At 37.8% G+C, this 142,182-nt stretch overlaps 9 protein-coding genes, 1 long non-coding RNA gene and 1 pseudogene across 21 annotated transcripts in view; 5 read left to right on the top strand and 6 right to left on the bottom strand.

Moving 5' to 3' along the window:
• Positions 1-6,233: 6,233 nt before the first annotated feature.
• On the bottom strand, positions 6,234-19,319 carry LOC149047532 (uncharacterized). Its single transcript, XM_089202441.1, has 19 exons — positions 19,304-19,319; positions 18,891-19,056; positions 18,079-18,150; positions 17,705-17,779; positions 17,319-17,390; positions 16,653-16,718; positions 15,748-15,819; positions 14,645-14,716; positions 13,948-14,019; positions 13,501-13,572; positions 13,254-13,322; positions 12,930-12,943; positions 12,744-12,798; positions 12,037-12,108; positions 11,401-11,457; positions 11,007-11,203; positions 10,293-10,412; positions 8,458-9,972; positions 6,234-7,622 (listed from the first exon to the last, which is right to left on the bottom strand). The coding sequence occupies exons 1-19, from the start codon at positions 19,317-19,319 to the stop codon at positions 7,468-7,470; spliced, it is 3,009 nt and encodes a 1,002-aa protein (XP_089058567.1). The 3' UTR covers positions 6,234-7,467.
• Positions 19,320-22,674: 3,355 nt separating this feature from the next.
• LOC149047533 (uncharacterized) lies at positions 22,675-28,878 on the top strand. 2 transcript variants are annotated; one of them, XM_089202667.1, is made up of 6 exons: positions 22,675-22,869; positions 24,780-24,932; positions 25,679-25,771; positions 26,948-27,079; positions 28,157-28,212; positions 28,470-28,878. In XM_089202667.1, exons 2-6 carry the CDS (start codon positions 24,812-24,814, stop codon positions 28,554-28,556), a joined length of 489 nt encoding a protein of 162 aa, XP_089058793.1. In that variant the 5' UTR covers positions 22,675-22,869; positions 24,780-24,811; the 3' UTR covers positions 28,557-28,878. The 2 variants fall into 2 exon arrangements, with proteins under 2 accessions (XP_089058793.1, XP_089058792.1); XM_089202666.1 differs by lacking the exon at positions 22,675-22,869 and adding an exon at positions 23,678-23,740.
• Positions 28,879-31,994: 3,116 nt separating this feature from the next.
• On the bottom strand, positions 31,995-48,030 carry LOC149047534 (uncharacterized; annotated as a pseudogene). The gene is made up of 23 exons (XR_016185452.1): positions 47,847-48,030; positions 46,838-47,037; positions 46,496-46,567; positions 45,692-45,763; positions 45,373-45,432; positions 44,878-44,952; positions 44,141-44,215; positions 43,322-43,393; positions 42,990-43,064; positions 42,646-42,717; positions 41,963-42,028; positions 40,968-41,039; positions 39,025-39,096; positions 38,158-38,229; positions 37,730-37,801; positions 37,484-37,552; positions 37,062-37,130; positions 36,536-36,607; positions 35,907-35,963; positions 35,504-35,700; positions 34,793-34,912; positions 32,957-34,471; positions 31,995-32,137 (listed from the first exon to the last, which is right to left on the bottom strand). The product of XR_016185452.1 is annotated as an uncharacterized LOC149047534 (transcript).
• Positions 48,031-48,885: 855 nt separating this feature from the next.
• On the top strand, positions 48,886-67,133 carry LOC149047535 (uncharacterized). Of its 4 annotated transcripts, none has more exons than XM_089204616.1 (8): positions 48,886-49,015; positions 49,694-49,846; positions 51,568-51,699; positions 55,482-55,634; positions 64,209-64,301; positions 65,154-65,285; positions 66,383-66,438; positions 66,726-67,133. In XM_089204616.1, the coding sequence occupies exons 2-8, from the start codon at positions 49,708-49,710 to the stop codon at positions 66,810-66,812; spliced, it is 792 nt and encodes a 263-aa protein (XP_089060742.1). In that variant the 5' UTR covers positions 48,886-49,015; positions 49,694-49,707; the 3' UTR covers positions 66,813-67,133. The 4 variants fall into 4 exon arrangements, with proteins under 4 accessions (XP_089060742.1, XP_089060743.1, XP_089060745.1 ...); XM_089204617.1 differs by having other exon boundaries at positions 48,948-49,091; XM_089204619.1 differs by lacking the exon at positions 49,694-49,846 and having other exon boundaries at positions 48,982-49,091.
• LOC149047536 (uncharacterized) lies at positions 56,297-61,463 on the bottom strand. Of its 4 annotated transcripts, XM_089202377.1 has the most exons (9): positions 59,898-61,463; positions 59,670-59,800; positions 59,310-59,538; positions 59,038-59,223; positions 58,773-58,891; positions 58,347-58,455; positions 58,039-58,148; positions 57,822-57,922; positions 56,298-56,435 (listed from the first exon to the last, which is right to left on the bottom strand). In XM_089202377.1, exons 1-9 carry the CDS (start codon positions 61,461-61,463, stop codon positions 56,425-56,427), a joined length of 2,562 nt encoding a protein of 853 aa, XP_089058503.1. In that variant the 3' UTR covers positions 56,298-56,424. The 4 variants fall into 4 exon arrangements, 3 of the variants coding, with proteins under 3 accessions (XP_089058503.1, XP_089058502.1, XP_089058504.1); XR_016185441.1 differs by lacking the exon at positions 58,039-58,148 and having other exon boundaries at positions 56,297-56,435; XM_089202376.1 differs by lacking the exon at positions 56,298-56,435 and having other exon boundaries at positions 57,400-57,922.
• Positions 67,134-68,263: 1,130 nt separating the features above from the next.
• LOC149047537 (uncharacterized) lies at positions 68,264-75,512 on the bottom strand. Its single transcript, XM_089204621.1, has 6 exons — positions 75,339-75,512; positions 73,441-73,588; positions 72,747-72,839; positions 69,274-69,402; positions 69,119-69,174; positions 68,264-68,745 (listed from the first exon to the last, which is right to left on the bottom strand). Exons 2-6 carry the CDS (start codon positions 73,553-73,555, stop codon positions 68,659-68,661), a joined length of 480 nt encoding a protein of 159 aa, XP_089060747.1. The 5' UTR covers positions 73,556-73,588; positions 75,339-75,512; the 3' UTR covers positions 68,264-68,658.
• Positions 75,513-77,320: 1,808 nt separating this feature from the next.
• On the top strand, positions 77,321-79,387 carry LOC149047538 (uncharacterized). The gene is made up of 4 exons (XR_016185453.1): positions 77,321-77,342; positions 78,277-78,346; positions 78,680-78,751; positions 79,010-79,387. It is a non-coding gene; the product is annotated as an uncharacterized LOC149047538 (long non-coding RNA).
• Positions 79,388-80,385: 998 nt separating this feature from the next.
• On the top strand, positions 80,386-99,423 carry LOC149047539 (uncharacterized). Its single transcript, XM_089204626.1, has 15 exons — positions 80,386-80,571; positions 81,316-81,390; positions 83,363-83,434; positions 85,463-85,528; positions 86,293-86,364; positions 86,577-86,648; positions 87,091-87,162; positions 87,917-87,988; positions 89,872-89,940; positions 92,426-92,497; positions 92,952-93,008; positions 93,519-93,730; positions 95,101-95,220; positions 96,387-97,901; positions 98,754-99,423. Exons 1-15 carry the CDS (start codon positions 80,504-80,506, stop codon positions 98,915-98,917), a joined length of 2,778 nt encoding a protein of 925 aa, XP_089060752.1. The 5' UTR covers positions 80,386-80,503; the 3' UTR covers positions 98,918-99,423.
• An 8,996-nt stretch (positions 99,424-108,419) lies between these two features.
• On the bottom strand, positions 108,420-130,301 carry LOC149047540 (uncharacterized). 2 transcript variants are annotated; one of them, XR_016186064.1, is made up of 22 exons: positions 130,073-130,301; positions 129,729-129,800; positions 125,714-125,785; positions 125,406-125,465; positions 124,955-125,029; positions 124,421-124,495; positions 123,587-123,658; positions 123,256-123,330; positions 122,893-122,964; positions 118,644-118,709; positions 117,734-117,805; positions 115,737-115,808; positions 114,862-114,933; positions 114,469-114,540; positions 114,221-114,289; positions 113,801-113,869; positions 113,276-113,347; positions 112,626-112,682; positions 112,223-112,419; positions 111,528-111,670; positions 109,691-111,205; positions 108,420-108,648 (listed from the first exon to the last, which is right to left on the bottom strand). XR_016186064.1 is itself a non-coding variant. In XM_089204627.1 (22 exons), exons 1-22 carry the CDS (start codon positions 130,249-130,251, stop codon positions 108,494-108,496), a joined length of 3,360 nt encoding a protein of 1,119 aa, XP_089060753.1. In that variant the 5' UTR covers positions 130,252-130,301; the 3' UTR covers positions 108,420-108,493. The 2 variants fall into 2 exon arrangements, 1 of the variants encoding a protein (XP_089060753.1); XM_089204627.1 differs by having other exon boundaries at positions 111,528-111,647.
• Positions 130,302-130,999: 698 nt separating this feature from the next.
• LOC149047541 (uncharacterized) lies at positions 131,000-138,007 on the top strand. 2 transcript variants are annotated; one of them, XM_089204628.1, is made up of 6 exons: positions 131,000-131,141; positions 133,814-133,966; positions 134,710-134,802; positions 135,984-136,115; positions 137,277-137,332; positions 137,599-138,007. In XM_089204628.1, the coding sequence occupies exons 1-6, from the start codon at positions 131,129-131,131 to the stop codon at positions 137,683-137,685; spliced, it is 534 nt and encodes a 177-aa protein (XP_089060754.1). In that variant the 5' UTR covers positions 131,000-131,128; the 3' UTR covers positions 137,686-138,007. The 2 variants fall into 2 exon arrangements, with proteins under 2 accessions (XP_089060754.1, XP_089060755.1); XM_089204629.1 differs by lacking the exon at positions 131,000-131,141 and adding an exon at positions 132,752-132,883.
• Positions 138,008-140,017: 2,010 nt separating this feature from the next.
• The window catches only part of LOC149047542 (uncharacterized), a 4,405-nt gene continuing 2,240 nt past the window's right edge, over positions 140,018-142,182 (bottom strand). The window contains exons 3-6 of one of the 2 annotated variants that reach the window (XM_089202403.1): positions 140,996-141,124; positions 140,841-140,896; positions 140,630-140,691; positions 140,018-140,497 (exon numbers count right to left, since the gene is read on the bottom strand). In XM_089202403.1, the coding sequence (XP_089058529.1) occupies positions 140,632-140,691; positions 140,841-140,896; positions 140,996-141,124 (245 nt within the window). In that variant the 3' untranslated portion in view covers positions 140,018-140,497; positions 140,630-140,631. The remainder of the gene's footprint in view (positions 140,498-140,629; positions 140,692-140,840; positions 140,897-140,995; positions 141,125-142,182) is intronic. The other variant, XM_089202401.1, reaches the window with a different exon arrangement.

Here is a 142,182-nt window from a genome sequence, read left to right on the forward strand (position 1 = left end):
TGGCAAGGCGGGATTTGGCGGCAATCAGACCCTGCGTCACGCCTGACGCCTGTGTAACCACAGCATAAACAGCAGCACACACACCGTGAATACTTGCATCACCAAATGCATGAAGTTTGATATTGTCGATCGGTTCCTGGTACTGAACAAGACTGCGAGGAAAGTACACATCGTCCGGTGCATTCTTCTCCCATTTTAGCCACCGTTTCGTAATCCCCTCGGGAAGTGGGATGTCCCAGCTCAACTTCATCTCACTGGCTTCTCGATAGATTTGTTTCCCTTCTAACATTACAGGCGACACGAGTCCTAACGGGTCATAAATCTTCGCTAAGTTGGCGAGGATGCCCCGCTTGGTCAATGTAGCAGGCTGAGATGGGAGTGAAACATGTAAAGTGTCATCCCCTTTGTCCCATTTGAGTCCCAGTAGTTTGCACTCTCCACGAGCTGATGATGCACCAAGCTGTTGTTTAGCAAACGAAGGCTCGTCATCGGTACAGTCGCTTTCTAGTTCTGACACGTTTGAGTGCCATTTATGCAAGGTGAACCTTGCACGATTAAAGATCTCTACTGCATAATGTTTGAGCTGTTGCGCACCTTCCCTAGTAGTATCTCCGGCAATCAAATCATCTACATACAGACTGTTCTTAATTTCTTGTACAGTCCCTGGGTACTCGGACTGCACACTTTCCAGGTGTTGTTGTATCACGGCATTGAGTAGGAAAGGAGAAGGAGCAAGACCAAACACCACTCTCGTAAACCTCAGCACTTCTAGTTCTCCGGTCGATTTGTCTTTAATCCAGTGGAACCTCAATGCGTCACGTTCAGCTTCCTTAACACGTATCTGCAGGAAGGCCTTGCGCACATCTCCGGCAACTGCAATGGGATGGAATCTGTTGCGGACAATAACATTCCACAGCTCATTCTGTAGTGGGGGGCCAGTGTGTAAACACTCATTCAAAGAAGGCGCACCGTCATACGCACGGGCCGAGGCGTCATATACCACTCGTAGCTTGGTTGATTCGGCATTCTCACGTATTACTGCTCGGTGGGGCATGTAGAATTCTTTGCCTGTTACCTTCGCTGGTGCTTTCTCAACCACACCTTCTTCTAACTGTTCCCGAATAATGTCGTCGTACTGGTCTAGCATATCAGTTCTCTTTAATTTCCGTAGAAGAGAGTTCACTCTGCGCACACTGCCCGCACAATTATTGGGCAACTCAGGACAGTTCCCTTTCCAGGGTAGTCCAGTTTCGTATCGGCCGTCTGGACTCCTAGCCAGTTGCTCCTTAAATTCTTCGTGGACGTCGCTCTGGAGAGTAGATAGTTTGTCCTCTAGTCCTAGGACATCTAGGGCGCAGAGTCGGTTGTGATCCACCGTAGAATTCACGGCAAGATACGCGTTGCCTAGATCTGTTCCGGGGGACATTATAGTCCACCCGAAACGTGTACGCTCTGCTACTGGATCTCCTTTACGTCCGACCCGTAAACGATCACTCGTCCGTATCTTGGCAAAGTCATTAGCGCCGATAATCACGTGCACAGGTAAGCGAGCCTTGGTATCACTATCGTCCATCTTAACACCTCTCAGGTGAGGGTGATTTTTTACGAGGTCGGAATACTTTGGGTTGTCTAAGGTCAACAGTTCCCTTTTTTCGATTTTCGTGACATTCACGTTTAGTGAGAAATCTCCAGTTACGGAATGCATGACAACTTCGTATACTTGCATAGTTCTGGTTTCAACGCCTGTAAGCATGGCGATTTGACGCAAACTCGTACTCTTCACTTTAGCTTTAAGTAACTCAATCGCAGTTGACGAAACATACGAATGGCTAGCGCCACTGTCCAAAAGAGCTCTGAATTTATATCCACCCATGTTTATGACTACTACGGGATGAATAACACTGGAATCGTCAATCAAATTTGCAGTCATACCTGGTTCTCGTCTCTCCTTCCTGTCACATATCGAAGTGTGGTGTTTTCCATCGCAAATTTTACAAGTATTTCTGCTCTTACAATCGTTGGCCCGGTGTTTGGCTCCGGTGCAATTGAAGCACAAGCGCTTATCGGCAAGTATTTTCTTCCTTTCTTCAATGCTTTGGACATTTTCACAGTTAATTGCTTTATGTTGTTCGCTACAACAATAAAGACACGCCCCTGGGCTCGCCCTCGACTGGTTTCCGGTTTCTTGTTGTTTGGCAAGAAAAGCTCTGGATTGATCTCGACGGAAATTTGAACTCTTTGATTTCGGTTCGTCTGAAATGGGATTATTAGTCGTCCACTTCTCCAACGCCTCTAAGAATGCTACAAAAGTCCATTCACACCATTTTTCATCTATTATAGCAAGTTCGTTCTTTATTACCTCAAGTTTGTCGAATGTAAATCGAACCGCGGCGTCCAATTTGGATAAGCTCTTCAATGTTCGCAATGACTCTACATTGAACAGTAGTACTTCGTAAAATTCATGTATCTTCTTTACGTTTCTCTCGCGCATGGTGGGTAGTTCCAAAATATTCCTAACGTAGGTTCCCACGACTTCACTCGCTTTCCCATATCTTCTTGTGAGTAAATCTTTAGCTTTTTGGTAACCTTCAGGCGTAAACGGAAGACCGTCGATGAGATTTCGCACCTTCATATTCACTAATTCTTTCAAGTAAGAGAACTTTGTGACTTCAGGGGCACTGGAATCATCAATTTGACTTTGGAACTGTCCCCAAAAACGCAGCCAATCTTGCGGCGTCCCGTCAAATTTTGTGATCACGAGCTTGGGCATTCTCACCACGTTGCTAGCCATTTGGCCGTGCATATTTTCCGGTGGTTCCGCTTGAGCTTGTTTGAGCTCCAACTTCTTCTTCTCAAATTCCAATTCCTCTGCATGTGCTCGATTAATAGCTTCTTGTTGTTGCATCATTTTCTCTTTCTCTAGTTCGACTTCTCTCTTGTGCTCATAGAGCACGGTTGCGTGTTTCAGATTGCGATCGATTTGCTCAATTCGTTCTTCCAGTTCGCGTATACAGGCGTCTCCTTCGTTAATGACTAGCTCGATTTCGTCGGCCCATTCTTGTACCGCTTCGTCGTCTTCGCCGTTCGTAAACTTTTGTTCCTCAATGGAATCCTTTAACTTCACTACCGTAGTCACTAGGGCTTCAACCGAAACTTTGTGTCTCTCAAAGGCTGTTCGGTCGTCTTTCTTTAAGACATCTCCTGTCTTCTTCAAGCGAAAATTCAACGTCTTCAATTTGCCCTCAAGTTCGGCAATCTGTGTCTCCATGATTTCCAACGCTGTCCTGGCAGGGTCGCCACTGTGTCGAAAACGTGCAAAAGCTAGCGTACTCACGATTTATTTCTTGGTTCGATTTTGCTATTACACTCCAATTAACTCTCTCTCACAACTCTCACAAAAAAAACACATCACGTCTCCTTGTAAGCACGTGGAACAGCACCATATATGGGGCGATAAGACACGTGCTGCATACATGCGGTTTGGTTATGTAATAGATAAACGAAATCACTTATGTTTAAGATTAATAAATGTAACGTACAGTTTCCAACACAGGATCCTCATAGATAAGTTGGTGCCAATAAGCTCACACTACGTGGGAACTACTATAGCTCCTCCGATCCCAAATATGCTCCATGGCCCATGTTTTATATCAACGTTCATATAAAACTCAATTTTTTGAAGCAGCCTTTTGCCATTTGCCTTTTAAACTGCACTGTAAGAGCAGCATCTAACAAGGTCTTCGAGCGGAGCGATGTAAGATGTCTTTTCCTCTGATCAACCCCAGGTGGTAACGCAAGATTGAAACTCTCGCAAAGGAATTTTAAGATTGCAAGTTTGAGAGTTTTGAGTGTGTTATTCTCGACCATGGAACAGATGTTGTACTGTTGGTAATGAATAGGATGAATTACATTTAACTGCTAAAAAATAGACTCCTTAGTACTTGACAAATTAAATTATTCCTCCATCGCAACCAGATCTTGCCCAGTTACAGCTTGAGCGCAGGGGGCTGTCTGCTATTTCACTTTTGCTGTCATTCTGGAAAAAAATGAAGCTACTCGTTGAGTTGTCAAAAACTCAGAGACACTGAACAAGTGTTCCCCGTTCAATCCCTTTCCTCTTCTCATTTCTGTTGCAACAATTTCCGCGTCGACCTTCTTGCCGCTTTCTTGTCCGATGGTAAATCTAGCGGTCAGGTACTCTCGTTACTTTTCGTTAAACCGGTAAACTTTCTATACTTGTTTTAAAGCGAAGCATTCAGGCGGTATTAGATACCAGTGCCACGAAGACAAGTTTCAGGAGGTAGAGGAGTAGTTGGCACGGAACTTGAACCTTCCTCGAGCCTTGCAGCATATTTAACCTTCGCTTTATCAAGAAGTGTCTCCCTTTCAACCGTCTTTGTGCATGTTCCTAACGCGAGATGCTTTTCTGGAGAAGAGTGCCGTTGGAACTGAAACTATGCGTGCAGCCCTCTTTTGGACATGGAAACACTTGATCCCTTGTACAGTCTTTCAATTCGACAAGACAGAAATGTGGCCATTTTTACGAAAAAGATAAGAGTAAATAGCATGAAAATAGTTGGGCTGTTATCTTGAGGTGAAAAGTTACACAGCAGAAGCTTGCGGTGTTGCGTGACTTTGCTTACTCACATAACTTTTTCCAAGATATCCAAGATATTTCAAAAGAAATATCATCGCAGTTGCAGAAAACGTAGCTATTCAACTTAGAATGATGTCGATAATAAACAGCTAGTCAACAAAAATGGTAAACGATAAGGTGGCTCTTATCTATATTTAGGTGTCAGTAGTGCTGTTGAAATAGCGTGTCAACAATAACAGAGTCTTCTGCAATTCAAATTAACAGAAAATTTCGTATCTACACATCAATTTACAGCCCTCTTCAGCAACGTCTACGAATTTTTTATTCTATAATCTTATATCATTTCCATATCAAAGAGTTTTTTAACCATCTTTAACTATCTTGTTTACTTCGTAGCTCTCAAGTACGATTTCTACAACTGATTTGCATCATGCAAATTCCTGACCTTAGCCACAGTGCGTCACAAACTCTTTTATTTTGCCGGCACTTTTCTGATTTACCCAAATTTTTTATTTCAAATTATTTTTTATAAGGACCAAACTTTGTGCCAGCATGCAGTTTGACATGATTTCTCACATACCAAGACGCGTTTTGAAAGCTTGAAATTGCTCGATTTTTTGCTTTTTAAAACAAGTGTTTGAGAGTACTTTGTTAAAAAATCATTTAAATTTTAAAATTAAACTTAAGCCCCTAAAAAAAACACAAATAAAGATCAAATGAATTATATTTTGCAGTAAAAACACCCCCGATCCCTTACGAAACATCCTTCCACTGTATTAGCACACTAAAGTTGGTCAATTTAACTGAATTTTTTGCATAATTAATTAGGTAAAAACCCGAATTTTCGTTTTCCCCATTTCCTCAGACACATTTGACTTTTCAAACTTTGAAATAATTTTTTTGAATATATCTCCCTTAAAGGGTTTTCCAGGCAAATTATCAGAATATTTCGATTTTTTTTAGCCTGGCTAGCGATTCTCGATATTTACAATCATGGCTTTTAAGGAGTTTAACAGCGGTGGTGAAAAATTGCCAAAAAAAACGTTAGTATTTTATCGTCCTTTAAGATTTTCGCCATTATTTCGCCATGCGTTTACCGTTTCTGACGGTACAATGTCTTCACTTCGGTGTTATATGTGAATGTAGTGTTGAGTTCAAAGTAAAAACGTAATTAGATCGTTGTCGAGGTTTCATTGCTAACAGGACGTAAAAAATAGTGTTTTAACGTTTTAGCTCTGCGTGGGACGGCTCCGAAATGTAAAAAGTTTTAAAACACCCGTGTTTCTACGGTGGCTCATAGAGGACAAGCGGGTTGCCTCACCTTGAGACTTTTACAATGCAAATTGTCACCCCGGATGACAGGATTACCCTTACCAACAGACCGGGCAACCTGCCTAGGCGGGTCACCCTATCTATCATGTCAACATGATCAAGATAAATTAAGAGATTATAGGGACAGCCCGGTTTTGACCCGGTTTCCCCCCCCCCCCCTTCCCCTTCCCCCTTCCCCCCAATACGCAGGTAACCTCACCTACCTGGGGTCTCCCACGTACATGTAAATGTAAATGAGCCATTAATTTTGTGATAGTTGAGACCATTGCGTGATGCCAATTTCACAATAAACCCTACGCAAGACGAGAGGATAATCGATATATTTTATTAGATGTTTCATGATTAATCACACAAAGCGTACGCTTCCCTTGCATCAACATTACATAAATCCATTTGTGATAAAATGGCAGCGAAAAAGCGATGCATTCTCATCAAATCGTGTATTATTACGTCAAAACAAGGTTACGCTAACAAGAGGATCTGATTACTGGCAACTCGTTCCTTGCTAACAGATACGGAAAATGTCAAACATTCCAGACGTTTCAAAAATTTGTCGATTTACGTCAACGATGGAAAAGAAGGGCTTCAAAAAGCCGATAGATACTTTCGATTTTTGTTCCAGAGTTTTGCAGCTTTCCGAACTGCTTAGATGCAGGGAAGGGCTGCGAGGTAAACCGATAGCCGTACAAAGGCCAAAATCAGCCAGGCATTATGCCAAAGTACTGACAAATTTTAACCGTTAGCCTTAAAAAAAGAAAATCGTGAAAAAAAAAATTCTGGTGATTGCAATGGAGAGATATTAACCGTTAGTAGTACATTGACCAAAATTTTTGGCTGTTAGCCGTCAAAGCCATCACCCCATTGGAACCCTCCATCGAGTGGCCTCCTTGCTCGAACACAAGTGTTTCCTTTTTAAAACCCAACTCAGTAATTACGAAGGCTAACCAATTGGCAGTTCAGTCTATGTAATGAAGCTTCAACATCCCCCCTACCCGGGGAAAACTTCGGCCATTTGAACTTTTAAAGACTGATTTGTTCAAATTCCCGTATGTGGGGTCAGTCTGAATTGTGTTCAAATGCCCTAACCAAGTACCGGATTTGATGGTCAATTTTTTCTGGTAAGAGGCAAGATCGGCGACTGTGACTTTCTGCACATTGACTAAGCTTTAATACCACACCTTTTCTTCTTATTCAGTTTCGCTCACGAAAGTTAATTCTTTAGATTTAAGCACCTCGATATTTCAAGATATAACGCTTGTATTTCGATGCAAAACACTTCCGTCCCAAATTCCCAACCCAGTCAGGCAAGGTTCAAATTCCACATCCCTAGGGCACGGAGGACAGTCAAAAGCCGTTCAGTTGCCGAGGCTAGGGGGGTGTTAAAGCTTAATCATGAGCGTTAACGTGAAAGAAGTTATCAAGCCGTCCAAGGTAAACCCCCTCAACTATGTTTCTGTTATTGGAGTTGTTCTTGTTGTTATCATTGTTTTTTTCGAGATATGTTACAACAGTATAGATAAAATGTATCGGCGAGGCTCTTAGGTGCCATCCTCGATCAAGCATGATTCTTCAGGTGTTGTGGTGACCGCTTTATTCTTAAGAAGCGCCAGTCCTTGGCGAAGGAAATTGAAACGTCTCATCGGGCAGACGGTAAAGTACTTGCGAAATAACTTCACATGTGATATTCCCTTTCCTGACGCAGTTAAAGATAAGAACAGAATAGCATAATTATCAATTTTTTAATAACATTTGTATTTTTATATAAAGTGTTAACGAGGAACCTCTTAGGGTTAGGGTTAACCAAAATTTCCCAATAACTCGCACTGTGACTCTTTTTAAGAACAATTCTTCTTGACTTGTCTAAGGCTACGGGAGGGAGTGCATTCTCATCATTTTTTCTTAATGACCGATCCATTTCAAAGATGGGAAGCGAACGATTGTTAAAATACATCTTTCGTCCAATCAGAGACACGAACAATAGTACTTCACAGTATTAATCTAAATATGTATAAAATAGAAGCTTGTTATATTTACTGAGGCGTTTTCTTGGTATTTGATAAGGCATGACTCTTAAGCAAGATATATATGGACAGTTTTCGTTCCAGCTGCTTGAATAACTGAGGACAACTAAGTGATCTGAGCAACCAGTAATATTCACTAATCCAATCAGGTTGTATGATAAACGATAACTACAAAGCTTTCTACCGAAGAGTACCAGCTATGTTGCATAATTGCTTTTAAACAATGATATGCAAGATTTCTCCGAAGTAATTGGTCTAAGAATACAAAAACACTTAATTCTGAGTCATAACATAACTAAAACGGGAAAGACAAAATGTGAAGCAATATGAAAAAGCAAAGTGGAAATTCCTAAATATGCACAACGTATGATGCTAAATTCCACAGATGCGACATTTAGATATCCCACTTCCTTAAAACTTCCCGGTAATTGCTATTTGCACTTTTAATATTTGTGAATGTAAAGTTAAATTAATCGATAAAACGTAAAGAGCAGCACTATGACTTACCAATGGCAAATAACAATACAGAGGCGTTAAGGACCACGAACAGGACATTTACAAAGATGGAGTCGTTCTTGTCCTCTCCTTGACTCTCATCCCAGTTTGTGTAAACTGCACCAAGACAAACGTCAAAGAAAATTATCCAAAGAACAAATGTTTGTAAGCGGTCTTCAAACTTGTCCTTGATTGCTCGGAATAAGGTGTAGAGCACTCCAAAGACGCTGACTGTCAGAACTGTGAGACCTATTTGAGGAAGGCTTTTAGATCCAAATAGGAAAATCAATGAGATCAATATCAGTTTGCGGTACATCTCTATGACCTCCCAAAACCAAAATTTCTTCTTGTAGTTTTCAAAGAACACTCTGAGCCCGAAAGAGACTGCTTCGTTTTCGTGGGACTCACGATATTTGTAAGTGAGAAACAGTGCCAAAAGTGGAAATCCTACGGGATATAATGCCAGAATAGAGGCCATGAGCCAATACAAGCTGTGGTGAGGAGTGAAACACTGGATGGAGTAGTCAGCTCTCAGCAGGAAGATACAGTCGATCTTTTCTTTAGAGAAACACGTTTCTACACACGCACCAGGAAGAGGCAGAATCTGAATAATCGATTTGCTCGTCGTGGGGTAGGTCGTCAACAACAATAGGAAAATGTTCCGATAGCAAGATTTCTTCAAACTCTTAATTTCCCTTATTTTTTGGCTTTCGGCTCGGTCAGTTGTGTTTATAATGTAGCGTCTTTTAACGAAAAGATAAAGGAAAATCAAGCCGACAAGTAGGACATTCAAAGCAACGATCACTGTGAACTTTCCGAGCTCATCGAGACGCAGGGAAGAATGAATGCAGCTTAGTGGCGCAAACTGCAAGATGTTCCCTTCAAACACTTTTAGAACCTTCTCCGTTGAGATCAAAATGACTGGCCACTGGACTTTCGCTAATGCCGAGAAAATTCCAGCAATGACTTGGTAAAAACCAATCACAATCTTAAAGCACGACATGACGACATCTGCAACTGTCCGGTTATTCTCTGCACGTTTGGAGTCACCCCAAAGAACCATTAGAAACACAGCAACAAAAAGAGAAATTACCAAGATGGAAGAAGTAACTGTTACAGTTAACCGAGGACATTTCAAGCAAGTGTGAAATCGGAAGTAAAAGCCGTTAGAGCAGGTTGCACACAAAACTCCTTTATACCCATAGTGGCATTCAGAGTCGATTCCACCCTCGCAAGACTTGGCATAAGGACATTTCAGTGGCTTTGGAAGTAAAGTATTAAACGTAGAATATGACGTGTCGTAATCTGGTTTAGAAGAGTGGATGTTGTTAACAAAACCTTTGAAGAGTTCTTTTTCAGACTGATTTGACCATTTCCAGAAGAAGTTAGGAGCAAGTATCGCTGTATCCTTCTCACAAACAAAACCGTGTAGTGGACATGCTGAGCACGGGCCAAAACGATCCAGCCGATAAAAGTTTTGAAGGCATCTGCATGCTCGATATTCCGCAGTCTCGTTGGAGAGAGTACCTGCAATTTAGATAAATAGTTTATTAACATTATTTTTTACAAAGGCGCAAAACCAACCTTAAAAATAAATTCAACCCATCAAATTGCTTACAGTTAGTTAGGAATTAGCTCCAAGGATAAGTTCTACTTGCGGACACAAAATGAAGTTCAGCGGTACTCAAACTGGCGAGAAATTAATTTGCCAGCCGTTCTCGTTTTGGATTGAGAAGAGACATTTTCTTTTCCCTGCAACGCTATAAAATACACATGGAATGTCCTGAAGAGAGAGGTTTTGATGGTGAAAAATTTTAAGAGTATCTCAAAGACAAAACATCAGTTACCATATGGACATGCCACACAGTCCGTAGAAGTTGTCCCAGGACGTCGCGTTTCAGACACAAATGTACCAATACTGCATCTTTTGCAATTAAGTTGTCCCATTTCATCCTGATAAAAACCACCTGTGAAGATATGTCGCTTTCCCCTTTAATCCGTGTGTAGCGTTACAAGATAACGTACAAGAAAAAAAAAGGGAAATCGCAATAACGCAATCACGATCACAATCGCAACCACGTTAAAGAACTATTTTGCGAACTAAAACAGCAACACGAAGGTAAAACTCTCTCCAAAATGTCAAAGAACGTGAAATTGTCACGTGACACGGAACGTAACGTAAAACCGGAAAAGAAACTAAAACGGAAATGAAACGGTAGCCACCAGGTATTATGAAAGAAGGATGCAACGACATAAAACTGATTATGAGTGAAAACTGGCCTTATTGGCAGTGGCCCTACAAGCATCAGCTCACTTAATACGAAAAACCAACCAATGAAAAAAAGAAAGCGAGAATGAAAACTTTATAACGATAGCAAAAGAAACGACAATGGGATAAAGGAAAATTTCAGTTAGGATACTAGCACTCGGATTGACCAAGCTTGAGACCTCTTCTATTACAAGAACGTAACTAACAAAGCCTCGAATTTTCTCTAGTAATGTTGTTGTTGCTCCAAAATTATTTAACTATGACATGAAGCATTTTAAATCTCTTTTATCACCTGCAGGACACTTGACACACATCTCTTTGAGGTACATGAAATAACCAACTTGACAAAGAGAGCAGTTACGACATCCGGAGCCTCTGGGACGAGGCTTACAGGGATGGCACTCAAAGCCTGAACTTTTCAGGCCACCAATGTAGACAAATTCTTTTCCGGTTAAAAGTATATGGAATGTGGTAGAGGGGGCACAGTCACTTAAGTTTAAGAAAATAGCAAAATATTAAAAGCACTTGAAATTCTAACAATAACAAATATTCAATTCAGTAGACTTTAGCAGGAGCCATTAGGGGCTCCTGACTTAGGTGCATCGTCTGGAAACAATGAATCTAATAGTACAGACGCCAAGACATAATATATGCAATAAGTCATCTTGAAACGTTAACATACTCACATTACTGATTGATACTGTCCTTTGGGAAGCTGAAGAAGGTTTTTACATGTCAACGATCTGTAGATTATTTTGATGATAATTTTATTGCAGGAGCGATACTCTCAAGATCTGTGGTCCCCACCAACGGTGGTCGTTTATCGAGGTTTTTGTACTATAAAGGGACGAGTATTCGATCTGCCGATGGGCCAACGCTCTCAAGGTCAGCTTACTGTAGTCAGGTTATCTTGTAAGACCCCTTCCCCCCGCCTCCCTCCTGCCTCCCCCCACCCACACAGCACCATGGTTTCTCCAGGACTTTAGTCCCATTTGTCTAATTTTCACGTGTGAATTTATTCTTATAGGTGTAAATAGGCTTATGGAGTAGAATCTCCCCCTCGAGAACACCATTTAATAAATTTGCTTAGCTTGTCTCGTACCCAGTCTGTTCAATTTGAGTCCACTGCGTTACCCAATACGAAACCGCATATCCTTATACGAAAATCAACAGATGGAAAAACAACAGTGAGATCAGCTTAGATTTAAAAGCTTATTAATTTCTCCTTCAGCATTGACGATCTGCATTAAATCAAGATGTGGCCTTTTGAAAAGCGATAGTCATCTATAAAATATTCAAATGAGTGCTTTGGATTCACTTACACTTTGGTTTCGGCGTCCATTTTGTCGAACATTCCATCTGGTAATGAATGTAGGGGATTATCAAAGATAGTACTGAAAAATATGTGAATAATGAAGTTAATGATTACCCAAGCCTACACATAATTATAGAGACATGGTGTTTTTTGTCTTTTTTTTTTACCATATGGTTGATGCAACTACCGTTTTTACTGCACCGGTATCGCAAAGGTCATGGGTTCAAATCCCGCACGGGCCTGAAATTTTTCCAGGTCCTATTTTCAACTACTCGTTTCAGTAGTATTCTTAGCTGCTAGGATCTCTTTAATTCGTTTCTTGACCACAGTGCAAATATATGAATTTCATATATCTAAAATCACCTCTTACATTGGTCAAAATTTACCCTTTGAACCCTTAGAGTGACCAGTATCCAATTTCTCCTAACAATATCATCCACGAAATAAACATTTAGGTCGGGAGAAGAATAGAGGTGATCGCCAACCGAAGAAGCTCTTAATTGTTAAACAATTCTCCTTACCAGCACCTTACAAAACGTATATAAATCAGTATGGAGAATATTCACTCTCAGGGTGTAAAGGATTAAGAAAGTCTCAAATGGCAACATCTCCGTAAAAGCAGATCAATGATCCTCTTGAAGCCAAAGTGGTAAGCTAGATTAATATATTTCATTGCAGCGTTTAAAACTTCACTTTATTTTTCAATTTACTCACAGTTGTTTCAGGTTAAATCTGCTAAAGGATTCACTTCCAATCGTTTTGATGGCATCATGACAGGACGGAAAATGCGTGCACTGTAAGTACCTCCCGTTGTCCCATACAAAGCCTTAGAAAACTTTTCTAAGGGTTTGTATGGGACAACAGGAGGTACTTACAGTGCACGCATTTTCCGTCCTGTCATGCTGTGAAGAAAACTATATAAAGGAAGAAATGATAACAAAAACTAAACAAAAAAAAAGCAAACCAAAGCAAGTCAAATTTCTCATATTGTTAACACCAACAGGACTCATCGCTTGCAATCTATGTTACGCATTGAAACATTCATGTTTATGGGACGTCTATATATCAACCATGTTGATATATAGACGTTGTCATCCATGTCATGCCCTGCGTGTATTACAATGCACCTCTGTTTTACTTTACTGGTTTCCTTGAATATTATATTCTTTTTCCTAATTATATTCCAGGATATACGTTAACTTTATTAAACGTACATGTACTTACACTGATTGTAAAGCAGTTTCATCAAAAGCACCGTTGGAAATAAATGTCAGTTTGTTTTTTATCAGCATGCTGTAAATTGAAAAAGAGTATTAAACACAAAATCTATTTAAGAAAGGATTGTAGACGTAATATGATTGAATAACGTAATAAATAGATAAATAAAAACCAAGAGGCAATTTACTGATTAGTGAGTGAGTTAATCGGTCAAGAGGGATTACCGACATGAAAAACCAAAAAAGGAGCTTACAGTGTCTTCAAGCTTGAAAGTCCCTCAAAAGTGCGATTGTTGATGTTGGAGATGTTGTTGAAGTTAATCATCCTTGATTTAGAAAAAAGAGCATTGTGAACAATTGTACCGTTTGAATAACTATAATAATGGTTATTATGATAACTGTAATGATATTAATAACATTATCACTTTTTGTGAAGCAGGGAAAGTCACAATTAGGTTTGCGACATCGGATCGAAGTATTTTTATGATATAACCTCCCAGAAAGCAAATAACATTTGTGTAAAAAGTAGAATCAGTTAGCTTTAATTTTCACAGCGTTTTTGTGTGGCTGGTTTTAAGGGAGGAGGGCATATAAACAAGAAATTATCGAAAACAATGTTCATTTTCCAACAGGATATTGCTGCTAACAACAAAATACAATTTAGCATTAACTTGGGAAAAGTGTTCTGAATGTTTACTCACAAAGTTTGTAATTTTCCAAGCTTATTGAATAGGCCATCTGGTATGGACCGCAATTTGTTGAATGACAAGTCACTATGAGGAAGATGACATGAATAAGATTAGGGATAAGAAACAGACGCATCTACTGCGTTTACTTATATAACTATTGGAACCATGCTATTAAAAATACAACCAACCAGAATAAAAGAAATCAGTTGTATATTCGAAAGTATTGCAGCCGCCCTTTCCGATCTTATTCTGCCGAAATTATACGAGCGGTGGTGGCGTTTCCAGTTTATTTTAGGTGTTCTTTGAGTCGTTTCTGAGCCAAATTTTCCTAGGACGTTTTTAAAGGAAAGAGGTCTGACAGAAATTCCCCCAGCCTAATTGGATGACTACTATGCCATTATCACTTTATTTTCGGGAGATTCGAAAGGTCGACGGAGATCAGAGGGGTATGCATATACCGAGAAAATACAAAACCTCGTGGGATATTCTACGGTATACCACTCAAGGGGGTTACATAACTAGTATAAAAATCCATGAACAGTTGAACCTGTTCAAAGTAAAGACAAACTCAGGAAAGTCTATCATACATGGTTAAACATCATTCAGAGGGTACACCACGACAAAAACTATAGGAGCTTCATGGATTTATTCCTTGTAACGATATCTCGATTTGACTTTCCTTGTCTGTTATTAATAAAATCTTACTTACATGAAGTCCATAATGAAAATGTTTTGAAATATGTTTGGTGGAAGATAATCGATTTCATTGCTAGACAGCAACCTACAAGATAAAAGTGTTATTTTTTTTAAACTTAAAATTTTATCCGATAAGCTTAACATCGAGGAATGTTAAGGCTTACACAATATTTAAATAAGAAAAAAATACCTCAAACTGATTGAATTGCGAAATGTATTTTTTTGACCAAACAATGCACGAGAAAAGCAATTTGTAATTCGAAAAGAGGCAACGGAATGTGTATCGGGGCTTTTGATATAAAAATTAATGACTATAATGAAACATAATAGAATATCGTTTCTTTGACTGAACGCGGCTCTTTTGACTGAAAACATAAGAGCATTTGCAAATTTTGAATGAATCAGTTTGCACGTGATATGCTCTCTGCTTTTGCATGATTATTTTGTTAAAGGTAATAAAGAATCATTCACGCGCAATTTGGAATGAAAAAGGCACTCTTAATTTTTTCAAAGCCTGAAAACTGTCGACTCGTTTACTCTAATTGCACTCTTGATCTTTTGAAAACCTGCATTTTGCATCTTTTACTTTTTTTAATAAATTGCTTTCGACCAAACACCGCTAACTTTATCTTCGAAAACTACTCGATGTCAAAAGTCCAAAATGATTTTCTAAAGCGTAAGAAAGAATATGATTATTGCACCCAAATTTGAGGAAAGACAAACTTTATTGCTATAGAGAAAATTATGTCGCTTTCTCTAATATTTTACTATTGTTTCTTGTACCAGCGTGCATTCATAATGATATGGAGCACGCAGGAAATATTGTATACACGAAAAAAGCTCGGTGTCAATAGTTGGTTCTTGTTTGCTGACATATCTTTGCGCGTGCTTCGTGTCGTAGCTGACGTTTGAACTAATTGTTTAAGATATTCAGCGCACTAGTTTGAAGTTTCTGTAAGGGGAAATTTGATCTACTACGCTGTACTGCAAACAGACATGGCATCTGCACGGACTGGAAATATGGATTACGCTCGCACCAATGAATCTGATCACAAGAATTTACTGCAGGAAACAAACTGGAGACGTCTACTCACAGAAAGTAATTTGTATACTTACAGCTCAAAGAGGTGTTTAATTCCAGATGTTGCAATTCTTGATATATCTTTGATCCGATTACTATTTAATTTTCTGCCAAAAAAAAATACAATACTAAAAAATTGTGAAAACTGATTTGAGTTTTTTTCTTTGTATTACCTTTGATACTTCAGCGAAGTCTTTCAATTAGAATTATTTGAACGCGTCCTATTTGTTTACTGTTGAAGATCTTCCGAATCGACGCTCACCTTGAACTGAACCTAGTCTCAATTTGTGGCAACCTGCAGTAAGCTTTTGAGAAGACTTACTTTCTCCAAATAACTGGAATTTGATTATGCAAGGGTGATTAAAGTCACGAAAATGTGGAAACTAAAAACACGGAGTGGTTCTTTCTAACAATAGAAGGAAATAATACAATAACCATCTTTACCAGTTGTCATTAAAGGGCGTTCGGAGATGATAAACCAGTTTGTAATCTCTAGAGGCCGTGCAATTGAAGTTTTAACATTCTCCCCAGGCACCCCCGGGCTTTTGAACTTATGAAGATTGGTTTCTTCAAATTCCCGCCCCCGGAGCAAAAGTTATGTTCAAACGCCCCTACCATTTTTTATTTTTTTCTTACGCAGCGACCAAGACTCTCAACATATTGACGAAGCTTTAAAGCCTACACTTCGTAGACCTTTTCTTCTGAGCATTTCCTTCTCAAAAAGGAACTATTTTCCTTAAACGTTCACCTCCGTACTTAAAGATTGACACTTGTATTCCACTGGAAAGACTTAACACTTCTGGTTCAATTTGCCCACCCCAGCAAAGCAAGGTTCCAAATCCCACCGGACCCTGGCAACGGTCAAATGACCGTGGGTTGCCTGGAGAGAAGGGGGGTTGGGTAGTTTGAAGTTTAGAAGTTTAGGACGCACCATACTTACAGGTTTACAAAAACCTTAGGACCTGTCAAATCTGGTACAGATGTTAGATTGTTCCATCGAAGAGTGCTGTAGAAATCGTACAAACAGCAATAGAAAAAAAGCAAATGAACAAAATGCTACCGTGTTTCTCTTAGCAATTAGCAATGTCCTTCTCAGGGCCTCGATCATATATGGTCAACAAGCAAGGAGCTACAGGATATAGTATATAAAACATGGCAAAACGTTTTCAGTGCAAATTAAAAGAATTCCGGCCGGTTTTTAATTCATGACATCTTTACCAGAATAGGTTTAAACTTTATCCACTTCAAGCGGTCATGTCGAATTAGAATAATGTTTCATTTCTTCGGTTTTTTTTTTCCTTCCTCTTTTTCCTGTCATACATTATTTAATCTTCTGCGTTTGATTGGGAACTTACGTCTATTTAGTGCTACTCCCGATCAAGCGTTGAACAAAGCAGGATATGTCATTTCGATGTTTTTACTTGTGACTAAAAAAAAAAAAAAAAAACTGGGCGAAATGACTCCGGATTTAGGGCAACATGACTTCGGGCAAGATGTCTTTAGGGCGACATGGCCGTAAAAAAAAACTGGTCATATGCTCTTGGTATAGATATAAGCATTTCAGGTTTACAATAGCTGTTAATCTTGCACTTGGTGTCTCACTTACCATCTTTGGAGAATTTTAAACTGTTTAAACGTTCCATCACTTATGGTCTCTAATTCGTTTCCGTCAAGGTACCTATCAATTGTTAGAAGAGTCAAAACAGTTCTTTTTTTTTCTCTTTTTTTGTCGTTTTTTTTTTTTTTTTTTTTGTCTGTGGAGGCGAGGGGGGAGGAGGGAAGAAGGGTCGTATTGCTTCTGCTTTGCATAGATGCATATGAAAGTTAATCAGCCTATCTATTCAAATGTGAAATAAACAAGGCGGTACCAAAGGTACTATCCGTGGTTTAAACCACTGTCCATAGGAACGATCGCGGTCTCCTGAAAATTTCTTTTTAGTAAGTTCTTATTATTCTGTAAATAACGGTGTTCCTTAACGACGATTTACTTACAGATTTGTCAGCTGATCCGTAAGTCCTTCCACCGTACCCTTGTGTATATGAGTCAGCTTATTGGAGGACAGATCACTAAAAACGGACAAATGTATAATGACTTGTGGATGGTCGGGCTTAGAAAAGTTTCGGCAAAATAAACCTGCTAAGATTGCCTAAGTCAAACGTCACGAGAAGTGTTTGCACAACAGAACATAAAACACAACTTCTTGATCTAGTCAACATTAACTTTATATAACTTTATATATATATAAAGTTATATGTTCCATGTATAACATATAACTTTCGGACCGCTCTTCTCATGACGCATACCGCGTACAATCGCTCGGACATCTGAAAAATCAATAAAAATATCTAAGAAAAAATTCACTCACAGGTCTGTAAGATTTTTCATGGCTCTAAATGTTCCATTTTCGATATCTTCCAGGTGGCAGCCTCTCATGGAGCTATGAAAAAGGTCGCGAAATAGTTTGAAGTGAAGGAAAGAGTAGAAACTGCCAAACAATGTAACTATGGAAAGTTCTAACAAAGGATTTATGAGACAAGTCTATCACTAATGAATTCTCTGTCACTTCCAAAGCTTTTCTGTTTTTGTTTTTGTTTTCTTTTCAGCCAAAGTACAAACACCATTCCTAAGTCATATTTTAATAGTCAAGAATTTTATTGAAAGAGCTGGATCGCGAGGGGGGATTATTGAACCAGTAGTTTAAAACAATTTTGTTACAGAACGGCAGCCAACCTCTAAAGAGGTGAAAAACATGTATTTCATTTAAAATTTGTTGTTTTCACTCTCTGTAAAATTGAACCCGCAAGAAAATAACGCAACTTTCTACGTTGATCCAGCTTTATCAAATTGATTGTAACTCGTGCGAAACATGATCTGGTGATAGCAGACACTTTAAAACGACTAATCATTTAACTTGAGGCGTAGTTATCGTTATGGCCACTCAGTCGAAAGAGAAAAAGCCGAATCGACCCAAAGGAGCACAAATCAGTTGGCTAAATAAACAACATTCGGAAGCAAAACGCTGGGCAAAAACGTTTAAACTTTTTAAAACAAGGGACGTTATCTAAAAGGAACAGTGAGAGAGTAGTCAAGCATGCACGTGACTGATCACGTTCGCACTCGGCGTTTTTGTAACAAGTTTCGAAATCATTCGAGAATTTTCTAGAGCTGCTAACTTACAGAATATCCATCTTACTAAAGCCAGCGAACATGTCGGATGGCAAAGTAGGTCTGAGTGGATTTGAAGCAATATCCCTGTAAAAGTGCCCAGTGAGCAGGATATCCTTGTTAGTTAAAGTTTGACCGTTTGGTGTATAGACAAGACATAGGTATTCAAGATGAGTAACTGCGATAGATTATATATATAATAAAAAAAATATCATTAATTAAAAAATTGCGACACTTCTGAAAGAAACATGGTAAGTTTTGAGCTTGAACTTAGAACAGAGAAAGCAGTTATTATTTTCATCACGAGCGTGTAACTATAGGGAAAAAATCAATTTTTCATTAAATATTTAAACCAATACTTCCGGATACCCCCTCCGGTTCGCTGGCAATGAGTTAACGAGAACTGGGTCGTGGACTAGGCTTACGGGTCCATACTTCCATACGTTCTTTATTTCTTTCATATTTGTCTTTTTTTTTTTTCCATTTTACTTGTACGACATATATTATTGATTCTCTAAGCATGTGGAACAGGATAAAAGGTCGTACTTACAGTTTTCGAAGCCGTTTTAATCCTTTGAGAATGACTTTTGCGTCAGTACTTGATAGAAAGTTGTGTTTGATAACGCTATGCAAGTAAAATATTTAACATTGACTTTTAATGAATTTACTAAGTTTGAAAACATTTTGAAAAACGTCCATTAGGTAAGAGACATAAGCCAACAAACACCGTAAATGTTCTCCCGATATACTGGGTAAATACTTTGCAAAGGACACAATGACAAGTTCACTTTTATTTTGATTGCTTCACATTAACTAACAGCTTAAGGTGCAGACCTGACGGTCTTTTTTTTTAGAGAGAAAGAGGAAATTCATATTTGCTTGCATCACATTTATCGAAGGTCATCTGTGTTTGCTTGCGATGTAAAGAAAAAAAGGAGGATCTGAAAAAAAAGCTACAATTTAATGTAAGGATAAAAATTAGTTGCGAATTTTAATATGTTTCTTCTATCTTTTCAAAAATATATCGTTAACAAAACTCACAGCTGAGATACACTTTCCGGAAGGTAGAAACTCCCTGAAATTAGGTTGTCGGCAAGATTTCTAGGGAAACAATTGTAAGTTCCAAAAATATGAAGGTCAGAAATTGCACATCACATCGTTAATCTAAAATTTATATATTTAGTTACTTTTAGCGTAAGATTTTGAAGCAGTAAAAAGATTCACAGTGATAAATTAAAGGGATTGGGATTAGAGAAAACACAGACGCTGACAAGATTTTATGAAAATTTGTGGACAGGAGATGCTTTTAAACGGACAAACATATCAACCTACTCATTCGTTATAAATAAACGCATTCTTACATTATTTCCAGCTTATCCATATTCCTGAAAGTGTTGTAGGGAATGCGTCGTAATAAGTTATTCGACAAGTCACTAGAATGAAAAAGTTTATTACAATTATTGATCAAAGCTTGCCGAATTAAAATACATGCAAAATTTGCTTCCATTTACTGCACTCCATTTAAACATTTGTACATGAAAGTAAATGAAAAAAATACTTCATTCAGATTGACTAACATAGCTTTGGTTCTCTTTTTTTTTTTCTTTCTTTTTTTTTTTTCAAGAAGCTTACAGATAATCAGTAAAATCTCACAGTGCTAAAACTCCGAAATTCTCTCCATAAAAAAACTCTATTTTTTTGTTCTGTGGTAGGTATCTGAATGCTTAATGTCTGGTCAACTTCTCAACTCTGCTTTTAGAATTCTCAAGTCTACCTTCAGACTCAGTGTTTTGACAAATTTTGATTGTTTTTGAAATTCCAAGCAGCGCCCCAGTAGTCAAATGACTGTTTGTTTCCGCTAGAAGATTTATCCGGGTTTTAAATTATGGCAACCTTGTCATCCAATTTCGATAACAGGTAAGCATGCATAATGTAAACGTTACTGCAAATATATCATCGCGCAAAATGTCTATTGTTCTCGAGAAATTCATGGGCTGTAGCGGATAATTATAGATCTCTAATACTTACGGCGAAGCTTAGACTATTTGGTCTTTCCCTTCAATACATGTCTAACGGTTATTAAATTTCATAAAAAGCTTAAAATAATAATAGCAACGATAATAGTGATGATTATGATAACAATAACAATAACAATAACAATAATTATGCAAGCCTATTGATTTAACCTGAATCTATCCCATACTTTAAAATTATTTACTTACAGTAATTTTAAAACAGTTAGTTCCTGAAGGAGTCTTCTGAAATTGACTTTAAGGAACAACTCGAAAGGTTTCTAATGCAGAAATCGACAAGAAAATTAGTTGCAGCACTTTATCATTTTAAAAGCATGAAGCTACGCTAGAAAGTTAAGAAAAACATACTTTAGAAAACTAAACAAAGGTTACAGATGGGTGTTACTGATTGGTAAATTTGTAAATGTGTTTTTTTTTTATATGTATTTATTTTTTTAATTCAACAGATAAACCAAACACTGCTTTCAAATGGCAAACATAGCTTAAACCATAACTCAGTTCCCTTTGTGAAGAAAGGTTTAGTTTTTCTAATCACTTACAGTTCAATTGTATTGCTTGGGATTCCATTAGGAATGTATCCATGAACTTGGCATTTAACTACTACACGGGTCCTACCGAAATTGGTACATTGACAAAATTTTTGGCTGCAAACATCACTCTCGCAAGGTGTTACAATCCACAAGACCAAGATAACTTGTATCAGGCTAATAAACATCATTACTGAGTCCACAGTAATCTGCTTGGATCAAAATTAACTTGATTAATGATTCAAACACCGTTGCGGATTTAAAGAAAGTAACCAAGCCTACGAGAAAGATCACATAGAGTGTTTACCAGTCAGTATAGTTTTAGTTTTGATGATCCTCAATGCTTCTAGAAAGAAACCTGTGCTTTTCGATACAGCTTTCTTTTTCGAAAGTGTGCTCTGTAGGTCACTTTCAAGACACATTGAACTTTACAGCTAGATTGCGCACAATGACAGCGATAATTTCAGTTGAAGAAAAAGTATATCGTAAAACGCGTGCTACAACTCGAGTCCTTGTATCTCAGACACCCTTTGAGCCGTATTATTCGCTGAGTTTCCAAACCCAAATGTGGGAAAGGAAGTAAGCGCTTACTTTGCACTCTTTTCTTTTTTTTCATAAAATAAGCATAGGCTGAAATTAACATATATACAACATATAAGAACATGCCTAGCCTGAAAGTCAGCTAAGAACGTCTTTATTTTTCTTCTTTTTTTTTAATCTTTTTTTTTTGAACTGTGGTTTAACAAGGCAATCGAGTTAAATTTTTTTAGGGATTTTGTTTTCAAACTAACATTGCGGTATTCTTATCGCACGATACGCTGAAGAGCAACTCATTTTGTAGGATTCCTAGTCACGTCGAGACTGAGTTATTGATATTCTGTACCACGCACCGTTCAGGCTCAAGTCACAAAATAAAAAAGAACATTCAGCCTCAGCCAAAAGTTAATTGTTCTTATAATAAAAAAGGGTGTTGATAAATTAACATGTTATGCATCAAAAGACTCACCTGAACGTTCCTCACGGGTAAATGAGTCAACAACTGACTTCTTTGAATAGTAAAACGTTGTTATCAACTCGATGTCTCACGCTGAATTGAATGAAGTCGGCTGAGTTTATTGAGCTTCATCAAGTTCATGGGAAGTTTTACATTCAGAACCGCCCTGTAGTTCAAAATTGTGACGCGTTTTCCTTTAGAGAAAGGATCGAAAGTAAAGATTAGCATACTTTTTTCGCACTAATGCACCATAAAGATATTGAATATTGAAGGAGAGTCTAATGAATTTGTGACTTGCCTGCGAGGGAGTATTTCTAATTGATATAAAATCAGACCTGAACAAAACATGGATATGTGAAGACGACACATTTATATCAGATATATTCAAATCTGATTAAACGCCATCGCTGTTTCAAGTATCACCCCGAAGTGTCGACGTAAGTGTCTTAAATTTTCGTAAATTAAGGAAACCGCAATGATTTTAAGTACGCTTTATCATGTTCCGTGACACAATGACAAATGTTGACATAGACGCACGCAAAGCGTTGTTGTTTCGACACTCATGTTGATATCTTGCACGCGTTCTTCTAGTTTGAGAGACAAAGAAATTCAAGTTGTCAAGCGAGAATGAATAAATAAGTGACAACGAACGCAGTTAAGTTAATTAACTGTTTCGTGTTCGACCCGAATCTCATTTGCATGTATATCGTTTACAAAGCGGAAAATTACATCAAGTGTGGTTGTACTGCTTTGGATCAAGATGATTTTCAAGTATGATTTCAAACACTTTTTGCATTAAGGAAGAGCGTCTTTTTCTTTTAACGCCCAATTAGCATTGTTCCCAATAAAGTGCTGAACGAACAGTTATTTGAAGAGGTTGTTTCCTGTTTGGTTCATGAGCTAAGCTTTCTTACTTTCGTTTGTTCTGCTTTGCATCAAGATGATTTTTAAGCATGATTTCAAACACTTTTTGTATTAAATTTTCTATGCACCGCTTATATATTCCATAATAAAACATCCCGTTCTTACCCTTGGCTGTATGAAATAAACAAATCGAAAAAAACTTTTTTACAAACATTTTTACGAATAAGGAGGAGCGTAAGAAGAACTACTGAACGAACAGTTATTTGAAGAGGTTGCTTCCTGTTTGGTTCATGAGCTAATCTTTCTTACTTTCGCTTCCGGTTAGATTTTTTGCACAATGATTGAAAAATAATGATAGGTTTAGAACTATTGTTAAATTGTAGTTAATGTCACAAATCTTGAAGAGATCGATAAAGGCTCGTTGAAGAACGCCTGAATAAAAAGGTAAGTGATCTTTCAATTCAACTGAATTTCAACTGAGGAAAGCGTCGATGCACGAGGAATTTAAGAGTTCTTCATAGTACGTAGAGGCGGGCGCGGGAAATAAACATTTAAGGCCCGTGTCTGAATAGTCAAAGTAATTAAAAGTCCATAAACCTGTATGAGTTCGTCATGTTTTTATTTAAGGTCGAGATATGAATGATTCAGGTAAAAGTCAAAATTGAAAATATCAGGAAAGAAAACGGAATAGACTAGATTTTGAGCTAAGTCTAACATAGAGTACCACGACTTTCGACTCACAATACATTTCTTTCTTATGTTCCTTCCTGAAAAGAAATATGATTCGTCATTTTATAGACAAAAAGATAAATATATCTCGCACAAACGCTGCTAGATATGCAAAGGCAATTTTCAGTTGATTTTGCTAATTCCATCGGTTATGACTTGAACATATTTTGTCAATAGTTTTACCAAAGTGGGGTTTCAATTTTCGTTTATTTCGCTCTGACGAAGGGCTAACGAAGGGCTAACGCTAGAAACGTCTCCTTTTTCACACTTTACGGTGGCTAAATTACGTTTTCAACTCAGTTGTTAACACTAAATTACTTGCTATACTCTCCCACCGACGCAGCACCACAGTTTCTTTAGAAACTTACCCCTTTATTTAAGACACGGTTCACTGCAAAGACAGAGCACAATTTCTGAATTTATAGATAAACCTACTTGATGAAGAGAGTTGTAGATATTTATATCAAGAGGATGTTTGTTTTTATCGCATTACAATTTTCTGTAGGTCCCTTTTGGACAACTTTCGATCCATAGATTTTATCTCAGTAGTATCGAAGCATTAACTTTAATAAAAATTAACTTGTCTTCCTACAAATACGCATAACACTCAGAAAAGTTACTCAGTTTTTACTAACGTACTTGTTTTACATGCTTCCTTTAATTTACCAGGTTGCTAGGAATAATAGGTGAAGGTTTGTTAATTTCATCAGAAAGATTTGTTGCGTCGTACATCAAAATTAACTCTTTTCCACAGATATTGCTATCCACTTCTCGGATACGAAGAAAATGATGATTTCAGCCAATCAGCTGTGGCGAACTATCTCCTTGAACTTGTTCCTTTTCGTTATCGGTGGAGGAGCAGGATATCCCTCGGGAATAGAATTTAAAAATGCGTCGATCTGTGATGGTTAGTTGTTTCATTTCATTTTTATTGAATTTGTTTCAGTGAACTCTGAACATTTTCCTGTTATTAAAACAGGATAGGAAAGGGTAGTCGGCGGTACGCATTCGGAGTCGACTAAGTGCAATAAGGCATCAAAGTCTGGAGTGGCTTCAAAAAGTCTTACGGCGACATACGCATGAAAACGATAGCAAATACAGACCGAAGTCCTAGCTTGCAGCAGGGGCGACCAGTTGTTATTTAACACCTAGTGTGGGGGGGATCAGTCGTCGCTGAAAGGGAATAAATGGGGGGGGGGGTAAAGATTATTGACGGCCAATGAGAGAGGATCATTACAACACTTCAGAGCTTTACAGGGAGATAAGGTAGATCTCATTGTGACGCAATAAATAAATCTCTCCACCCCGATGCAGTCCATTAGAAAACTTCAACAATCAGACGAGCAAAACCGTTACAAAAAGGGGAAGAGGAGATTTAGCTTGTCTCTTTTTTCCTGAGTTTTTGTTGTGCTGCATCATTTTCCGTCAGTCATCTAAGATGTTAAAGATAGAGTCAAATGCATGCGTTTATTAAAAGCTTCAATGTGGGAAAATCATTTTTGGTTCTTCAGCAAAGACAGTCGCCTGGTCATTATATCTTAATGAGTTAAAAAGTTTTTATGATTATGATTTTCTGACGAGTTTACCAGCCTTTTTAAGATGGTATGGAACACAATAATGACACTTTCAGTGAAAGTTTCGATTTGTCGACAGGCTTTCATGACCATACAGCAAAAATCAAAATATCTCCATGGCCTTTTATAGCGACTGGAACTCTCGCCACTGTAAGTGCAACACTAACCCCCGGTAAGTTGATTACAGAACTAAAGAGAATTATAACATGATTTAGACATAACGCGTGCTCTGATTGGTCAGAAATCTATTGTACATTTACCTGTAATCCCATAGAAAATGAAACATCTTTCCTCCTTATCAAATGGCGCCACACAAGGCGAATTCTTAGAATTTAATTTTTTAAAGACCTTTGGTAGGGAGAAAACCAAGAAGACACTTGAACGTCAAAAACAACGGCAAATGTTTCATTATTTTAGCATGATCAAATCTTTCATTTAAAACTCAGTTTAGGTAACTGGTTGCTCCGTACGTCTTACGCCTTTATTTTTCGCTGCGCGGTTGAAATAAAAGAGCTTCAGTAATTCTCGACTAGAATTCCCTAAAGTACTCGCTGAGAATCAAAAGTTGGCATGTTTTTGCTTCAAGAAAATTGTAGCGACAAACTAAGTGGATTTTCTTTGAGGTGTTTAATGAGAATCATATTTATATAAAAAAAAAGATATTTGCAAAGTGAATGTGCTTTCAAGATTTATGGCAATGTCGTTTACTGTCCGCGATTTCAGCTGCAAAGCTTTAAAAGAGTTTCAAAAGTCGTGTTTTTCCATTAATTACGAGTGTCTTGTTCTGATTCAAAAGAATAAAGGAAATTTTTTCATTGTAGAATTTATTTGTGGTTGTCCCGCGCGCTCGTCTATCGCGTCCTATTTTGGTTGAAAAGAAATTTTCGAACTTTTCGATCCTCAGCGGTCAGTCCGTAAGTCGACCTCGAAACGAACATTTTCCCGTCCGACCCTCGCTCTCAGTTAAATATTACATTGTATTTAAAATTCTATTTTTCAATGAGGCTCTAAGGGTTTCTCTAGAGTGCAAATGAAAAAAAAAAACATTGGCATAATGCTGCGTAAAAAAGGGAGAAAAAAAAGAAAGAAAGCTGAGCTAAAGGAAAGGGAATTCATATACATAACGACGAGAAAAAGTGTCGATACACCGTTAAAACTGGAACTTAACGGTAGAAAGTTTAAAGAAGAATTTGCCATTCACATTCAAATTTATTTCAGACTTGTTTCAGAAAATAGGGCGCAATAATCGCAATGGTACAATTTTAGCATAAAAACTGCTTCCCTTTCAACTCCCGGTTACGCGAGCTTCGACTGTACCTTATCAATGACTAATCCTTTTCTTCTTCAGCGGTTGATGTCCTAGACGCGGACTCGAATTACATAATAAAGTCAGAATCAGACGGAAAAGTCATCCTCAAGGGGAGGGAAAATGTTTGCAATAAAGCAGATTTCCAAGAATTATGCAGCTTACCTGCAGACGGTAAGTAGGGTATATAATGATCAGAATGAAAATGTAATGCTCGGTTTAAAATTGATAAAGTTGTTAATGCAGTGGCAGATCAAGTAAGTTTGAATAATCTGTCTATGCGTCGACCTTCTGTTCTATTCGAGTCTAGAATCTTCTTATGCAGGAACAGAATACTGAGACCTCAACAGTTTATGCTCTGATCGTTTAATTTACCAAATCTGATCTCCCATCCCTTCGTTTTCTTTTGAAAACGCTTACTCTTGGAAACGTTTTGACAAATCATGCAAACTAAAAACGCCCAATTGCAAGAACGCCGATGACAGTAGAAGCTCTTGGACACAGTCAGTTCAAACGCGCCAGTCGTTTTAGAGTAGACATGCGTAATGGCTTCCTGCGGTCGATATGCAGCTCTGCACTCAATCTCTTGCCTTGCCAAAAGAACGGAGATGTGTAAAAACAGAGGATCTCAATTGGAGGGAGGGATATTATAACTATTAGCGGTGAAAGGTTGATTTCAGGCCCTTTTAAGATTGATGGATGATTTTCAAGTGAGATTTTTTTCATCAAACACTCCCTTTTTTGCAAATACTCGAATACACAAGGTTTTTCTTTTCCTCCATTCAAATGAGGACTCTAGCACTAAAATAAAGGCTTTCCCTTTAGATCTATCCACACCTTGAAAATATTTAGGCCATCGCTGTTTCCTGATGGTGGCATGCTGCTGTGACAGGCACGGCTTCTCACGAATCGTTAAATTTGAAAATTTAGATATATATACAAGCCACATCGTTATGTTGTATCATAAAACCCCAGGATGAATTTCGTGTCAGTCAAACCACTTACTGTTTATCTCCAAAAGAACGTCTGAAAAAAATTCAAAGTATTCTTGTTTGTATCGAAAATTGATTTTTTGAGATCTTTTCTGTAAATAAACATTCTCTGAGAAAAGTCACATCTTAAAATGTCAGTTGTACTAGAAGAAAAAAGCATTAATTTTGAGCTGATGATTTATTTCGACCCCATGTTGCTATTGTTGTTGATGCTGCTTTTCTGTACCCTTTCCTGATCTACTTTTTTGCTTTCTTCTAGAAACTCACGTGTTCACTTACTCAGATAAATTGACAGCAATTCCATCATTTTTCAAGGTAATCGATTTAGTGACATGAGCGAGTTTCAAGCCTCCTTGAATTCCTCGCTTTTTGCCCTAATTGTCATCCTTAGCTTCTATTCCCATCAAAATTTTTCTGTTTTTCTCACAGTAATTGTTTTCTGGCCATTCAGTTCTTATTACCTTTTTCTTGGCACTAATGAGCATTAGTTGTTAAGAAACGAGAAATATGTTAAATAGATATATGCGCCCGATTGAAAGGCACACTCCTTTCTTTTTTCCTTGAATTACCAGATGCTGACCGTTAATGGAAGATGGCAACTTTTTAACCAGGATGGTATTATGCTTTTTTGTCTTGATGTCGTGGCTAAGGGACACTAGACTGAGTCAAACAAGGAATAACGACCAAGTGAAAGATGAGGAGAAACACGAGCGCAAAGTGGAGGCGAAAAAGTATTTTCTTGCAGAAGCTATCCTTACATCTCTCATAAAAAAAAATAATTTTTATCATCAATATGATGACGAAATTAGTTAATCATTTAGCTGCTTAATCGCTCGAGGAGGACGGCAAGGACATATTTAAGTAGAACATAGGATAACAAGTGTAAGTCTGGTATATGATATACGATAGGCCGTTGATTGAAGTTGTATAGATACTTAATTTAAACTGCCACAATGAAAATAAATTCACCCTTTACTCTTACGGCATCTGTCTTCTCCTACATTTCCATAAGCAACCCCCCACCCCTCCCCCCTCCCTCCTTCCCCTATTTGATCTTGTGTACGCACAAGATAAGTATAAGCGATTAGAGGCACAGCCGTCTTTTGGGGAAAGGAGGTGAAATGCAATAAGTGAGGAATACAGTTTGTTAAAGTTTAAAAAAGGTGGCAGCTCGTGGTTGTAACCTTTTTCTCCCTTATTGTGGTCTTATTTCATCATTGAGCATTATATTGCCAAGTGATCGCCAGTTAAGGAGTTACGCTGAGAACGTCTTAAGTCCAACCATATACCCTTCCTTGATCTCTCGGACTTTGGAGGAAGCACCGTGTGTAATATGCTTTTTAAGAGTCCAAAAGCTTAAGCCCGCTTGTTTCGCACTCTTGGAAAAATCTTTCTAATTCAAATGTATGCAACTTTGCTATTTTTTTCTTTCATTCGCGCGAACTGTTCCTCTCTCCTGATTGCAACCCATTTTTGGTTCTTGTTTTAGATTCAAGGCTGGTTCATTTTAATAACGCGTTTTCGTAGTCGCAGCGGACTTAAACCAACTTTGTCCCCAGTATCCATTTTCTTGCCAACCCCTAGGAATACAAATCTCTACCAGCCTACTGTCAACCGTTTGTGAAAATATTTGTGCCAGCCATGACCAAGAGTTTATAATCTCTTGCCTCACATGACATAAAATATTTTTTCCAAATTTCTACAGGGTCCACCGGAGACTTAGTAGAGAAGTAAGAGATCCTCTTAGACCATGTTGACCTTTTTTGTAGTTCGTCGTTGCCATGGATGTCATGTTTTTCAGTTCACGTGGTCAACGAAAAATAAAACGAGTGAAAATTGCTCAGGTTACTTTCAAATAACTAATTCTTAGGGGAGTTTCAAACATAATCAGGGAAAAGTGGGTTTGCAACTATTGCGTGGAAGTAGTTTGAAAATGTTTTTTTCTCCTGGTCATCAATGACTTTAGAGATGGAACAATTATTTAACTCGCCGACACCACCCCACTCCTCCCTGCGTCGGCTACTGAGCGGTTCATTGGAAAGAATAGTGCAGTTAAAATAAAATACCAAGATTAGTCACTTAAATTAGCCAAAGACATCACTGTAAAAAAGTTTAGAGTTGAATAAACTGTGACAGTGTTTGTGGTTAAAAATAGCGAGGAGTGGCAGCTAAAAAACCTTTGGATCTTTCCGAAACAAACTGGACCTCAACCTATTGATCTCCTCGTGTTTCTCCTCGCTTGTTTCATTCCTAAAGAGAAGCAGCTCGGTAAAAAAAACTTCCATTTCCGCTCACAACGACCTCTCTCCTTTGAGAGAACCTAAAAACAAATACGACACAAGCTACACACACATAAATACAACTAATAAGGTTTTATTGAGGTATTTCTTAGAGATTTTATAGTTAGGGCCTGTTTACGTGGATGTGGGGGATCCCGGTAGGTGAGGTTACCCGCCTGGCCGAGGTCGATAAAAAGCCCGCGTTTACATACAATCTTACAACCCTTGGATGTTGGAGTGAAGTTTCTCGAGGTTGTTATTGCATTTGTAATTAAGGAGTTTAACGGCGACGTGTGGTGAAACGTTGCCGAAAAACGTGAGTATTTTCTCGTCCTTTAAGATTTTCGCCATTAGCTCGATGCGTTAACTGTTTCTGACGGTGCAATGTCTTCACTTTGGCATAATAAGTCAATGTAGTGTTAAGTTCAAAGTGAAAACGTGATTAAATCGCTGTCGAGGTTTCATTGCTAAGAGGACGTAAAAAAATAGTGTTTTAACATTTTAGCTCTGCGTGGGACGGCAAGGAAATGTAAAACGTTTTAACACACCCGTGTTTCTACGGTGGCTCATAGAGGACAAGCCCTCTCGTCCATTGAAACAACGTGCCTGACAGCGGATCACGTGCGACTTAACAATTGTCCCATTTCTCGCGAGATAATTTCCATTTATCGCGCCGTATTTTGATTTTATCGCTCGATATAAAAATGAAAAAAAGATTATAGTGTGATTATGTGTGTGAGTGTGTTTGTGGCATTTCCTCTGTGGTCCACCGTTTATTTCGCTATTGTTTCGCTCATTTAATTTTTTTGTCACATAAACGCGATCTCGGTTGGGCGGGTTTCCTCACCTTGAGACTTTTACATTGCAAATTGTCACCCCGGATGACAGCTTTACCCTAACTAGCAAACCTAGCAACCCGCCCGGGGGAGTCACCCCATCTATCATGTAAACGTGATATAGATAAAATAAGAGATTATAGGTAATGTACATGTAAACAGGCCATTAATTTTGTGATATTCGAGACCATTGCGCGATGTCAATTTCAAAAAAAAAACCCTATGCAAGATGAAGGGATTATCGGTATATTTTATTAGATGTTTCACGGTTAATCACACAATGCGTATGCTTCCCTTTCATCAACATTATAACAATCCATTTGTGATAATCTCATCAAATCGTGTATTATTACGTCGAAACAAGGTTACGCTAAAAAAAGGATCCAATTACTAGCAACTCGTTCATTGCTAATTAAACTTTTAATGACTGATTTGCTCAAATTCCCGTATGCCGGGTCAGGCTAAATTGTGTTCAAATGCCCTAACCAAGTGCCGGATTTAATGATCAATTTTTTTTTTGGTAAAAGGCAAGATCGGCGACTGTGACTATCTGCACATTGACTGGGCTTTAATACCTTAAGATCGCACACCTTTTCTTCTCATCCAGTTTCGCTCGCGAAAGTTAATTCGCAAGATTTAAGCACCTCGATATTTAAAGAAATACAAAATTGTATTTCGATGGAAATACTAAACACTTCCTTTTCAAATTCCCACCCAGCCAGGCAAGGTTCAAACTCCAAACCCCTAGGGCACGGACGACAGTCAAAAGCCGTTGAGTTGCCGAAGGGAGGGGAGGTGTTAAGGCTTGATCATGAGAGCTAACATGAACGAAGTAATCAAGCCGTCTAAGGTAAACCCCCTCAACTATGTTTCTGTTGTTGGTGTTGTTCTTGTTCTTGTTGTTCTTGTTGTTGTTTTTTTTTTTCGAGATATGTTATAACGGTATAGATAGAATATATCGGCGAGGCTCTTGGGTGCCATCCTAGATCAAGAATGATTCTTCAGGTGTTGTGGTGACCGCCTTATTCTTAAGAGGCGCCAGTCCTTGGCCAAGGAAATTGAAACATCTCATCGGGCAGAAGGAAAAGTACTTGCGAAATAACTTCACATGTGATATTCCCTTTCCTGACGCAGTTAAAGATAAGAACAGAATAGCATAATTATCAATTATTCAATAACATTTGTATTTTTGTAAAACGTGTTAACGAGGAACCTCTTAGGGTTAGGGTTAACCAAAATTTCCCAATAACTCGCACTCTGACTGTTTTTAAGAACAATTCTTCTTGACTTGTCTAAGGCTACGGGAAGGAGTGCATTCTCATCATTTTTTCTTAATGACCGACCCATTTCAAAGAAGGGAAGTGAACGATTGTGAAAATACATCTTTCGTCCAATCAGAGACACGAACAATAGTACTTCACAGTATTAATCTCGGTATGTATAAAATAGAAACTTATTATATTCACTGAGGCCTTTTCTTGGTATTTGATAAGGCATGACTCTCAAGCAAGATATATATGGACAGTTTTCGTGCTGGCTGCTTGAATAACTGAGGACAACTTAGTGATCTGAGTAACTAATATTATTCACTAATCCAATTAGGTTGTATGACAAACGATAACTACAAAGCTTTCTACTGAAGAGTGCCAGCTATGTTGCATTAATTGCTTTTATACGATGAAATGCAAGATTTTCTCCAAAGTACTTGCTCTAAGAATACAAAGCACTTAGTTTTCGGTGATAACATAACTAAGAACGGAATGACAAAATGTGAAGCAATATGAAAAAGCAAAGTGGAAATGCCTAAATATACACAACATATGATGCTCAATTGCACAGACGCGACATTTAGACATCCCACTCCCTTAAAACTTCCCGGTAATTGCTATTTGCACTTTTAATATACGTGAATGTAAAGTCAAATTGATCGATAAAACGACTTACCAATGGCAAATAACAAAACAGAGGCGTTAAGGACCACGAACAGGACATTTACAAAGATGGAGTCGTTCTTGTCCTCTCCTTGACTCTCATCCCAGTTTGTGTAAACTGCACCAAGACAAACGTCAAAGAAAATTATCCAAAGAACAAATGTTTGTAGGCGGTCTTCAAACTTGTCCTTGATTGGTCGGAATGCGGTGTAGAGCACTCCAAAGACGCTGACTGTCAGAACTGTGAGACCGATTTGAGGAAGGCTTTTAGATCCAAATAGGAAGATCAATGAGATCAATATCAGTTTGCGGTACATCTCTATGACCTCCCAAAACCAAAATTTCTTCTTGTAGTTTTCAAAGAACACTCTGAGCCCGAAAGAAACTGTTTCGTTTTCATGGGACTCCCGATATTTGTAAGTGAGAAACAAAGCCAAAAGTGGAAATCCTACGGGATATAATGCCAGTATAGAGGCCATGAGCCAATACAAGCTGTGGCGAGGAGTGAAACACTTGATTGAGTAGTCAGCTCTCAGCAGGAAGATACAGTCGAGCTTTTCGTTTGAGAAACACGTTTCTACACACGCACCGGGAAGAGGTAGAATTTGAATAATCGACTTGCTCGTCGTGGGGTAGGTCGTTAACAACAATAGGAAAATGTTCCGATAGCAAGATTTCTTCAAACTCCTAATTTCCCTCATTTTTTGGCTTTCAGCACGGTCGGTTTTGTTTATAATGTAGCGTCTTTTAACGAAAAGATAAAGGAAAATCAAGCCGACAAGTAGGACATTTAAAGCAACGATCACTGTGAACTTTCCGAGCTCATCGAGACGCAGGGAAGAATGAATGCAGCTTAGTGGCGCAAACTGCAAGATATTCCCTTCAAACACTTTTAGAACTTTCTCCGTTGAGATCAAAATGACTGGCCACTGGACTTTCGCTAATGCCGAGAAAATTCCAGCAATGACTTGGTAAAAACCAAGCACAATCTTAAAGCACGACATGACGACATCTGCAACTGTCCGGTTATTCTCTGCACGTTTGGAGTCACCCCAAAGAACTATTAGAAACACAGCAACAAAAAGAGAAATTACCAAGATGGAAGAAGTAACTGTTACAGTTAACCGAGGACATTTCAAGCAAGTGTGAAATCGGAAGTAAAAGCCTTTAGAGCAGGTTGCACACAAAACTCCTTTATATCCATGGTGGCATTCAGAGTCGATTCCACCCTCGCAAGACTTGGCATAAGGACATTTGAGTGGCTTTGGAAGTAAAGTATTAAACGTAGAATATGAGGTGTCGTAATTTGGTTTAGAAGAGTGGATGTTATTAACAAAACATTTAAAGAATTCCTTTTCAGACTGATTTGACCATTTCCAGAAGAAGTTAGGAGCAAGTATTGCTGTATCGTTCCCACAAACAAAACCGTGTGGTGGACATGCTGAGCACGGACCAAAACGATCCAACCGATAAAAGTTTTGAAGACATCTGCATGCTCGATATTCCGTAGTCTCATTGGAGAGAGTACCTGCAATTTAGATAAATAGTGTATTCACATTATTTGGTACAAAGGCGCAAAACCAACCTTTAAAATAAATTCAACTCATCAAACCGCTTACAGTTAGTTAGGAATTAGCTCCAAGGATAGGTTCTACTTTCGGACGCAAAATGGCGTCCAGCGGTACTCAAACTAGCGAGAAATTAATTTGGCAGCCGTTTCCATTTTGGATTGAGAAGAAAAGTTTTTCTTTTCTCTGCAACGCTATGAACCACACATGGAATGTCGTGCAGGGAGAAGTTTTCATGGTGAAAAATTTTAAGAGTGTCTCAGAGACAAAACATCAGTTACCGTATGGACATGCCACACAGTCTGTAGGACTTGTCCCAGGATGTCGCGTTTCAGAAACAAATGTACCAATGCTGCATCTTTTGCAATCAACTTGTCCCATTTCATCCTGATAAAAACCACCTGTAAAGATATGTAGCTTTCGCCTTTAATGTGTTTGTAGCGTTACAAGATAACGTACAAGAAAAAGGGTAATCGCAATAACGCAATCACGATCACAATCACAATCACGTTAAAAAACTGTTTTGCGAACTAAAACATTTACACGAAGGTAAAACTCTCTCCAAAATTTCAAAGAACGTGAAATTGTCACGTGACACGCAACGTGAGTAAAACAGGAAATGAAACCACAACGGAAATGAAACGGTAGCCACCAGATATTATGTAAGAAGGATGCAACGACATAAAACTGATTATGAGTGAAAACTGGTCTTATTGGCGGTGGCCCTACAGGCACCAGCTCACTTTACACGCAGAACCAACTAATGAAAAAAAGAAGGCAGGGATGAAAACTTTAAAAACGAGAGCAAAGGAAACGACAGTGGGATAGAGGGAAAATTTAAGTTAGGATACTAGCACTCGGAGTGACCAAGCTTGAGACCTCTTCTATTAAAAGAACGTAACTAACAACGGCTCGAATTTTCTCTAGTAATGTTATTGTTGTTCCAAAATTAATTAACTATGACATGAAGCATTTTAAATGTCTTTTGTCACCTGCAGGACACTTGATACACATCTGTTTGGCGTGCATGAAATAACCAACTTGACAAAGAGAGCAGTTACGACATCTGGAGCCACTGGGATGAGGCCCACAGGAATGGCACTCAAAGCCTGAACTTTCCAGGGCACCACTGTAGCTAGATTGTTCTCCAGTCAAAAGTATATTGAATGTAGTGGAGGGGGCACAGTCACTTAAGTTTAAGAAAATAGCAAAATATTGAAAGCAATTGAAATTTTAATTATAACAAATACTCAATTCAGTAGACTTTCGCAGGAGCCATTATGGGCTCCTGACTTAAGCACCTATCGTCTGGAAACAATGAATCTAATAGTACAGATGCCAAGATATGATATATGAAATAAGTCATCTTAAAACGTCAACGTTAGGTTTACTCACGTTACAGACTAATACTGTCCTTTCGGCAGCTGAAGAGGGTTTTTACATGTCAACGATCTGTAGATTATTTTGATGATAATTTTAATTGCAGGAGCGATACTCTTTAGATCTGTGGTCCCCACCAACGGCGGTCGTTTATCGCGGTTTTTGTACTGTAAAGGGACGAGCACTCCATCTGCCGATGGGCCAACGCTCTCAACGTCAGCTTACCCCTTCTCCCCCCAACTCCCCCCCCCGCCTTCCCCCCGCCTCCCCTCACCCACGCAGCACCATAGTTTCTCCAGGACCTTAACCCCATTTGCCCAATTTTCAAATGCAAATTTATTCTTATAGGTGTAACGAGACTTATGGAGTAGAATCTCCCGCTCGAGAGCACCATATAATGAACTCGCTTAGCTTGTTTCGAACCCAGTCTATTCAATTTTGAGTCCGGTGCGTTAACCAATAAGCAATCGCATATCCTTATGCGAAAATTAACAGATGGAGAAACAACATTGAGGTCAGCTTAGATTTAAAAGCTTATTAATCTCTCTTACAGCCTTGACGATCTTCGTTAAATCAAGATGTGGCCTTTCGAAAAGCGATAGTCACCTTTAAAATATTCAAATGAGTGCTTTGGATTCACTTACACTTTGGTTTCGGTGTCCATTTTGTCGAACATTCCATCTGGTAACGAGTGTAGAGCATTATCAAAGATAGTACTGAAAAAAATGTCAATAATAAGGTTAATGATTAATTCAAGCCTACACATAATTATAGAGACATGGTTTTTTTTTTTTCTTATCATATGGTTGATGTGGTTACCGTTTTTTGTGCAAAATTTACCCTTTGACCCCTTAGAGTGACTGGCATCCAATTTCTCCTGACAATATCATCCCTGAATTAAACACTTAGGTCGGGAGAAGAATGGAGGTGATCGCCAACTGAAAAAAGCTCTTAATTGTTACACAGATTCTCCTTACCAGCACCTTACAAAACGTATAGAAAACAGTTTGGAGAATATTCACTCTAAGGGTGTAAAGGATTAAGAAAGTCTCACAAGGCAACAATTCCGTAAAAACAGATCAATGATCCTCTTGAAGCCAAAGTGGTAAGCTTGATTAATACATTTCACTGTAGCGTTTCAAACTTCACTTTATTTTTCAATTTACTCACAGTTGTTTCAGGTTAAGTCTGCTAAAGGATTCACTTCCAATCGTTTTGATGGCATTACTGTGAAGAAATCTATATAAAGGAAGAAATGATAACAAAAAACTAAACAAAACAAAACAAACCCAAACAAGTCAAATTTCTCATATTGTTAACACAACAGGACTCAGCGCTTGCAATCTATGTTACGCATTGAAACATTCATGTTTATTGGATGGTTGAATTTTTCTCAGTTTCTACTAATTCAACCCAGAGACTACGTGGTTCAAACCATGTTGACATATAGCCGTCGTCATCCATATATCATGCCCCGTGTGTATCACAATGAAGCCTCTATTTTACTTCACTGGTTTCCTTGAATATTATATTCTGTTAGCTTATTATATTCTAGGATATACGTTAACATTATAAAACATACATGTACTTACACTGATTTCAAAGCAGTTTCATCAAAAACACCGTTAGAGATAAATGTCAGTTTGTTTTTTATCAGCATGCTGTAAATTAAAAAAGAGTATTAAACACAAAAGCTATTTAAGAAAGGATTGTAGACGTAATATGATTTAATAACGAAATAAATACATAAATAAAAACCAAGATGCGATTTATTGATTAATGAGTGTGTTTTTTAGTCAGGTGGGATTACAGACATGAAAAACCAAAAGGGAGCTTACAGCGTCTTCAAGCTTGAAAGTCCTTCAAAGGTGCGATTGTTGATGTTGGAGATGTTGTTGAAGTTAATCATCCTTGATTTAGAAAAAAAGAGCATTGTGAACAATTGTACCGTTTGAACAACAATAATAATGGTTATGATGATAATAGTAGCAATATCAATAAGAATATCACTTTTTGATAAGTCACAATTTGGCTTGCGGCATCGGATCGAAGTTTTATATTAAACAACCTCCCAGAAAGCAAATGACAGTTATGTAAAAAGTAGAATCAGTCAGCGTTAATTTAAAAAGACTTGCAGCGTTTTTCTGTGGCTGGTTTTAAGGGAGGAGGGCAAATAGCAATGTTTCTTTTCCAATAGGATATTGCTGCTAACAACATGATTCAATTTATCATAAATTTGGGAAAAGTGCGCTGAATATTTACTCACAGAATTTGTAATGTTCCAAGCTTATTGAATAGGCCATCTGGTATGGACCGCAATTTGTTGAATGACAAGTCACTATAAGGAAGATAACATGAATAAGATTAGGGATAAGAAACAGACGCATCTACAACATTTACTTCTATAGCTATTGGTACCATGCTATTAAAAATACAACCAACCAGAATAAAAGAAATCAGTTGTATATTCGACAGTATTACAGCCGCCCTTTCCGATCTTATTCTGCCGAAATTCAGCGAGCGGTGGCGGCGTTTCCAGTTTATTTTAGGTGTTGTTTGAGCCGTGTCAGAGCTAAATATTCCCAGGACGTTAATTCATGAGGTCGAAAACTCAGTAAAAATAAATATTTAACCAAAAAGATATAGTTGACTGATCAAGAAGTTGATGTTTTCGTTGAAAGGCGAAGAAACTTAAGAGCAGTGAAGACAACGAGTTCGGATGGAAGCAAGTTTGTCGACTTAAATCAAGAACTACCTCATTTTTAAAGGAAAGAGGTCTGGCGGAAATTCCCCCAGCCTAATTGGATGACCACTATGCCATTATCACTTAATTATCGAGAGATTCGAAAGGTCGACGGAGATCAGAGGGGTATGCATATACCGAGAAAATACAAAAACTCGTGGGATATTCTATGGTATACCACTCAAAAGCGTTACATGACCAGTATAAAAATCCATGAACAGATGAACCCGTTCAAAGTAAAGAAAAACCCAGGAAAGTCTATCGTAACTGGTTAAACATCATTCAGAGGGTAAACCCCGACAAAAACTATAGGAGCTTCATGGATTTATTTGTGGTAAAGATGTCTCGATTTGACTTTCCTTGCCTGCTATTACATTAAATCTTACTTACATTGATCCCACTATGGTAATATTTTGAAATATGTTTGGTGGAAGATAATCGATTTCATTGCTAGACAACAACCTACAAGATAAAAGTGTTATTTGTTTTTAAACTTAAAAGTTTATTCGATAGGCATAATATTGAGGGACGTTAAGTTTTACGCAATAGGAATAAGAAAAAAATACCTCAAACTGATTGACTTGTGAAATGCTTTTGTTTTGATAAAAGAATGCATAAGACAAGAAATACAGAGTATGAAATTGATACTTCGAAAAGAGCCAAGAGAATGTTTATCTGGGCTTCTGATATCAAAATTATTGACCATAAAGAAGCATAATAGAATATCGTTTTTTTTTTTACCGAACATAGCTCTTTTGACTGAAACACAAGAGCATTTGCAAATTATGAGTGAATCAGTTTTGCACGTGATAAGCTGTTTGCTTTTGCGTAATTATTATGTTATAGGTAATAAAGAATCATTCACGTGCAATTCGTATAGATAATCACATGATTTCGAGTGCAATTTGAAATAAATAAGTACCTGTAAAATTTTTTCAAAGACTAACAAAATTGCATGAGCCCGTAGGGCGAATGCAATTTGTGGTCTTTGAAAAAATTAACAGGTACTTATATATTCAACATTGCACAGGAAAAATCATTTGATTACGTATTAATAATTTACATGAAAAAATACAAGATAGCTTATCATAATCATGCAGAAGCAAAGTGCACACTTCAAGTGCAAAAATAATTTACTCAAACCATGCAAGTGACTTTGTGCGTTCGGTCATAACAACCGCGTACAATAGAAAGAATAATACACCATGATGTTTTCACATCTTTAAGGTGCAAAAAAGTTCAATGTCCGGCTAAATAGTTCAAGGAATTGTTGAGTATGTCCGAATCACTTTCGATGAAATGTCGTTTGCGAGGTTTAACCATGTTTGTGTTTAGTTTTGGCGTAGAATTGCTCGAGTTTAGTGTTAAAGCTGGGTCGGCTCGTAACTTTCGATTTCCTTCTCCGAACACCACTTTTTCCAAACCTACAACCAAAGAGCCTTGCTTTTTACAATGTTTTCGTTGTTAGAGCTGTTTCTCAGCTACTGTATTGTTGTTGCGGTGGCGAAAGAAAACCTGCCGACCATTGTTTTGCTCGCAAATTTTCAGCGTATCCAAATGTTGCGAAATCCAAGGCTCGCACTTGATTGGCCTTTCTATGAGTTTCTTTGTTTACTGACCAATCAGAATGTCTGGTTTGTTATACTTCTCTGCACTGAATTAACCCTCTTCTGCACTGAAATACCTGAAAACTGCATTTATCTCAACCAATCAGAACTAAGTAATTTCTTCATGTATATTATTAGGAATAAAGCCTGAAAACTGCCCACTCATCTACTCCAAATTGCGCTCTTGATCTTTTGAAAACCTGAATTTCGCATCTTTTACTTTTTATTAACGTAATTGCTTTCGACGAATCATCGCTAACTTTATCTCCGAAAACTACTCGATGTCAAAAGTCCAAAATGATGTTCTAAAACGTAAGAAAGAATATAATTATTGCACCTAAATTTGAGGAAAGATAAACCTTATTGCTATAGATATTGCTCCTTGTACCAGCGTGCATTCATAATGATATGAAGCACGCAGGGAATATTGAATGCACGAAAAAAAGGTCGGTGTCAACTGTAGGTTCTTGGTTGCTGACAAATCTTTGCGCGTGCTTTATGTCGTAGCTGACGTTTGAACCAATTTGTTTTCTAAGATATTCATGGCGCTCGTTTGAATTTTCTGTAAGGGGAAATTCGATCTACCACGCTGTAATGCAAACAGGCATGGCATCGGCACGGACTGGGAATATGGATCACGCTCGCACCAATGAATCGGATCACAAGAATTTACTGCATGAAACAAATTGGAAACGTCTACTCACAGAAAGTCACTTGTATACTTACAGCTCAAAGAGGTGTTTAATTCCAGATGTTGCAATTATTGATATATCTTTGATCCGATTCTTATTTAATTGCCTGCAAAAAGCACAACAAAAACTTTAAAAAATTGTGAAAACTTATTTGAATTTTCTTCCTTGTACTACCTTTGATACTTGAGCGAAGTCTTTCAATTAGAATCATTTGAACACGTCATATCTGTGTACTGTTGAAGATCTTCTGAATCGACGCTCACCTTGAACTGAACCTAGTCTCAATTTGTGGCACCCTGTGATAAGCTTTTGAGAAGACGTGCTGTCTCCAAATAAATGGAATTTGATCATGCAAGGATGATTAAAGTCACGAAAATGTACAAACTAAAAACGCGGAGTAGTTTTTTGTTTGCAATAGAAGGAAATGTTACAATAACCATCTTTACCAGTTGTCGTTAAAGGGTGTTCAGAGATTATAAACCAGTTTGTAATCTCTGGAGGCTGTGTAATCATTTGTTATCTTATCAAATCCTAACAGTTATTGCAATTTAAGAATAGTACGTATTAAAAGGTTATGCGTCAATAAATCGAAGCTTCAACATCCTCCCCAGGCACCCCCGGGTTTTGAACTTTTGAAGATTAGTTCGTTCAAATTCCCGCTCCCGGAGCAAAAGTTATGTTCAAATGCCCACTTATTTTTTTTTTATTTTTTTTGCACAGCAACCAAGACTTTCTACATATTGACCAATCTTTAAAGCCTACACTTCGTACATCTTTTCTTCTAAGCAATTCGCTCGCAAAAGTGAACTATTTGCCCGAAACGTGCACCTCCATATTTTAAAGATTGAACACTTGTATTCCACACGAAAGACTCAACACTTCCAGTTCAAATTGCCCACCCCAGCAAGGCAAGGTTTCCCAACCCCATTGGGCACTGGCAACGGTCAAATGACCGTGGATGGCCAGGAGGGAAGGAAGGGGGGGGGGGGGGGATTTCAAGCTAAGAATTGATCGGCGCACCATACTTACAGAAGTACAATAACCTTAGGACCTTTCAAATCTGGTACAGATGTTAGTTTGTTCTCTCGAAGAATGCTGTAGAAGTCGTACAAACAACAACAGAAAAAAAAAAGCAAATGAACAGTACGCTATCGTGTTTCTCTTAGCAATAAGCAATGTCCTTCTCAGGGCCTCGATCATATATGGTCAAAAACCAAGGAGCTACAGGATATAGTATCTAAAACATGGCATAACGTTTTCAGTGCAAACTCAAAGATAACTTTTAAAATAGCAGAATTCCGGATGTTTTCAATTCATGACATCTTTACCGCAATACGTTGAAACTTAATCCACTTCAAGCTGTCATGCCGAATCAGAAAAATGTGTCATTTCTTCAGTATCTTTTTTTTCTTCCTCTTTTTCCTGTCATACATTATTTAATCTTCTGCGTTTGATTATGAATTTACGACTATTTAGCGCTACTCCTGATCAAGCGTCGAACAAAGCAATATATGTCATGTTGATGTTTTTACTTGTGATTGAAAAAAAAACTGGGTGACATGACTCAAGATTTAGGGCAACATGACTTCGGGCGAGATGCCTTTAGGGCCACATGGCCGTAAAAAAAAATTGTTATTATCCTATTGATATTAATATACTAAGTATTTCAGGTTTAAAGTATCTGCTTATCTTGCACTTGGAGTCTCACTTACCATCTATTGAGAACTTTAAACTGTTTAAACGTTCCATCACCTATGGTCTCTAATTCGTTTCCGTGAAGGAACCTATCAGTTATTAGAAGAGTCAAAATCATTCTTTTCCTCCTTTTTTTGTGTGGAGGCGAGGGGGAAGGGGGGAAGAAGGGTCGTATTGCCTCTGCTATGAAAGTCAATCAGCCTATCTATTCAAATGTGAAATAAATAAGGCGAGTACCATAAGTGCTATCCATGGTTTAGACCACTGTCCATAGAAACGATCGAGGTCTCTTGAAAAGTTCTTTTTAGTAACTTATCATTATTATGTAAAGAACGGTGTTCCTTAACGACGATTTACTTACAGATTTGTCAACTGATCCGTAAGTCCTTCTACTGTACCCTTGTGTATATGATTCAGCTTATTGAAGGACAGATCACTAAAAACGGACAAATGTATAATGACTTGTGGCTGGTCGGGATTAGAAAAGTTTCGGTAAAATAAACCTGCTAAGACTGCCTAAGTCAAACGTCAAGAGAAGTGTTTGCATAACAGAACATAACACACAATTTCTTGATCTAGTTAATTATGTACATATAACTTTAAGACCGCTTTTCTCACGATACATATCGCGCATAATCGATCGCTCGGACATCTGAAAAATCAATAATAATATCTAAGAAAAAATTTACTCACAGTTCTGTAAGATTTTGCATGGCTTTAAATGTTCCATTTTCGATATCTTCAAGGTGGCACCCACTCATGGAACTGTGGGAAAAAAAGGCGAGAAATAGTTTGAAGTGAAGGAAAGAGTAGGGGAAACTGCCAAACAATGTAAGTATGGAAAGTTTTGACAGCGGATTTATGAGACAAGTCAATCACTAAATTCTCTGTCACTTTCAATGCCGTTTTGTTTTTTTGTTCTTTTGTTTTTTTGTTTTTTCAGCCAAAGTACCAACAACATTCCTAAGTCATATCTCAGGAGTCAAGATTTTTATTGAAAGAGCTGGATCGCGAGGGGGAACTACGAGTTTTTAGAATTTATTGAAGGGGTAGTTTAAAACAATTTTGTGTACAGGATGGCAGCCAACCTCTAAAGAGGTGAAAAGCATGTATTTCATCTAAAGTTTGTTGTTTTCATTCTTTGTAAAATTGAACCCGCGAGAAAATAACGCAACTTTCTATGTTGATCCAGCTTTATTAAATTGACTGTAACTCGTGCGGAACATGTTCCGGTGAAAAGTTAAGTTTCAGGCGCAGTTATCGGTATGGCCACTTTGTCGAAAAAGAAAAAGCCGAATCGACCTAAAGGAGCAAAAATCAGTTGGCTAAATAAACAACATTCGGAAGCTAAGAGTTTAGCAAAAACGTTTAAACTATGTAAAACAAGGGACGTTATCTAAAAGGAATAGTGAGAGAGTAGTCAAGCATGCACTTGACTGATCACGTTCGCACACGGCGTTTTTGTTACAAGTTTCGAAATCATTCGAGAATTTTCCAGAGCTACTAACTTACAGAAGCTCCATCTTATTAAAGCCAGCGAAGAAGTTGGATGGCAAAGTAGGTCCAAGTGGATTTGAATCAATATTCCTGTAAAAGTGCACAATGAGCAGGATATCCTTGTTAGATAACGTTTGACCGTTTGGTGTATAGACAGGAACTAAGTTTATAAAATAATTCAAATAGTACGCGCACTCTGATTGGCCATAAAACCATTTTACATGAGCGTATGTAAACACGGTTTTCGTTCATCTTTCATTAGTTATTCGCGTCGTGGTTTCCTACGCTTATCTCTTGTTCTCCCAACCTCCCGCGTGTTTACATCAGGCTGTGTAAACATGGAAACCATTTTACATTTCTTCAATTCAAGATGAGTAACTGCGATCGATGATATATATAATTAAAAAAAGGATATTGATAGTTAAGAAATTGCGATAGTTATGGAAGAAACCTGGTAAGTTTTGAGCTTGAACTTAGAAACAGAGAAAGCAGTTATTATTTTCATCACAAGCATGGAACTATAGGGAAAAAATGAATTTTTCATTAAATATTTAAACCAATACTTTCGGATACCCCGCTCTGATTCGCTGGCTATGAGTTCACGAGAACTGGATCTTGGACTAGGCTTATAGGTCCATATTTCCATAACTTCCCTATATCTTTCATAGTTGTCTTTTTTTTTTTCTTTTACTTGCACGACATATATTATTGATTCTCTAAGCATGTGGAACAGGATAAAAGGTTGTACTTACAATTTTCGAAGCCGTTTTAATCCTTCGAGAATGACTTTTGCGTCAGTACTTGACAGAAAGTTGTGTGTGATAACGCTATGCAAGTAAAATATTTAACATTGACTTTTAATGAATTTACTAAGTTTTAAAACATTTTGAAAAACGTCCGTTAGGTAAGAGACATGAGCCAGCAAACACCATAAACTTTCTCTCCATATACTGGGTAAATACTTTGCAAAGGACAAAAAGATGACGAGTTCACTTTTATTTTGATTGCTTCACATCAACTAACAGCTTAAAGTGTAGACCTGACGGTATTTTTTTTTAGAGAGAAAGAGGAAATTCATATTTGTTTGCATTACATTTATCGAAGGTCTTCTGTGTTTGCTTGCGATGTAAAGAAAAAAAGTGGCGATCTGACGAAAAAGGTACAATTTAATGTAAGGATAAAAATCAGTTGCGAGTTTTAATACGTTTTTTCTATCTTTTCAAAAATATATCGTTAACAAAACTCACAGTTGAGATACACTTTCCGGAAGGAAGAAACTCCCTGAAATTAGGTTGTCGGCAAGATTTCTAGGGAAACAATTGTAAGTTCCAAAAATATGAAGCTCAGAAATTGCATATCACATCGTCAATCTAAAATTTATATATTTAGTTACTTTAAGCTTAAGATTTTGAAGCAGTAAATAGATTCGCAATTATAAATTAAAGGGATTGGGATTAGTGAAAACACAGGAGCTGACAAGATTTTATGAAAATTTGCGGACAAAAATGCTTTTAACCGGACAAACATATGAACCTACTCATTCATTATAAATAAACGCATTCTTACACTATTTCCAGCTTATCCATATTCCTGAAAGTGTTGTGGGGAATGCGTCGAAATAAGTTATTCGACAAGTCACTAGAATGAAAAAGTTTATCACAATTAATAATCAAAGCTTGCCGAATTAAAATACATGCAAAATTTGCTTCCTTTTACTGCACTCCATTTGCACATTTGTACACGAAAGTAAATAATAAAAAATTCTTCATTGAGATTGGTTAATATAGTTTTGTTTTGTTTTGTTTTGGTTTTTTTTTTCAAGAAGCTTACAGATAATCAGTAAAATCTCCTAGTGCTAAAACTCTGAAAGTCTCTCCATAAAAAAAATTACTATTTTCTTTTGTTTTGTGGTAGGTATCTGAATGCTTAATGTCTGGTCAACTTCGCAACTCTGCTTTTAGATTTCTCATGTGTGACTTCAGACTAAGTGTTGTGACAAATTTTCATTGTTTTTGAAATTCCAAGCAGCGCCCCAGTAGTCAAATGACTGTTTGTTTGCGCTAGAAGATTTATTCGGGTTTTAAGATCTTTTAAGGCAAGCTTGTCATCAAATTTCTATTACAGGTAGGCATACATATTGTAAACGTTATTGCAAATATATCATCGCGCAAGGATCTGTAATACTAACAGCGAAGCTTACACTATTTGGTTAATCCCTTTAATACATGTCTAATGGTTATTAAATTTCACAAAAGCTTAAAATAATAATAGCAACGATGATAGTGATAATTATGATAACAATAACAGTAAATATACCAGCCTATTAATTTTAAGCTGAATCTATCCCATATTTTAAAATTATTTACTTACAGTATTTTTAAAACAGTCAGGTTCCTGAAGGAGTCCTCTGAAATCGACTTTAAGGAACAACTCGAAAGTTTCCTAATGAAGAAATTGACAATAAAATTAGTTGCAACACTTGTATCATTTTAAAAGCATGAAGCTACGCTAAAAAGGTAAGAAAAACATATTTCAGAAAACTAAACAAAGGTTACAGATGGGTGTTATTGCCTGGTAAATTTTTAAATGTGTTTTTTTTTTTTTTTTTTAATTCAACAGATAAACCAAACATTGCTTTCAAATAGCAAACCTAGCTCAAACCATGACTCGGTTCCTTTTCTGAAGAAAGGTTTAGTTTTTTTAATCACTTACAGTTCAATTGTATTGCTTGGGATTCCTGTCGGAATGTATCCATGAACTTGGCATTTAACTACCATGCGGGTCCTACCGAAATTGGTACATTGACAGATTTTTTGGCTGCAAACATCACTCTCGCAATGTGTTACAATCCACAACACCAATATAACTTGTATCAGGCCAATAAACATCATTACTGAGTCCATAGTAATCTGCTGGGATCAAACACAATTTGATTTTTAAATAACTACACTAATGATTCAAACACCTTCGCGGATTTAAAGAAAGTAACAAAGCTTACTAGAAAGGTCACAAATAGTGTTTACCGGTCAGTATGTTTTACATTTTGATGATCTTCAATGCTTCTAGAAAGAAACCTGTGCTTTTCGATACAGCTTTCTGTAATAATCTATTTTGAAATTTGGGTCACTGTAAAAAGAGTTGTCGTGAACAGATCGCTCTGCCAATTCATAACCATGCTTCTCCATCCGCATGAGAAAAAGAGCCTCTCTACTTATTTAAAAGTCCATTGAACCAGCCTCAAGTTCAGATGTATCCACACATTCTTAGGTTGCCTATGTCTTGTAGGTAACAGAATCAACTAAAGATAAGTAAATTAAATCATTACAGTTCGAAAGTGTGCTCTGTAGGTCACTTTCAAAAATCTTAGGCTGATATTAACATATATTCAACATGTAAGAACATGCCTAGCCTGAAAGTCAGCTAAGAACATCTTTATTTTTCTTCCTTTTTTTTCCTTTGTTTGAACTTTGGTCTAACAATTTTTAGAGATTTTGTTTTCAAACTAATATTGCGGTTTTGTTATCGCATGATACACTGAAGAGCAATTCATTATGTAGGTTTCCTAGTCACGTCGAAATTGAGTTAATGACATTCTGTACCACGTACCGTTCAGGCTCGAGTCACAAAAAATAAAGAACATTCAGCCTCAGCCAAAAGTTAATATTTCTTATAATAAAAAAGAGTGTGCATAAATAAACATGTTATGCATCAAGAGACTCACCTGAATGTTCTTCACGGGTAAATGAGTCAACAACGGACTTCTTTGAATAGCGAAACGTTGTTATCAACTCGATGTCTAACGCTGAATTGAATCAAGTCGGCTGAGTTTATTGAGCTTCATCAAGTTAATGGGAAGTTTTAAATTTAGAACCGCCTTGCAGTTCAAAATTGTGACGTATTTTCCTCTAAAGAAAGGATCGAAAGTAAAGATTAGCATACTTTTTTCGCACTAATGCACCATAAAGATATTGAATATTGAAGGAGGGTCTAATGAATTTGTGACTTACCTGCGAGGGAGTATTTCTAACTGATATAAAATAAGACCTGAACAAAACATAGCTATGTGAAGACAATACATTCATATCAGATACATTCATTTCTGTTTAAACACCATCGCTAGTTCAAGTATCGTCCCGAAGTGTCGACGTCAGTGTTTTGAATTTTCGTAAATTAAAGAAGCCACAATGATTTTAAGTACCCTTTGTCATGTTCTGTGACACAATGACAAATGTTGACATAGACGCACGCAGAACGAAACAGAAAGGTTGTTTCGACACTCAGGATTGTTCATGTTGATATCTTGCACGCGATCTTCAAGTTCGAGAGCAAACCCTGTTTGAAACATCCAGAGAAATTAAAGTTGTCAAGCGAGAAAGAACAAACAGATGGCAATAAACGCAGTTAAGTGACACTGTCTCATGTTCGACCCCAATCGAATTAAATCATTTCCTTGCATGTAAATCGTTTACAAAGCGGAAAATTACATCAAGTGTGGTTGTACTGCTTTGGAACAGGATGGTTTTCAAGCATGATTTCAAACACTTTTTGCGTTGAATTTTCTATGCGCCGCTTATATATTTCGTGATAATACGTCCCGTGCGTATCCTTGGCCGTATGAAATAAACAAAACGAAAAAAAATAGCGTCTTTTTCCTTTAACACCCAATTAGCATTGTTCCCAATAAAGTGCTGAACGAACAGTTATTTGAAGAGGTTGCTTCCTGTTTGGTTCATGAGCTAATCTTTCTTACTTTCGCTTCCGGTTATATTTTTTACGTGATGATTAAAAAATAATGGTAGGTTGGAACTATTGTTAAATCGTATTTAATGTCACAAGTCTTGATTAACTAGAGATCGATAAAGGCTCGTTGAACAACAACTGAATAGCAAGGTAAGTGATCTGTCAATTCAACTGAGTTTCAACTGAAGAAGGCGTCGATGCACGAGGAATCTGAGAGTTCTTCATAGTAAGCAGAGGTTGGCGCAGTAGATAAACATTCAAGGCTAGATATGCATAGTCAATTTCAGGTGATTTAATCAATTCCATCGGTTATGACTTTAACATATTTTGTCAATATTTTTACCAAAGTGATGATTCATTTCCCTCCACGAGGATTGATAACTTTCGTCTCCATTTCTTTGAGAGAAATTAGTATACTTCAATTTTCATTTATTCAGGAAACGGTTCATTGCAAAGATAGAGCACAGTTTCTAATTGATGATTTTTTGTCTTCAGTAGATAACCTTCTTGATGAAGGGGATTGTAGATATTTATATCAAGAGGATGTTTTTTTTTTTTTTTATCACATTACAACACATTTAATGTCCCCTATGGAATACTGTTGATCCATCCATTTTATCTCAGTAGTATCGAAGCAACAACTTTAATCAAAATTTACTTGTCTTACAAAAAATACGCATAACGCGTGGAAAATTTACTCAGCTTTGACCAACGTACTTGTTTTACATGCTTCTCGATTTACATGACTGCTAGGAATAATGTGTAAGTTTTTCATTTTCGTCAGAAAGATCTGTTGCGTCGTACATTAAAATTAACTGTTCTCTACAGATATTGCTATCCACATGTTGGATACGAAGAAAATGATGATTTCAGCCAATCAGCAGTGGCGAACTATCTCCTTTAACTTGTTCCTTTTCGTTATCGCTGAAGGAGCAGGATATCCCTCGGGAATAGAATTTAAAAATGCATCGATTTGTGATGGTTAGTTGTTTCATTTCATTTTTATTAAAACCGTTTCAGTGAACTCTGAACATTTTTCTGTTATTAAAACAGTATAGGAAAGAGCGGTCGACGGCATGCATTAGTAGTCAATGAAGTGCAATAAGGCATCAAAGTCTGGAGTGGCTTCAAAAAGTGTTACGGTGACATGCGCATGAAAACGATGAATAGATAAACCAGATATATGACAAATACAGACCGAAGTCCAAGCTTGCACATCCTCACTGAAAGGGAATTAAGGGAGGGGGGGGGGGGAGGGGTTAGAGATTATTGACGGCCAGTGATAGAGGATCATTACAACACTACAGAGCTTTAAAGGGAGATTAGGCAGATTTTCACTGTGACGCAATAAATAAATCTTTCCACCCCGCAGCAGTCCATTGGTAAACTTCAACAATCAAACGAGCAATACCGCTGCAAACAGGGGAAGGGGAGCTATTGCTCGTCTGTCCTTTCCTACGTTTTTGTTGTGTTGCATCATTTATCCGTCAGTCATCTAAGATATTAAAGATAGAGTCAAATGCATGCTTTATTCAAACATTCAGTGTGGGAAAATCGTTTTTGGTTCTTCAGCAAAGACAATCGCTTAGTCATTAAGTTGTCATCCTCTCATTATATTTTGATGAGTCTAGAAACTGTTTAAAATCAGGATTTTTGACAAGTTTACTAGCTATTTTAAGATGGTGTGGAACACAGTGATGAAACTTTCACTGAAATTTTCGATTTTTCGACAGGCTTTCATGACCATACAGCAAAAATCAAAATATCTCCATGGCCTTTTATATATGTTAAATTTAATTTTTGAGGGCCTTTAGTTTGGAGGAAGCCAAGAATACGATTTGAACGTCAAAAACAACGACAAATATTTCATTTTTCAAGCATGATAAAAACCTTTCATTTAAAACGCAGAACTTCAATAATTCTTGACTAGAATTCCCTAAACTGCCCGCCGAGAATGAAAAGTTAGCATGTTACTTCAAGGAAATTGTAGCGACAAACTAACTGGAGTTTTATTTAGGTATTAAATGAAAATAAGATATTTAAATAAAAAAATAAAAAAAAGACACTTGCAAAGTGAATGGTCTCTCAAGTACTCTGTCGTTTGCTGTCCGCGATTTCAGCTGCAAAAGTTTCAAAAAGGGTTTCAAAAATCGCGTTTTCCGATTAATTGAGAGTGTCTTATTCTGATTCGAAAGAATAAAGAATAATTTTTTTAATGTAAATCTTTTTGTGGCTGTCCCGCGCGCGCTCGTCTATCGCGTCCTATTTTAGTTGAAAAGAAATTCTCGAAATTTTCGATCCTCAGCTAAATAATTAGTACATAGCCTGAGTATTTTAAATTGTATTATTCATTGGGGCTCTAAGGGTTTCTCAGGAGTGCGAATAGAAAAAAAAAATGGCTCAATGCTACGTAAAAAAGAAAGGGTTTACGTTAGAAAGAAAGGGATAAGCTAAAGGAATGGGAGTTTATATACATAGTGACGGGAAAAAGTGTCGATGCACCTGTAAAACTGGGACCTAACGGTAAAAAGTCTAAAGAAGAATTTGCCATTCGAATTCAGATTTACTCAGACTTGCTTCAGAAAAAAGGCATAATGATCTCCATGGTGCAGTTTTAGCATAAAAGCTGCTTCCCCTTCAACTCCTCGCCACGTAAGCATCGACAATACCTTATCAATGGCTAATGATTTTGTTTCCTTCAGCGGTTGATGTCCTCGATGCGAACTCGAAATACATACTAAAGTCAGAATCAGACAGCAAAGTTATCGATGAAGGGAGGGATGATCTTTGTAAAAATGAAGATTTTCAAGAATTATGCCGCTTACCCGCAGACAGTAAGTAGGGTATATGAATGATCAGAATGAAAAAGTAATCCCAGCTTCAAAATTGATAAAACTGTCAATGCAATGGCTATCAAGCAAGGCCCCATTTAAATGATCTCGGGTATCCGAGAAAACCCTCCCCTCCGAGTTAACCTGGGCAAGCTAACTTTTCACTTATTTCTTTAAAACATTCAGCCGACCGTTTACATGAAGTTATGAACTCGTCTCGGGCAGGCGAGACAACTTAGAGGGGGGGGGGGGGGGGTGAATTATCTCACCTCGGCAGGGAGGGTAACCCTGGCAGGCGAGACAATTTTTCCTCATGTAAATACATTATCTCGCCGATACGAGACGAGCAACTTGAACAGAAAATGCGAGCACACGCCATGACCAGGATGTTTACAGCCATTTTTCTCCTGTCATGCGGCATTTTGTCAAATATGTAACCTGGCCGAACGAGGGTCAGCAGATGTTAAATTTTATATAGACGCTCCGTAAAGTTGTCTCGGGGGGAGGGTCATCTCGGGTACCCGAAACCATATAAATGGGCCTAAGTTTGACTGATCTGTCTATGCGTTGACCTTCTGTTCTATTCGAGTCTAGAATCTCTAATACAAGAACAGAATACTAAAACTTCAACAGTTTATGCTCTGATCTTTGAATTTGCCAAATCTGACCTCCCATCCACTCGTTTGTATTTGAAAACGCATACTATTTGAAACCTTTTTGACAAATCATGCCAACCAAAACGCCCAATTACAAGAACGCCGATGACAGTAGAAGCTGTTGGACACGGTCAATTCAAAATCGCCAGTCGTTTCAGCGTGGATATGCATAATGGCTTCCTGTGGTCGATATGCAGCTGTTCACTCAATCTCTTGTCTGGGCAAAAGAACGGAGATGTGTGCAAACAGAGGACATAAACATAAACATCATTACTGAGTCCATAGTAATCTGCTGGGATCAAAAATAACTTGATTTTTAAATAGCTACTTTAATGATTCAAACACCGTTTCGGATTTAAAAAAAGTAACAAAGCTTACGAGAAAGATCACATAGAGTGTTTACCGGTCAGTATGTTTTCAATTTGGATGATCTTCAATGCTTCGAGAAAGAAACCTGTGCTTTTCGATACAGCTTTCTTTTTCGAAAGTGTGCTCTGTGGGTCACTTTCAAGAAAGACACATTGAACTTCAGTCGTCGAGACTGAATTATTGATTTTCTGTACCACGCACCGTTCAGGCTCAAGTCACAAAAGAAAAAAGAACATTCAGCCTCAGCTAAAAGTTAATTGTTCTTATAATATAAAAGGGTGTACATAAATAAACATGTTATGCATCAAAAGACTCACCTAAACGTTCTTCACGGGTAAATAAGTCAACAACTAACTTCTTTGAATAGCGCCGCGTTGTTATCAACTCGATTTCTAACTCTGGATTGAATCAGGTCGGCTTAGTTTATTGAGCTTCATCAAGTTTATGGGAAGGTTTAAATTTAGAACCGCCCTGCAGTTCAAAATTGTTACGTATTTTCCTTTAGAGAAAGGACCGAAAGTAAAGATAAGCATACTTTTTTCGCACTAATGCACCATAAAGATATTGAATATTAAAGAATAGTCTGATGAATTTGTGACTTGCCTGCGAGGGAGTATTTCTAATTGATATAAAATCAGACCTGAACAAAACATAGATATGTGAAGACGATACATTTATATCAGATATATTCAAATCTGATGAAACACCATTGCTAGTTCATATATCGCCCCGAAGTGTCGACGTCAGTGTCTTGAATTTTCGTAAATTAAAGAAATCGCAATGATTTTAAGTACGCTTTCTCATGTTCCCTGACACAATGACAAATGTTGACATAGAAGCACGCAAAGCAGAACAGAAAGGTTGTTTCGACACTCAGGATTCTTGATCTTGCACGCGATCTTCTAGTTTGCGAGACAAAGAAACTCAAGTGGTCAAGCGAGAATGAATAAATAGGTGACAATGAACGCAGTTAAATTATGTAACTCTGTTTCGTGTTCGACCCGAATCTCATTTGCATGTAAATCATTTACCAAGCGGTAAATTACATCGAGTGTGGTTGTACTGCTTTGGATCAAGATGATTTGCAAACATGATTTCAAACACTTTTTGCATTAGGGAAGAGCGTCGTTTTCTTTTAACGCCCAATTAGCATTGTTCCCAATAAAGTGCTGAACGAACAGTTATTTGAAGAGGTTGCGTCCTGTTTGGTTCATGAGCTAAGCTTTCTTACTTTCGTTTGTACTACCTTGGATCAAGATGATTTTCAAGCATGATTTCAAACACTTTTTGCATTAAATTTTCTATGCACCGCTTATATATTCCATAATAACACATCCCGTACGTACCCTTGGCCGTATGAAATAAACAAAACTAAAGAAAAACTTTTTCACAAACATTTTTACGAATAAGGAAGAGCGCCTTTTTCTTTTAAAGCCCAATTAGCATTGTTCCCTATAAACTGCTGAGCGAACAGTTATTTGAAGAGGTCGCTTCCTGTTTGGTTCATGAGCTAATCTTTCTTACTTTCGCTTCCGGTTAGATTTTTTACATAATGATTGAAAAATAATGGTAGGTTTGGAACTATTGTTAAATTGTAGTTTAATGCCACAAATCTTGATTACGACAAGAGAACGATAAAGGCTCGTTGAACAACACCTGAATAACAAGGTAAGTGACCTTTCAATTCAACTGAATTTCAACTGAGGAAAGCGTCGATGCACGAGGAATTTGAGAGTTCTTCATAGTACGTAGAGGCGGGCGCGGGAAATAAACTTAAAGGAGGCCCGTGTCTAGAGAGTCAAAGTAATTAAAAGTCCGTAAACCTGTATGAGTTCGTCATGTTTTTATTTAAGGTCGAGATATGAATGATTCAGGGAAAAATTAAAATTGAAAATATCACAAAAGAAAACGGAATAGACTGAATTTTGAGCCTTTAAGTCTAATATAGAGTATCACGACTTGCGACTCACAATACATTAATACATTTCTTTCTTATGTTCCTTCTCGAAAAGAAATATGATTCGTCATTTTATAAACAAAAAGATAAATGTATCTCGCACAATCGCTGCTAGATATGCATAGGCAATTTTCTGGTGATTTTATTAATTCCATCGGTTGACTTGGACATATTTCGTCAAAAGTTTTACCAAAGTGATCATTCATTTCCTGCATCGAGGATTGATGACTTTCGTCTCCATTTCTATGAAAGGAGTTTCAATTTTCGTTTATTTCGCTCTGACGAAGGGCTAACACTCGAAACGTCACCTTTTTCGCCCTTAACGGTGGCTAATTTACGTTTTCAACTCAGTTGTTAACATTAAATTACCTGCTATACTCTTCCACCAACGCAGCACCACAGTTTCTTTAGAAACTTACCCCTTTATTTAAGAAACGGTTCACTGCAAAGATAGAGCACAATTTCTGAATTCATAGATAAACCAACTTGATGAAGAGGGTTGTAGACATTTATATCAAGAGGATGTTTGTTTTTATCACATTACAATTTTCTGTAAGTCCCTTATGGACAACTTTCGATCCATCGATTTTATCTCAATAGTATCGAAGCATTAACTTTAATAAAAATTAACTTGTCTTTCTACAAATACGCAAAACACTCCGAAAAGTTACTCAGCTTTTACTAACGTACATGTTTTACATGCTTCTTAATTTACAAGATTGCTAGGAATAATAGGTGTAGGTTTTTTATTTTCATCAGAAAGATTTGTTGCGTTGTACATTAAAATTAACTGTTCTCTACAGATATTGCTATCCACTTGTTGGATACGAAGAAAATGATGATTTCAGCCAATCAGCTGTGGCGAACTATCTCCTTAAACTTGTTCCTTTTCGTTACAAGTGGAGGAGCAGGATATCCCTCGGGAATAGAATTTAAAAATGCGTCGATCTGTGATGGTTAGTTGTTTCATTTCGTTTTTATTGAAACTGTTTCAGTGAACTCTGAACATTTTCCTGTTATTAAAACAGGATAGGAAAGGGTAGTCGGCGGTACGCATTCGGAGTCGACTAAGTGCAATAAAGCATCAAAGTATGGAGTGGCTTCAAAAAGTCTTACGGCGACATGCGCTTGAAAACGATAAATAGATAATCCAAATATATAGCAAATACAGACCGAAGTCCTAGTCACCTAGTGTGGGGGGGAATCAGTCGTCGCTGAAAGGGAATAAATGGGGGGGGGGGGGGGGGGGGCTAGAGATTATTGACGGCCAATGTGAGAGGATCATTACAAAACTACAGAGCTTTAGAGGGAGATAAGGTAGATCTCATTGTGACACAATAAATAAATCTCTCCACCCCGAAGCAGTCCATTAGTAAACTTCAACAACAACTGTAACAACTGTTACAAAATGGGGAAGGGGAAGGGGTCACAGAGTCTACGTGACGGAAAAATGATTAAGCACAACAAAAACTCAGGAAAAAAGAGACAAGCAAAAGCTCCCCTTCCCCATGTGACCCCCTTCTGCAGTATGATTTTATCGTGTCAGCGGTCGTCTCACTTTAGTAATAATAAACAAGGATCTGCCTGCAGTCAACCAGCGGTATCACAATTGATTACTCTACTCTGATCAGTTGGGTTCCGGAGTTGAAACCTTGCAGGATTTTGTTAGAATTTACGTTAAGAAAAGGCGAATTGAATGGCAGATTCAAAGAGGAGGTAAGTACATGGGTAAAAAGGAATGCTTTATTAGAAAACTGCAGAACTTTTCCTTGTATAATTTTTAATACAGTAAAAAAGCTGAGCTTCCAAGGTGGCCATATATACTTTGCCGTTAAGATCAGGAATAGGTTCGTCTGTTTGATAGTCTACTGGCCCATTGAAAACTTAGTAGTTGACATCAGTTAAAATTAAGAACAAGTAAGCATTATTATCGTAAGGTATTCTTGGCTTATTGCAGAAGGAAATGTAATGGTTTCATATTAATAATTAGTCATGGTGAAGAGCAGGTCCTTCACAATAACAGTTTGAGTTAGTGAAGGGGGGACTCAAGTGTGTTCGCATGAGCTGGGAAAACTTGGATTTCAAATTACTGCAGGGAGGGGGGAGTTGGACAGAGGGGTCTGAACATCCTGATTCCCATAACCTTATTAAATGGCTCTTGCCTCTGTTTTATTTTCATTGCAAAAGTTTATGCAATTTTGCTAAAAATTTTACCCAGTTCCTGCCCCTCTTGCCTCCAGTACACCTCCATTCCCTATTCTCATGGGTTCCCTTCCCCCTGTCCCCCACCAAATAACTCTTAGATACTGGGAATTGCTTTTGGAATTAGGAAAGAAAGTGTTTATACACAAACCAGTGACAAACGTGTTGTACCCGAAATGCAGTGGTTTTTTTGTTGCTTTTGTTGTTAACAGTACAAGGATACGAATTATTTAGAACCGGACCTTCTTAATTTTATCATCAACTCCAATTTGATAATATTTTTCACAGGTTAATGCTTCAGCCATTAGTCTTGTAAATGGTTGGTAAATGGTTTATCAATCAGATTGGAACATACAGGGTAAAAAAGGGCATTTTATCACCTGCTTCTGGAAGTGTGTCTTCAATTTTCTCTTCAGTAAGTTCTTTTTTAGTATTTTATCTTTTGCTTGTTTGTGTGCCTTTTGGTTCTTTCTTGTTTTCTTTACAATTACAGTTTCTAAAAATATTGGTTCCATGGTTCTTGTCCAAAAAGATGTTTAATGAACATAACATATCTATTTCATCAGTTTCTCAGCAAATGAGTGCCTAAATCAAGGAACATTTGCTGTGACTGTAACAAAGAAGTATTACTGATCACATTCAGTCGGTCAAATTTTAACTGACTTAAATGATTGGTCTCTTAACAGTACACATCTTGGGCCCTTTTACTGCATATTCTTTGGAAAAAAATGATTTAAATTATATAGCTTGCTTTAGAAAATACACTTTCTCACAATTTTTTTCCCTTGAATGTAAATTTCAACAAGCTGAGCCACAAATCCATCACATACTTTAAAAATGAAAAGAAGACTCCCAGATAGGTTGTTATTTGTGTGTATTTTAAGTGTATGATCATGGACAATAAAAGAAAGGATTTTGCAATGCTGTGGCAAAGTTCACTCCTAAACAACTAGCATGGAAGAACTGTCCACATCTATCGCAGCCAAGCCAGTCTTCATTGTCATCCATTTGACACACCTTGCAAACAAGAACATCCCTTCCTCTGCCAAAAAGTGAAGTAAAAGTTCAAAATGATTACTTAATTCTCAATTTGTTTTTTGGGATTAAACACAATACACAGTGGTGATTGTAATGATAAGAAAGGCATAATTATTGTACCTCAAAATGTCATCGTAACAGCTGCCAAACAGGTTGGATAGAAGCTTCATCCTCTCGATAGAAACATTGACCTTTGTGATCGGTCTGTTATCACACAAGTTCCTGGCAAACTAACAATAGATCTTGCAGTTATATTATATATGATGTAAGATTGGTTGATGTAAAAATGTAAATATTCTGATAATGTTTCTTTAAAAACTGCTATGGAATGACATCATAATGTTTTGACTGTTTAATGTCAAAGATATTGATGGAATTGGTACCTGTGAGCTCACTTATCTAATGCTTTATACTACTCTAAAGATTACCTTACAAATAAGTACTCCACAGTTGAATCCATCAGTTTGCTGAAAATGGGGTGGCTCGAGGCATGCCCACTCTTTACTTTTCCAGCCTGTTTTGATGTCAGCAGCCTCACTACAGAAAGATTGCAACCATTTTCATAAATGCTACTGTATATAGCTACAAAAATGAGTTATGAACATTGTCTCAATATTAATTCCTGGCGATTGATGGAATCAATTAAGTTAGGTTTAGTTAAGTTTATTTTACATGAAGTCACTTAATTACTCATATATATATATATATATATATATATATATATATATATATATATATATATATATATATAGATATAGCTGAAAAATCATAAAAACAATGTGGCCAGTACAATGGCCATTCATAACTCTCACAACAATGAAACACAGGGTCTTGCTGGGAATACAGAAACTCACCTTATGTTATTTATAAGTCTGTACAGGCTGGGATTGGAAGCTGCTGTTATTTCATTTGGATGTTTGTTTCCATGAATAGGATCAATGTAGACACGGATAGATTCCTTGTTATCTAAAATCTTTGAACACATTTATTTTATGTCGTCAAAACGAAGTCCTGAGTCATGTGCACAATGTTCAATTTATCTAAAGAATATAATGCAAATTTTAGAGATGACTATTTTATAAAAAAAAATGTACAGTATGAATAGCATCCTCGACTTACCAGTAATGTCCAGTGATGTCCAGTGATATTCATTGGAATAACAATTTTTTCAATTCCATGGAACCTCTCGCCCATCCACAATCTACGGGTACTTGCCCCATGTTTCACCAACTGACAAAGGGTACTGTCAGCAGCAAAGATTTTTTGGTTGAGTTTTGTTAGTTTCCACAGTGTAGCATCAACGATCTAAAAAGAGAAGCACAACGACTTTAACAACTGAAGATATACAAAATTAATCTTTCAAATAGTTACTGGAAAACAGTACTGCTCACCGTATCAGTTAACCATCCATCTACAAAACTAGGGATTTCCTCTTTAATTTTCTGTGTTTCTTTTGCAGATAAAGTGCCAGGAGGAAGAGTGGCTAGCAAGTCAGAAACGGTTACTTTGAATGGCCCTACTTCCAGTACGTAATCGCGTATACCAGTGTTGACTTGCAAGGTCTTAACTCTCGTCTCTGCGTCACACAACTGTACTTCTGACTCTCCTAGCTGAGAAGGCCTGTATATACACCACAACAGTAGATCAAAAGAATAGTCTAAAAGGTTTATAAATCGTTCCCTACTTAACTGATAGAATATTCGAAGAGTTATGATCACTGTTCTGTATTACTACATTCGATAGAATTATACCTTAATGAGATACGAGCAGAACTCTCGTGAATTGTGCCAGTTAGCTCATCATTATCCATGTCGTTATCCGCATCATTACACAGTTCAAGTTCATTATCGTCATCAAGAGACACATCACATATCGAGTCAACCTGCAAATAAAACATTGGCACATACAAGATAAACATTTTACACGTTGACATAAACAGTTCTTTCAATCGTTGTGAGAAAACAACGAATTATACCAACCTCTTCTAATTCCACAGCACTGTCTTTGGAATTGCCCTCATCCCTTGTCAAGTCTACAACCACGCCCCTGTCCTTCCTTCTCTTGCTGTGTCGTCTGCGTTTGGGAAGTGTCTTATGTTTAACCTTGTGGTAGTCTACCTCTGTAACTTTGAGCTTCTTTTTTGAAGGACTCTGTCGAAGAGGAAGGCCATTTTCAAGAGAGGAACTTTGACGGAGATCCTTTAGCAGAGATTCCACAGCCGTGATAGTATTCTCAAGGATACCTGAATCATCGACCACGAATGTTGCTGATCTTAATTCATCGACTCTTTCCTGAAGGCGCTTTCTGAGCTTTTCAGTTATTAAAGGTTGCTCGTTGTCGTTGATTTTTTGCCGGGAAGAAGTGCCACTGGATTGAGCAGGTGCATCATATTCATCGGAAGATGAGGTGGGGACTGTTGTTTCTGCACCGCATACTTGACTGTAAAAGTCATTTCCCTCGTCCGTTGAACTCGGTTCCGAGGTTGGTTGTTCGTCAGGATCGGCTTGATCAAAATGCACGGTGTCCAGAGTTATGAAGACGCTATTTTTGTAAGAATGCGGTAAGCTGTTAAAGCTCCACTCGTCAAAGAAGTTGAAAACAGCAAAAAGGTGTTTACAAGGGAAATGCGTTTTACGCCAGCTTTCACATTTGCAGCTTGGCTCCAACAGCTTGACAGCAAACAGCTTCGTACTGTTCGAACTGCTTTTGACGAGAAATTCACCCTTTTCTAAATTGACACATTTCACGTCATCTTCGGCAAACTCAGCAGCCCCAAAGTTACTCCTGAGGCAGTATTTGACGAAATGAGGAGGACGGTTGTTAAGATGGTCAGGTATATCGCGCTTGAATTCACGATAAGAACCACTCAGCTGAAGGTTGGTGTCCAGGTAGTGTTGGTAGGAATCAGGGATAAACGACTCCACGATCATCACCACTATTCCAAAAACTGATTTGTCGAGTGATCCAGGCAAATACCTGTATTTGAACAACTTATTCTGCGCTTCAATTCCATTGTTGGTATTTACGATGTTAACGGCCTGTTGAACACGAAATGCATGAGCCCAACGATCGGAACAGTCCAACCACACCTTCCCGCAGTATTCTTGTACTTTGGGATTTCCTAAGTACAACGTCGACTTTCTCAGGCTTTCCACGGCCTTCTTGTAGGACGTCTCCGAACGAGCACGAGCAATTGCTTGCATCAGTTCTAGAAACATCTTTTGTTCCCCTACGGTCAGTCCATTTTTGCCGGCTTTGACCCATCTCTGCCACGCCTGCTCGCGGTGAAAATCGCATATGTATACCGCAACATCTGGGAATTCGCTTTCGATAGCATTTATTTCCGCCATCGAATAATCTACCATAAAATACTTTGGTTTCCACGTAGGATTCCAGCTTTTGATGATATGAAGGGCTTCCGCGATGCATTCATTGTCCTCGTTCTGGCAGAGAAATTCGGCTACAACCTTATAACCCACATTGGTGTGGACACACACGAAAAACAAAGGGATCGCATACTTAGTCGTTTTGTAGGTGGCATCCATAAGTACAAGGTCACTGCCATACCTGAGGAGAAGCCTCCGCTGCCATTCTTCTTGGTGTACGAACAAAAACTTTGTCTCGTCGCCATCCTTGACCTCGTCCCTTGTCCTTAAGTAGAACTTGGATGATGGGGAGTCACGCCTCCATTGCTCCATTTTGCTCTTTAGTGACTCTTGATCATCACCGCAGTATTTGCTGGCGCTGATTGCTCGAGCGATATGACTTCGCAAATCCTGGCGACTGGGGTAATATCGTCGGTTCGACTTTCGGGGTTTCTGATGACCTTCATGACTTCCAAACATTTCTTTGTCGACGTACTGCTCCAAGCATTTCCGTACCACATCTGGACTAGTTATATTTTCACTAACCAGCTCGCGGATCTTGCTTGCGATTTTCGGATGGATGGAGTGACCTATTGTGGCGGCCTCACCGACAGGATGTACCTTGTCTGCTGTACTAAGGGGAAGCCTGAAATAGAATCTTGTCGTCGTTCTTAGGCGCTTTCCCGTCTGCTTGTCATCCTTTAATCGCTTGAGAATCCCGGCTTTTGCCTTCCGTAGACCTTTCTTTGACGAGCACTCTTCAGGTTCTAAAGTATAATCAGTGTACAGCCGTATAGCTCGCACTTGCAGACTTGCTTGGCAGTCGAGTTTTCTTTATCCTTGAACTTTAATGTAACCTCCGGAGCTGGCTAAGTAATCGTGTCCGGAGGTATTTTGAGGTTTCTGTTTCTTTCCACCTCGAGAATCCTATATTTTCATAGAGAAACAGAAAGTAATGATAAGGTTCTAAGCACTCTATGCCACGTTTTTGAAAATGTCGTAGCAAACCGTGTCAATAGTATCCTTACCGCCTTTGGTCCATGCAGGCAATGTCTTTTTTCCACGGTTATCACTGAGAATGGGTGGGCCAGACAGGCAATAGGAAGGTTGCCAGACTTTTGCTCAAACATGGGTTGTACTAAAAAAAGACGAAACTACCGACATCATAAAGAGAGATTTTACAAAGCTGTTACATAGCGCGATTATTGAAATATTGAAAAACTTTCCGCAAAGCAAAAAAGATGATTTTTTTTCCAAATGAGATTTCCGGCACTTGCGACTGGAGTATTTTATAAAGAGGTTGTCAAAACGACATTTATTAAGTTTTCTTTTTATGTTAACCACAGACCCCAGAGCCCGGTGTTTTCCAAGTATGTTCGGAAATTCTCCCTTGTGTTTTATTTTATGTGTAATGAATCCTGAAAACTCGATATCTTTTTCACTATTTCAAATGTATTTTTTACACTATAGATCTTTATTTACCTTCGTATAATAATTTACTCCCCAGACATCAACTGTTTTATGTTTCTACCCTCGTGTCATTCTTGGAACTTGATTTTGGTAAATTAAAGATTTCTGGAGACTCAAGCTTTCATAATTTTGGGCTGCTTTCTTTGTTTTTCAAAAAAAAAGGAAAAAGAGTGCAAACGAAACAGATCCGGTCCACACGCGCATGTTTTTCACAGCGCCTTGTCTTTTCTTCCAAACCCATGTAAACTTTTAAAAACCTTTCGGGCCGAGGTTAAAGAAAAATGTTATCATTTTTAGACTAAGAAAAACGCTTTATTAAATAGTCGCTAAATCTTGACAACCGTGAATGATTGTTGACTTTTATGACGATGATTTAGCATTTCTTCGTACTCATTTTCTCACCGGTGGAAGTTGTGCAATAGTCTGTCAACGCACGTGTGGAACGGATACTGTAGATGCCTTCGGATAATTACCGAAATTAAAATCCTGGCCACTTGATGGCTAAATTTTATTGAACTGTTGCGACAATATTTCGCTTTCATTTCTTCATTAAAATATGGACGTCGCATCTGGGCTCCATAAATGACTAGAATATTTCCGCCTTAAACAAACAAAAGGCAGCGAAAGGTCAAGTTGTTTTGTAATATAAACATGAAAACCCTGGCATGGCCTGCCTTGACTGTATTCGTCCTCTGTTTTGCGCAATCGTTTTCCTTTTCCCGAAAATTGAAAAAAACCTAAAATGCTCAAAAGAAAAAGTAAAGAAGATTGAAAATACCATTTTCGGATGATCTCCGCGACCTTTCCTTGACCTCTGTTGTGGAGCGCACAAAACATGTGTAATTCAATGTGGTGAATTGCTCGATCAGATCTTCCTTCCGTTCCTCTGTCCCATCTAAAAACCCGTAACCGTAGTCACTATCAACGCGTACCTCGCAGAGGTTTGCATAAAGAAACTCGATTTCCTTTTTAACTAGCGTAGATTGTTTGCCAGAACTATTTGGATTACAGCTAAGGCCAGTAGCCCGCGTTGCAAAAAATTCGGATGACATCTCGTTAGCAAGGCAAGGTCAATGAGCCCTGATAGGGACGTGACTTTAAGTAATAGCGCGGGATTCTTGCCGCTGGTTATAATTAACAGCTGATTCAACCCTAGTCCCCAAGTTGAGCTCCCCTTAGTTAGTTATTACTAAAGTGGGACGACCGCTGACACAATAAAATCATACTGCGGAAGGGGGTCACAGATAGATAGAGTCAAATGCATGCGTTTATTCAAAGCTTTAATGAGGGAAAATCATTTTTGGTTCTTCAGCAAAGACAGTCGCCTGGTCATTATATTTAAATGAGTCTAGAAAGTTTTTATGATCATGATTTTCTGACGAGTTTACCAGCCTTTCTAAGATGGTGTGAAACACAATAATGACACTTTCGGTGAAAGTTTCCATTTTTCGACAGGCTTTCATGACCATACAGCAAAAATCAAAATATCTCCATGGCCTTTTATAGCGACTGGAACTCTCGCCACTATAAGTGTAACAGTAACCCCCGGTAAGTTGATTACAGAACTAAAGAGAATTATAACATGATTTCGACATAACGCGTGCTCTGATTGGTGAGAAATCTATTGTATATTTACCTGTAAACCCATAGAAAATGAAACATCTTTCCTCCTTATCAAATGGCGCCACACAGGGCGAATTCCTAGAATTAAAATTTTTAAAGTAGTGAATGTACTCTCAAGATTTATGGCAATGTCGTTTACTGTTCGCGAATTCAGCTGCAAAGCTTTAAAAGAGTTTCAAAAGTCGCGTTTTTGCATGAATTACGAGTGTCTTGTTCTAATTCAAAAGAATAAAGGAAATTTTTTTCTGGTAGAATTTTTTTGTGGTTGTCCCGCGCGCGCTCGTCTATCACGTCCTATTTTGGTTGAAAATAAATTTTTGAATTTTCGATCCTCAGCGGTCAGTCCGTAAGTCATGACCTCGAACCGAATATTTCCCGTCCGACACTCGCTCTCAGTTAAATATTACATAGTATTTCAAATTGTATTTTTTAGTGAGGCTCTAAGGGTTTCTTTAGAGTGCAAATGAAAAAAATTAATTGGCACAATGCTGCGTAAGAAAGGGGGGAAAAAAGAAAGAAAGCTGAGCTAAAGGAAAGGGAATTCATATACATAACGACGGGAAAAAGTGTCGATACACCGTTAAAACTGGGACCTAACGGTAGAAAGTCTAAATAAGAATTTTCCATTCAAATTCAAATTATTCCAGACTTTTTTCAGAAAATGGGGCACAATAATCGCAATGGTACAATTTTAGCATAAAAGTTGCTCCCCTTTCAACTCCTGGTTACGCAAGCTTCGACTATACCTTATCAATGGCTAATCCTTTTCTTCTTCAGCGGTTGATGTCCTTGACGCGTACTCGAAATACATACTAAAGTCAGAATTGGACGGAAAGGTTATCCTCAAGGGGAGGGAAAATTTTTGCAAAAACGCAGATTTTCAAGAATTATGCAGCTTACCTGCAGACGGTAAGTAGGGTATATGAATGATTAGAATGAAAATGTAATGCTCGGTTCAGAATTGATAAAGCTCTTAATGCAGTGGCAGATCAAGTAAGTTTGACTGATCTGTCTATGCGTCGACCTTCTGTTCTATACGAGTCTAGAATCTTCTTATACAGGAACAGAATACTGAAACTTCAACAGTTTATGCTCTGATCTTTTAATTTGCCAAATCTGATATCCCATCCCTTCGTTTTCTTTTAAAAACGCATACTCTTTGAAACGTTTTGACAAATCAGGCAAACTAAAAACGCCCAATTACAAGAACGCTGATGACAGTAGAAGCTCTTGGACACAGTCAGTTCAAACGCGCCAGTCGTTTTAGCGTGGACATGCGTAATGGCTTCCTGTAGTCGATATGCAGCTCTGCACTCAATCTCTTGTCCTGCCAAAAGAACGGAGAGGATCTCAATTGGAGGGGGATATTTTAACTATCAACGGTGAAAGGTTGATTTCAGGCCATTTGAAGATTGATGGATGATTTTCGAAGTTAGATTTTTTTCATAAACACTCCCTTTTTGGGAAATACTTGAATACACAAGGTTTTTCCTTTCCTCCATTCAAATTAGGACTCTAGCACTAAAATAAAGGCTTTCCCTTTAGATCTACCAACACCTTGAAGAATTTTAGGCCATCGCTGTTTCCTGATGGTGGCTTGCTGCTGTGACAGGCACTGTTCCTCACGAATCGTGAAATTTGAACATTTAGATATATATCCAAGCCAAATCGTTATATTGTATCTTAAAACGCCAGGATTTTTTTCTTATCAGTCAAACCACTTACAGTTTATCTCCAAAGGAACATCTGAAAAAAATTCAAAGTATTCTTGTTTGCATCAAAAATTGTTTTTTGAGATCTTCTGTGTAAATAAACGTTCTCTGAGAAAAGTCACGACTTAAAATGTCAGTTGTACTAGAAGAAAAAAGCATTAATTTTGAGCTGATGATTTATTTCGACGCTTTGTTGCTATTGTTGTTGATGCTACTTTATTGCTGATGCTAATAACTATTATTTCCTCCTGTTTTTCTGTACACTTTCCTGATCTTCTTGTTTCTTTCTTCTAGAAACTCACGTGTTCACTTACTCAGATAAATTGGGAGCAATTCCATCATTTTTCAAGGTGATCGATTTAGTCACATGAGCGAGTTTCAAGCCTCCTTGAATTCCTCGCTCTTTGCCCTAATTATAATCCTTAGCGTCTATTCACATTTATTTTTTCTGTTTTTATCACAGTACTTGTTTTCTGGCCATTCAATTATTATTAACTTTTTCTTTGTACTAACGAGCATAAGATTAAGTTCTGGTTGATTTGCGAAGTCGTAGTGTTAAGAAACGAGAAACAGGTTAAATAAATATATGCGCCCGATTGAAAGGCAAACTCCTTTCTTTTTTCTCTTGAATTACCAGATGCTGACCGTTCAAGGAAGACTGCAACTTTTTAACCAGGATGATTTTATGTTTCTTTGTCTTGATGCCGTGGCTAAGGGACACTAGACTGAGTCGAACAAGGGACAACGACCAAGTGAAAGATGAGGAGAAACGCGAGAGCAAAGTGGAGGCGAAAAAGTATTTTCTTGCAGAAGCTATCCTTACATCTCTCATAAAAATAATTTCATCATAAATATGATAAAAAACGAAATTAGTTAATCATTTAGCTTCTCAATCGCTCGAGGAGAACGGCAGGGACATATTTAAGTAGAACATAGGATAACAAGTGTAAGTCTGGTATATGATATACGATAGGCCGCTCATTGAAGTTGTATAGATACTTAATTTAAACTACCACAATGAAAATAAATCCACCTTTTACTCTTACGGCATCTGTCTTCTCATACATTTCTATAAGCAGCCCCCACCCCCTCCCCCCTCTCCCTTTCCCCCTTTTCCCCCTTTCCCTATCTGATCTTGTGTACGCACAAGATAAGTATAAGCGATTAGAGGCACAGCCCTCTTTTGGTGGAAGGAGGTGAAATGCAATAAGTGAGGAATGCAGTTTGTTAAAGTTGAAAAAAGGTGGCAGCTCATGGTTGTAACCTTTTTGTCCCTTACTGTGGTCTTATTTCATCATAGAGCATTATATTGCCCAGTGATCGCCAATCAAGGAGTTATGCTGAGAACGTCTCAAGTCTAACCATATGCGCTTGCTTGATCTCTCGGACTTTGAAGGAAGCACCGAGTGTAATGTGCCTATTAAGAGTCCAAAAGCTTAATCCGCTTCTTTTGCACCCTTGGAATATCTCTCTAATTCAAATGGTAGACGACTTTGCTTTTTTTTTCCTTTCATTCGTGCGAACTGTTCCTCTCTCCTGATTGCAGCCCGTTTTTGATTCTTGTTTTAGATTCAAGGCTGGTTCATTTCGTGGTCACAGCGGACTCAAACCAACTTTGTCCCCAGTATCCCTTTTCTTAACCAACCCCTAGGAATCTCTCACAGCCTACTTTCAGCCGTTTGTGAAAAATACTGATTTGTGTTAGCCTTGGCTGAAAGTTTATAATCTCTTACCTCGCACGACTTAAAAGATTTTTCCCAATTTTCTACAAGGTCCACTGAAGCCTTAATGGGAAAGTGAGAGATCTTCTTTGACCATGTCGACCTTTATTGTCGTTCGTCGTTGCCATGGATGTCATGTTTTTCAGTTCACGTGGTCAACGAAAAATAAAACCAGTGAACATTGCTCAGGTTACTTTCAAATGATTAATTCTTTGGGGCGTTTCAACCTAATCAGGGATAACTGGGTTTGCAACTGTTGCGTGAAAGTAGTTTGAACATTTACTTTCTCTTGGTCATCAATGACTTTGGACATTGAACAGTTATTAATAAACTAATCCACCCACCCACCCACCCCCTCTCTTTTCTTTCCTATGAGCTGTATATCTCCCTTTTGCACTAACTTGGAGGTTTACACAAGCTGACGTAGTAGATGTAAAACATCGATCACTAATTTACCTGATAAGTATTCAATTTATTAGTATTGTTTATTAGGTTTTGACTCTGAGACCTTGTCTTACAGTATCGTTTGTTTCAAGATGACTCTTTTTGATTACTAAATATCTAAGTGACTCACTTTTTAAACAGGTCGTCAGTTCGATTCTATTCTGAAGTCATATATTACCCCGTCTTATCTACTCGCACTTGTTGTTTAAGGGTGGGATATAGCTGATTACCAGTTTACACTCCCCTAGGTAGGTTTATCGATGACAATTCTTTTACTAAATGTTATAAGGTCGTTGGTGTCAGAGACATTTCGCAGTTTTAACACCAAAACGTTTCCATCCTACAGTCTAATCTATTTCTTTAATTTGTCCTCTTCCTCGAGAGTCAGCTACTCATTCTTGCCTTTTAGTACACTTTGAATACCGCATCAACACAGAGAAACATGATATACTCTTCATTGAAAAGTTGATTTCTTGCTTTAACGGTCAGCATCTAATGGTTTTTTAGGAATGAAAACAAAAGAAGAATTTCTTTAACGTAAACGCATAGATTGCTCTGTCTTGCTTCTCTGTAGAAGCAACGACCACTATGACACGAGCATTGATGAAAATCATCATCATTATCACTATCATTTGCAGAAAATCACTGTAAATATGGATACGGGACCAATGGTTGTTGGGTATCAAAGCTCACCTATTTGGTGAAATAGTAAACTGAATAGAGATAAGGATAGAAAAAAATTTCAAACAAAGAGACAAACAAACAAACAAACAAAAAATAGGAACAGCGCAGCAGAGCCACCTCATAACAATCTCAAGCGCTGTAAACACATGGCTGGTTGAACACCTATTTATTAATTGATTACCTTCAAATATGGTGGAAGTTCTGTTAATTTCTTAGAAATAGTCTTCACTTGAGTTTCTGGGAAAAAATAGACATGCTGGTAAATAAATAACAGCCGATGGTCTATCCGCATAAAGTTTCATCTTGTATTATTTTTTTCGCTTCAAAACACCTTACCACCGGCGGGAAAGTTGCAGAAGTCTGGATTGCTTTCGCATACATGGTCATTCCTGCCTCTAATAACCGCCTTGCTTTCCGATTCTAACCCATACTCGTATTCAATAGTGACATCAAGGACATCTACAGCTGTCGGAAACAAACACCAGTAAGAAACATGGCGCAGTATGCCCTCAAATGGGGAGAGTTTGTAAAGCTGATGATTCGAGCGTTAGCCCCTCGTAATAGTAAATAAATGGAGGAATTGTTGGTTGTGTGTTTTATTTACAGAACAAGACACATGAAGGCTATTCCGTGGAATGCGTCGGCTACTGAGCGGTTCATTGGAAGGAATAATGCAGTTAAAATAAAATACGAAGATTGTCACTTAAATTAGCCAAAGACATCAATGAAGAAAATTTTAGTGTTGAATAAACCGCGACGGTGTTTGCAGTTAAAAATAGCGAGGAGCGGTATCTCAAAATCCTTTGGATCTTTCCGAAACGAACTGGACCTCAACCTTTTGATTTCCTCGTGTTTCTTATCGCTTGTTTCATTCCTAAAGAGAAGCAGCTCGGTAAAAATAATTTCCATTTCCGCTGACAACGACCTCTCTTCTTTGAGGAAGTATATTTCAGCCGCCGTAATTTACTCATCAAAAACCTACAACTATTAAGATTGTACTGAGGTATTTCTTAGAGATTTAAAGTTAGGGCCTGTTTACACGGATGTGGGGGACCCCAGCTGGGTGAGGATATCCGCCTAGCCGAGGTCGATAAAAAGCCCGCGTTTACATACAATCTTACAACCCCGGGATTCCGGGGTGAAGTTTCTCGAGGTTGTTATCGTATTTGTAATTAAGAAGTTTAACGGCGACGTGTGGTGAAACGTTGCCGAAAAACGTCAGTATTTTACCGTCCTTTAAGATTTTCGCCAATAGCTCGATGCGTTAACCGTTTCTGACGCTACAATGTCTGCGCTTTGGCGTAATATGTGAATGTAGTGTTGAGTTCAGGGTAAAAACGTGATTAAATCGCTGTGAGGTTTCATTGCTAAGAGGGCGTAAAAAACAGTGTTTTAACGTTTTAGCTCTGCATGGGACGGCTAAGAAATGTGAAAATTTTGAACATACCCGTATTTTTGGTCCGCGTGTCATTCGTCCATTCAATTTTCGTTTAAAATTGATGTCAAATTTTGATTTTCATTATTTTTTATCATAGAAACATACAAAAATGCCAAATCAAAAATTTTTGACTTTTTTTTTCCGTTTGATAGAATACTGAGACATAACTTTTATTTCTATTTTAATCCTGTCAACAATAAAGAGAAAAATGAAACTGAGCCGCAATTTTGCTTTTCTGACAATGCTGCAGTCTGTAGCATGGCTTAGTTTTTCTGTTTTCTTTTCTTTCTAAAAATTTTAAATTTAAAATTAAATTAAATTGGTATCAGAAACTTACCCCCTCCCTCTCCCTCACCTTCATTCCAACTATGTTTTATAGTATGGCGCCTGAAAAGTCGATATGGCTACATCACCCGCTCCAGTATGCTCCAATACGAAGTCAAAGATATTTTTAAGTTCTTAGCTAACGTCCAAAGTCTGGCTGCTCGCTGTAATGGATAGAACTGAGGAAAACGCTCCAAAACGTCGTGAAAGACTGCAGAGACAGATAAACTCTCACTTCCTTTCCAAACTCCTTAAGCAAGGAAGCGGACCTGGCCGTGGGGAGGGCGCTGGGGGCAAAAATTACCGTGCGCATGGACCCCTCCCCTCCCTCTTGGGCAGTTCTGTCAACGATTTTGAATGTTTTGGCCGAAAAACAAAAATTTTAAATTGATTGCAATTTTCAATTTTTAGACTTCCGAAAACAAAAAGACTAAGCCATGCCACAGACTGCAACATTGTCGGAAAAGCAAAATTGCCGCTCAGTTTCATTTTTCTCTTTATTGTTGACAAGATTAAAGTAAAAATATAAGTTATGTTTCAATATTTTATTAAAAGGGAAAAAAGTCAAAAATTTTCAATTTGGCACTATTGTATTTTTATGATAAAAAATAACAAAAATCAAAAATTGACATCAATTTTCAATTTTTTATTTTAAACGAAAATTGAATGAACGAATGACACACGGACCATTTCTACAGTGGTCCATAGATGACCTGCCGTCTTGTCCCCTGAAACATCAAGAAACAACGTGCGTGACAGCAGATCACGTGCGACCTAACAATTTTCCCATTTCTCGCGCGATAATTTATCATTTCTCGTGGGATAATTTCCATTTATTGCACGATAATTTCCCATTTATCGCGCGATATTTTGATTTTATCGTGCGATGCATGATATTTATCGCCCGATTACAAAAAAAAGAAAGAAAAATTGCATGTCCTCTGTGAGCCACCGTCTGTTTCGGTATTGTTTTGCTCATTTTTGTAACATGAACGCGATCCCGGCCAGGCGGGTTACCTCACCATGACATATTTACATTGCAAACTGTCACCCCGGCCGACAGGGTTAGCCTACCCAGTACCAGTAGACCGGGCAACCCGCCTAGGCGGGTCATCCTATCTACCATATAAACGTGATCAGGACTAGATAATAGATAAGAGATTATAGGCACAGGCCGGTTTCCAACTCCCCCCCCCCCCCCCGAATACGCGGGTAACCTCACCTTACCTAGGGTACCCCACCTCCATGTAAACAGGCCACTAATTTGTGATATTCGAGATGTCGATTTCGCAAGATAAGCGGATAATCGGTAGATTTTATTAGATGTTTCATGGTTAATCACACAAAAACGTACACTTCCCTTGCATCAACATTACATAAATCCATTTGTAATAAAATGGCGGCGAAAAAGCGATGTACTCTCATCAAATCGTGTATTATTACGTCGAAACAACGTTGCGCTAACACAAGGAACCGATTACTGGTAACTCGTTCATTGCTGAGAGATACGGAAAATGTCAAACATTCCAAGCATTTCAAGAATTTGTCGATTTACGTCAGCGATGAAAAAGAAAGGCCGGGTAACCGCATAGGCATCCCACGGAAAAATTTAGCAACGCAAGGAAGTATAAACTCAGCAGTTTATTATCTCTTTAAAAATGTTGAATGCAAAGCGTTGATACCGAGGAGGCTAAAAGTGCCAATAGATACATTCGATAATTTTTTTTTGCAATGTTTTGCAACTTTCCGAATTGCTTAGATGCAGGGAGGGGCTGCAGACTGCGCGACATATCATGCTGCTTAGAGTGATTTGTAATCCGTCCTTTGCATTCCTTCTTGCGTCACGTTCTCGGAACGGGTCGCCTAGTCCTCTTCCAATCCTGTTTCGCAGATGCAGAGTTGTTTTTGTGATATAAGGGAATATCTAGGATTAGTATTTACTGAATAAACGGATAACGTTGAACCGTGTGGCATGTTTGAAATACAACAACAGCACGAACGAAATTATTCGATACAACATATTCATATTCCACTGACATCAACTTACCGGGTGTGAATATTACTGTTAAATTAACGATAGCTCCAGTAGGGATGAAAGGCCATGGAGAAATTTTGATCTTCGCTGTCTTATCGTAGTTGCCTGTAAAAAATACAAGAAGTAAACTGGTTTGAACGTAATTGATTGTGTTATTTTCTGTTTAAATCTTTATTTGGCAATAAATTCAGAAACAGTAGTCAAAGGATATGGAGGAATCAGTCGAATAACTTCAAAGAATAAAAATCCAAAGGGGAGGGCGCAAACGGGGCAGTAGGACCCATGCGAGGCGCCCACCCAAGGGAAATAGGGTTTAAAAAATATCTGACCTGATTTGATTGTCTGTGAAGTTAGTCCACAACTTCATTTGCTCATGTTGATTTATTAAAACCAACATGATAAAATTTGTGATTATTTATAACATTTTTGAGAAATTGGGAGACTGATTTGTGTTTTAATATGTCAGCTTCGTTTAACTCTTTTAAGCTATTGTTCAAGTCTTCATCTGAGTCGAACCCCGTCAATAAATAATGACTTCCGCTAAGAGTATCGAAACGTTAATCGCTACTTGCGACAACAATCCCAGACTAAGGACTTCTCTCACAAGGTATATCGAACTGCACAATCAAAAAAGACAAGCATTAAACCTACTACGGTTTTTAACGTTTGAAGATGTATATTTGTCACAAGCCAAAGAGAAACTCACCACAGAAAGTCACATTTATGAATTCTAACCCCGAGGGATATGCCACAGTCTTAGTGAAGACGAAAAGCAACAGATTCAAGGCGATGATTCGCAGTTGATTGGTTGAACACTTCATTGTCTTCTAAAGTGACAGCAGGGCAGCAAAATACTGAAAAGGAATTTATTGATGTCGATCACATTTTCGTAGTGATGTTACTACAAGCGAGAAAGGGGAATGGGAAAGAGGAATGGGAAAATGAAATGGGAAATTGAAAAAATATTAATTTTTTTTTAATTTTTCTGTTTCAGATTTGCTGTTTATAACTGAGGAACGAAAGGACTGCAGGGAACGAAATGAACTGATAGCAAGGAAAGAAATGAGCTTCGAGGAACAGATAATACCCAAGAACAATTATATGAGTATCTTCGTGCAAAACAGAGGCTATTGTGTTTCTTATCCTTAAAATATTTTGCGAAACACGTGAAAAAATATTTACGAACAGCTTAATGTTCTAAGCGTGGAATGTCTTCTCTCGAGTGTTCTCTGGTATGACTTTATGAATAAAAATATTTCCCTTCTTCCGTAACAACCATAGAACTCTCTCTCATCTTAAATTGAGATTTAAACGAAGACTTATCATAGTGGATGTAAGGTTTGAAAATCGGGTGGTATCACGTGGGTGATATCCTCAGATATACCCCAGTTTTAAGAGGGAAAATATTTGTTAACGTGATGTGTTTAGACCAGTCACGAGCGAGTAAAAATATTCTATGGATCATAATCGACGATATACGTTAAGTAGAATTCCCCAATTTCAAGCTCTACATTTATGACGATAAGTCTTCGTTCAGTATAATTGATTGAAGGTGAGAGAGCGTTCTGTGGTTGTTAAGAAAGAGGGGACATGCTTGTTTGTTCATAAAATTGAACCAGCACTGAAAAGTTAAAAACCCACGCAGTGAATGGTTAGCTGTACCGATAAACATTTTTTTCAACTAATTTGCAAAAAACATTTGAAGGATGATAAACGAAATAGCCTCCGTTTGGCCCGGAAATATGCCCGTTCTTTGCTCTTTGAGGACGGGATTAGCTGCGGCTAACCTTTAGAAGTTCAGGAAACTCGCCACCGGTATTCATGCAAATTACCATTTGAAACCTGATAAATTCATTATTATCTGCTTGGCGCTTCTTATGGTCTGTTTTCGTATCAATTGTCCTCAATTTCCCATGGCGAAACTGTTCTCGTTAACATATTCCGTAAGCTAGCAGTAGACGTCTGTTTTCTTCGCATATTCGAACACACTTAAGTTTCCAGAAGGTTCTAGGAAAAGACTGAGCTTCACTATGGACTTGAAAGAGGAAAATTCAATCATTTATACCGGTAGGCCAACAGTTCTTTGCCGAAGACGTTGAAGACGGAAAGGAATCGGATACAACTGTAGCATCTGATGAACACACTTAATAACGACCCTTCAAAAGCATAGAAGGCCGACACCGCAAAATTATCGCAAAGAAGTAAAATACTCACAGCAGAAGACTCAAGTCTACTTAACAGCTAGTGTGAAAGCTGAGGCAAATTCTACTGTAGGAACAACGACAGCGTGCAATTGTTTAAGTTTGAGGATGCCCTTTTTTAGGTCAGCAATTGAAGGATGCTTATTCAGGCATTGTAATACGTTTTTTGCGTGACTCAACATTTTGTTAGGTTTAATTTCAACGGAAGTTTCGAGAAGGATTTGGAACCCTTTTTAAATTTAAACATTTCCAACTTTTTCCCATTGCTAATGTTGGAACACGAAATCTCCATGCTTGAACTGGATACTTAGCAACACTAAGATAAGAACGAGGATTGTCACCAAAATTTTATGAACATGAATAGTACTCCAATGTCTTACTGCACCAGTAAGAGATTACTTACCAGGAGAGATTAACCTTCGATGCTGTGTGCAATCTCCTCTAGATGTTTTACCTACGCTTGAGAATTTCAATTTTTTTGCCGAAGAGATCGCTTCCGTTTTTTTGCTTGGCTTCAAGATTCGAACCATGAATCAAGATGTGTTTCCTCAATTATCATTTGAAAACGGCTCGAAACCAAAAGGTATCATTGCGAAGAAAACAAAACCGGATGGTAAAGCAAAGACTACTGGCTTTGGCATGAACAGGAAGTTAACGTCAACAAATCAGTTTTGTAAACATGAAAATCCTAGTCGTCTCTAATATGTATGAATCACTTTCTCTCTGGGTTTATTATACTTCAACCAATATAGGGCCGAAAATTCACCGTGAACCGTCCATAATACATCAGCCAATAATATCTCTAAAATCAATCAGATATTTCTTATCAAAAACAAACAGGAATGGTTCGAAACTATGCTATATATAAATAATTTATTCAAAAACGCACGGACATTGCCCTTGAATCTGCTTTCGACCTTTTAAACGGAAGATGGTTTATTTAAAACGCAAGCTAGTTTTACAACTTCCCATTTCTTATAAAGTTGCAATTAAAGATATTTAGCGGCCTGATTGTGGGTATTTCAATGCGTTTTACAAAGAACCTTAAACTCTCATATGAGGTAAGTTACTGGCCGTCTCATGACTGTTGGAAAGACACAGGTAACATTCACTATAGAGAGCCTTTACAATAGCGTATCTGTCTCTTTATTGTCCATCTAATGAGGAACCTAATTTAGCAATTTTTATGACCGTTCATCTTACTGAAAGAGAAACATCAGTGGACTGCTACCCTTTTATTTCCCAACTTGAAGCATTGAAAAATGTCAGTAATGCGCACGAATGTCGATAAACTTTCGCGAGAGATCTGCCTGGTAGACAAAGCTCTGCTGCTTTAAAAGGATAATTAACGGAAATGAATTTGCTTTTAGTTCTTAATCTAGAAATGAAGATGTTGTAACTTTTGTTCCCAGAAACCTAGTTTGGACTCTGTAATGATGTTTATTGGCCTGATACAAGTCATCTTGGTCTTTTGGTTTGTAACGCCATGTGAGAGTGACATTTGCAGCCTGACTGAAATCTGTAAATGCCCTAAATTTGGTAGGACCCACGCCCTGGTGAGAGTAAAATGTCATTTTCATGGACCCATTCCGGCCAAAATCCCAAACAATACATTGACACTGTAAGTGATGTAAAAACGTTAATCGTCCTTGTTCTTTCTAGACGTGTCATCGTCTCTTTTGGTATGTTACCTATCACACACACACACACACACACACACACACACACACACACACACACACACACACACACACACACACACACACAAAAAACGCATACACAAATTTATCATAGGAAAAACCACACTGATCACAATATATAACCAGTCGTCTCGATTCACACGAAAGCACATTTCATTTTATAATAAAGTTCGGATATAACGCGCACTGTCATTGGCTGAAAGAGCGTGCTCTATGAGAGTATAGAGCATAGAGCTGAGCTAAAGCTGTCACGCCATCTGCCAAATTGTACTATGTTCGACCTTTTCCGGGACTTCTTTTTAGCTTTTTTCCGATAGTGGAAAGTGAAATTTCGGAACAAGCGAGCCGGCGAGTAGCAGCAGAAGAACCAAACAAATGTTTGTAAACATACCAGGCACCGTGATTTACTTTATTAAAACGTAAGCAGATACGAAAATCCTCAAAGGAAAAACAAAATAAACATTCCGAGTTTTAAAGATTTTCACGCTCAGTTAGATCGCAAGCTTACGTACGGTAATAAAAATCAAACACAGCTAACACTCGTATAGTATATAAAGTTCAGTTTTCAAAACAAAATAGAGCAAAACAGAAATGATGAAAAATATAACCAATCTGGCATAACTGTTAAAATTCACGGTGTCTGAGCGAATATGATTATGCTGAAGTCTATCGCGGCTCAATCATCATGGCAATCTCCGGTCATCAAGGTAAAGCAAGCCTCAAAAAACTACGTCGGCCGCACATCGAGTGAAAAAATAAGAGCTTGGTCTGATATTCTTTCCGATGCATTAAGTGGAAAGTCACATCAGTCACTGCAGCCGAGTTTTGCGGCGCTGTCATCCCGAGCAATCTTCATGTTCCGGTGAATTCGTCTGTCGTTCATTCAAAAACGCTCGCCTTGAACAGTTTGTTTTCTACCTTGTCATGTGAAAAACCTCGCGTGTTTTTATGAGCCATAATTCAGCTGAATTTCACTGCAAATTTCACTTCAAGGTTCTGTATAAAAGTGTTAAATTCGACCTCTACACTTCTTTCGTGCTCTAGCCGCTTCCTGCGTGCTTTATAACAGAACAGAGCACAGTCAAGGCTTCTCTATTTGTTAATTAGTATTCGCCACGTTAATACAATCGCACCCCCAGCTTCGATTAAGAAATTTGCGTCAATTGAACTTGTGAATTTTTGTTAGCTTTCATGAATTTTCTCTCTATGTACTTAACAGCTCGTTAATTCAATTTCACCCCAATTCTTGATAACCTATAACGATAATTTTTTTTTGTACGAACCCACTTTTTTATAAGGCACATTTCTCTTTCACAAAATTACACATCTCACTCATCTCTCGTTTGGGGGAAATTACACCACCATAGTTTGGATACGAACTCTTACACTTAGAGTTAAGACATTCACGATCCTGTTTCCTCTACAAATTCTCTTTCTTTGCGTAAATTGCATGCTATTGCCTCCTTTTGAACTTTTACACATTCCTGAGATCTTTTGCGTTATTTTTTCTTATGTGGCATTGATTCAAGACCTCTCAATAACACTCCCCTCATAAGGTAACATATATCTTTTACGTCGACTCTGCAAATTGCATTTTAATCATTTTCATTTTTTTAACCATTTTAAATTTGTTCCTTAGAGATCTTTCAAGTTGTTCCCTGAACACAATTTCAGAAGACACTTTTAGGGACTTGACTGTTTTGAAGGAATTGTAAGTAGTAATTGAGATAAAACTGTCAAGTATCAAGGAAAATAGGTAGGATTGTTGAAACAGTTATTAGAAAAGGAACCTTCCCAGGTGACAAAATATTTCCCGAGTCAACTGTAAACGCAAAAAAGACCATTGGTTAGCAACTCAATAATTTTAACTGATAGATGCCTACAACTTTAGCGAATCAGAATGAGGGATTTGCACTTGGAAAATGTTCTTCTCCAAACGGTTTTTAAATTAAGAAAAGCGCAGTAAATTAGCGGGGAACATTTGGCTTACTTAAACTTTTGCACCTGATCATGACTAGCTTTTTTGTGTGCTCTTTTTTCTTAGAGCCTTGCCAAATAACTCATTGCGGCACATTCCACGAAACACTTTCAAGAATATGAAGAAGCTGGATATTATGTAAGGGAATTTCTAATTGTGATAAGAATACATGAAAGTCATATATTTGTACTGCGGTCAGGCCTGAATTTTTTTCAGGCCTTATTTCTCAACTGCTTAAGTTGAGTATATACTGCGATGATCTTCATTTGCTTAAAAGGAATTTCTAATTGTTGCAATTTCAACAGTAAATTTGCATCGTATAGTCGAAAAAAATTTATTGAGGTAATTAATTACCTAGTCTTCATTTCCTAACATTCGCTCTCATTTTCTTTCCAGAAATCTGGAAATGAATTCAATTTCAGGGAATTTTTACCTTCCTCCAAGCCTTTCTATACTGTGAGTAATTAAAGTAGATGAAAGTTCATCGTAGAGTTCAGATTTACCTATGCATGCCATCTTAAAAAAGTCATACTATGTTTTATTTTGTCTTGTTTATTTTGATGTTTCTCGTTAGCTCATTCTCATTAAAAAAAAGGGATGTTATTTGTTCATGGATGAGACACAGTGACGCAAATGGAATGAGGCTGCGTGAGTCATCATAACGCCGTTAAATTCATCAAAAAGCTAATTAATTTTAAGTATTTTATTTGCCTAGTAAACTCGAAAACAACCTAATAACAATTGCGGATGTAAGGGTCATTCTCAAAGGACTAACACGGCTTCGGAAACTGTAAGTGTAATTTTTCATCCGGAAAAAAGCTTTAAAAAAATGTAAGTAAGATATAGTTATCCTAGAAATAATGTCATAACAAGAGAGAATAAACCTTATCCTCGATCTCTTGCGTTATCATTATTCTGCCAATTATTGCTTTTGTATCTTGTTATATCACTCGTCACATTTTATTAAGCACGAATATTTGCCATCTGTTTTTATGTCATGTCGACCTACCTGAATGTAGAAGAGAGTTTTTACTGATTGCAAACGGTTCACTTTACAGATACCTTAATTCAAATCCACTTGGACCATCTCTGCCAGCAGATATCTTTGCCGTTTTTAACGATATGAAATATCTGTAAGTTAAGTAGTTCAACATACAAATCACCACCATAGAACAAAGTTTTAATGTTTGTCTCATGATATAGTTATTCCCGAAGTTGATTGCAACACTTGGACTGCGAGCAAGCGAGCGAGCGAGCTCTGGTTGCTTTTCTCTGTAGCAGAGCAGAGGTTTACATCATCAACAACCAATGAGCACTCAAAGTGAAAACTCAAATTCGGGAAACGCGGGAAAACGCGGGCGACCAAGTCACGATAGGTTTTCGTTTGCATCTGATAGGTTACAAGGATGGTGCGAGCTATGTAGATCAGTCAAAGACTGACTTTGCAAAACCAAAACAAAATTTTGGATTCAATTTTAACACTCAATTGAAAATTGCTCTATGCATGGAACTGCAAATTATTGGTCATGACCATCGCTGAGTTGACTTGCTTGAAGGTTTCGTCAAAAGATAGAGTTAGATGAATGCCTTTTTCAGTAGAAGCGCGTTTTGAAATAGAAGATAATTCCTCTCCACTTGGCTAATGAAAGATATTCTTTCATATCTTTTCACAGAAAATTTCTAACAGTGTCCTTAATTAAGACACCTACATTTCAAAAACAGACATTCATTGACAAATTAAAAAAAAATTCTCCCGAAGGCAGTTTCTTAAATCAGGAAACTTTCGATAACGTGATCTCAGTCTTGCTCAATTTTTTCTACAGCACCAACCTGCTTTGTGTTGATTTTTTTTATTTTTTATTTTTTTTAATAACTTTTGTATGTAGTTCCATGGAAAATTGCGACTTGGAGAATATACAAAATGGAACTTTTCGGTCGATGCAACAATTACAAGACCTGTAAGTAGTATTTGACGGTGTGTTTTCATATTCCAAAAAGGTAAACAAATTTTCTTCAAATATGCTACAAGAGCTAATGTGGGCGCCACCATTTCCAAGACAATTATTGAACCTGTCCACGCACGCAAAACTACATATGGCGCGGTTTACAAACAGCTACTGCGTTGTATTTCCTCTGGGTCAAGTATTCTCACTGATCGTCAAGCGTCAAGTTTATGGGGGGAGGGAGGCTAGGAAGGGGGAGGAGTGGGCAAGGTAAGATTCAAGTGGCGGAGTTCACTTTCGAATTGACAAGTACACTTTTAATTGCGAAGATAATAAATTTACTTCATTAAAAATGTAGACACACCTTAAACTAGTTAAAATTACTGGTACTGAGTTCTAAATCGGGCACACATCATTTATCACATCCTTGACAAGTGGCAATCAAGTTTACCGCAGAAAACCAACAGCGCGCAATTTTACGTTGCTAATATCTTGTTTAAAGGGACTATGTAAGTTTCTAAAGAAACTGTGGTGCTGCTTCGGTGGGAGAGTATAACAGGGTAATCTGGTACTACTTCGCTGACGAAGGGCTAACGCTCGAAACGTTAGTTTTTAAATCCTTAACTATGGCCAATTTACGTTATCAACTTAGTTGATAGTACTAAATTACCCTGTAATACTTTGTTCAGTTTATTATGCGACATGACATCGATGACACGACAATGACAATGATATCATGATTAACTTTTCGGTTTTCAGTACACTGTCTCATAATAAGCTGACACATATAGACAAGGGTACATTGGAAGGACTTACGGATAACCTCGCTAATTTGTAAGTATGGTAACTATAGACAATCAGTCTTTGAAAAAAATGTGAAATTATGGAAATCATATCAAACTCACTATTAACAAAAGCCTACATCAAATCTGGGCGACCCCGCCCCCACTACTTTGTGTCTCTAGAACACACAAAATCTGGAACCTTTGGCTCGATTACTAAGAGACGTTTTGATAGTGATTAATTTTACCAACAAAAAAAAAATTATAACTTCTTTTGAAATACCAAAGCTTCAAGCTTTAAGGAGTCAAAATTGAATTTTTAATATTCCGATAAGGCAATTTACGAAGGCGTTCAGAGTGTCGTATCAGGGTTAGCCCGTAAGAATGGGTCCTCGCTCTTTCGCACATGTTCAAATCTCAATTGTACTGCCACATTCGAATGGAGCGAGAAATTTTCTTTATTTTGGTATATAATTCGTCTAGTTTGCGACCAATTTAGTTGGGTCAAATGGCTGCTCAAGTTGGAGCACTCTCACTGGTTTTACTTCTGGTTTTCTACGGATCCGTAAAAGCCGTGGGAGAAAGATCAGAGGGTCCAATAACAGGATGATTTTCCGGCCATTCGTTAACCACGTTTACATGCAGTATGAAAAAGTAAGTAGTCTCATAAATAAATGAAGCGATTTGATTTTTTTTTCCTTTTGTTCCCGGAGATACGGCATTTGTTGCTAGTAAGTCTCGAATATGTCTGATACCAGTCGTGTTTAACAATTTTTCAGCTATCTTCTCTACACAATTGCCAAAGAGAATGGGGAGGGAAGTGGCGAATCTACCTGCGCTGTAGTTGTGGAGAAAACCATGTAACAAACGGGCGTTAGAGGCATCGTCGTCAACAATCGAATAACAAATGTATTCAGGAAAAAGATTGGGACCATGTGTGCAAAGCCAAAGCGAGCAAGAGGAAAAGTGGAGGTTTTGATGTCGAGGCTCACTGACAAATGGCGCGATCAAACTTAAAATAATCATTCTGTCAAGTTATTTTATAACGAGCTAGATAATTACTTTATTGAAAACGAGCGCTAGAAGAATCTTTACAGAACGAAACTACCAAGCGACAGGAACTTGAGGAAGGGCTCGACGACACAGAGAGAAGCTGCAAGTATCACAAACTGAAAAAGATCCCATAGATTCCAAAGTGGTAAATTTGACTCGCTTTGCGACTTTGTCTACGACTGTCACAAGGACAGGATGAAAGTTTACGGTCGTTGGTTTTTGTTCTTGTCTTCTTCTTGAATAAAAGCCTAGTTGAAAAGACCTCATCGGGGTATCGTTTTGGGACTCTCCTTTCCCTTGCAGCCGCCATGTTTACAAATGTAAATTGTCACCAATGCGATTGATACTCTGATGCGCAAGCGCAGTAGGGAAAGCGTTGTTCGCGCCAGCCTGGACGCCAATTAGAGCAAATGTTCACGCTTATGGAAAATAAGTTTGATATGCCTGGCGGCACCCATTTGCTGTGGAAAAATTCCATTTCCTTCCTTTGAAATTTGAAATAGCACTTCAAGACAAGACCTTTCAAGCTAATTGTATTCATATGCTTCAAACCTGAGAACAAGTTTGAGGTGAAAGGCATAAGAGTCCGCAACCTTCATCGTGGAGAGCCAAGAAATTTATTGTTTCTGTCCGAAAACATGGTCGAACTTCGGGCGTGGAGCAATTTTGTATCTTTTATTGACTCTCGATCGTTTTGAAGGTGACTTAGTATGAAAGGTTGTGTTTCTAAGGTCAAGAGTACTCTAGGAAGGATTGCAAACTCATTCGAATAACACTAACAGTAGTAACATTATATTCAATGATTTCTTTTTCTGTTGTGGTATGTTTGTCACCTTCCAGGGTTATAGGGAAGTTTCTCTGAAAGCTCCGATTCCGTATTCCAGCCACAGTTTCCTTTGCTCGCGTTCAAGCATATAAAGCTTGGCTCATTGGGGTAAATAACTTGTAAATATTTTCCTAATGGGTTATAGGTTACTTGAACATAACAGACTGAAGACGATAGGTGACGGAACTTTCAAGCAATTTATCTCTCTCGAAAGATGGTAAGTAACTCACAGAACGGAAAAGGGAGTATCGTTATTCAAGCATGATCTGTGGAAAAAAAAGCTCATTTGAGAAGAGTTATAATCTTATGCTGTTATTTGCTCAACAGAAAGCTCCAAATAGCAAAATTACATCGAACCGACTGCTCCATTTAAGACCCATTTCCAAAAACTTGACGGCCATTTTCTTGAGCCTCTCTACCTCTAGGGTTCCAAGTTTATCTTTCTTTTGTTTAATCTATCTGATGTAAGTCACGTGAGTTAAAGATGATACGAGTAAAAGACACGTTTTGAACGTTTTAAAATTGAAAGTTAATATAGAACAGGGGAAAAACATCCCACCCTCGTCCAGTGCTATAGCGCTCAGGTTTGCTTTGGTCATGGATCAATGAGCGTGGACTGTGATTGGTCACATTTCGTAATTGGCCCAATCTTTAGTCGTGAAATATGCTAATTCATTGCATTACCATGAAGTCAACACTTCAGGGTTACTCAGGTTAATTAAGGCCTGGGTCACCCTGCCTTTAACCCATGTTTTTCACAAAATTGAGAATAACTTAGCTATTTTGCGAGGGATTTTTCTCATACTTGGCAGAAATGTGTATCACTACCATCTCTCTCGGACTGAATTGTGGCAGCGTAATATGATACTCTCAACAGCCAAAAATAGCTAATTTAGGCGCCAAATTCGTCGATTGCTTTCTTGAGCAAATTCCCACCACTAAACACAAGGCAAATCAAAATGCAGTTATCGCTATGAATATTTGAGACACTTTTCATTGTTTTCCCACTTGGAATGGCTGCCAAAAAAAAAGAGAGATGTGCTAGGCAGATTAAATCAAGTTTTGTCTCTGCGAAGCTGCTTCCTCTATCATGGTTTTCGCCCGAAAACATCTTAGCCTTTACCTGGTTCCAACCGCTGTCAATGAAAGTAATCCTACAGGTTCCTATTTATTTGGAAAAAAGACAAATTAAAACTGTTTAGGAGGTGGGAATTTTGAAAACTCGCAGTCACGTATTCAACTTAGTGTCCGCCGTTTTGACACGCGAGTGTTCAGAAGCAATTAAACTTACCTAACAACTGCTTTGGGGATTACTTTTGTAAGTAAATTCATCTGCTTCTTGGAGAAATTGTTCCAAAGCATTCAAAAGCCTGAATTTTGATAGACACCATAAGTATACATATCATGATATGATAGAAGATTAATCAAGCTAAATTTAATTTCAAAAATTGAATGGTATATCCACAATGAAACTTTCTTCTATGCATTTGTTACAAAACATTGTACTTTTCTCTATGCATAAGTTACAAACATTGTAAAACGCTATTGAGCTCTAGATATGAGCGCTATATTATAAATTCATGTTGCATTGTATTTGCAGTGAAGTCAATGAACAAGTTGAGAGCGGTGTTTAGAAGTCTTCGTAGGTTCAAAAGGGTTCTCTTTGGCGTTAAGATAGCGATATCAAGCCATTTTTTGAGGAAATGAAGATAGCAAAGAAAATGTTATTACCTTCTTTTGATGTCTTCCTCTAAATTGTCGGATTCACCGGCGAAGATGGGAAAAACCAATGCAAAGCCGACACTTCAAAATGGCGGATGCCGTTCACGAACTACGCGATCTTGATTCCAAGTAACTATGGTTACTCGCGCAGTCCACGCGAATTCCGCGAACCTTGCTGGGGGGCCACTGGAGGCGAAAATCATTTTTGACCCAGGCCTTAATTAACCTGAGTAGGAAAGGGAAGGGGCGTATTCTTTGGTTTGCACATGTCCCTTTTGTTTTCTGTTAATTCTTTTAATTAGCCAATCAGAGGGTTCAGTGTTTGTTCTCGTCACACAACACCATTTGTGAGTTTCGTGACGTGATCAAATAATTGCTTCCTTCGAGACAAGCCAACTGAGTGGATTTCTTCCACTGGAGAAGTCAAAACCAAATATATTTGCTTTGAAAGAGAGCCTCAGCTTAATAATCAAATCATTACAACTGTTTGTGTCTTTTTTTCCCAATTTTCTGAATCTTTTAGTTCGTTGAGGAATAACAACCTGACATCCGTTCCAGATTTGAAGCGTCTTGCATATTCCAGAAAAGTGTAAGTTGCTATGATTTGTTATCATTGTGTATCTAGGTGGTAGGACAAGGGATCTGGAATTTACCAAGATTCGACTGGACAAAATGGTTAGTGCATTTGAAGGAAAGCACTTAGTTTATCGAAGAGTTTGGTTTGTTCCCGACTTTACTAGCAAGCAAAAGTTGCCGAGAAATAATTTGTCCCATTGCCAACAAATTCATGCAGTCAGTTTCTTGTCTTGGTCCCTTCATCATCGTGTCTCGATATTACCACCGACAATCGGCGACGAAATTGTTGAGCTGGTCATTATGGTGATTCAAAATAAATAAATATGTTGGTTCCAAATAAACCCGTGAAGCAGTGAATAAATGACGGTAAATATATGAAAATCATATATGTGAAAGGCGGTTGAAGAAACGAATATGGAAGCGATTCTCGTAGTTATGAATACTACTTAAATAGTCGTGAAAATAAGGCCTGAAAAATTTCAGGCCTGTACTGGATTTGAACCCGAAATAGACTAAGTTCTTCAGCCAAAGGATTTGGGTTGCTGTCATAATTATACTCATCTGCAACACCTCGTTACTAGTTAGATTAGTACAAATTCGAAAGGCCAAATGACTGTTGGACTAATACGGTAAAATTTGGAAAATTTACCGTCATCACGAATTGTAGGAAAATATCATCACTAAACAAGAGTCTATCTATCGTCAAAATATCAAAGTGAATTTTAAATCAGCGCTCACAACTTGGATTTTTCTGCATTATGACCTTTCTTTTTTCAGAAACTTAGAAAATAACCAGATCACAGATGTAACGAAAATCGTAACATCAGGAATTCAAATAGTTTTTGAACTGTGAGTATTTGATTCTCTTAGCATCAAATGATTCCATTTGGAAATCTGAGGGACACAGCATTTTTTACTATGTTTACATGCATCAGGCAAAGGTTTGGCTAAGGTGAAGAGCGCTTTAGCCCTAGAACCAGTATGACAGGTACTAACTGGAAGTATTTTTTAAGATTTTGCGCAAGGAATGAAATTTTGTGAATGTTTCTTTTTTCTCGTAGATATCTGCGTAACAATAAGATCGAGTACCTACCACCAAACATCTTTCAGAATACTATTGTAGTAGCAAACCTGTAAGTAACTAAAAACAAAACCAAGAAGGAGTTGTTATCTTGCCACTGTCTTTTGATATTTTTGCCCGTGAAATGACGTAATACTAAGTGAAAACGGACGCGATACAACTTTCTATTTTTACTCGCGATCGGGGTCTATTATTTTCACTGGGTTTATGGTGAGGTAAGGGGGGGCCTGCTTTTTGTCACTTGCCCCGCCGGCTTTTCTTCCTTCTACGATTCTTGCTTTTTTACTCAAATTAAAAGGGGCGGCCCCCCTGGGCCCCTCCACTGAATCCGCTACTGGTAATTATAATACGATGTATGGAGTACTGAAATCTGAGTCCACTTACAAATTGTAGATATGTTAGTTGCATATGATCATTTCTAAACTTTTTTTCAGAAAGAGCAATTGGGTTTTTATTTTCTTGTTAATAACTTTATTCATCTTATCTTTTTATAGTGATTTGTCGTTCAACAATCTGCAGTCATTACCAGATAACGTATTTGATAAGCTCGACAAATTAGATATTCTGTAAGTAAAAGGGAAAATTATGGCAATTTTGAAAAAACATTCAATTCACTTCTCCCAGTCGACGCATACATTCAGTAATCTATAGATTCAAAATTTCTATATCCCTTAAAAAGAGCGATGGGAATGTTAGCCACCCAATATAAACCAAATTAATAATTCTCTGCATTTTTTCCGTGTACTTGGTCATTTGCCCCATAAAGGATTCATATACTATAAATTCCTTTTTCTCAGTTTTGTTGCCTACAAACTGCCCGAAGTTAAGTGTAATGAAACAACTTATGCATGTCCCACAGGGAATAAAAAGCAGTTCTTCAAATGATAAATGTAGCGTTTAAAGGCCTGACTAACGTCCGCAACATTTCAGCTGATCATCTCGCAACATTGTGGCGCACGACATTGTGGCACGAGTTTGGCCAACTTATAAAAACGTGTTGCAAGATGTTGGATGATGTTAGATCAAGTTTGAAAACTGTCAAATTCTTGTTGCAACATTTTTGGATGTTGCAAGTTTTTTTGCGCGTTTGGACAGCTCTTTTACAATATCTCACAACACGATCCAATAATGATGCAAGATATTGCATTGAACTGTTACGTGCGTTTAATTTTTGAGCGGGGCTTAAAATCATGAGGCGTGCGTTATGGGCTTATATCTCTATGTAATTGATCGAATAAGACCTATTCCGATGTATATACGTTTTCTCTCTTTATGTACTTCACTTTCCTTCTTAAAATGCTCTTTTACTTTTTCTTTAAGGATGCTTAGCTTCAACAACATCACTTCCATTAATAAACGCACCTTTAGTGGACTTTACAATTTGAACACACTGTAAGTTTTCTACAGAGGTTTTAGTTCACGGTAGTGTAGAGAACGAAGAAGTTACTTGGCTGAACTCAATGGGGCTGTTATTTACACCGGGTCTAACCCAAACCCCTTTTCTTACATGCAAGGAGAGGGGCTTACGTTTCCTACATGATTGGATTGTTTTTATGCCATGAATGTCTTTCAATTGCCAGCTTTCGGCCCTCGTGACACTGTTCACAGAGTGAATATTCCGATGAAAGATTCAGCTTAATTTAGGATATTTCATAACGCAGCTTTGTTAAACAACGGCTAAACTTTGTTCAAATAACCGGCCCAATAAGTTTGAACATTATATATTAATAGTTTATTAGGCGTTTCGAAAAATGACAAACATAGATTTGTCTGGATTAGAACTATGTAGCAGTAAAACATAGGGCATGCGCAAGGGGTAAATTTTGGTCAGCCGCGCGCAAACTCCCACTCAAAGGCTCAAAGGAAAACTTTGGAAACAACCGCTGTCACGCCAATTACGCGGGAAAAAAAATTACAACAAAACAGCGATTCATTCATGCATAGGGTGTTTCGAAAGTTCATTCCGATTTTTGAACTTGTTAATTTTCTCAACAAATAAAATGATTGTTAGAATTTTATCAATAAATTGGAGCAGAGAATTTGTTACAATTGTTACCAATAGCAATTTTAATTGTCTGCTAGTTGTCTTTGTTTTGCACAAAATCTGCATGAGTGCGTTTTCCCATCATTTTTAGCGCCATTTGTGTATGATGTTCCTTTCCCGAAATTTTTGATATTCTCTAATATTAATTTAAATAAATGATGAAACGTTAGAAGAAAACAAACAAACGAACTTTTGAAACACCTTGTTAATCTGTAAAAGGAAGTAAACTGGGGAAAGAGAACACAAGAAACTTTCGCACTCAAAGTTTATTTGATTACGGGTTTGCTGCTGAAGTGCCATTTTATGTTGAGCTTTACCACAAAAGTTGTACGGTGTCCAACACGGCGACTTACTCGCTTGTGTGGTTGTTCTTTAAAGAACTTGTGTTGAAAGCCTAAAAGCACGCCATCTAGCCTTAAAAACGTTCGCAGATGTACAGACGTTTGACTGCCGTGTTGATGAGAATATATAAACACAGTATGACGTTCTATATTCACTCGAAGTTTAGATAACAACCTCTATAAACAGTATAGAAGTCAAAACACGTGTGGATATTCTCCTCTGAACACTTGGGGAATTCATTAAACAGAAGAAGCTACGCAAACACGAAAAACAAATAAATTTAGGCGAAATATCACGTCGCTTTTCCTTGTTTACAAATTAAAGGTAGAAGACGAGACCCATATTTTAATGAATTAAATGTCGATTTCATAGGAGTTATTTTATCGTAACCATATCCGGAGACTATGAATAATTCCAAATAGACGAATTGACCAGTATCATTCTATAATTCAACTATGCGTATTTATATATTTGTTGTAAATGACACTTCACATGCGACATTATTTTCTTATGGGTTTCATGTTTCCTTTGAATTATAATTTTCAGAATGCTTATCAAAAACAATCTGGCATTTATTGCCAAAGACGTTTTTGATGGGACTCCTCTTCTCAAGTCACTGTAAGTATAAGTTTCACTCTATGTTACGGAATGTTGCAAATTTCTAAGTATCAAGTGCATAGCTAGGGGAGTTTGGTAACTAAGCTAATGTTTTTATGGTGGAAATGACTTTTAAAATTTTGGAAATTGCTTTTATTTGATGTTAATAACTCATGCAAGTTTTATCATTTTTATTTGTTTGCAAATTACATCATTCATTAATACGATATTTTCATGATTGTTCCCGATTGGAGACTTTGCTTCACCGAAATGGTTTTTTCTTCTTCTTCAGATTTCTTCACAGTAATGCAATTAAAACCATTGAAAGCAAAAGCTTCGACAGACTTGTTCTGAGGCAGCTGTAAGCAAACTGCAGCTTAAAAGTTGAGATGCAATACACAGGAGAGATTTATCACCGCACGGCAAGAGTGGCCACGGCGAGTGTCCACTTTCGCCGTTTGCCTTGTACATAAGATTTTCTCCCCTTTTTCTTTCACCGAGAAGAGGTTAATTCCTGGAAAAAAGTTGGTCAAAACTATTTCTTGTACGTGATACAAAGGTAGATGAAATTCCACGGTTAAAATCATTTCACAACCGAAGTGACGCAAGCTTACACGAAGCTAAAGCAGTAAGGTTTATGTGAAATGTGAAAGGACAAGCTGAAGTTTGCCGCTTCACGTAAAAGCGGTGCTAAATCTTCCTAATTAAATAATTTACTCGCATGATTCAAGCTAAACATCTTTGTTGAAATGGCTATCTTTAAAATAAGGAACGGGAAATGGAGGGAACGGGAAATGGGGAATGGGGAATCTTTAAAAGGGGGAAACCTTTAAAAGCTGGAATCTTTAAAGTAAAGGAATCTTTAAAAGCGGGAATACTTAAAGTAAAGGAATCTTTAAAAGCGGGAATCGTTAAAAGCAGGAACCTTTAAAAGGGGGAATCTTTGATTAAAACGGAGAATCTTTTCTTAAAATCCGTTCCTTTTTAACTCGTGAATTGCGCGCATGCGCAAGAGCGAGTTATAGATACGATGTGGGGAATAGCATTCGCTCGCTCGCTCGCTCGATTGGTCGATTCCTGTAAACTTTTTTTTAGATTTTAGGCTTTTGAGTACATTTGATAGTTTTTGGCGAGCAATAAACAGACGAAATGGCGACCTTTGTTGCTAAGAATAGTGGTGGGGTGAAAAAGAAGCCAATGATAATCTTAAAAGAGTTTTTTTTTTCGTTTTAGTTTCAACAAGCGGCGCCAGCGACTGGCAAGCATTCAAGGGTTCACACTGAAATAACAACAACCTTCGTTTTTCATAAAATTGTAATTTACAATCCTTGAACTTGAAAACGATCCGAAGATTCATTGAAAATATCACTTACTGCGAAGCGCTCTGAGTTTACAGATGTTCAAAAGCTTTTTTTGTTATAGCGTGAGATTGAGGACAAAATTGATCATTACGTTTCGTCGCGTGTGAAGCAACAAAAGATGCCGGCGACTGACTAAATAACAAGTTAACACGAAAATCAAATAACACTTAGACAAACAATTTTAGCTACCGTTTTTCAGTGAATTTTTAAAGAACAATTTTCTCGTAAGTTTCAAGACAATTTGAAGATTCAACATATATACAACGTACTAAAATGCGAAAGTTACACACCACAAAATTGATAAATAGGCCTGAAATGAAATTCTATCTTGTTATTGATTATACGTTGCCTAGCACGTGACTTAAATCTACCCAGGCGGAGATCTAAAATGACGGTGGCAGGCTTGGCTTAGTTATATCACTCAAAACTCGTTCCCGTTTGTCTCATTTGATAAAGAGGGAATCGTTAATGTTTTCGTTAAGACAGTATTGCCTTGATTTTCTAATATTTACAACGAAAGACAGTAAATTTCAGTTTTCACCCACATTTACTTCCAACCTTTTCTTTTGAACCAGAAACAAAAATGATAGACGTTTAAAACACATGACATCATCCACCTTGTTAAATGTAATAGCATGATCATTTCAATTGTAATACCTTCTTGTCCCAACGTTACTTTGTTTCTTTGCTACATTAGCGAACACTGAACTACTGTTCGTACTCTAGATGACAATCAACCACAAAATTCCCTAAACCAGATAACATTAAACATAATCTCAAAAATCATGTGTCAATTCACGAGTTTGCTCACAGAGCACTTTGATTTTTACCGTTCTCCCTTTTACCGTTCTCCCTTTTACCGTTCTCCCTTTTACCGTTCTCCCTTTTACCGTTTCCCCTTTTACCGTTCCCTCTTTTACCGTTCCCTCTTTTACCGTTCTCCCTTTTACCGTTTCCCCTTTTACCGTTCCCCCTTTTGCCGTTCCCCCTTTTGCCGTTCCTCCTTTTACCGTTCCCTTATGTAAAGATAGTCACCTTAAGGTTACTCGAAGGAGGTTAGCAAAGAGTTAGGGAGGGGGATGGGGAGTTCCTGATCCCGTTTCACGCAAAAATTCATACGTCACGTATTTGAATGAGAAAACTTGCAATCTCTCTTCTTGTCTTCAAGGTTTCGGGCAAGGACTAAATAAATTCACGGGTCCCATATATTTCAGGAGGCAAATCATATCCCACGCTGACATTAGTTCACGAATCACGCTTGCCTCTGTAAAAATTTACGCATCGCGTTAATTTTGGCCTTTATTAATCACACATAACTTACAAACCCTTTGCCTTCCTCTTAAAGGTGTCTTATTTCTGTTTTCTTTGAGATGATACTCGAAAAGTCAAAACACTCATAAGAAAAAGAAACAAACGGTGCACATAACATTGTCTGGGACCCCAGAAATGCATCAACTGTATAATGAATTAGTATTTCACTTTCAGAACCATTTTTGACAATCCTTTACCACTGTTGCCAGATGGAATTTTCGACAAAATGACAAACAATGCTAAGGTGTAAGTAAAGACGCGGGGAAGTTATACACATCAAATAGCTTAGATAATCACAACAGTATTGCCAGTCCTCCTTGTTACTTTCATGTATCGCCATTACATTATTCTCATTATTATCCTTGCCGTTGACTTCATCACTGTTACCCTTATCGACTGTACCATTGACCATTTGTTTTCCAGTTTGGCTGCAAGCCCAGAGTGTTTGGTGTTTTTTTTATGTTTTTGTTTTTTAATGTTTATGATTTTTTATGTTTTTGTTTTTTAATGTTTATGATTTTTTATGTATTTTGTTGTTGTTGTTGTTGTTGTTGTTGTTTTATGTTTTTAAAACCCATGTAAGATTCAACCACGTAAGCCGCTTGGCTAATTGATCTTATTACAATTTCCATAATGATTGCATTATTTTTTCAATCTTTACAACTTAGATTTATTTTATTCTTAATCTAATAATTGACAGATCATTGACGTGTAAAAATCTTCTTCAGCTGCCTCGAGGAAGATATATGGCGACAATGTAAGTAGGCCTTAAATTCAATTTACTCTACACGCTATAGGCCTTTCAATAATGGACATCTAAACTAATAAATATCCAACTTCGTGCAGGTATTTTTCAAAAAAAGAAAGGTTATTCACAGCTAGCCTTGGTATAAACCTCTGCCTGGCCTAACCAAAGCATATTTAAATTCTTCAATTTCGATTGGCTCAATAAAAAAGCTATAGCAGCTGACCGTGGACCAGAAGATGGTTGGTATGCGTTTTTTCCCTCCATCATTTGCAATAGTCCGCAGAGTTATATTTGGGGGTTACTCGCGCTCCTGGGATGTAAGATATTTGGAACCAGTTCGAAAATACTCTGAGTTGGTTATCTATCATATTTTTCGAGCTCGTTCATCTCCCAATATTGTCGTTTTTCCCTGTTTCCTTAGTTAATTTTTGCCTCAGTTTCCCCCTTGGCACAAAATAGGCAAGCCATACTATTTCGTATCACCGAGCCTTTGATATGTTGTAATTTTCTAACCTTCAGAGAATGTGCTCCTTCGACTTCGCTGCATGTTACTTTATCTGGAGAACAAAGCACCTTCCGAGCTGGCTGGAAACGCTCAGGCTTTGAATGCCGTGATTGTGACTCACACCATGTAACTACTTTTCCGTACAGAAGCTCCAGTTGCGCTGATTGCAGTCTCTGTTCCGTTGGTAACTATACCAGTGAAACAGGCTGTGTCGAGTGTCCTGCAGGTATTAATGAGTAATATTATTTTATGGTTAAGTTTCGTTTACGGAGAGACTTTAAGAATATTTTTTTAGAAACAAGCATCCATATCTAAGGGTAAGCTCTAAGCATTGTAAATTACAGCTAACAGAGAAAGAAAAAGGTTCTTCAGTGGGGCAAGACCCAGTTATTACATCAGTTGGCCTCTTAGTGAGCCAGTCTGTGCCTACAAAACTAACAAATGCGGTTAAAGGAAACAAGCGGTGAAATTTAATCAAAATCATTTGTAAACCTTGCTCGCTTTGGCCCTAAGAATAGACTGGCTCAATTGAATTCAGGGGCAAATCACTATTTATCGCCTTCGTGTGGGAGGGGAGGGGGAAGGTCGGATGATTTTTGTAAGAGGGAGGGGGTGTGGGATATCACACCCAAAATATCCATCTATAAATCATATCTTGTATAGCCCCACTTTCCACAACTTAACAAACTAGAAATTTCAAATACCGGTATCACTTTCCTTTCTTTATTGATGTTACCTTTGTTAACTAAGAACTGCACAAACTGGATCCTCCTTGAAATTCCAATTCAAAAAAATGGTCATTCTGCAAAATAAAACTCCCACGACATGTTCGTGCTACACGATAGTAAATATTCACTGAATGAGATAAACTGTCACCTTTTTCTTGCAGCGTTCTTTGCATTTAATCCTTTCACTCCCAAGATCTCATTAGTAATTCCTCCTACTGTCTGTCATTAAATACTCATTATGTCAGTTTGGAGAATTTGGTTTTGAATCAACTTGTAGTCCCCTAATTGAGTTTTCTGCTTTATTCTCCTCACTTGTCTTCTTGATACTGTATTGATATTGCAAGGAGAAATTCTGTCTTGGTCACTCAGGGAGCTAAAGAGTTAAACTTGCCTAGTACAGCCTATTTACCGTTATCAAGTGAAAAGTGATAAGTACAATTGGTCTTAATATTTAAGTGGTTATATTACATCCAGGAAACCCTGTTGGCAAAAAATGTTTAAAACTATGTCTGTTCCTGATAGAATTTCCATAGCATTTTGCATGTATAGCAAAAATAACAGAAATGCGATCAAGTACATGTATAAAGAGGGAGGGGGGGTGGGATATCACACGGTTTTCAAGAGAACGAAGTGTGGGTAAGTCGTCGACAGCAGAATTTAAAGGGACATTACAAAAGATTAAATTGATTGGTTGATTTTTTACTGGCATTGTAATATGATCTTTTACAGGAAACATTCCATTTGAAATGAATTGAAAACAAAACAAATCAAGAACATTTCTCAAAGTTCCTACATTGACAACTCCTGTTTATGGGCCCATAGTAACCCACTTGTGAAGCTGCTTCCTTGTTCTATCATATCTTTACAGGTGGTTTTTATCAGGATGAAATGGGACAAGTTGATTGTAAAAGATGCAGTAATGGTACATTTGTTTCTGCACTGCATAGTCCTGGGACCAAAGCGACCGATTGCCTGGCATGTCCTTACGGTAAATATAATGTTTGCTGTGTACTGTAACTTTTTTTCAACTTGACCACGCCTGAGGACACTTCCTACACAGTCAGAAGTTTCAGGCATCTTATTTAGCCAAAACAAGTCTATTTCTTCATAATGATAATCTAAAATGGATGCTCCAAAATTTTACTCGGCCTGAGAACAGGTGGACGAGGCAAAAGTGATTGTTGATCTTTTTTTGGTGTATTTGTGCTTGTTGTGGAATTTGATTCATTGCAGAAGAGAGTTAATTCAGTGCAGAAGATGGTTAATTCAGCGCAAAGAAAGTAACAAATCAGACATTCTGATTGGTCAATAATCAAAGAACTCACAGATAGCCAATCAAATGCGAGCCTTGGATGTCGCAACAAAATGTGAAAATTTGTTGGCGAAACAATGGCCGCAGTTTTAAGTAGGTTTTCTTTCGCCACCGCAGCTGAAAAACAGCTCAAACGACGAAAACACTGTAAAAAGCACTGATTTCTGGTTGTCGGTTTGGAAAAAGTGATGTTTAGAGAAGGGAATTGCCAAGGAAATCGATCCAACGCCGAAATTAAAAACAAACATGGTTAAACCTCGGAAACGACGATTCCATTGCATCGAAAGTGATTCGGACACAGACTGAACAATTCCTTGAACTGTTTAGCAGGACTTTGAACTTTTTTTGCGCCGTAAAGATGTGAAGATATCATTGCATATTATTGTTTTGATCGTACGCGGTTGTTTTGACCGAACGCACGGTTTGAATTAATTATTTTTGCACGATGCGTGCGCTTTGCTTGTGCTTATTTACGATAAGCCATCTCGTATTTTTGCATGTATATTATTAACGTAATCACATGATTTTTCTGGTGCAATTTGGAATAAACAAGCACTTGTTAATTTTTTCAAAGACCACAAATTGCACTCGCCCTACGGGCTCGTGAAATTTTGTTAGTCTTTAAAAAAATTTACTCGTACTTATTTATTCCAAATTGCACTCGAAATCATGTGATTACCTATATCAAATGTTAATTCAGGTCGCTAGCGAGGTCTTACATCTCAGCCAAATGAAATAAGAGAGGAAGTGAGTGCGTGGAAAACCCTTTCCCACTCTATGCTATGTCACCTACAACTACTGATTGGTATTCCTATTGATTTTTAAAATCACTCTATTATCAGGTACGCTTTCGAACGAGACTGCTGGATATCGTGCATGCAGATGTCTTCAAAGCTTTTATCGGTTGGATCGTTTTGGCCCGTGCTCAACATGTCCACCATACGGCTTTGTTTGTGAGAACGATACAGCAATACTTGCTCCTAACTACTTCTGGAAATGGTCCAATCAGTCCGAAAAAGAGCGTTTCAAAGGTTTTGTTAACAATATCCATTCTAATGGATCAGACTACAACAAGTCCTTTTCAACGTTCAATACTTCACTTCCGAAGCCACTCAAATGTCCCCATGCCAAGTCCTGCAAGGGTGGAATCGACTCAGAATGCCATCAAGGATATCAAGGGAATTTGTGTGCAACCTGTTCTAACGGCTTTTATTTCCGCTTCCACTCATGTTTGAAATGTCCTCACCTAACTGTAACAATAATCTCGTCTATCTTGGTGATTGTTCTTTTTGTTGCTGTGTTTCTAATAGTTCTTTGGGGTGACTCCAAACGTGCAGAGAATAACCGAACAGTTGCAGATGTCGTCATGTCGTGCTTCAAGATTGTGATTGGTTTTTATCAAGTCATTGCTGGTATTTTCTCAGCATTGGCGAAAGTCCAGTGGCCGATCACTTTGATTTCAGTGGAGAAATTTCTAAAAGTATTTGAAGGGAACATTTTTCAGTTTGCTCCACTAAGCTGCATTGATTCTTCTTTGCGTTTAGATCAGCTTGGAAAGTTCACATTGATCGTTGCCTTGAATGTCCTACTTGTTGGCTCACTTTTCTTGTATCTATCTCTTAAAAAACGCTACATCATGAACAAGAAGGACCTTAGCGAAAGCCAGAAAAGAACACAAGTTGAAAGTTTGAAGAAATCTTGCTATCGGAATATTTTCTTGCTGTTGTTGACGACCTACCCTACGACGAGCAAATCGATTATTCAAATTCTACCTCTTCCCGGTGCGTGTGTAGAAACGTGTTTCGCAGACGATAAGAACGACTGTATCTTCCTACTGAGAGCTGACTACTCCATCAAGTGTTTCACTCCTCGCCACAGCTTGTATTGGCTCATGGCTTCTCTTTTGGCAATATATCCCGTGGGATTTCCAGTTCTAGCTTTGTTTCTCACTTACAAATACCGTGAGTCCCGGGAAGACAAAGCAATTGCTTTCGGACTTCGAGTGTTCTTTGAGAACTATAAGAAGAAATTTTGGTTTTGGGAGGTCACAGAGATGTACCGCAAGCTGATATTGATCTCATTGATTTTCCTATTTGGATCCAAAAGCCTCCCTCAAATCAGCCTTACTGTTCTGGCGGTCAGCGTCTTTGGAGTGCTCTACACCTTATTCCGACCAATCAAGGAAAAGTTTGAAGACCGCTTACAAACATTTGTCTTGTGGGTCATTTTCTTTGACGTTTGCCTTGGTGCAGTTTATACGAAATGGGATGAGAATCAAGGGGAGGGCAAGAACGAATCTGTGTTTGTGAATATCCTCTTCGTTGTTCTCAACGCCTCTGTACTGATGCTTGCCATCGGTAAGTGCCTAAGTTGGGTAAACAATGACATAAGGAATGTGCATGTTAGCCTTTAAGACACACGCGAGCTGCAAAGGCCTCCATAATTTGCACGTCTTAATTAGCAAATGAGGTTTGCAAAGATCACTAGAGAAGATTGGACTTGGAATCTACCAACTTTTTGCACTACTTTATTCCAACCAAATATCGGCGTAAAATAGCGTTTGTAGTAGTCAGCTCTCAAAATGGAATCGGCAAAATTTCATAACGGCCAACATTAAAATAAAACCTTAACACATCAGGGACTTAGACAAAAAAAGGAAACTTCTTTCGATTCTGTAAGGCGTTATTCCTGATTATGAGTCAAAATATTTTCCCTTGTATCTTAATAAAAGAAAATGCTTCTGATAATAAACAACGGCAGCTGAGGAAGAGTGTTTTTCCTTCTTCTCGCGCCCAGTTTCTCGGCGTTCGCTAGTTATGATTGGCCCATCGAATAAATGGGGGATGAAGATTCCCGCGCTAATTCGAGCTAACTTTGTATCAGATGAGTATAGAACACTCAGGTTTAATGAGGAATTGCCTTGATTTCTTGCACGACAATTTATAATAACAATTTAGGACATTTAGTTGAAGAATCTGCAAGGAAAAACAAACGTTGAATTATGTTTACAATGTCACGATTTTATTTTTGCTCTTTTATCTCCAAACGTCTCCGAAGGCAAGTCAATTTTTCTTCTGCAAATTATTACAACTCTTGTGTAATACAAAGCCTAGCTTTTCTGTTGAAGCCTTTTAAGAACCTATCAATAATAAAATACTTGCCGTCCCTACCATAATGTTGATTGCATTTCTTTTCTTTTCTTTTATCAGGAAAAGGGATTGTCCATATGATGTTATTCAAGAAGTATGTTTTCTTCTGTCCAATGCGATGTTGCAGTTTCTTTCGCCAAAAAGTCGCTCATCTTAAAAATAAAGCGGTCACAAGAACGGGAACATCTGATGAACTGCTTAGCTCCAATGAAGATAGCGACTAGTATTTTCTTGAGCCCTTCACGATAAGGGACCAGTCATTATTTGTCGTCTAGGGGAAGAGGGGGTGATAAACGGATGATTTGTTTTTTTCACGATAAAATTTACCTGATTCCCCCATGAGGCTCTGTCAAGTGCTAATGATCCCTCTTTTACCCTAATGGTGATGACTGATGCCACTACGTTTCCCCTGAAAAACAAGTGATCCCCAAACAAAATTCCTCTTCCCCCTGCCTTGGCAAGATGCGTCGTTAAGTTACCAGACAGTTGTTTATCACAGCCGAATGAGAGGAGGCTGGAACCGAGACTAGATTCGAACTAGTACGCAGATCAGAAGATAATTCTTCGTAACGAAATTAATGGAGCTATTTGTATTTTGTCTAGAAGGATCGATTTTATGATTTTAAAACCTGCATGGGCGATAGGTATGGATGGTTCAGCTAGCATGTAAAAACAATGTATAAAAGTGTAAAACGTAAAAGTGCAGATGAAATCACAGATTTTTTTTAGTAATTAGTAATGGTTGTCGCTATATCTTCTCCGTCTTTTATTGATGATAATATTTTGAGTATGGGAATAACTCTAACAATTTTGAAGAATATCTTATCACGTAGCTTTTAGGGTTATCATAAAATTTTATAAAGAAGCGGTGCAACTGCAGAAATAGCGTTAAGGGGGTCTTGGGTAATTTTAGCATCCCGGGGGATGCCGCTTAGGTTAGCTATCAAACGTTCCAATCCTTCTCAGTTCTTTAAATAAAATAGAATGAAAGAACAATCGATCAGTTTTCTAGATAAACAATTAATCTTGGAGGTAACCCTCGAAACCTCAGCTTTATTTTCTTTGTACCGTCGAAACCTAATTTGCACTTAGCCTCGTTCTCGGGGCTTTATTTAGGGACCAGATCTCGACTCCTGAGGGCTTGGAAATGGGCTGTACTAGACAAACTACCACCATCCACTCTAAGAGCTTACAAGGGCAAAATAATTATCTCAAGAAACAGAAATACCTGATAACAAGGAACAGTTGGACAAAGTTAGGGATTCTTAGAACAGATCACTAACAGGTCAAGTTGAAAATTGTCAGGCTGGCATTTTCCAAGTTTATTGGGGTTTGTCTGGAATTTCCAAATAACATGTTTGAAAGTTATCTTACTTTTATTGCTACTTTATCTTTACTAATAAGACAGTTTCTTTCTTATTTTGCTTGCCATGCATGAAGATCACTGTTAATCAATTCAACAAAACTTCCTTGAATTATACCCTGAGGCAGAAAGTCTGATAGTGCTATGTAGTTATCAACTGAGTGGGAGAGCCAGATGGGAAGTTGTTTGGCTCAAGGTCATGACACATGGGCAGAACAGTGAGCTCCACATCCCATGACCTCGTGCTAAATACTTTATTATCTAGATCTGGCCCAACCAAACTCATTTACACCTTTCAACCCCTAACAGAGACAAGTATTTAATTCCTCATTACAGTATCTCCACTAAATAATGAACAAAAAAGAAATGATCACCAAGTACAGACTGAAGCTCTTGATTCTTTACCAAATTCTTCTTGTTAATACCATCGTGATGTGCAGAGAAAAGTGTGGAGAATATGCAACTTCCGCTCCATCTCCTTCTATTTACATTTCTTCCATCTTGGAATGTACAATTTTTTTCCAGCATTGGTCTGGCCGTCATGTACATCCCTCATAGAGGGATTCTGCTCTAATATGTTCCATTAAAAATTGTCTAGAGCTGTACAAGTCATTTCATAAATATATAACCTTATTCCATGTATAACACAATCTTTTGTCCATAGAAACTTTTAACTGGCACATGTAAAAATTTGCCAGAATCAAGAAAGTTCACTTAAAAATCATTTTTTTTTCTTTTTTAGTAAAACATATCTTATGACCTGTTAATGAAAAGTCACACCATCCTTTAAACACATGAAAGGGAAAACTCACTTTGTTAACAAGAGAAACTCCAATAAAACAAATAAAATTTGAGCATATGCTGTTGTCTACCACTATTGAATGAGTTTTGGTTACTACAAGGATGTAATTAGTGCACATAAAGAGTGAACTGCATTACAGTATTCCCCACTCAAGGAACTGTGATTCTGGTAAGGACATGTACATCCTACTATTCCTAGCAAAGCAAAGTGACATACTTCAAAAATAGGTGTACACAAGTATGGTGAATGTAATTTACACATTAATTGCAAACCAAAGAACAAGTATAGTGTATGTGTAACTCCAAAAACGAGCTTTGTATCCTATAATGTGGAGAAAACTAAAGCCTTCGACATATGAATGCTGAGATACATGAAACACATACATGAATTGAAATCTCGTAACTTGTTGTAAATATGCATTCTCATTATTGTCATTCACTGTAAAAAAAAAAAAAAAAAGACCAGTTTCTACTGGTTAGAAATAAGACAAAACTTCAATGCTGTACAAAAATTTTAAGGGTTCTAGATTTTCTTACTTGATGAAAAAATGAGACAAAGTAAAACTTTCTTTCACTCAAACTGAATGGAGTAAAAATATCTAAATTTCTACAATTTGAAGTTGGATTTGCACAAAATACCCATCTATAATCGCCAGTCGTTTTAGAGTAGACATGCGTAATGGCTTCGTATGGTCGATAAGCAGCTCTGCACTCAATCTCTTGTCTTGCCAAAAGAACGACGATGTGTGAAAACAGAGGATCTCAATTGGAGGGGGGGGGGGGGGGATATCTTAACTACTAACGGTGAAAGATTGATTTCAGGCCATTTGAAGATTGATGGATGATTTTCAAGTGAGACCTGTTTCATAAAACACTCCCTTTTTTTGCAAATACTCGAATACACAAAGTTTTTCTTTTCCTCCATTCAAATTAGGACTCTAGCATCAAAATAAAGGCTTTCCCTTTAGATCTATCCACACCTTGAAAATATTTAGGCCATCGCTGTTTCCTGATGGTGGCATGCTGCTGTGACAGGCACGGCTTCTCACGAATCGTGAAATTTGAAAATTTAGATATATATACAAGCCAATTCGTTATGTTGTATCATAAGACCCCAGGATGGATTTCGTGTCAGTCAAACCACTTACTGTTTATCTCCAAAAGAACGTCTGGACAAAATTCAAAGTATTCTTGTTGGAATCAAAAATTGATTTTTTGAGATCTTTTTGTAAATAAACATTCTCTGAGAAAAGTCATGTCTTAAAATGTCAGTTGTACTAGAAGAAAAAAGCATTAATTTTGAGCTGATGACTTATTTCGACCTCATGCTGCTATTGTTGTTGATGCTGTTTTTCTGTACCCTTTCCCGATCTACTTGTTTGCTTTCTTCTAGAAACTCACGTGTTCACTTACTCAGATAAATTGACAGCAATTCCACCATTTTTAAAGGTAATCGATTTATTGACATGAGCGAGTTTCAAGCCTCCTTGAGTTCCTGGCTTTTTGCCCTAATTATCATCCTTAGCTTCTATTCCCATTAATTTTTTCTGTTTTATCACAGTAATTGTTTTCTGGCCATTCAGTTGTTATTAACTTTTTCTTGGCACTAATGAGCACTAGATTAAGTTCTGTTTGATTTGCGTACCACCACCTGTCTTCTTAAATTTCTTAATCGTGGGTTAGTTAATCGTTGGTTAAAAAACGGTTGTTCAAAGGGCGATTACTCGGTCGATTTACTAATCTGCGATTAAGCATAAAATGAATTATATTAATTAATTATAATTTATTTTGTGCCAGTTTACGTCATAAAATTGCCGGAAATTTATTTTTGTCAACATGGCTTCTCCAGCGAAGAAAGTGCGGAAAGCAAACTTTTCACCCGCTGAAATTTCCGTTTTAACGGAAAAATTTGAAGAAAATATGGACATTCTTCAAAGTAAATTTACCAACAGTATAACAAATGCAAAAAAAAACAAGATTTGGGAAGAAATCTCGGAGGCGGTAAACGCTGTCGGTGTGACAGCAAGATCAACGCAGGAAGTACGAGACAAGTGGAAAAACCTCCAGAGTCACGCAAAAAGAGAATTCAGTTCCTTTAAAAGTGAACAGAAGAAGACAGGTGGTGGCTCTGCTCCCCCGAACCCATCAGAAGCCAGTTTAAAAATAATAAACATGTTCAGTGACACACCGTCATTTACTGGGTTAGAGGGGTTTGAAACAGGTAAGTTTATAAATGGAAACATTATTGTAATACCTCTCAATGTCCATACCTTGCATAAAATGTATACTTCGCTAACAAACACAAAGCAAAGTGAAAATTAACGGACTTTAGACTTTTGTTTCTTTCTTATTTTCTTTTACATATATATAATATACTCTATAGACTCCTTTCCAAAGCGATACCTTGCTCTTAATTCTTCGTCTGTATATCCATCTATCGTGAAACCGATGCTCCTAAACTCTCTTTGCTTCCTTTTTCTTCGCCCATCAACACCAACACAACCATACAACAAGTCAGCCATGTTGTGATTTTTATTTTTTAATCTGCCGATTAAGGATTTAATCCACCTAGCGAGCAGGGTTAGATTCAACCCTTGGTTTGATCGAAGGTTAGGAATAATCGGGCTTTGAACAACAGAAACTAATCGGCGACTTAAATTTAATCGGCGATTAGCCTATTTAATCGTGGATTGGCGCTAATCGCAGTTTTGAACAACCGGGCCCAGAAGCTCTAGATTTCAAAATTTGCCGGGGGAGCATACCTCAGGACATCCTGTCAGCAGTCTTTCTGTACTAAGAAAGGCGTAATAAGAAACAGACAAAAGGAGGCCCTCCTAGGAGAGGAGGCCCCAGGACCCTCATAGATAAGGGGGAGCATACCCCCATTGCAGTGACTTGCAAGTAGGTAAGGTAAAGGTTTCTGCGGTTTACTCTGTTAGAAACCTGGGTGCTTGGTTTGATGCAAACATGAATATGACCACACATATTAACAGCATATGTCAGAATATTTATTACCATCTACATAACATCCGGCGTATTAGAAAGTATTTATCATATGATAATAGGAAGTCCATTGTACAGGCTATTATAATGTCACGATTAGACTATTGTAACGGTCTATTATATGGTACGCCCGCTGGTCATCTTGGTAAGCTGCAACGCCTGCAGAACGCAGGTGCTCGGCTGGTATGTACTATATCTAGGTATGATCCTATCACACCATCCCTGATCAATCTGCACAGGCTTCCGGTTACCCACAGAATAGAATTCAAGATAGCAATGCTAGTTCACAAATGTATCTACGGCGTCGCACCACAATATCTTTCAGACTTGATAAAAATCAAAGAGAGCTCGCGGTATCAGTTGAGATCATTCCGGGGCATACTCCTAATGGACAATACCTATAGAACAAAAAAGACACTCGAGGATAGGGCGTTTGAAAATGCTGCGCCCAAAGTATGGAATCGACTACCTCTAGAAATTAGACAATGTCAATCATTGAACATTTTTAAAGTTTTACTAAAGACACATCTTTTTAAATTAGCTTTTTATTAGTTCTTTTATTAACTCATATTTTACTTTTATTGTTTTCCGAAAATTGTAAATTATTATTATTATTATCATTATCTGGACTAGCCATTTATTACTTTAAGATTTTAGTGTTGTAATGCGCACTCGATCATATCTTTATCGCATGCTAGACTGCGCAATATAAGAAATAAACATTATTATTATTAGGTTGGTGCCAATGAGCTCACACTACGTGGGAACTACTATAGCTCCTCCGATCCAAAATATGCTCCATGGCCCCTGTTTTATATCAACGTTCATATAAAACTCAATTTTTTGAAGCAGCCTTTTGCCATTTGCCTTTTAAACTGCACTGTAAGAGCAGCATCTAACAAGGTCTTCGAGCGGAGCGATGTAAGATGTCTTTTCCTCTGATCAAGCCCAGGTGGTAACGCAAGATTGAAACTCTCGCAAAGGAATTTTAAGATTGCAAGTTTGAGAGTTTTGAGTGTGTTATTCTCGACCATGGAACAGAAGTTGTACTATTGGTAATGAATAGTATGAGTTACATTTAACTGCTAAAAAGTAGACTCCTTAGTATTTGACAAATTAAATTATTCCTCCATCGCAACCAGATCTTGCCCAGTTACAGCTTGAGCGCAGGGGGCTGTCTGCTATTTCACTTTTGCTGTCATTCTGGAAAAAAATGAAGCTACTCGTTGAGTTGTCAAAAACTCAGAGACACTGAACAAGTGTTCCCCGTTCAATCCCTTTCCTCTTCTCATTTCTGTTGCGACAATTTCCGCGTCGACGTTCTTGCCGCTTTCTTGTCCGATGGTAAATCTAGCGGTCAGGTACTCTCGTTACTTTTCGTTAAACCGGTAAACTTTCTATACTTGTTTTAAAGCGAAGCCTTCAGGCGGTATTAGATACCAGTGCCACGAAGACAAGTTTCAGGAGGTAGAGGAGTAGTTGGCACGGAACTTGAACCTTCCTCGAGCCTTGCAGCATATTTAACCTTCGCTTTATCAAGAAGTGTCTCCCTTTCAACCGTCTTTGTGCATGTTCCTAACGCGAGATGCTTTTCTGGAGAAGAGTGCCGTTGGAACTGAAACTATGCGTGCAGCCCTCTTTTGGACATGGAAACACTTGATCCCTAGTACAGTCTTTCAATTCGACAAGACAGAAATGTGGCCATTTTTCCGAAAAAGATAAGAGTAAATAGCATGAAATTAGTCGGGCTGTTATCTTGAGGTGAAAAGCTACACAGCAGAAGCTTGCGGTGTTGCGTGACTTTGTTTACTCACATAACTTTTTCCAAGATATCCAAGATATTTCAAAAGAAATATTATCGCAGTTGCAGAAAACGTAGCTATTCAACTTAGAATGATGTCGATAATAAACAGCTAGTCAACAAAAATGGTAAACTATAAGGTGGCTCTTATCTATATTTAGGTGTCAGTAGTGCTGTTGAAATAGCGTGTCAACAATAACAGTCTTCTGCAATTCAAATAAACAGAATATTTCGTATCTACACATCAATTTACAGCCCTCTTCAGCAACGTCTACGAATTTTTTATTCTATAATCTCATATCATTTCCATATCAAAGAGTTTTTTAACCATCTTTAACTATCTTGTTTACTTCGTAGCTCTCAAGTACGATTTCTACAACTGATTTGCATCATGCAAATTCCTGACCTTAGCCACAGTGCGTCACAAACTCTTTTATTTTGCCGGCACTTTTCTGATTTACCCAAATTTTTTATTTCAAATTATTTTTTATAAGGACCAAACTTTGTGCCAGCATGCAGTTTGACATGATTTCTCACATACCAAGACGCGTTTTGAAAGCTTGAAGTTGCTCGATTTTTCGCTTTTTAAAACAAGTGTTTGAGAGTACTTTGTTAAAAAATCATTTAAATTTTAAAATCAAACCAAATCCCCTAAAAAAACCACAAATAAAGATCAAATGAATTATATTTTGAAGTAAAAACACCCCCGATCCCTTACGAAACATCCTTCCTCTGTACTAGCACACTAAAGTTGGTCAATTTTACTGAATTTTTTGCATAATTAATTAGGTAAAAACCCGAATTTTTGTTTTCCCCATTTCCTCGGACACATTTGACTTTTCAAACTTTGAAATAATTTTTTTTTTAATATATCTCCCTTAAAGGGTTTTCCAGGCAAATTATCAGAATTTTTCGATTTTTTTTAGCCTGGCTAGCGATTCTCGATATTTACAATCATGGGCTCTTAAGGAGTTTAACAGCGGTGGTGAAAAATTGCCAAAAAACGTCAATATTTTATCGTCCTTTTTAGATTTTCGCCATTATTTCGCCATGCGTTTACCGTTTCTGACGGTACAATGTCTTCACTTCGGTGTTATATGTGAATGTAGTGTTGAGTTCAAAGTAAAAACGTAATTAGATCGTTGTCGAGGTTTCATTGCTAACAGGACGTAAAAAATAGTGTTTTAACGTTTTAGCTCTGCGTGGGACGGCTCCGAAATGTAAAAAGTTTTAAAACACCCGTGTTTCTACGGTGGCTCATAGAGGACAAGCGGGTTGCCTCACCTTGAGACTTTTACAATGCAAATTGTCACCCCGGATGACAGGGTTACCCTTACCAACAGACCGGGCAACCCGCCTAGGCGGGTCACCCCATCTATCATGTCAACATGATCAAGATAAATTAAGAGATTATAGGGACAGCCCGGTTTTGTCCCGGTTTCCCCCCCCCCTTCCCCTTCCCCCTTCCTCCCAATACTCAGGTAACCTCACATACCTGGGGTCTCCCACGTACGTGTAAATGTAAGTGAGCCATTAATTTTGTGATATTTGAGACCATTGCGTGATGTCAATTTCACAATAAACCCTACTCAAGACGAGAGGATAATCGGTATATTTTATTAGATGTTTCATGATTAATCACACAAATCGTACGCTTCCCTTGCATCAACATTACATAAATCCATTTGTGATAAAATGGCAGCGAAAAAGCGGTGCATTCTCATCAAATCGTGTATTATTACGTCAAAACAAGGTTACGCTAACAAGAGGATCTGATTACTGGCAACTCGTTCCTTGCTAACAGATACGGAAAATGTCAAACATTCCAGACGTTTCAAAAATTTGTCGATTTACGTCAACGATGGAAAAGAAGGGCTTCAAAAAGCCGATAGATACTTTCGATTTTTGTTCCAGAGTTTTGCAGCTTTCCGAACTGCTTAGACGCAGGGAAGGGCTGCGAGGTAAACCGATAGCCGTACAAAGGCCAAAAAAATCAGCCAGGCATTATGCCAAAGTACTGACAAATTTTAACCGTTAGCCTTGAAAAAAGAAAATCGTGAAAAAAAAAATTCTGGTGATTGCAATGGAGAGATATTAACCGTTAGTAGTACATTGACCAAACTTTTTGGCTGTTAGCCGTCAAAGCCATCACCCCATTGGAACCCTCCATCGAGTGGCCTCCTTGCGAGAACACAAGTGTTTCCTTTTTAAAACCCAACTCAGTAATTACGAAGGCTAACCAATTGGCAGTTCAGTCTATGAAATGAAGCTTCAACATCCCCCTTACCCGGGGAAAACCTCGGCCATTTGAACTTTTAAAGACTGATTTGTTCAAATTCCCGTATGTGGGGTCAGTCTGAATTGCGTTCAAATGCCCTAACCAAGTGCCGGATTTGATGTTCAATTTTTTTGGTAAGAGGCAAGATCGGCGACTGTGACTTTCTGCACATTGACTCAGCTTTAATACCTTAAGATCCACACCTTTTCTTCTTATTCAGTTTCGCTCACGAAAGTTAATTCTTTAGATTTAAGCACCTCGATATTTCAAGATATAACGCTTGTATTTCGATGGAAAGACAAAACCAAATTCCCAACCCAGTCAGGCAAGGTTCAAATTCCACACCCCTAGGGCACGGACGACAGTCAAAAGCCGTTGAGTTGCCGAGGCTAGGGGGGTGTTAAAGCTTAATCATGAGCGTTAAAAGAAGTTATCAAGCCGTCCAAGGTAAACCCCCTCAATTATGTTTCTGTTATTGGTGTTGTTCTTGTTGTTATTATTGTTTTTTTCGAGATATGTTACAACGGTATAGATAAGATATATCGGCGAGGCTCTTAGGTGCCATCCTCGATCAAGCATGATTCTTCAGGTGTTGTGGTGACCGCTTTATTCTTAAGAAGCGCCAGTCCTTGGCGAAGGAAATTGAAACGTCTCATCGGGCAGACGGTAAAGTACTTGCGAAATAACTTCACATGTGATATTCCCTTTCCTGACGCAGTAAAAGATAAGAACAGAATAGCATAATTATCAATTTTTCAATAACATTGGTATTTTTGTATAAAGTGTTAACGAGGAACCTCTTAGGGTTAGGGTTAACCAAAATTTCCCAATAACTCGCACTCTGACTTTTTTTAAGAACAATTCTTCTTGAATTGTCTAAGGCTACGGGAGGGAGTGCATTCTCATCATTTTTTCTTAATGACCGACCCATTTCAAAGATGGGAAGCGAACGATTGTTAAAATACATCTTTCGTCCAATCAGAGACACGAACAATAGTACTTCACAGTATTAATCTCAGTATGTATAAAATAGAAGCTTATTATATTCACTGAGGCCTTTTCTTGGTATTTGATAAGGCATGACTCTCAAGCAAGATATATATGGACAGTTTTCGTGCTGGCTGCTTGAATAACTGAGGACAACTTAGTGATCCGAGCAACTAATATTATTCACTAATCCAATTAGGTTGTATGACGAACGATAACCGCAAAGCTTTCTACCGAAGAGTGCCAGCTATATTGCATTAATTGCTTTTATACAATAACATGCAAGATTTTCTCCAAAGTACTTGCTCTAAGAATACAAAGCACTTAGTTTTCGGTGATAACATAACTAAGAACGGAATGACAAAATATGAAGCAATATGAAAAAGCAAAGTGGAAATGCCTAAATATACACAGCATATGATACTCAATTGCACAGACGCGACATTTAATCCGTAAACGGAAACGTAGCAGAAACATGTTAAACCGTTCCGGAAACACGACGGATAACCTGTGTTTCCGTTACCGGTTTCGTGACGTTTTCTCGCGTTTCCGTTGCTGCGTATACAACGGAACCGGACCACTTTTACGTAAACATAACGGAAACATGGAGTTGCATGTTTCCGCCACGTTTCAGAAATACGGAAACATGTGATTTCGTCCTGTGTTCCTTAAAACTTCCCGGTAATAGCTATTTGCACTTTTGATATATGTGAATGTAAAGTTAAATTGATCGATAAAACGTAAAGAGCAGCACTATGACTTACCAATGGCAAATAACAATACAGAGGCGTTAAGGACCACGAACAGGACATTTACAAAGATGGAGTCGTTCTTGTCCTCTCCTTGACTCTCATCCCAGTTTGTGTAAACTGCACCAAGACAAACGTCAAAGAAAATTATCCAAAGAACAAATGTTTGTAAGCGGTCTTCAAACTTGTCCTTGATTGGTCGGAATACGGTGTAGAGCACTCCAAAGACGCTGACTGTCCGAACTGTGAGACCGATTTGAGGAAGGCTTTTAGATCCAAATAGGAAAATCAATGAGATCAATATCAGTTTGCGGTACATCTCTATGATCTCCCAAAACCAAAATTTCTTCTTGTAGTTTTCAAAGAACACTCTGAGCCCGAAAGAAACTGTTTCGTTTTCATGGGACTCCCGATATTTGTAAGTGAGAAACAAAGCCAAAAGTGGAAATCCTACGGGATATAATGCCAGAATAGAGGCCATGAGCCAATACAAGCTGTGGCGAGGAGTGAAACACTGGATAGAGTAGTCAGCTCTCAGAAGGAAGATACAGTCGATCTTTTCTTTTGAGAAACACGTTTCTACACACGCACCGGGAAGAGGTAGAATTTGAATAATCGACTTGCTCGTCGTGGGGTAGGTCGTTAACAACAATAGGAAAATGTTCCGATAGCAAGATTTCTTCAAACTCTTAATTTCCCTCATTTTTTGGCTTTCGGCTCGGTCGGTTTTGTTTATAATGTAGCGTCTTTTAACGAAAAGATAAAGGAAAATCAAGCCGACAAGTAGGACATTTAAAGCAACGATTACTGTGAACTTTCCGAGCTCATCGAGACGCAGGGAAGAATGAATGCAGCTTAGTGGCGCAAACTGCAAGATATTCCCTTCAAACACTTTTAGAACCTTCTCCGTTGAGATCAAAATGACTGGCCACTGGACTTTCGCTAATGCAGAGAAAATTCCAGCAATGACTTGGTAAAAACCAATCACAATCTTAAAGCACGACATGACGACATCTGCAACTGTCCGGTTATTCTCTGCACGTTTGGAGTCACCCCAAAGAACCATTAGAAACACAGCAACAAAAAGAGCAATTACCAAGATGGACGAAGTAACTGTTATAGTTAACCGAGGACATTTCAAGCAAGCGTGAAATCGGAAATAAAAGCCGTTAGAGCAGGTTGCACACAGAACTCCTTTATATCCATGATGGCATTTAGAGTCGATTCCACCCTCGCAAGACCTGGCATAAGGACATTTGAGTGGGTTTGGAAGTAAAGTATTAAACGTAGAATATAACTTGTCGTAGTCTTGTTTAGAAGAGTGGATGTTATTAACAAAACCTTTAAAGAATTCTTTTTCAGACTGATTGGACCATTTCCAGAAGAAGTTAGGAGCAAGTATTGCTGTATCATTCTCACAAGCAAAACCGTGTGGTGGACATGCTGAGCACGGACCAAAACGATCCAACCGATAAAAGTTTTGAAGGCATCTGCATGCTCGATAATCCGCAGTCTCGTTGGAGAGAGTACCTGCAATTTAGATGAATAGTTTATTCACATTATTTGGTACAAAGTCGCAAAACCAACCTTAAAAATAAATTCAACCCATCAAACCGCTTACAGTTAGTTAGGAATTAGCTCCAAGGATAGGTTCTACTTCTGGACGCAAAATGGCGTCCAGCGGTACTCAAACTGGCGAGAAATTAATTCGCCAGCCGTTTCCGTTTTAGATTGAGAAGAAAAGTTTTTTCTTTTCTCTACAATGCTATGAACCACACATGGAATGTCATGCAGGGAGAAGTTTTCATGGTGAAAAATTTTAAGAGTGTCTCAGAGACAAAACATCAGTTACCGTATGGACATGCCACACAGTCCCCAGGACTTGTCCCAGGATGTCGCGTTTCAGACACAAATGTACCAATGCTGCATCTTTTGCAATCAACTTGTCCCATTTCATCCTGATAAAAACCACCTGTGAAGATATGTAGCTTTCGCCTTTACAAGATAACGTACAAGAAAAAGGGAAATCGCAATAACGCAATCACGATCACAATCACAATCACGTTAAAGAACTGTTCTGCAAACCAAAACAGCTACACGAAGGTAAACTCTCTCCAAAATGTCAAAGCACGTGCAAATTGTCACATGACACGCAACGTAGCGTAAAACCGGAAATGAAACCAAAACGGAAATGAAACGGTAGCCACCAGATATTATGTAAGAAGGATGCAACGACATAAAACTGATTATGAGTGAAAACTGGCCTTATTGGCGGTGGCCCTACAGGCATCAGCTCACTTTATACGCTGAACTAACTAATGAAAAAAAGAAGGCAGGGATGAAAACTTTAAAAACGAGAGCAAAGGAAACGATAATGGGATAGAGGGAAAATTTAAGTTAGGATACTAGCACTTGGAGTGACCAAGCTTGAGACCGCTTCTATTAAAAGAACGTAACTAACAACGGCTCGAATTTTCTCTAGTAATGTTGTTGTTGTTCCAAAATTAAATAGCTATGACATGAAGCATTTTAAATGTCTTTTGTCACCTGCAGGACACTTGACACACATCTGTTTGGCGTGCATGAAATAACCAACTTGACAAAGAGAGCAGTTACGACATCTGGAGCCACTGGGATGAGGCCCACAGGAATGGCACTCAAAGCCTGAACTTTCCAGGCCATCACTGTAGCTAGATTGTTCTCCGGTCAAAAGTATATTGAATGTAGTGGAGGGGGCACAGTCACTTAAGTTTAAGAAAATAGCAAAATATTGAAAGCAATTGAAATTTTAATTATAACAAATACTCAATTCAGTAGACTTTAGCAGGAGCCATAAGGGGCTCCTGACTCAAGCGCGTATCGTCTGGAAACAATGAATCCAATAGTACAGATGCCAAGATATGATATATGAAATAAGTCATCTTAAAACGTCAACATTAGGTTTACTCACATTACTGACTGATACTGTCCTTTCGGCAGCTGAAGAAGGTTTTTACATGTCAATGATCTGTAGATTATTTTGATGATAATTTTAATTGCAGGAGCGATACTCTTAAGATCTGTGGTCCCCACCAACGGCGGTCGTTTATCGCGGTTTTTGTTCTGTAAAGGGACGAGCATTCCATCTGCCGATGGGCCAACGCTCTCAACGTAAGCTTGCCGTAGTAATTTCAGATTATCTTATAAGACCCCTTTCCCCCCCCCCTTCTCCCCCCCTCTCCCCCCTTCTCCCCCCTGCAGCACCATAGTTTCTCCAGGACCTTAACCCCATTTGCCCAATTTTTGCGTGCAAATTTATTCTTATAGGTGTAAGGAGACTTATGGAGTAGAATCTCCCGCTCGAGAACATCATATAATGAACTCGCTTAGCTTGTTTGGAACCCAGTCTATTCAATTTGAGTCCGGTGCGTTAACCAATACGCAATCGCATATCCTTATGAGAAAATCAACAGATGAAAAACAACATTGAGGTCAGCTTAGATTTAAAAGCTTATTAATCTCTTCTACAGCCTTGACGATCTTCGTTAAATCAAGATGTGGCCTTTCGAAAGGCGATAGTCATATTTAAAATATTCAAACGGGCGCTTTGGATTCACTTACACTTTGGTTTCGGTGTCCATTTTGTCGAACATTCCATCTGGTAACGAGTGTAGAGGATTATCAAAGATAGTACTGAAAAAAAATGTCAATAATAAGGTTAATGATTAACTCAAGCCTACACATAATTATAGAGACATGGCGTTTTCTTTTCTTACCATATGGTTGATGTGGCTACCGTTTTTTGTGCAAAATTTACCTATTGACCCCTTAGAGTGACTGGCATCCAATTTCTCCTAACAATATCATTCCAGAATTAAACATTTAGGTCGGGAGAAGAATGGAGGTGATCGCCAACTGAAAAAGATCTTAATTGTTAAACAAATTCTCCTTACCAGCACCTTACAAAACGTGTGGAAAATAGTTTGGAGAATATTCACTCTGAGGGTGTAAAGGATTAATAAAGTCTCACAAGGCAACAATTCCGTAAAAACAGATCAATGATCCTCTTGAAGCCAAAGTGGTAAGCTTGATTAATACATTTCACTGTAGCGTTTAAAACTTCACTTTATTTTTCAATTTACTCACAGTTGTTTCAGTTTAAGTCTGCTAAAGGATTCACTTCCAATCGTTTTGATGGCATTACTGTGAAGAAAACTATATAAAGGAAGAAATGATAACAAAAAACTAAACAAAACAAAACCAATTCAAACAATTCAAATTTGTCATATTGTTAACACAAACAGGAGTCAGCGCTCGCAATCTATGTTACGCATTGAAACATTCATGTTTATAGGATGGTTGAATTTTTCTCAGTTCCTACTAATTCAACCCAGAGATTACGTGGTTCAAACCATGTTGATATATAGACGTTGTCATCCATATATCATGCCCCGCGTGTTTTACAATGAAGCCTCTATTTTCTTTTAACTGGTTTCCTTGAATATTTAGGCTTATTATATATATTCCAAGATATACGTTAACTTTCTGAAACGTACATGTACTTACACTGATTGCAAAGCAGTTTCATCAAAAACATCGTTGGAAATAAAAGTCAGTTTGTTCTTTATCAGCATCCTGTAAATTGAATAAGAGTATTAAACACAAAAGCTATTTAAGAAAGGATTGTAGACATAATATGATTGAATAAAGAAATAAATACATAAATAAAAACCAAGAGGCGATTTATTGATTAACGAGTGAGTTAATTAGGGAGGGAGGGATTACAAACATGAAAAACCAAAGAACGAGCTTACAGCGTCTCCAAGCTTGAAAGTCCTTCAAAAGTGTGATTGTTTATGTTGGAGATGTTGTTGAAGCTAATCATCCTTGATTTATAAAAAAGAGCATTGTGAACAATTGTACCATTTGAATAACAATAATAATGGTTATGAGGATAATAGTAATAATATCAATATCACTTTTTGATAAGTCGCAATTTGGCTTGCGGCATCAGATCGAAGTTTTTTATTAAACAACCTCCCAGAAAGCAGTCAGCGTTAATTTAAAAAGACTTGAAGCGTTTTTCTGTGGCTGGTTTTAAGGGAGGAGGGAAAATAGCAATGTTCCTTCTCCAACAGGATATTGCTGGTAACAATATAATTCAATTCATCATAAATTTGGGAAAAGTGCGCTGAATATTTACTCACAGACTTTGTAATTTTCCAAGCTTATTGAATAAGCCATCTGGTATGGACCGCAATTTGTTGAATGACAAGTCACTATAAGGAAGATAACATTAATAAGATTAGGGATAAGAAACAGACGCACCTACAGTATTTACTTCTATAGCTGTTGGTACCTTACTATTAAAAATACAACGAACCAGAATAAAAGAAATCAGTTGTATATTCGACAGTATTGCAGCCGCCCTTTCCGATCTTATTATGCCGAAATTCAGCGAACGGTGGCGGCGTTTCCAGTTCATTTTAGGTGTTGTTTGAGCCGTGTCAGAGCCAATATTCCCAGGAAGTTAATTCATGAGGTCGAAAACTCAGTAAAAATAAATATTTAACCAAAAAGATATAGTTGACTGATCAAGAAGTTGATATTTTCGTTGAAAGGCGAAGAAACTTAAGAGCAGTGAAGAAAACGAGTTCGGATGGAAGTAAGTTTGTCGACTTAAATCAACAACTAATTCGTTTTTAAAGGAAAGAGGTCTGACGGAAATTCCCCCAGCCTAATTGGATGACCACTATGCCATTATCACTTTCTTTTCGAGAGATTCGAAAGGTCGACGGAGATCAGAGGGGTATGCATATACCGAGAAAATACAAAAACTCGTGGGATATTCTATGGTATACCACTCAAAAGCGTTACATGACCAGTATAAAAATCCATGAACAGGTGAACCTTTTGGAAGTGAAGAAAAACCCAGGAAGGTCTATCATACCTGGTTAAACATCATTCAGAAGGTAAACCACGACAAAAAAAAGAAAAAAACTATAGGAGCTTCATGGATTTATTCGTGGTAAAGATGTCTCAATTTCACTTTCTTTGCCTGCTTAAATTAAATCTTACTTACATGGATCCCACTATGGAAATGTTTTGAAATATGTTTGGTGGAAGATAATCGATTTCATTGTTAGACAACAACCTACAAGATAAAAGTGTTATTCGTTTTTAAACTTAAAAGTTTATTCGATAGGCATAACATCGAGGGACGTTAAGCTTTACGCAATAAGAATAAGAAAAAAATACCTCAAACTGATTGACTTGCGAAATGCATTTTTTCATAAAACAATGCATAGAAAAGAAATACAGAGTAGAAAATTGGTAATTCGAAAAGAGGCAACAGAATTTTTATCCGGGCTTTTGATATCAAAACTAATGACCATAAAGAAACATAATAGAATATCGCTGTTTTTTTTAATGAACATTGCTCTTTTGTCTGAAACACAAGAGCATTTGCAAATTATGAGTGAATCAGTTTTGCACGTGATAAGCTGTTTGCTTTCGCATAATTATTATGTTATAGATAATAAAGAATCATTCACGTGCAATTCGTAGAGATAATCACATGATTTCCAGTGCAATTTGGAATAAATAAGCACTTGTAAATTTTTTCAAAGACTAACAATATTAAACTAACCCGTAGGGCGAATGCAATTTGTGGTCTTTGAAAAATTAACAAGTGCTTATATATTCAACATTGCACGAGAAAAATCATTTGATTACGTATTAATAATTTACATGAAAAAATACGAGATAGCTTATCATAATCATGCAGAAGCAAAGCGCACACTTCAAGTGCAAATATAATTTTACTCAAACCCTGCAAGTGACTTTGTGCGTTCGGTCATAACAACCGCGTACAATAAAAACAATTATGCACCATGATGTTTTCACATCTTTAAGGTGCAAAAAAGTCCAATGTCCGGCTAAACAGTTCAAGGAATCGTTCAGTCTATGTCCGAATCACTTTCGATGAAATGGAATCGTCGTTTGCGAGGTTTAACCATGTTTGTGACTAGTTTCGGCGTAGAATCGCTCGAGTTAAGTGTTAAGCTGGGTCGGCTAGTAATTTTCGATTTCCTTGTAATTCCCTTCTCCGAACACCAAAGAGCAGTACTTTTACAGTGTTTTCGTTGTTAGAGCTGTTTCTCAGCTACTGTATTGTTGTTGCGGTGGCGAAAGAAAACCTAATTGAAATGCCGACCATTGTTTTGCTCGCAAATTTTCAGCGTATCCAAAAGTTGCGAAATCTAAGGCTCGCACTTGATTGGCTGTCTGTGAGTTTCTTTGTTTACTGACCAATCAGAATGTCTGGTTTGTTATACTTCTCTTCACTGAATTAACCCTCTTCTGCACTGAAATACCTGAAAACTGCATTTATCTTAACCAATCAGAACTGAGTAATTTCTTCATGTATATTATTAGGAATAAAAAGGCACTCTTAATTTTTTTCAAAGCCTGAAAACTGCCCACTCATCTACTTCAAATTGCGCTCTTGATCTTTTGAAAACCTGAATTTTGCATCTTTTACTTTTTATTAACGTAATTGCTTTCGAAGAATCATCGCTAACTTTATCTCCGAAAACTACTCGATGTCAAAAGTCCAAAGTGATGTTCTAAAACGTAACAAAGAATATGATTATGGCACCTAAATTTGAGGAAAGGTAAACCTTATTACTATAGAGAAAATTAAGTCGCTTTCTTAAATATTTTACCATTGTTCCTTGTACCAGCGTGCATTCATAATGATATGAAGCGTGCATGAAATATTGAATGCACGGAAAGCGCTCGGTGTCAACTGTAGGTTCTTGGTTGCTGACCGATCTTTGTGCGTGCTTTATGTCGTAGCTGACGTTTGAACCAATTTGTTTTGTAAGATATTCATGGCGCTCGTTTGAATTTTCTGTAAGGGGAAATTCGATCTACTACGCTGCAATGCAAACAGGCATGGCATCGGCACGGACTGGGAATATGGATCACGCTCGCACCAATGAATCTGATCACAAGAATTTACTGCATGAAACAAAATGGAAACGTCTACTCACAGAAAGTCACTTGTATACTTACAGCTCAAAGAGGTGTTTAATTCCAGATGTTTCAATTCTTGATATATCTTTGATCCGATTCTTATTTAATTGCCTGCAAAAAGCACAACAACTTTAAAAAAGATGTGAAAACTTATTGGAATTTTCTTCCTTGTGCTACCTTTGATACTTGAGCGAAGTCTTTCAATTAGAATCATTTGAACACGTTATATTGTGTACTGTTAAAGATCTTCTGAATCGACGCTCACCTTGAACTGAACCCAGTCTCAATTTGTGGCACCCTGTGGTAAGCTTTTGAGAAGACTTACTGTCTCCAAATAAATGGAATTTGATCATGCAAGGATGATTAAAGTCACGAAAATGTAGAAACAAAAAACACGGAGTAGTTCTTTCCAACAATAGAAGGAAATGTTGCAATAACCATCTTTACCAGTTGTCGTTAGAGGGTGTTCAGATATTAGAAACCAGTTTGTAATCTCTGGAGGCTGTGTAATCATTTGTTATCTTATTAAACCATAACAGTTATTGCAATTTAAGAAGAGTACGTATTACAAGGTTATGCGTCAATCAATCGAAGCTTTAACATCCTCCCCAGGCACCCCCGGGTTTTGAACTTTTGAAGATTGGTTCGGTCAAATTCCCGCTCCTAGAGCAAAAGTTATGTTCAAATGCCCCACTTATTTTTTTTTCTTTTCTTCTAAGCAATTCCTCGTAAACTATTTGCCCAAGACGTGCACCTCCATATTCTAAAGATTGAACACTTGTCTTCCACATGAAAGACTCAACACTTCCGGTTCAAATTGCCCACCCCAGCAAGGCAAGGTTTCCCAACCCCATTGGGCACTGGCAACGGTCAAATGACCGTGGATTGCCAAGAGGGAAGGAAGGGGGGCAATTTTGAAGCTAAGAATTGATCGGCGCACCATACTTACAGATGTCCAATAACCTTAGGACCTTTCAAATCTGGTACAGATGTTAGCTTGTTCTCTCGAAGAATGCTGTAGAAATCGTACAAACAACAACAGAAAAAAAAGCAAATGAACAGTACGCTATCGTGTTTGTCTTAGCAATAAGCAATGTCCTTCGCAGGGCCTCGATCAAATGTGGTCCACAAACAAGGAGTACAGGATATAGTATATAAAACATGGCAAAACGTTTTCAGTGCAAACTCAAAGATAACTTTTAAATTGCAGAATTCCGGATGTTTTTAATTCATGACATCTTTACCGCAATACGTTGAAACTTAACCCACTTCAAGCTGTCATGTCGAATCAGAAAAATGTTTCATTTCTTCAGTATCTTATTTTCCTTCCTCTTTTTCCTGTCATACATTATTTAATCTTCTACGTTTGATTGGGAATTTACGACTTTTTAGCGCTACTCCCGATCAAGCGTCGAACAAAGCAATATATTAATTATTAATTAATAATTATTCTTAATAACACCCCAGAAGGAAAAGAATCCGAACCGACCAAAACAGATCCAAAACAACCGAAAGAGCGCACAACCCTGCTCATAGGCGATTCGATGATCTCAAGAATACCTGGAAGAGACCTGGGAAAAGCAGTGGGCCATAGGGTTATAGTCAAGCCTTTCTCGGGTGCTACGACAAAGGCCATGAATCACTATCTCAAGCCAAGTCTGGAATTTTCGCCCAACGAAGTGATTTTACACATTGGGACTAATGATCTTAAAACCAGGGAACCAAAGGCTGTTGCCGAATCGATAGTCGACCTCGCGAGACAGATCGAGAGCACCTACGATACTACAGTCACGCTGCCGGAGTTTGTATGCAGAAAAGATAAGCTTGACCAGGCCGTAAAAACAGCCAACAAGCATCTAGAGAAGTTCTGCCATCAAAACGGATGGAAATTAATTCATCATGAGAACATATCTTATAATGGACTCAACAAAGGTGGACTGCACTTAAACTCTAAAGGTAATGTGCAGTTTTATGATGATTTTAAATCGCACCTAGAATGAGATAATGTGCTGTCCGTCAATGCCGTGCTAAATCGATCAAGCAGCCAAAGGGGCGTAAAATCTGCCTCAATATTGCCACCTTTGCGTGGCTTTAGAATGGCCTCACTCAATATAAATCAATTAACTACACATATAGACGAACTAAGAATCCTATTAGCAAACAACGATATCGATATTATTGCTATAAACGAAACAAAACTGAACGAGAGCATTCACGATCACGAAGTTCATATTCCGGGATACGAAATAATTCGCCGCGATAGACTTACGAAAGGCGGCGGGGGGGGGGTATGCTTCTACGTTAAAAATTCAATCAACTTTACAGTACGATCTGACTACATATGGATGCATTAGAGAATCTTTGCTTGGAAATCCATAAGCCAAAAACAAGACCTTTTGTGATTGTTACGTGGTATAGACCACCTGACTCTCCTATTGGCATTTTTTCACCTTTTGAATCCCTAATTGGGAAATTGGATAGTGAAAATGTAGAATTTTTTGTACTGGGAGACATGAACTGTGACATGGTCACTGCACGATATGACAATGATACATCCAAATTAAAGAATATTGCTGATGTCTACGGACTCGAGCAACTCATCCCTGAACCGACGAGGATAACACCCACCTCGTTAACTTTAATTGATTTAATTTACACCAACTGCTCGGATAAGATCGCCTGTTCGGGAGTTTGTCATGTTGGGATAAGTGATCATAGCATGGTGTATGTTTATAGAAAACTTGCTCTGAACGGGATGTCGAATGGACATAATTCAATAACATACAGAAATTTCCGAAAATTCGATTGCCAAAATTTTCGAGATGATATTCAGTCTCAATGTTGGAATAACGTATATGAGTCTTCCGACCCAAACGAGATGTGGCAGCAATGGAAATGTACATTTCTAGCTATCGCTGACAAACATGCCCCACTGAAAACGATGCGCGTTCGTTCACGAAGTTCTCCGTGGATTACCGCTGAGTTGAAAGATTTGATGCATAATAGAGATATATTAAAAATCAAAGCAATCAAAACAAATGATCCCAACGATTGGGCACTGTTTAAGAAACAAAGAAATTTAGTCAATAAGCAAGTACGCTTAGCAAAGCAAGTTTATTACCAAAATATGTTTAACAAGCACACTAGCGACTCCCGAAAGACCTGGCAGACTATAAACGAGCTAACTTCACGTAAATCTGGGAAAATGTCAGTGACATCACTAAAAGTGAATGGATTAACGATAACTAATCTACTGGAGCTATCAAACGAATTCAACAACCATTTTGCTAATATTGGTCCAAAACTTGCCAGTGAGATAGATTGTGATAGTAGTAGCTATCAACGATATCTTGCCGGTACAGATAAACGGTTTGAGCTCCAACCTACTAATCCAAATAAAGTATTTTCACTTTTAAATAAACTAGACAAGTCAAAAGCAACGGGCCTTGACACAATATCTGCTAGGTTTGTCAGGGAATGCGCTGACCTTATTTGTGTGCCGATATGTGATATTTTCAATCAATCTATTAGCCAAGGGAAGTTCCCAGATGATTGGAAATATGCAAGGGTTACACCTCTCTTTAAACAGGGTAACCGCGATGATGTCAACAATTCCCGCCCAATATCGGTGATTCCAATAGTGGCGAAAGTGTTTGAAAGGATAGTTTACGATCAATTGTATGCCTATCTGGAAGAACATGATATTCTATATCAAAATCAATCAGGGTTTCGTGCTACTCATTCAACTGTAACAGCATTGTTGGAAGCGACAGATTCTTGGGCATATAATATTGACAACGGGAAAATCAATGGAGTCATTTTTCTAGATTTGAAAACAGCTTTTGACACTGTTGATCATCAGATCCTCCTATCGAGATTAAACTATTATGGTATACATGCCAAATCTTTCAAATGGTTTCAGTCATACTTGGAAAACCGCACACAGAAATGTTCTGTGAACGGGTCGCTGTCCAGCAGCTGCTCATTAACTTGCGGTGTCCCCCAGGGGACCATCCTCGGTCCACTATTGTTTTTATTATATATCAACGATCTTCCAAATTGTTTATCAAATTGTGAGCCGAGGATGTATGCTGACGACACACACCTTACATATGCGGGCGGTGATCTTGAGAGTAGACAGCTTTGTCTGAATGAGGACTTAACAAACGTTTTCAACTGGCTACAAGCGAATAAACTCACACTGAATATGACAAAAACCGAATTCATGCTAATAGGGTCAAGGCAGAGACTGGGTACTCTCACAGCTTCACCAACAATTAGAATGAACAGCACTCAGGTGAGCCAGGTTACTTCTACAAAATCGCTTGGTGTGATTATAGACGATAGGCTCGATTGGCATAGTCACATCGAAAAATTAACAAAAAAGATTGCCTCTGGTATCGGGTGCCTAAAGCGAGTCAGGCATCAGATCCCAGCATCGACCTTACATCTGCTTTACCAAGCTTTAGTAAAACCTCACTTTGATTACTGTGACATTGTCTGGGGTAGCTGTGGGATAACGCTACGAGATAAGCTGCAGAAATTACAGATTAGAGCAGCCCGTGTTTTGACATTTTCTAGCTATGATGCCGATGCAACTAAGCTACTTGAATTTTTAAGTTGGAAAAATCTGACAAGCCAGCAGGAAATTCATAGAGTTACCATGAGTTCAAATGTCTGCACGGGCTAGCTCCTGAATATCTTAATTCTAAGTTTAGATGGCGTAACTCTGCTTATGACCTCAGGGACTCTGAAAATAAACTCAATGTTCCTCTACCTCGCACTAACTATTATCGAAAAAGCTTTAGCTATAGTGGAGCCACATTATGGAATAGTCTTCCATGTGATATAAGGAACACAGAGTCTCTGGGGTTATTTAAACGCAAGATCAATGCCACTCTATAACGCACGGCATTCACGGAAAACAGCTTTTAGTTATTAGTTAGTGTTTTAATTTTTAAATAGTTTTAGTGTTTCGTGCTTAAATAAAGATTATACTATACTATACTTCTATACTTTACTTGTGATTGAAAAAAAACTGGGCGACATGACTCAGGATTTAGGGCAACATGACTTCGGGCGAGATGCCTTTAGCGCCACATGGCCGTAAAAAAAAAAATTTTCATATCCTCTTGGTATAGATATAAGTATTTCAGGTTTACAGTATCTGTTTATCTTGCACTTGGTGTCTCACTTACCAGCTATCGAGAACTTTAAACTGTTTAAACGTTCCATCACCTATGGTCTCTAATTCGTTTCCGTGAAGGAACCTATCAGTTGTTAGAAGAGTCAAAATCATTCTTTTTTTCCTCTTTTTTTTTTCTGTGGAGGCGAGGGGGTAGGGGGGAAGAAGGGTCGTATTGCTTCTGCTTTGCATAGATGCATATGAAAGTTAATCAGCCTATCTATTCAAATGTGAAATAAATGAGGCGGGTACCAGAAGTGCTATCCGTGGTTTAGACCACTGTCCATAGAAACGATCGAGGTCTCTTGAAAAGTTCTTTTTAGTAAGTTGTTATTATTATGCAAAGAACGGTGTTCCTTAACGACGATTTACTTACAGATTTGTGAGCTGATCCGTAAGTCCTTCCACTGTACCCTTGTGTATATGATTCAGCTTATTGAAGGACAGATCACTAAAAACGGACAAATGTATAATGACTTGTGGATGGTCGGGATTAGAAAAGTTTCGGCAAAATAAACCTGCTAAGACTGCTTAAGTCAAACGTCAAGAAAAGTGTTTGCATAACAGAACATAACACACAACTTCTTGATCTAGTTAATTGTGTACATATAACTTTAAGACCGCTTTTCTCACGATGCATATCGCGCAGAGACGATCCCTTGGACATCTGAAAAATCAATAATAATATCTAAGAAAAATTTACTCACAGTTCTGTAAGATTTTGCATGGCTTTAAATGTTCCATTTTCAATATCTTCAAGGTGGCACCCACTCATGGAACTGTAAAAAAAAAAGTCGAGAAATAGTTTGAAGTGAAGGAAAGAGTAGGGGAAACTGCCAAACAATGTAAGTGTGGAAAGTTCTGACAGCGGATACATGAGACAAGTCTATCACTAATGAATTCTCTGTCACTTCCAATGCTTTTTTGTTGTTTTGTTTTGTTTTTTTCAGCCAAAGTACAAACAACATTCCTAAGTCATATCTCAATAGTCAAGAGTTTTATTGAAAGAGCTGGATCGCGAGGGGGAACTTCAAGTTTTTAGAATTTATTGAACTGGTAGTTTAAAACAACTTTGTGTACAGGATGGCAGCCAACCTCTAAAGAGGTGAAAAACATATATTTCATCTAAAGTTTGTTGTTGTCACTCTTTGTAAAATTGAACCCGCAAGAAAATAACGTAACTTTCTATGTTGATCCAGCTTTATCAAATTGATTGTAACTCGCACGGAACATGTCTGGTGATAGCAGACACTTTAAAACGAATAATCATTGAATTTCAGGCGTAGTTATTGGTATGGCCACTTTGTCGAAAAAGAAAAAGCCGAATCGACCCAAAGGAGCACAAATCAGTTGGCTAAATAAAAAACATCCGGGAGCTAAAAGCTGGGCAAAAACGTTTAAACCATGTAAAACAAGGGACGTTATCTAAAAGGAATAGTGAGAGAGTAGTCAAGCATGCACGTGACTGATCACGTTCGCACACAGCGTTTTTGTTACAAGTTTCGAAATCATTGGAGAATTTTCTAGAGCTACTAACTTACAGAAGATCCATCTTATTAAAGCCAGCGAAGAAGTCGGATGGCAAATTAGGTCCCAGTGGATTTGAATCAATATTTCTGTAAAAGTGCACAATGAGCAGGATATCCTTGTTAGATAACGTTTGACCGTTTGGTGTATAGACAGGAACTAAGTATTCAAGATGAGTAACTGTGATAGATATATATAATAAAAAAAGATATTGATAGTTAAGAAATTGCGATGGTTATGGAAGAAACATGGTAAGTTTTGAGCTTGAACTTAGAAACAGAGAAAGCAGTTATTATTTTCATCACGAGCGTGTAACTATAGGGAAAAAAAAGAATTTTTCATTAAGTATTTAAACCAATACTTTCGGATCCCCGCTCTGATTCGCTGGCAATGAGTTAACGAGAACTGGATCGTGGACTAGGCTTATAGGTCCATATTTCCATAACTTCCCTATATCTTTCATAGTTGTCTTTTTTTTTCCTTTTACTTGCGCGACATATATTATTGATTCTCTAAGCATGTGGAACAGGATAAAAGGTCATACTTACAGTTTTCGAAGCCGTTTTAATCCTTTGAGAATGACTTTTGCGTCATTACTTGATAGAAAGTTGTGTTTGATAACGCTATGCAAGTAAATTTTTAACATTGACTTTTAATGAATTTACTAAGTTTTAAAACATTTTGAAAAACGTCCATTAGGTAAGAGACATAAGCCAGCAAACACCGTAAATTTTCTCTCCATATACTTTTATTGTGATTGCTTCACATTAACTAACAGCTTAAGTTGCAGACCTGACGATCTTTTTTTGTAGAGAAAAAGAGGAAATTCATATTTGCTTGCATTACATTTATCGAAGGTCTTCTGTGTTTGCTTGCGATATAAAGAAAAAAAGGGCGATCTGACGAAAAAGCTACAATTTAATGTAAGGATAAAAATCAGTGGCGAATTTTAATATGTTTATTCTATCTTTTCAAAAATACATCATTAGCAAAACTCACAGCTGAGATACACTTTCCGGAAGGAAGAAACTCCCTGAAATTAGGTTGTCGGCAAGATTTCTAGGGAAAAAATTGTAAGTTCCAAAAATATGAAGCTCAGAAATTGCATATCACATCGTTAATCTAAAATTTATATATTTAGTTACTTTAAGCTTAAGATTTTGAAGCAGTAAATAGATTCACAATTATAAATTAGAGGGATTGGGATTAGTGAAAACACAGGAGCTGAAAAATTTGTGGACAGAAAATGCTTTTAAACGGACAAACATATCAACATACTCATTCATTATAAGAAAACGCATTCTTACACTATTTCCAGCTTATCCATATTCCTGAAAGTGTTGTGGGGAATGCGTCTTAATAAGTTATTCGACAAGTCACTAGAATGAAAAAAATTATTACAATTATTAATCAAAGCTTGCCGAATTAAAATACATGCAAAATTTGCTTCGATTCACTGCACTCCATTTGAACATTTGTACATGAAAGTAAATGATAAAAAATTATTCATTCAGATAGATTAATATAGTTTTGTTTTGTTTTGTTTTGTTTTTTTCAAGAAGCTTACAGATAATCAGTAAAATCTCATAGTGCTAAAACTCTGATAGTCTCTCCATAAAAAAAAATCCCTATTTTCTTTTTTTTTGTGGTAGGTATCGGAATGCTAATGTCTGGTCATCTTCTAAACTCTGCTTTTAGAATTCTCATCTCTGACTTCAGACTAAGTGTTTTGAGAAATTTTCATTGTTTTTGAAATTCCAAGCAGTGCCCCAGTAATCAAATGACTGTTTGTTTCCGCTAGAAGATTTATTCGGGTTTTAAAAACAAGTCTCTGAAAGAATCAAACATCTTGGGAAATAAAAATTTTCAACTCCCCTTCAAATTTTGCATGCAGTTAGGCACTCAGGGGGATGCACAAAAATGCTCTTTTAAAGGGCATGGTAATAACGGCTGCTTGTTCGAAGCTTGGGGCCTCATTTTCATACAAAAACGTCGCAAAAAGAGAGTGAAATGTTTATTTCTCTATCTCAAGCTAAATACAACATTACAAATTGGCACTTCTACCATACATAGTAACATCATTCATCTTCACATTGATACAGTCAATTTTCCCTGGGAGGGAAGTTGAACACACTAACAGATTATTCATTTCGGTACAGTTCCGGTCATCTTTGTTGTCGGGTAAAACAGGGAAAACGTTTATCTGAATTTCTCCAAAAGCACACCGATTCTGGAACTGAAACTAGCCACATAGCTGGTTATAATATTCTAGTTTTTAAAAATGTTAAAATCTTTGCGGGCCTGCCTTTACTTTCCATAGGAGCAATTCGCGAACGAAGCTCAAAAATCAGATATTGCATAATTTGGCGATGTTTACATCGAATGTTCTCGACAACAAATGTTTCAGAAAAATGAAACATCTAAAGCTTTGAAAGAATGTCATCTTATGAGCAATATCCCGAAGAGAAATCTCGCCTCTGCTTGTCATCTTTTAAAAAAAAATTGATCAACCTTCATGGAGGACTACTCGACGTAACTACAAACATATATCTCAAATCGTGTGCATATCATCCAGATTCCGAGTGCTGCACCTTCTTTCATGGGAATTTGAGCGATCGGAAGTCCTCCGAAGATACACTGTTATACTTGTATGTCATTTGAAACATGTTAAGTCGGCTGATCTACATGAAACTATACTCACACCAGTCATTTGTCATAAACATATACGTTATCACGATGGCGTGACACTGTATTTCTCCCTGAAGTTTCTATCGGTCGCTCCAAAAAAGACGAGAAATTGGTATTTTTCGTATATGTCAGCAGATTTCCGCGCACTCTGAAGTAAAAACAACCGAAAAAAAAAAGAGGAAAACCCCGATTGAACGCTCGTAAACACTGAGAATCTGAGAGTATCAATCGTAACCTGTCAGCGGCAGAACTACATGTAAAACCCAGTTGTAACAATAGCAAATGAACGACATAGGCATCTCCCTACAAAGAGCATATTCGGGCAGTTATCATTTCCTTGTGACAGGAACTAAGATAATTAGAATCATCTGAAAACTGTCAGAAAACTGTTAGAAAATTTGCATAAGATATGATGAGGAGAGACTTATCACCGCCGCAGTGTAATCGAGTCAATAAATGTTTTCTTCTATGTCTTGTTAGAGAAAATATTATAACAAAGTTCGAAATGAAAGATTAAATGAAATCATAATGTCATAATTCCACCTTTCAAACAACTTATTATCCACACGCAAATCGCAACTCGTAACTTGAACGAAACTCCCCATGGTTAATATGTAATCTGGATTGCTTCAGGACCTTCAGGAAAAAGAACAGTAATTTCATCACCATTATTTTCCATACTTTTCTCCCGGATATCTTTTACAAGCTTACAGAAAGATGAATATAGCGCAATCTCCCAGTGATTTACACGAGAGGAAGACAAAGGTCTCTCTAATTTTCCCCTGAGGTGGCCGGCTCACCAGGAAGAAACAGGAGATCGTTTGGTCCACTAACGTTAGTCTGTGGAGATTATCAATCTAATAACTGAGAAGATTGTGCCCTTTGGTTCATCAGTGACAGCATTAATTATTTCAAACATGTATTTCTCGGTCCAAGCGACAACAAAAATAGTTCCTTTGTAATTTTGTAAGCACTTCCTGTAGCATTTTATTGTCAAGGGAAATAAATCTCAAGGTTCAAAGCCAATATAACGTTCCAGCACGAGAAAGACTCCCTGAAAAAAAGCAAAATTTCTAGAGATTGGTTGTGATGAAATCCCTGTTCCATTTGCTGTACTGCAAGGATACTGAGTAGTTCAAAATCTCCACTTTTTTATGATTTTCGCGCGAGTCGTACAAATTGCTATTATTGGCGACTGGGTTTTACATGTAGTACTACCGCTGACAAGTTGCAATTTCTGCTTTCATATTCTCAGTGTTTACGAGCGTTCAATCGAGGGTTTTTTCTTTCTTTTTTGGTTGTTTTTACTTAGAATGCGCGGAAATCTGCTGATATACCGAAAAATGTCCATCTCCCGTCTTCTTTGGGACGACCGATGAAAACTTCATAGGGAAATGCAGCGTCACGCCATCGTGACAACGTACATGTTTATGACAAATGACCAGTGTGAGGATAGTTTCATGTAGATCAGCCGACTTCAACATGTTTCAAATGACATAAAAGTATAACAGTGTATCTTCAGAGGACTTCAGATCGCTCAAATTCCCATGAAAGAAGGTGCAGCACTCGAAATCTGGATGATATGCACACGATTTGAAATATATGTTTGTAGTTACGTCGAGTAGTCCTCCATGAAGGTTGATCAATTTTTTTTTAAAAGATGACAAGCAGAGACGAGATTTCTCTTCGGGATATTGTTCATAAGATGACATCCTTTCAAAGCTTTAGATGTTTCATTTTTCTAAAACATTTGTTGTCGAGAACATTCGATGTAAACATCGCCAAATTATGCAATATCTGATTTTTGAGCTTCGTTCGCGAATTGCTCCTATGGAAAGTAAAGGCAGGCCCGCAAAGATTTTAACATTTTTAAAAACTAGAATATTATAACCAGCTATGTGGCTAGTTTCAGTTCCAGAATCGGTGTGCTTTTGGAGAAATTCAGATAAACGTTTTCCCTGTTTTGCCCGACAACAAAGATGACCGGAACTGTACCGAAATGAATAATCTGTTAGTGTGTTCAACTTCCCTCCCAGGGAAAATTGACTGTATCAATGTGAAGATGAATGATGTTACTATGTATGGTAGAAGTGCCAATTTGTAATGTTGTATTTAGCTTGAGATAGAGAAATAAACATTTCGCTCTCTTTTTGCGACGTTTTTGTATGAAAATGAGGCCCCAGGCTTCGAACAAGCAGCCGTTGTTACCATGGCTACAAGAGTGCTGCGCCCTTTAAAAAGAGCATTTTTGTGCATCCCCCTGAGCGCCTAACTGCATGCAAAATATGAAGGGGGTTGAAAATTTTCACTTCCCAAGATGTTTGATTCTTACAGAGACTTGTTCTTAAGTTCTTTTAAGGCAACCTTGTCGTCAAATTTCTATTACAGGTAGGCATACATATTGTAAACGTTATTGCAAATATATCACCGCGCAAGGATCTGTAATACTAACAGCGAAGCTTACACTATTTGGTTAATCCCTTTAATACATGTCTAATGGTTATTAAATTTCACAAAAGCTTAAAATAATAATAGCAACGATGATAGTGATAATTATGATAACAATAACAATAAATATACTAGCCTATTAATTTTAAGCTGAATCTATCCCATACTTTAAAATTATTTACTTACAGTACTTTTAAAACAGTTAGGTTCCTGAAGGAGTCTTCTGAAATCGACTTTAAAGAACAACTCGAAAGTTTCCTAATGAAGAAATTGACAATAAAATTAGTTGCAACACTTTTATTATTTTAAAAGCACGAAGCTACGCTAAAAAGTTAAGAAAAACATATTTTGGAAAACTAAACAAAGGTTTCAGATGGGTGTTATTGCCTGGTAAATTTTTAAATGTGCTTCTTTTTTTTTTTTTTCTTATTCAACAGATAAACCAAACATTGCTTTCAAATAGCAAACCTAGCTCAAACCATGACTCGGTTCCCTTTCTGAAGAAAGGTTTAGTTTTTTTAATCACTTACAGTTCAATTGTATTGCTTGGGATTCCAGTCGGAATGTATCCATGAACTTGGCATTTAACTACCACACGGGTCCTACCGAAATTGGTACATTGACAGATTTTTTGGCTGCAAACATCACTCTCGCAAGGTGTTACAATCCACAAGACCAAGATAACTTGTATCAGGCCAATAAACATCATTACTGAGTCCACAGTAATCTGCTTGGATCAAAATTAACTTGATTAATGATTCAAACACCGTTGCGGATTTAAAGAAAGTAACCAAGCCTACGAGAAAGATCACATAGCGTGTTTACCAGTCAGTATAGTTTCAGTTTTGATGATCTTCAATGCTTCTAGAAAGAAACCTGTGCTTTTCGATACAGCTCTCTGTAATGATCTATTTTGAAATTTGGGTCACTGTAGAAAGAGTTGTCTTGAACAGATCGCTCTGCCAATTCATAACGATGCTTCTCCATCCGCGTAAGAAAAAGAGCCTCTCTACTTATTTAAAGATCCATTGAACCAGCCTCAAGTTAAGATGTATGCACATAACGAACTGACGCCATTTATTCTATTCCTTGCAATGACTGTGACAACGAATACATCGGACAGACCAAACGTCAGTGTGGTACACGGTTAAAAGAGCACCAAAAAGCGGTTTTTCTTTGCAAAAAGGAAAATTCAGCTTTATCAGAGCATACATGCCTAACCAACCATACAATTGGGTGGAATAATTCTAAAATTATCACCACTAATCGGCGTCACCACTAGCGCCTTTGTTTGGAGGCTTGGCATATTAACTCCGCCCAAGCTCCTTTTAATCGTGACGATGGCGGTTTGCTTCCTGACACCTATTTACACCTCGTCAGAAAAAGGCCGCTAATTAGTGATCATATAAAAGGACCTCTTGTTGCAGCATTTAGATCACCCCTGATGAAGGCACTAGACAGGAGTGTCGAAACGTTGGGCCTATGAATTGTAACTTTTTCAGTTACATTCATTAAATCTGCAAACCAGAGTAGCATCAAACTATGTCTGATAGATAAACATGTTATGCATCAAGAGACTCACCTGAATGTTCTTCACGGGTAAGTGAGTCAACAACAGACTTCTTTGAATAGCGAAAAGATGTTATCAACTCGATGTCTAACGCTGAATTGAATGAAATCGGCTGAGTTTATTGAGCTTCATCAAGTTAATGGGAAGTTTTAAATTTAGAACCGCCCTGCATTTCAAAATTGTGACGTATTTTCCTTTAGAGAAAGGATCGAAAGTAAAGATTTACATACTTTTTTCGCACTAATGCACCCTAAAGATATTGAATATTGAAGGAGGGTCTAATGAATTTGTGACTTACCTGCGAGGGAGTATTTCTAACTGATATAAAATAGGACATGAACAAAACATAGCTATGTGAAGACGATACACAGATACATTCATATTTGATTAAACACCATCGACAGTTCAAGTATCGTCCCGAAGTGTCGACGTCAGTGTTTTTCATTTTCATAAATTAAAGAAACCGAAATGCCTAAGAACTACGCTTTGTCATGTTCCGTGAAGCAATGACAAATGTCGACATAGACGCACGCAGAGCGGAACAGAAAGGTTGTTTCGACACTTAAGATTGTTCATGTTAATATATTGCACGCGATCTTCTATTTCGAGAGCAAAACCAAGTTTGAAACGTCCAAATAAACTCAAGTTGTCAAGCAAGAATGAATAAATAGGTGACAATAAACGTGTCGTGTCCGACCTCATTCTCATTTGCATGTAATTCGTTTACAAAGCGGAAAATTGCATCAAGTGTGGTTGTACTGCTTTGGATCACGATGATTTTCAAGCATGATTTAAAACACTTTTTGCATTACATTTTCTATGCACCGCTTATATATTTCATAATAACACGTCCCGTACGTACCCTTGGCCGTATGAAATAAACAAAAAGAAAAAAAAACTTTTTTCACAAACATTTATACTAATAAGGAAGAGCGTCTTTTTCTTTTAACGCCCAATTAGCATTGTTCCCAATAAACTGCTGAACGAGCAATTATTTGAAGAGGTTGCTTCCTGTTTGGTTCATGAGCTAATCTTTCTTACTTTCGTTTGTACTGCTTTGGATCACGATGATTTTCAAGCATGATTTCAAACACTTTTTGCATTCAATTTTTTACGCACCGCCTATATATTCCACAAGAGCACGTCCTGTACGTATCCTTGGCCGTATGAAATATACAAAACGAAAAAAAGCTTTTTTACAAACATTTAAACTAATATGGAAGAGCGTCTTTCTTTTAACGCCCAATTAGCATTGTTCCCAATAAACTGCTGAACGAGCAGTTATTTGAAGAGGTTGCTTCCTGTTTGGTTCATGAGCTAATCTTTCTTACTTTCGTTTGTACTGCTTTGGATCACGATGATTTGCAAGCATGATTTCAAACACTTTTTGCATTCAATTTTTTACGCACCGCCTATATATTCCACAAGAGCACGTCCCGTACGTACCCTTGGCCGTATGAAATAAACAAAACGAAAAAAAGCTTTTTTACAAACATTTAAACTAATATGGAAGAGCGTCTTTTTCTTTTAACGCCCAATTACCATTGTTCCTAATAAACTGCTGAACGAGCAGTTATTTGAAGAGGTTGTTTCCCGTTTGGTTCATGAGCTCATCTTTCTTACTTTCGCTTCCGGTTAGCTTTTTTACATAATTACATGATTGAAAAATATTGGTAGGTTTGGAACTATTGTTAAATTGTAGTTAATTTCACAAATCTTGATTACGACAAAAGATCGACAAAGACTCGTTGAACAACACCTGAATAACAAGGTAAGTGATCTTTCAATTCAACGGAATTTCAACTGAAGAAAGCGTCGATGCACGAGGGATTTAAGAGTTCTTCATTGTACGTAGAGGCGGGCGCGGGAGATAAACATAGCGGCCCGTGTCTGGAGAGTCAAAGAAATTAAAAGTCCGTAAACCTATATGAGTTCGTCATGTTTTTATTTGAGGTCGAGATATGACTGATTCAGGGAAAGTCAAAATTGAAAATACCAGGAAAGAAAATGGAATAGACTGGATTTTGAGCTAAGTCTAACATAATGTACCACGACTTTCGACTCACAATACATTTCTTTCTAATGTTCCTTCCTGAAAAGAAATATGTTCTATCATTTGATAAACAAAAAGACAAATATATCTCGCAAAAACGCTGCCAGATATGCATAGTCAATTTTCAGATGATCTTACTAATTCCATCGGTTATGCTTGAACATATTTTGTCAATAGTTTTACCAAAGTGATCATTCATTTCCCGGCACGGAGATTGATAACTTTCGTCTCCATTTCTATGAGAGGAGTTAGTATACTTCAATTTTCGTTTATTCAGGAAACGGTTCACTGCAAAGATAGATCACAGTTTCTGAATTTATAGATAAACCTACTTCATGAAGAGGGTTGTAGATATTTATATCAAGAAGATGTTAGTTTTTATTACATTACAACTTTTTGTAGGTCCTTATGGACAACTTTCTATCCATCGATTTTATCTCAGTAGTATCGAAGGATTAACTTTAATAAAAATGAACTTGTCTTCCTACAAATACGTATAACACTCGGAAAATTTACTCAGCTTTTACTAACGTACTTGTTTTACATGCTTCTTAATTTACAAGGTTGCTAGGAATAATAGGTGTAGGTTTTTTATTTTCATCAGAAAGATTGGTTGCGTCGTACATTAAAATTAATTATTCTCCACAGATATTGCTATCCACTTCTTGGATACGAAGAAAATGATGATTTCAGCCAATCAACAGTGGCGAACTATCTCCTTGAACTTGTTCCTTTTCGTTATCGTTGGAGGAGCAGGATATCCCTCGGGAATAGAATTTAAAAATGCGTCGATCTGTGATGGTTAGTTGTTTCATTTCATTGTTATTGAAACTGTTTCAGTGAACTCTGAACATTTTCCTGTTATTAAAACAGGATAGGAAAGGGTGGTCGGCGGTACGCATTCGGAGTCGACTAAGTGCAATAAGGTATCAAAGTCTGGAGTGGGTTCAAAAAGTATTACTGTGACATGCGCATGAAAACGATAAATAGATAAACCAAATATATAGCAAATACATACCGAAGTCCTAGCTTGTAGCAGTGGCGACCAGTTGTTATTCAACACCTAATGTGAGGGGATCAGTCGTCGCTGAAAGGGAATAAATATGGGGTGGGGGGCTAGAGATTATTGACAGAGCTTTAGAGGGAGATAAGGCAGATTTCATTGTGACGCAATTAATAAATCTCTCCACCCAGAAGCAGTCCATTGGTAAACTTCAACAATCAGACGAACAAAACCGTTCCAAAAAGGGGAAGCTATTGAGCTATTGTTTGTCTCTCCTTTCCTACGTTTTTGTTGTGTTGCATCATTTATCCGTCAGTCATCTAAGATATTAAAGATAGAATCAAATTCATGCGTTTATTCAAAGCTTCAATGTGGGAATCATTTTTGGTTCTTCAGCAAAGACAATCCCCTGGTCATTATATTTTAACGAGTCTAGAAACTTTTTATGATCATGATTTTCTGACGAGTTTACCAGCCTTTTTAAGATGGTCTGGAACACACTAGTGACACTCTCTCAGTGAAATTTTCGATTTGTCGACAGGCTTTCATGACCATACAGAAAAAATCAAAATATCTCCATGGCCTTTTATAGCGACTGGAACTTTCGCCACGATAAGTGTAACACTAACCCCCGGTAAGTTGATTACAGAACTAAAGAGAATTATAACATGATTTCGACAGATTTAGACATTAGGCGTGCTCTGATTGGTCAGAAATCTATTGTATATTTACCTGTAAACTCATAGAAAGTGAAACATCTTTCCCCTTTATCAAATGGCGCCTTACTGGGCGAAATCCCAGAATGTAATTTTTTAAAGGCATTTGGTTTGGAGAAAACCAAGAGGACACTTTGAACGTCAAAAAACAACGACAAATATTTCATTTTTTTAGCATGATCAAATCTTTCTTTTAAAACGCAGTTTAGCTAACTGGTTGCTCCGTCTTAAGCCTCTATTTTTCGCTCCGCAGTTATAATAAAAGAGCTTCTGTAATTCTCGACTAGAATTCCCTAAAGTGCTCGCTGAGAATGAAAAGTTGGTATGTTTTTGCTTCAAGAAAATTGTAGCGACAAACTAAGTGGATTTTCATCTAGATGTTTAATAAAAATAATATTTATATAAAAAAAAGATACTTGCAAAGTGAATTTACTCTAAAGATTTAGGGCAATGTCGTTTACTGTCCGCGAGTTCAGATGCAAAGGTTTAAGAGTTTCAAAAGTCGCGTTTTTCCATTAATTATGAGTGTGTTGTGCTAATTCAAAAGAATAAAGGAATTTTTTTCATTGTAGAATTTATTTGTGGTTGTCCCGCGTGCGCTCGTCTATCACGTCCTATTTTGGTTGAAAAGAAATTTTCCAAATTTTCGATCCTCAGCGGTCAGTCTGTAAGTCATGACGTCGAGCCGAATATTTTCCCATCCGACCCTCGCTCTCAATTTATTATAACATAGTATTTTAAATTGTATTTTTTAATGAGGCTCTAAGGGTTTCTCTAGAGTGTGAATAAAAAAAATTGGCACAATACTATGTAACAAAGGGGTAAAAAAAAAAAGAAGAAAGCTGATCTAAAGGAAAGGGAATTCATATACATAATGACGGGAAAAGTGTTGATGCACCTTTAAAACTGGGAACTAACGGTAGAAAGTCTAAAGAAGAATTTGCCATTTAAATTCAGATTTATTCAGACTTGTTTCAGAAAATAGGGCACAATAATCGCAATGGTACAATTTTAGCATAAAAGCTGCTTCCCTTTCAACTCCTCGCCACGTGAACATCGACAGTACCTTATCAATAGCTAATGCTTTTGTTTCCTTCAGCTGTTGATGTCCTTGACGCGTACTCGAAATACATAATAAAGTCAGAATCGGACGGAAAGTCTACCTTCAAGGGGAGGGAAAATGTTTGCAAAAAAGCAGATTTCCAAGAGTTATGCAGCTTACCTGCAGACGGTAAGTAGGGTATATGAATGATCAGAATGAAAATGTAATGCTCGGTTCAAAATTGATAAAGTTGTTAATGCAGTGGCAGATCAAGTAAGTTTGACTGATCTGTCTATGCGTCGACCTTCTGTTCTATTCGAGTCTAGAATCTTCTTATACAGGAACAGAATACTGAAACTTCAACAGTTCATGCTCTGATCTTTTAATTTGCCAAATCTGATCTCCCATCCCTTCGTTTTCTTTTGAAAACGCATACTCTTTAAAACGTTTTGACAAATCATCCAAACTAAAAACGTCCAATTACAAGAACGCCGATGACAGTAGAAGCTCTTGGACACAGTCAGTTCAAACACGCCAGTCGTTTTAATCTAGACATGCGTAATGGCTTCCAGTGGTCGATATGCAGCTCTGCACTCTGCACAGGTTTTTCCTTTCCTCCATTCAAATTAGGACTCTAGTACTAAAATAAAGGCTTTCCCTTTAGATCTATCTGCGCCTTGAAAATATTTAGGCCATTACTGTTTCCTCATGGTGGCTTGCTGCTGTGATAGGCACGGCTTTTCACGAATCGTGAAATTTGAACATTTAGATATATATCCTAGCCAAATCGTTACGTTATATCATAAAACCCCAGGATGGATTTCGTGTCAATCAAACCACTTACTGTTTTTCTCCAAAGGAACATCTGAAAAATTCAGAAAAAAGCATATATTTTGAGCTGATGATTTATTTCGACGCTATCTTGCTGTTAACAATTGGTTCATACGTCAGCGTGCTTTCATCGAGATATGAAGCTCGTGGGAAGTTTGGAGAGCACGAAAGATGCGTAAGAGTTGCTCGAGGCGTAGCCGAGAGCAACTCTAGCTTCTTTCGTGTTCTCCAAGTTTCCCAAGTGCTTCATATCTCGATGAACGCACAGCTGACGTATGAAGCAATTGTTTTATAACATTTTCAACCCGATGGAAAATCTTTTTCTCGACGGATTTGTTTGCTGACATCTGAGCGTGAACAATAGGAATATGAAGCACGCTCGAGCAATAGAATTTAATTAGACAAATTTACCAGCTGTTATAATTGTTGTTGAAGTTGCTTTATTGCTGATGCTTATAACTACTATTTCCTCCTTTTTTTCTGTACCCTTTCCTGATCTACTTGTTTCCTTTCTTTTAGAGACTCACGTGTTCACTTACTCAGGTAAATTGGCAGCAATTCCATCATTTTTCAAGGTAATAGATTTAGTGACATGGGCGAGTTTCAAGCCTCCTTATTATAATCCTTAGCTTCTATTCACATGTATTTTTTCTGGTTTTATCGCATTACTTGTTTTCTGGTCATTCAGTAGTTGTTAACTTTTTCTTGGCACTAATGAGCATTAGATTAAGTTCTGGTTGATTTGAGTAAGTCATAGTGTTAAGAAACGAGAAACAGGTTAAATAAATATACGCACCCGATTAAAAGGCACACTCCTTTCTTTCTTTTCTTGAATTGCCAGATGCTGACCTTTAATGGAAGACTGCAATATTTTAACCAGGATGGTATTATGTTTTTTTGTCTTGATTTCGTGGCTAAGGGACACTAGACTGAGTCGAACAAGGGATAACGACCAAGTCAAAGATGAGGAGAAACGCGAAGGCATAGTGGAGGAAAACAAGTATTTTCTTGCAGAAGCTATCGTTACATCTCTCATAAAAAATAATTTCATCATCAATGTGACGAAAAACGAAATTACTTAATCATTTAGCTGCTCAATCGCTTAAGGAGAACGTCAGGGACATATTTAAGTAGAACATAGGATAACAAGCGTAAGTCTGGTATATGATATACGATAGGCCAGCGATTGAAGTAGTATAGATATCTAATTTAAACTGCCACTATGAAAATAAATTCAGCTTTTACTCTTACGGTATCTGTCTTCTCATACATTTCCCTAATTTAAGCAACCCCCCACCCCCTCCCCCCTTCCCCCTTCCCCTATTTGATCTTCTGTACGCAAAAGATAAGTATAAGCGATTAGAGGTTCAGCCCTCTTTTGGGGGAAGGAGGTGAAATGCAATGAGTGAGGAATGCAGTTTGTAAAAGTTTAAAAAAAGTGGCGGCTCATGGTTGTTACCTTTTTAACTCGTGAATTGCGTGCATGCGCAAGGGTGAGTTGTAGATAGGATGTGGAGAATGGTACTCGCTCGCCCGCTCGATTGGTCGATTCCTGTAAACTTTTTTTTCGATTTTGGGCTTTTGAGTGCATTTAACAGTTTTTGATGAGTAATAAACAAACAAAATGAATGGCGACCTTTGTTGCCAAGAGTAGTGGTGGGGCGAAAAAGAAGCCAATGATAATCTTAAAAGGGTTTTTTTTTTTTTTTTTTTTTTTTTTAACAAGCGGCGCCAGCGACTGGCAGGCGTGCAAGGATTCACCCTGAAATAAGAGAACAACCTTCGTTTTCCATAAAATTGTAATTTACAATCCTTGAACTTGAAAACAATCCGAAGATGCATTTAAAATATCTCTTACTCCGAAGCGCTCGAAGTTTACAGGTGTTCAAAGGCTTTTTCTGTTATGGCGTGAGCTTGGGGACAAAATCGATCATTACATTTCTTATCGTGTGTTTTTCCTGCGTGAAGCAACAAAAGGTGCCAGCGACTAACGAAATTACAAGTTAACACGAAAATCAAACAACACCTAAACAAATAATTTTGGCTACCGATTTGCAGTGAATTTTTAAAAGAACAATTTTCTTTTAAGTTTCAAGACAATCTGAAGATTCAAAATAAACATTACGTACTAAAATGCGAAATTTATACACCACAAAATTGATAAATAGGCCTGAAATGAAATTCTGTCTTGTTCTTGATTATACGTTGCCTAGCACGTGACCAAAATCTACCCAGGCGGAATTCCAAAGTGACGGTAGCAGTCTGGGCTTAGTAATATCGCTCAAAAGTCGTTCCCGTTTGTCTCATTTGATAAAGACGGAAACATTAACGCTTTCATTAAGACAGTATCGCCTTGATTTTCCGAAATTTACATGATAGACAGTAAATTTCACTTTTCACCCACATTTACTTCCAACCATTTCAGCTGAACCAGAAACAATAATGATATTGGTTAAAACACATGACATCATCCACCCTTGTCAAATGCAATAGCATTATTATTTCCATTGTAATGCCTTCTCATCCCAACGTTATTTTGTTTCTTTGCTACATTAGCGAACACTGAACTACTGCTCCTACTCTATATATGACAATCAACCACAAAATTCCCAAACCCTAACCCTAAGCAACATTAAATATAATCCAAAAATCATGTAAGTCATCTGTCAATTCACGAGTTTGCTCACAGAGCACTTCGATTGTCCCTTATTGTGGACTTATTTCATCATAGAACATTATATTGCCCAGTGATCGCCAATCAAGGAGTTACGCTGAGAACGTCTCAAGTCCAACCATATACCTTTGCTTGATCTCTCGGACTTTGAAGGGAGCACCGTGTGTTATATGCTTTTTAAGAGTCTAAAGGCTTAGGTCCGCTTCTTTGCACTCTTGGAATATCTATTCTATATTTCTATTTCAAATGGTAGACAACTTTGCTTTTTTTTTTCTTTTATTCGCGCGAACTGTTCCTCTCTCCTGACTGCAACCCGTTTTTGATTCTTGTTTTATATTGAAGGCTGGCTCATTTCGTAGTCACAGCGGACTCAAACCAACTTTGTCCCCAGTATCCCTTTTCTTACCAGCCCCTAAGAGATCAAATCTCTCACTGCCTACTTTCAGCCGTTTTGTAACAGTTGTTAGTAAACTAACCAACCCACCCCACCCCCCCTTTTCTTTCCTATGAGTTGTCCACCTCCCTTTTGTACTTGGAGGTTGACACAAGCTGACGTAGTAACAGTAAAACATCAATCACTAATGTACCTGATAAGTATTCAATTTATTAGTATTGTTCATTAAGTTTGGACTCTGAGACCTTATCTTACAGTATTTTTTGTTCCAAGATGACTTTTTTGATTATCAAATATCTAAGTGACTCACTTTGTAAACAGGTCGTCAGTTCGATTCTATTTTGAAGTGATATATTACTCCCTCTTATCTATTCGAACTCGTTCTTTAAGGGTGGGGTGTAACTGATTTCCAGTTTATACTCCCCTAGGTAAGTTAATTGTTGACAATTCTCTTAATCAATATCATAAAGTCGTTGTTATCAGAAACGTTTCGCAATTTTAACACAAAAATGTTTCCATCCTACTGTCTAATCTATTTCTTTAATTTGTCCTCCTCCTCGTGAGTCAGCTACTCATTCTTGCCTTTTAGTACACGTTGAACACCGCATCAAAACAGAGAAACATGATATACTCTTCATTGAAAAATTGATTTCTTGCTTTAACAGTCAGCATCTAATGGTTTAAGGAATGAAAACAGAAGTAGAATTTCTTTAACGTAAACACATAGATTACTCTGTCTTGCTTCTCTGTGGAAGCAACGACCACTATGATATGAGCATTGATGAAAATCATCATCATTATTACCATCATTTGCAGAAAATCACTGTAAATATGGATACGGGAGCAATGGTTGGTGAAATAGTAAGCTGAATAGAGATAAAGATAGAAAAAAATTCAAACAAAGAGACAAACAAACAAACAAACAAAATAGGAACAGCGCAGCAGAGCCACCTTATAACAATCTCAAGCGCTGTAAGCACATGGCTGGTTGAACACCTATTTATTAATTGATTACCTTCAAAAATGGTGGAAGTTCTGTTAATTGTGTAGAAATAGTCTTCACTTGAGTTTCTGGGAAAAAATAGACATGCTAGTAAATAAATAACAGCCGATGGTCTATCCGCATAAAGTTTCATTTTGTATTATTTTTTTCGCTTCAAAACACCTTACCACCGGCAGGAAAGTTGCACAAGTCTGGATGGCTTTCGCATAAATGGTCATCCCTGCCTCTAATAACCGCGTTGCTTTCCGATTCTAACCCATACTCGTATTCAATAGTGACATCAAGGACATCTACAGCTGTCGGAAACAAACACCAGTAAGAAACATGGCGCAGTATGCCCTCAAGTGGGGAGAGTTTGTAAAGCTGATGTTTCGAGCATTAGCCCTTCGTAATAGTGCCAAATCAAAAATTTTTGACTTTTTTTCCTTTTGATAGAATATTGAGACATAACTTTTATTTCTATTTTAATCCTGTCAACAATAAAGAGAAAAATGAAACTGAGCCGCAATTTTGCTTTTCCGACAATGTTGCAGTCTGTGGCATGGCTTAGTTTTTCTGTTTTCGGCGGAAGTCTAAAAATTGAACGTGCGACCTAACAATTTTACCATTTCTCGCGCGATAATTTATCATTTCTCGTGGGATAATTTCCATTTATTGCACGATAATTTCCCATTTATCGCGCGATATTTTGGTTTTATCGTGCGATACATGAGATTTATCGCCCGACAACAAAAAAAGAGAAAAATTGCATGTCCTCTGTGGACCACCGTATGTTTCGGTATTGTTTTGCTCATTTTTGTAACATGAACGCGATCCCGACCAGGCGGGTTACCTCGCCATGACATGTTTACATTGCAAACCGTCACCCTGGCTGACAGGGTTAGCCTACCCAGCAGACCGGGCAACCCGCCTAAGTGGGTCATCTTATCTACCATATAAACGTGATCAAGACTAACTAAGAGATTATAGGGACAGGCCGGTTTCCAATCCCCCCCCCCCTTCCCCCCAAATACGCGGGTAACCTCACCTTACCTAGGGTATCCCACCTCCATGTAAACAGGCCATTAATTTGTGATATTCAAGATGTCAATTTCGCAATAAACCCTACGCTAGATGAGCGGATAATCGGTAGATTTTATTAGATGTTTCATGGTTAATCACACAAAAACGTTCACTTCCCTTGCATCAACATTACATAAATCCATTTTTAATAAAATGGCAGCGAAAAAGCGATGTACTCTCATCAAATCAAGTATTATTACGTCGAAACAACGTGGCGCTAACACAAGGAACCGATTACTGGTAACTCGTTCATTGCAGAGAGATACGGAAAATGTCAAACATTCCAAGCATT

This window comes from Pocillopora damicornis, chromosome 4 (assembly GCF_964200805.1).
Source record: "Pocillopora damicornis chromosome 4, jaPocDami1.2, whole genome shotgun sequence".
NCBI lineage: Eukaryota > Metazoa > Cnidaria > Anthozoa > Scleractinia > Pocilloporidae > Pocillopora > Pocillopora damicornis.

Coding starts and splice junctions, on each gene's coding strand:
- LOC149047541 (XM_089204628.1), top strand. Junction 134,803..135,983: donor AAGTGTAACACTAACCCCCG/GTAAGTTGATTA, acceptor TGTTTCCTTCAG/CTGTTGATGTCCTTGACGCG. Junction 136,116..137,276: donor ATGCAGCTTACCTGCAGACG/GTAAGTAGGGTA, acceptor CCTTTCTTTTAG/AGACTCACGTGTTCACTTAC.
- LOC149047533 (XM_089202667.1), top strand. CDS start 24,812: ATGATGATTTCAGCCAATCAGCTGTGGCGAACTATCTCCTTGAACTTG. Junction 24,933..25,678: donor AAATGCGTCGATCTGTGATG/GTTAGTTGTTTC, acceptor ATTTGTCGACAG/GCTTTCATGACCATACAGCA. Junction 28,213..28,469: donor CAATTCCATCATTTTTCAAG/GTAATCGATTTA, acceptor TTGAATTACCAG/ATGCTGACCGTTAATGGAAG.
- LOC149047540 (XM_089204627.1), bottom strand. CDS start 130,251: ATGATGTTTATTGGCCTGATACAAGTTATCTTGGTCTTGTGGATTGTA. Junction 124,496..124,954: donor TTAAAACGGCTTCGAAAACT/GTAAGTATGACC, acceptor GCACTTTTACAG/AAATATTGATTCAAATCCAC. Junction 118,710..122,892: donor TTTAAAGTTCTCGATAGCTG/GTAAGTGAGACA, acceptor CGATTTCTACAG/CATTCTTCGAGAGAACAAGC.
- LOC149047539 (XM_089204626.1), top strand. CDS start 80,504: ATGGAAAATTGCGACTTGGAGAATATACAAAATGGAACTTTTCGGTCG. Junction 85,529..86,292: donor CTTGCATATTCCAGAAAAGT/GTAAGTTGCTAT, acceptor TTCTTTTTTCAG/AAACTTAGAAAATAACCAGA. Junction 97,902..98,753: donor TGTACTGATGCTTGCCATCG/GTAAGTGCCTAA, acceptor TTCTTTTATCAG/GAAAAGGGATTGTCCATATG.
- LOC149047537 (XM_089204621.1), bottom strand. CDS start 73,555: ATGAAGTGTTCAACCAATCAACTGCGAATCATCGCCTTGAATCTGTTG. Junction 69,403..72,746: donor AACAGTAATATTCACACCCG/GTAAGTTGATGT, acceptor TGTTTCCGACAG/CTGTAGATGTCCTTGATGTC. Junction 68,746..69,118: donor AACTTCCACCATATTTGAAG/GTAATCAATTAA, acceptor AAAAACCATTAG/ATGCTGACCGTTAAAGCAAG.
- LOC149047535 (XM_089204616.1), top strand. CDS start 49,708: ATGTTGGATACGAAGAAAATGATGATTTCAGCCAATCAGCAGTGGCGA. Junction 49,847..51,567: donor AAATGCATCGATTTGTGATG/GTTAGTTGTTTC, acceptor TGTTTCCTTCAG/CGGTTGATGTCCTCGATGCG. Junction 55,635..64,208: donor AAATGCGTCGATCTGTGATG/GTTAGTTGTTTC, acceptor ATTTTTCGACAG/GCTTTCATGACCATACAGCA.
- LOC149047532 (XM_089202441.1), bottom strand. Junction 15,820..16,652: donor CCTAAGGTTTTTGTAAACCT/GTAAGTATGGTG, acceptor TTTTTTTGGCAG/AAAATTAAATAGTAATCGGA. Junction 9,973..10,292: donor CTGTGTGGCATGTCCATATG/GTAACTGATGTT, acceptor TCTAAATTGCAG/GTACTCTCTCCAACGAGACT.
- LOC149047536 (XM_089202376.1), bottom strand. CDS start 61,463: ATGGATGCCACCTACAAAACGACTAAGTATGCGATCCCTTTGTTTTTC. Junction 58,456..58,772: donor AGACTTATAAATAACATAAG/GTGAGTTTCTGT, acceptor ATCTTTCTGTAG/TGAGGCTGCTGACATCAAAA. Junction 58,149..58,346: donor GTGGAGTACTTATTTGTAAG/GTAATCTTTAGA, acceptor ATCTATTGTTAG/TTTGCCAGGAACTTGTGTGA.